Here is a 121896-nt window from a genome sequence, read left to right on the forward strand (position 1 = left end):
AATTCCCACAGTGGCCATCCCACTCCTGGAAATACTCTAGCGAGTGTGCAGGATTCCTAGGTAGGCCTCAAGGCTATATCCATGATATGTGCAATTGGCAGAAACGCAGTCCTTATTTCCCTCATTGCAGCACAGCTTAAAGCCCTGGGTGTCTGTGGTGTTTGCTTATATATGTGATCCCCATTTTCTATAGACTTTCCTTTCCCCTAGTCTTACTTCCTGCTCAGCCACGTGAGCTAATGGCCCTACTCAGTCTCATGTCTCTTACTTTTGATTCTCTATTCTGTGGTGACTATCCTTCTCTCTTTATACCACAAGCTGATGGATATTCTCAACCGCTTCTCTTAAAGCATCCCTCAGAAACCTAGGGAATCTGCAACTATTCACACTGTTTCTCAAATAAACCATCTGGGAAAACTCCATTGGACAGGCACAGTGGTGATTGGGCTAGAACACAGAGCAGTGTCTACTGGCACAATTAAAGCCTTCTATTAATAGGAAGTTCCCCAAAGCAGCCCTAGGTAAGTGAAAATGCCTCCTCCAAAAACAACATAAGACTCTGGAGATTCCCAACTTAACATCCCACAAGTCTATCTAGCAATTCTTCTACATGACATAGGATTGGGCATGAAAATTTCATTAGTTTCTTCTGTTTTTGAGCTTCCATGATTGTATGTAATACACTGGTTCCCAGGAAATATCTGTTTCCCCATTGGTGCAATCAGGGTACAAATAAAAAGCTGATAAACTTAAATATGTTAAAAAAAAATGTCTTCATGGCTGTGACAACTGTCATAACAAAGTGTGTCATTTCATCATATTGTAGGCAAATGTAGTTTTTCTGGCCTGGGACCCAGAAGAAAAACAATGATTTCTTTGGAAATTGTTTTGAAGAATAAATCCAGTTATAACTTCTTGGAAATCCAAAGTCATTGTGAATTCTGATGAGGAAATTGGAGTTTTAATCTATCTCATATAATTTTATTATAGTCTTGTGTTTATCTTCCTTTTGTCCTTCCTTTGATGAACATTTTTGATGTGTTGCTCCATCTCTGAATGCTATGAACCATCATCAGTAAAATGAATTGACGTTTGTAAGTGGTGATGAAATGGGAGATAATAACCTTCAAAACACAAGTGTTGGTCTTAATAATCATATAGAGAAAAAACAAAATGGAATCTGGTGTTGGAAAATGGAGATTGCAGGTTTTATTCTATTCCCATGGAAATTCCACAGCCAGTTTCATCTTTGAAAGATTCAAGCTGTGCTTTGATTAAGAAAGATTTGTTTTCTTAATATTGTCTTCCAGGATGCTAATAGTAAATTATGAATTATAGAACTTTGAATGGAGGGAGGTTTCATCACAGATTCCTAGTGATCTGAAGTATGTGGGGTTGTGAGAAAAAGACGTAGAATGCGCTGCCGGATCTCCTTTGTCTTGACTCCATAGACAATGGGGTTGAGTACAGGAGGAATGAGCAGATAGGTGTTAGCCATAATGACAGGAAGGAGAGAGTCACGCCTCTTGCTAAAACGGTGAACCATTGATAATCCAATGAAAGGCACATAGAATATGAAAACAGCGCACACATGAGAGACACACGTGCCAAACGCTTTTGCCTGGGCTTCTCGTGTCAAGCCCAGCACAGTCTTAAGGATGAGCAAATATGAGAAGGAGATGAGAAGTGAATCCAAGCCAATGGCAGAGATGATGACAATGAGGCCATAGATGACATTAACACGGATGTCAGCACAGGCCAGCTTCATGACATCTTGGTGTAGGCAATAGGAATGAGAAAGAATATTGGATCGACAGAAGGGTAGCCTTTTGATGAAAACAGGTAAGGGTGCCATTAGTGCAGCACCCCTGACCACAGCAGCCATGCCAATCTTGGCAACACGAGGCAATGTAAGCACAGTGGCATGGCGTAGAGGATGGCAGATGGCCACATAGCGATCAAAGGCCATGGCCAGAAGCACTGTGGACTCCATGCCAGATAAGGAATGGATGGCAAACATCTGTACCAGACAAGCATCAAACTGGATGGTAGTGGAATTGAACCAGAAAATGGCCATCATTTTTGGCATGGATGAAGTGGAAATGAGGATGTCTAGGCCAGAAAGCATGCAAAGAAAGATATACATGGGCTCATGTAGGCTGTGCTCCGTCCTCACAATGTAGATGATTGTCAAGTTACCTAGCACAGCAATAAGGTAGAGGGAGCACAATGGGAAAGCCAACCAGAACTGAGCCTCTTCTAACCCTGGGAGGCCTATTAAGATGAAGTACGTGGCACTGGATTCATTGTTGTTGATGCCCACCATAGTGAAGGAACTGAGATGTGGCCAGTACCAGGCAGATTGAAGCTGAAATACAAAGACAAGTCATTGTCAGGTCCTCTAGAATCTCAGTGCCATACAGCCCTTGATCTTACTGTCATATTCTCTAACAAAACTCTAATTCCATTGCCTATCCAAACTCTAAACCTACACTAAATTTCTTCTAACCATAACTCAAGTGCAAGATGAAAATTCACTTAATTCTTCTTGCTAATCCTATGTATATATTAAGTGAAATAATGAGACAACATTCTGATATTATTAATCACTTAGTTCTCAAACTAAAAAAAATTACATCCTCTGTGGTATCTTATACTCCCTATGCTTAATATTGCTCATATTAATCATATAAGCCATTCTCAGATCCTGGAAAATAAAACTATGGATGGAGAAATACTAAATTAAAATTTTTAATATTTACTGTAATTATGGCCAATTTCATCAGTCCATTCGAAGGTGATTATCATGCAAATGCATCAATGGAAGTAGTAAGATAAACTGACATTGAAACCTAACCTGATCACTAATCTAATGGTCTAATTTTAGTCGTAATCCTAACTTTAACATTAGCCCAATAGAGAGAAGCCATTTCAATATTAATTTAATAGCATCTATTTTATTGTGATAAAACCTATTCCAATAAAAGCATGACTGATTTTATCCTGAACTAGAAGTCTGAATTTCCATTTTTCCCAGCTATCTAATCAAGAGTTTACACTCCCCTACACAGCTCATATCAGGAAAAGAGTGACAGCTTCAGGGGATCCATCGCTGTCCCATCTAGATCCCATTTACAATGCCAAGCACCTAAAGAGTTTTTAAACAACGTAGCCTTACAGCCACCACGCCAGCACTGTAACGTAACTTCAGAATCTCTCAAGGATGCTGATGCTGGTCTCCAGTGGAGACAGATCCATGCTCAGCCTCCTTCGCCTGCCCTGTCCTGCACTGCTGCCTCGTGCTTCTCACGGGGGCATCCTTTCAGTGCAGACATCTCCTCTTAGCCATATTTTCACTGCCGGTTATTTTATTCCAATCAACTGTATTAACCTGAAGTCTGAAACTATTAAATAGAAATTCAAAAAACAAACAGTTCACACACTTTAAACTGTATGTCACACTAGGTGGGTGGATAAAATGTAGCTTCTAACTCTGCCCTACCTGAGATGTAAATTACCCTTTTACTTACTTAGTCTAGCCACACTGATAGCCCCTGATAGCCACCCAGTAGCCTCTTTAGTTAGAAGATCTACTGTCAATCTATTACAGTGCTTGTTTTCAAGATATGCTTATTTTATTTATTAGTACCCCCGAAGCATAATATTTTTTTCAATTAATTTCAATCCATGGTTGGTTGAATCTGCAGATGCAGAATCTACAGATACTGTGGTCTGATTCAATATATGTGCATATATAAGTGTGTGGGCACGTGAATTCATATACATGCATATAAACATATATTTGGCCTATGAGAACTGGGATGGGGGCTTTTATAAGAGTTTGATTCAATCTGTTAGAAGGAAAAAAGTTAAAGCAAAGAACTGTAGTTAATCTACTTCAGGCAAACAGGCAAAGTCACCAACACCACTCACTCTTCTGAATTGCATTTGTAGTGACATAGCTCCCTGCTTCTTAAAACTGCTCCTTCTCCTGCCTGATGCTTCTCATCTCTCTCTATTCACCAGTTCCTGTTATCCCGTCTCCATCTCCATCCTCCTCAGCTTCATTCTTAGCAATACTTTAAATGACAACGCATTACAAACATTTTTCTTTGGTGTTCTTTGTCTATATATTCTTCCCAGACTATCCCAATCTCTTTAATAGTAAATCTACTTTTCTATCTATAAACTCTTGACCCCCAAATATATTGATACTCTTTCTGGAGCCCAATCATATAATTCTAAAAGAGACTACCTGGCTGTCTCTCAAGCACATAAGTTCTTCTTGTCCATAGACTAAAATCTCAGCGTCAATACCATGTCATTATCAAGACACTGAGCTTCAGAATCTATCCTGCATAAATCCCATTTGGGAGCAGTGTTAACTAGGGTAAATCATTTATTACTTCTATGTCTCCGTCACCTCATCGCCAAAATGATATTAATACCAGCTCCTGCCTAACGAGACCACCATGAGGATGAAACGAGATGATGACTGCTAAGTGTTTAAACTATACCTCACATAAAGTGTGTACAAAATTGTAATGTTTCTTTTTGCCTTGATGTTGATCGCTAGTTATACAAGCTAGATGCCATGGAGCTGGCTGCCATGTCTGGTGTAAGCATCCCTGCCTGCACACCACCAGTACTGACCAGAGGGTATCAGGCCATTGCCTGTACTACCCAGGGAAGGGCTGGAGGCACGCTTGTCTAGCATGAAGGAAACCCTGGATTTGATCCCATGTGTAATCTTCATGCCCTCACTTATTTTTTCTCTCTTATGTTTCTTTTCCTAAGCTCCTTTCCCTGGATAATTGACCATTTCCTGTTCTGCACTCCCAAGTAATTTTGTTTGGGTCTCCTTTTATGCATTGACGCTCCTGATTATAAGAACCACTTATTTTTCCCCTAATAATAAATTCCTTAACACAAGGACACTACTCCATTTATTAATTAGCATCAAATTATGCTCATTCAAAATGAAATGAGTTTTACTAATAGCAGAATCCCTTGGTGAGCATCTGATGAAGATCACACAGGCAGGGGGTAGGTAGAACTGTCAGATACCTGAACTTGAGAAACTGCAGAGGCAGGAAAGAACATACACAAAGTCAGTACAGGGTAGTCCTAAAGGGAAGGATATAAATCGTTAGGGACAACAAAACAGTCTGGGATCCAAAGGACATGTGAGAAAATGCAAAAAGGAGGAGGAGGAGGAGGAAGAGAGAAGAAGAAGAAGAAGAAGAAGAAGAAGAAGAAGAAGAAGAAGAAGAAGAAGAGGAGGAGGAGGAGGAGGAGGAGGAGGAGGAGGAGGAGGAGGAGGAGGAGGAGGAGGAAGGAAGGAAGGAATAAGAAAGAGAGTAAGAGAAAGAGATAGAGGGGGAGATAGAGAGAGAAGGAAGAAGCACAAAGCAATGTCTTGGCTTTGATAAGTACAAAGAGGATATGCAGCACCATCTTCGTCTGAAGACAGACATCACCTAGGATTCCTCACCTGGAGGCATTAACCAGAAGAGACTCCAGCACTCCAGAGGACCAGCTAGCTATCCATGCCACCCAGCAGTTGGCATGAACAGACATGGGAAAGTTGGCATATTGCTAAGATTAAAAAATACTACATTAGGAAGCAAATTGGGAAAAAGCCATGGGTCCACATGTAAAATTTTATGACCTCTGTGAGCAGACTGGTGCTGTGAGTAGACTCCTTTGGGGTAGAAACATGAGTCTTGGCCTCAACTCTCAGGGTAGTAAATTATTTTATTTATTATTATTATTATTATTATTATTATTATCTCAGATAATGACAACTTCATAGTGCTACTGTGAATTTATCAGCTGTGTCAAAGTGCATTATAAAACTATCAAAGAGCACATAACATTGAAAATATATAAAATGAAATTTTCTTTTTTCCAGTTTGCCTTAATCTTCACTCAACATATTTATGTATTCATTCTATGCATACACCCATATACATACGTATGAATATACTCAATTTCTCAAGGTGGCAAGAATGGACCCTGGTATAGAGATGCCAGAAATGAAAAGGGAAGAGTCAGCCATCCTGGAGGTACCTTGTCTGTACAAAATAAGATCTGGACCTCACTATCTGTGGAGATGAGAAATGAAGGGATGGAAAGGGGCCCAAACAGCCCAGGTGTCACCCTTCAGATGGCACAGCCCTGCCAATCTCCTACAGCTCTCCAAAGGATGAGCTCTGGAAGGGACAACTTCAGGAGGCCCTGTGGACCCAGCACCAGTTCACAATTACAAGCACTCACACTCACTCAAGAGATGGTTGGGAGCTTCCAAGCAAGTTGGAACAAATCATTCTGTTTTGAAAATGGAAGAAAACCAAGGAAAAATAAACAAAGAAATTTGCACTCACTCACTCCCTCTCTCTCTCCCTCTCTCCCTCCCTCCCTCACTCACTCACTCTCACACACCATCCTAATCCCAAAGGAGTAACCCTGTTCTTAATTTTTCCCTAAAATGTCAAATTAGCTTAATGAGTCCTAGGGGTGTTTTTCCAGGAACTATTCGGGCATCTCAGCCTTTTCTCAAGAATCAGAGAGCAGCCGACTCCACATGTACAGAGTTTAAATCCACTTTGGGGTCTCAGTCTTTCTCCTGGCCTTCAAAGCACTCCCTCCAACACCAGCTCAGCGCTTCTCACCAGCCCACCCCACGTTCTTCACCAGAGCTGCTGCCACTCTTCTAGACCCATGGGAAAGTTGGAAGAAGGGAAACAAGGGCTCTGTGCCCTCTCTTCTGACCCGAGAACAATGAAGCACTCTCCCAGCCCTGACTTGCTGTTTTGTGATATTAATAGAGCTTACTGAATGCCTACAAAATACCAGGCATATAAATATTATCTCTCAACTGAGAATAGTTCTTCAGGATAGAAGGAGTTCTCTGAATCCTTTACTTACGACAGATGAGAAAACTAGGGCTCCAGGAGGTTAAATGACATTTCTGGGGCTTAACAATCGATGAGTACAGTAGAAACAGAAGAGGCTACCTCCTATTCTCTTATCTTGGGCTACCCTTGGTTGCACTACACCTTTTAGAAACTGTTAAAATCTGGCTGAAGGTAAGGCAAGATGAGGGTCTGACAAATGGGACACTTGCCCAGGTATAATCTTAGACAAGAAAGTAGGAGAATAATAAAGAGAACTCTCCTAGATGAGGCTATGGGTCACTCTTCTCTTCCAGGCCTAATCTCCTGACTGCACCATGGTCAGGCCCCACAGTAGAGAAGTGAAGAAGAAGGCTTCTGTTCTCTACCAACTACTTCTTAGTCTAACCAGAGCCTTTCACCAACTTGTCAGATAGTGATAACCATTTGACAGGTGGCAGTGTAAAGAATAAAGCTCTGAGTGACCAACCTATATGCTTCCAATACGCCAAACCTATCCTGTCCTCACAGCCTCCTTAATAATAGATGCTTTGTAGGAACAATTTCCATATTACATCTAAGGGATGCAAAATGAAGGGCCTGCGTCCAGGAGCCTCTTTAGGGATCAGGACACCTAAGCAGTTCTCCATATTTAGGGAAATTGGGGAAGGGGGTGGGGCAAGAGGGAATGAGGATGAAGATTTTGTGGTCTTTGTCCTTATCTGGGGTAAAAATGGAGTGTCTCTTACCCAGAGCAATGATGTGAGGCTCTCTAATGCTACTTCCAGCCTTTGTTAGAATATTTAGAAGAGAATCTTCTTAGAGTGGAGCCCAAATGGAGCTAGGAGCCTCTGGCTTCTACTTCCAGGCCGAGAGAGGGAGGGTGGCCTCATGGACAATAGCTTGGGGCTGTAGCCTGGAGGAGCTTTGATGCTTGAGGAGGCTGACCTTTTCTCAGCACTTTTTTTTATGAATAGTATCCCCAGAACCAAATTTAACCAAATTATCAACACCCATTGTGCCCTAAAACCTGCTTAGATTTGGCAAAGCAAGTGAACCTTGAAGGATGTTGGTCATTCTTGACTTTAATTCCTAAGATAATACTTGAAAGATGGAATTTTCAAGAATTAGAGTGAAGTTTTCATCCTATCCCACTCACTTAAGTCAGTCTGGTCCCCTAAAGTCGCCCTAGAAAGAGCACCCAGGGCTCAGGTCCTTACTCCTCCACTTCCTGCATAGGGCCAGGTTAGTGCTCTACAAACTGGCAACGCTGGGGGTGGTTATCGGTAGCCTGTGCAGCTGGTCTGGCATGTGACTGCTGCCGGCAGATGTGGAGTGCCATAAACGCCTGATGGAGGACTTTGCTCAATGCACTCATTTTTATCCAAGTTACTGCCTGGCTGGCTCCTGGCTGCCGAGCTCTGAATTAAGCACCAGACAAGCATGTTGTCATCACAGTGTATTGTGATGCCTGTAAGGGCAAGGCTGAGCTGCAGCCTCTCAGAAGCAAAGATAACAGTAGCTCCCCCCAAGGTCTTCGGGCTCAGAGGGTTCCCTACCATGCTGTTGTCAAGTAAAGGTTTGCAGGACTAGTTGCTGTTAATCAGGGGATTCAGTGAGGTGAGCAGACAGAAACATTCAGTTAGACAGGTAGTGTCACACTGGCTATCAAACAGTGGGTTAACAGACAATATCACAGCGTTCTTGCAAGCCCGTACACTGAACTGGGAATGCAAAAAGTAATGACACAGATAAGAAAATTGCAAGTAAAGGTAAGTGCACTAAAGATGAGTTGGAGTGGTAAGATATAGATGCAGTCCACACAGGGGTCAGAGGAGATGACATCTTAAGCGATGACAAACAAGCTAAGCAGCCTGTGGTAAGAATCGGCCAGCCGTTCTAAGACCTAAGGGAAGAACGTTTCAGGCTTGGGAGACCACAAGAGGAAAAGATCTTAATTAAGGTAAGAATGAGCCTATGAGTTCATGAGCAGAAAGCTCAAAGATGGGGCTAAGGGCCAGGTCATGTAGCACTATATTGACTATGCCTGAGAACTTCACCATAAACAACAGATTTGTGTGTGTGTGTGTGTGTGTGTGTGTGTGTGTGTGTGTGTGTGTGTGTGTTTTAAGTGCATTCTGGCAAAAGCCCAAAGTGAGAGAGAATAAACCTCATTTAGAAAGTTACAATGGTTTTGGTGCATCTAAAGGCACAGAACACAAGGCAAGGGAGTTGGCACTATAGACATTAAGCTACTTTTTAAATGAGCTAAAGACTGGACCTCAATCCTAGGATTGAGTCAAGATCTGAATCAACCTCACAACGGCAGCCTTGGCAAGAGGACCAACTCTTGATAGAATGTTGATTGAGCCCTGACTCCACCCAGAGCACCCCAACAAAACCATAGCTGTAATCTGACCTCCCATCATAGACAGGCTTCAACCACAGTAATAACCTGGGCCATCTCTGTCCATACACTGAAACCCAATTCAATCCCAATCTACCCCAGTCCAACTCCAACCCAATCTATTCTGTTTCCATTCACACCAGCTCATCTTCTCTGCCAGCCTCTTCTTAGTCCCCAGTAAACCAATCACTGGAAACAGATACTTGAAAACTACTTATAGGCAACATTTAATTAACATCCTCACTCCTTTTCCCCACATTATACTAAGATTGCCTGTCCTTCAGGTGAGGGGCTTCCTCCACACCACCAACACCACCCAATGTGACATCTGGTTCTTCACAGCCAGGCTTCTCATCCTCTCAAGAGATATCATGGAAGGTCCTCAGCTACAAGTAACCCTAACACAAAGCATGCCTGCCATACTCACCTCAGCTGTCCTGAAAGATCCTGTATCCCCTTTCCCCCAGCACTCTTTCTGAGGGAGATCTGGCAGGCTGCAAAGAAGCCCAGCCCCTTCAGTCTCCACCTCCTTCTGTGGTCAGCTCAGGGCTCTTTATTCTTGGACTTCCCGCCTCCCTCTTTCTGCTCCTCCTTGTTGGGAGTGCAGGCTGTGTCCATGGAGTCCATCAGCAGATATGCCCCACCAGCCTACTACGGTTCTAATTCACTTCTAAGCCTCCATGCCCTAAAAGGATAAGCCCAAGCAGTGGGGAAGGGAGGAGAGGCATTAGACAGATGGTCTCTAGAGTCCTTTGAAAATAGACCTTTGCCAGCTGGGATATTTAGACCAATCCCAAATGTACAGTTAAGAGTAAGAAAAGGCCAGAAGAAACTCATTTTGCACCTGTGCTGTGTGTGAGGGTCTTTCACAGTTCCTTCACAAAGCCATCAAACAGCCAGGGGAAAGACAAAGTTCATTTTCAGAGACTCCACAACTGAGAGAGCCTGTCTCCACCCTAAAGTACGTACTTTATCCCCCAACTTTCCTTTTGCAGATGTTGATAGGTCCTTGTTGAGCCTGGCACCCAGTGGTCCCATCCTCTAAAGCCCTAAAGACCTCATTCTCTCTCAGCTCTGGCTTCTATGGCTAGCTAACACAAAACATGGGTCCCCAGGGACAATGCCCTGCCTTCTACTCCATGGTGTACTGAAATCCAGGCCAAGGAAAGAGAAGGTAATGCAGTTTCGTTAACCCTCTCTCTACTCCTGACCAGCCACATAAGATCAATGTCATTGGGTTTCTGTTAAGGGTAAAAAGAGTAAGAGAACATTTACAAAGTTAGAGAATAATTTCCATGTGAAACTAAGTGACCTAACTTTTGAAATAACTTGAAACTACATTTGTACTTGAACAAATGTGATTTTAATTGTTTTTTTCACTTTGTTTCACTATTCAGTCTACAATTAGAAGTTTTACATCAGAGCACGGGGCACATTAACCCGTGCTATACAAAAATAGACAATGCCAAGCCTAATCATTATAACTCACATCAAAACTACTAAATACAAGAGCTTTTGGTACCTGCAGAACTCTCAGCCTGGTGCTCTGCCACTACCCTGGAGCCACTGCGGCTGCTTCCATTCGTCCGTAGGCATGGCTGACACAAAGACTTTACACACACACACACACACACACACACACACACACACACACACACACACACGATTTATTTCCATCTAAGAAGGGGCAGCATGAAGTAATAACCATGTGAAACAGTGAGAAAGTGAGCAGTGGTATGTGCCACACTGGACTTCAGGCCATGGGGGGCAGCACAACATGAGACAAAATAAACAGCTGAGATAATATCTGCAGCTTCTAGTTTGTTGCCTCCTTTCCATGCTGCAGCGTGGGAAAGGGAATCCAGGCAGAGTCTAGAGGTTTCCCTCAGTTGTGAAGTTGGACTGGGGGTTCAGGATGTCCAAGTCAGTCAAAATGCAAAAACAAAGTATTAAAGATGGACAGATCTGTACCAAAGACAACCCTTGAGGGCAGAGAGTCTTCCTCAAGAATTCAGCAGAGTACTAATTATATGAGCAAGTTAACTAAAACTATGGGGAGAACCGTTTAAAAAAAATTAGAAATAACACTGTACAGTGATCATGCAGGACAAAGATTGGTGGCTCCCTGACCATCAGACTGGAGTATTTCACAGTTCACCTCTTTATTGGGGGTACAGAAGCCCACACCTCAATATGAGCAAGTTCTGATTGGCAAACCTTCAAAGCATAACTTCCACAAACACAGAAAAGTGATAAAAATACAGAAAGAAAGAAATCTAGAAGTGTGGTCAAATGTTTCAATAATCCACTCAAGAATTGATTAACATAATCCTGCCACAGCCAGGGTCTGTGTTGATAACCATGGCTCCTGTTACCAGAGAAGGCCGTGGGGATGCCTGGGGTCTGGGCCACCACCTAGGGCCATGTTAGTGTCTGAGGGCCACTCTGCAGCTGGGGCAAACCCAGGGCCATGGTGACATCTGGGTCCAGGCTGCTGCTAAGGGCCATGTCTGGGTCCTTGGCCCTATCACAGCCAGAGTCTATGTTGATGCCCATAGCCCATGTTGCCATCAAAGGTCACAAGGATGCCTGGTTTCTGAGTTACCACCTGTGGCCATGTTGGGACAGACATGAGTGGCAGGTCACTGCCTAGCCCATGCTGATCGTGGTGGCCTATGCTGTCACTTGGGTCCATGGAGTCATCCAGGTCCAAGCTGCTGCTGAGGACCATGTCTGGGTCCACGGCCCTATCGCAGCCAGGGTCTACATTGATGTCCATGGCTCCTGTTACCACTGAAGGCTGTATAGATGCCCGGGACCTGGGTTGACACCTGAGGCCATGTTGATGCCAGAGGATCATGCTGCCACTAGGGCCATATAGATCTGAGTATCCTGCACTGCACTGCCACCAGAGCCATGGTAATGTCACAGCCCAAGCTGCCACTGATGGCCATATCTGGGTCCATGGCTCTACCACAGCCAGGGTCTGTGCTGATGTCCCTGGCTCCTGTTACCGTTGAAGACTGTGCAGATACCTAGGGCCACGTTGGTGTCCTAGGGCCACCCTGTAGCCAGGGCAATACCAATCTAAGTGGCCTGTGCTGCCATCCAGGCCATGGTGACATCCAGGCCCAAGCTGCCTCTAATGACCATGTCTGGGTGCATGGTTCTGATGCAGCTGGGGTCTGTGTTGATGTTTGTTTCCTGTGTTACCACAGAGGTCCATAAGAACCAATGGTGTTGAACCATGTGTTTAGTACAAGGGCCATGCTGAGCTGGTCCCGCCCCTCACTGGTCTGGGATTCTGGACCTCATGACCCCAGCATGGGAGAGCTGGCCCTGCCCCTTATAGATGGGCTGGCCCTGCACTTGAGAAGGTGGGCTCCACCTCCTGATGAGGGTGGTCCAAGCATCCTGGAAGGACCAACTCAGCTCCAGGCACACATCCAGGGCTTTGAGATGGCACTCCCCAACATCTACCCCATCTATAACTTGCTGGAATATGTGAAGGGACTGATCCTGTGGAACCATAGCCTCAGGATCTCCATGACTCAGGGCAAAGCAGGATATCCAAGAGGAGATTCAGTGAGGGTCCAGTACTGATGGTGTACCAGAAGCCAGGGGTCTTGAACCTGACCAAAAACATATTATACAATGAGCATCTGCAAGTAAAGCTATTTGGACAAAAGTGTCTACTGCATGACACACAGCAGCTCCCAACGCCACTAAGATGAATGAAGACGCAGGCAGGATGGCGAGGCAGGAAAGATGGAGGAACAAAGTGCTTCTTTTGTTTGCTTTTTTTGTTTGTTTTTGTTTTGGGGAGTGTTTATCTCTTTTTAATTATTATTATGTGTATTATTATGTTTTTATTTACTTTTATTTCATTTTATTACTGTTTTTAAGTTTTCCTTTGGGGGAGGATGCTACAAGGGTGAAGGACAGATATGGAGGGACTGGGAAATGGGTGGGATTGGGGTGCATGATGTGAAATTCACAAAGAATCAACAAAAATTACATTAAAAAAATTTATTAAAACATACTTAATAATAAAAGACTGAGTATTTTCCCTTTAAGACAGTATAGGAAGTTCATACTGTTCTTTTGTACCTACACAAATGACTCCATTTTGGAAGTCATTTGGAAAGCAAAAAATAAAACTGTCTTTATTCACAGACAACATGATCACCCATGAAGAAATTTTGATAAAATTTGTCAAAAAATTCTATGTATAAATAAAATCATATATATATATATATATATATATATATATATATATATATATATATATATATATATATATAAATTTGGGAATAGTAACTTTTAAGATTCAAGATTAATAAAGATAAATCATAGTTCTCTTTACTAACAATGTGTAAGTTTTCATTTTAATTAAATAGACAATACCACTTATATTAGCATCAAAACTATAAAATATTTAGAGATAACTCTGGTAAAATAGTTTAAGTACTGAATGGAATCTATGATCTTTTCTGAAAGAAGTTAAAAGACTTTTAAAAAGAGGAAAACATCCTGTCTGTAAGTTGGAAGACTCAATCACACTACTTCTCTCAAACTGGATCAACAGATTCAATGAAGCCCAAAGCAAAATTTCAAAAGAATTTTGTTCTACTTTATAATTATGCTGCTATAAATTTTAAATTACTGATAAAATTTACATGGAAATATAAACTGATCAACTTTGAAAATCTGAAGCAAAGTTGAAGTATTTAAAATATTTAATTTTCTATAGATTTCTTACAATGCTGCATAATGGTATATAATTGGTAAATATATAATCTTGGTATAAACACAGACAAATATGTCACGAAGCAGAATAGTCTAGAGTTAGACATATATATGTGCAGATAATCAATTTTTGCAAAGGCAGCATAATTGGACATAGTAACACAATGGCAGGATAGTTACATAAAATTATGCATAGATAAGTCAGTGTTGATAAGATGATCAGGTGTCATTGTGGGAATAAGCTAACTTTGATCTGTACTTCACACTGTACATTCAAACAACTCAAAATGGATCTAGAACTAAATGTAAAACTTAAGACTGTAAAGCTTCTACAGAAAAGTTGTTTATGTGACTTCCAGTTTTCAAATGAGTTTTTAGATGCAACCACCAAAGGAATAGAACTCTACAAATCAAACTTTATCAAAATAAAATCTTCTAACTTTTGAAACATGTGAAAGCAAGCACAAGGTAAGTCACACAGTGGGGAAGGATACAAAGTGCATATCTGACAAAAATATTTGTATGCAAAGCATATTTGAAATTCTTAGCTTGGCTGCTGAGATGGTTCAGTAGATAAAGGGGTTCTCGAGGAACATATCGCTTGTCTTCCAGACAAGAGATCTTTGACATGGGATAACTATCCAGTGATTCTTCCAGCATGGAGCACACACTGCAGATCATTCCTCTACCATTACTCCTCCTTTGGACCCTTTACTGTGTATTAATCTAACAGTCAGGTCTGCAGTGCGAGTGTGTAACATTGGAAGGAGGTGTGTAGAGTTGAGCCACAAATGTGTGATAAGAAGAGTTATAAGCCTGACAGGGCCTTAATTTCCTCATCTGTGAAATGGAGAAAAAGCAATACCTAAAATATAATGCTGCTATATTATAGCTCATAACTTGACCATTACTAGTTGGAGAAAGCACTTTGGGGACTTCATTGGTTAATGCAAGAACAGTCAAGGAATACAGTTAGAGAAAGAAGTACGAGGCGAGATTGGATAAGGGAACAAGAGTAAATTTTTGTTTTGGTTTGTTTTGGTTTTTCGAGACAGGGTTTCTCTGTGTAGCTTTGCGCCTTTCCTGGATCACACTCTGTAGACCAGGCTGGTCTCGAACTCACAGAGATCCGCCTGGCTCTGCTTCCCGAGTGCTGGGATTAAAGGCGTGTGCCACCTTTAAAATAAAACAACAAAATGCACTCTCCCTGTTCATATCACTAAGCAGCTGAGCCACATAGTCACAGAGCTCATTGTTGCCAGGTCTAGAAGTATGAAGCTAGACAAGGCCTGAGTCCTGCCATTAGAGGGGACAGGAAAGACTCATGGAGCATTTAAAATTTTATGTACCAGAGGAAAACGAATCCAGATGGATTATAGCAGTTGGTACTTCACGATGTAGGAAACACAGAGACTATGGGAGTTTAATGAATGTACTTTGTCTAGCCAAATCTCCCAGCAGAGCCACAAAGACTCTTGTCACCACCAGTCATACAATCAAGGAGATTTAGAGAATTTAGAGATTCCCAAGCTCTCCTGGGAAGAAAACCAAGCAGTAACATTTTAATCTGGACAAGGGGGTAGCTTTCAGACCTAGCATGGAACTTGGTTATGAAAACTGGGAACTGGTGTACTTAGAAACCTATCTTCCAGGGTGTGAGTTACATACATGACTGTCATTTTTATTATTTAAAACCATTATCATTGACATTTATTGATCGCTTTTGATTTTTCCCATGTTCATATTCATTATCTCATTTAATCCCACAATCATTTGATAAGACCCATGTTGCATTTGTATTTCATAGTGTTAATAGTTTACAAAATTGCTATGTTTTAATGGGTTAATTAACTGGGTCTCCAAATAAAAGTCATTAATCTTAATCTGAATCCATATGATTCCAACCCCACAATGCCTCCTTTTCTGATGATGACAGAGGCCACATCTGAAGAAGGTTCGTGGCAGAGAAATAAATTTCAACTTCTCTGAAAATTTGTAAAATAATTTATTTATTAAGAGATAAAAAGGTTTGATTGGTTGATTGATTCTAAATTGGGTATAACAATATATGAGGATAGCATCATTGGCCACAATTCTGCAATTTTTCAAAAATTCCAGGGTTGTTCATATAGACCATAACATGAATGGTGCTTTTTAGACTTGTATAATAAAACAGCATATATATGATCATCTACTGCATGCTGATAACACTTAATTAACATTTTAAAAAGATGTCAAAACATCTGTTTCATTGCTGACATCGTAGTTGTACACATGAGGAAATGAAATCAAGAGAGATTAAAAAATATACCACCTAATGGTATTTCCAAATTTTTACCATTTACATTGTATTTCGATATTCTTTCCTCTGCCATAATCTACATTAGTTTCTATCTATACTTCTTCAATGTTCATCTTTTTTACATGATGCCAAGATCTGTAAGCAGTGTGAGTGTGCCTTCAGTAAGGTGTACCATAGCCTCACAGACATAGGTAAGATGTACCATACCCTCACAGACATCGGTAAGATGTACCATACCCTCACAGACATCGGGGCCTTCGAAGACTCACATGTTCATCTTCTTCTGCTCTTTGCTTCCCCAGTGAGATCAACAGATCTACAGTCAAGGGCTTTTAAACATACTTGGTAAACCATCAGGAAATGAAAGGGGGAGATAAGGAAACTATGAGCTGCCACTGAGGAAGGAAGACAGAGACAGGGACTTCAGGAAGCCAATGCCCAGATGAAGAGGCAGGAAGATGAGAAGAGGTTGTGAGTAAGATGCAGAAGGTATGGCCTGGCCTTTGAGGGGGAAAAAAAGAGGCCTTTGAGAAAAACAGCGTGATTAGTTATGTTCCCAGAGTCATAACCAAAGCCTGAGTTTGACTGAGGATCCAGATGTCTTAGATATTTGTGTCTCAATGCCAGAAATTATTCCTGCTGCTTGCAACCAGATTTCTTCAATCTTCTATCTCCACCCAACGCTCCACACTAAAACCACTTATCAATCCAGAAATACCAAGTCTCTACTGAGTCGTGAGCCACATAATCCATACTCAATACAAAAGGAAAATGTGTCTGAGGCATATGTGATGGGAATATGCCCCAAAATGAATTATCACAGCAAAGCACAGACACACACACACACACACACACACACACACACACACACACACACACACACACATAAATGTCAATAATCACATTCATATCAAAAATACAATGCACTATAGACATAGACATAGTATAGACACATGCTAAAAGAAAAAAAATACACATGTTGAAGGGCCAGCCATTCCAGTACTACACACCCATAGATGGGTGTGTCACATTCTATAGATATGAGCAAAGGATTACAGGTACCAGGCATCCATAAATATACTTCCCACCATAAAGATACACAAAACAGCAGTCTTACACAGATGTATATCAACACACCAACTGACATGTATCTCATGAACAAGGTAAAGGTACATTCAATGACATCAGTTGTAACATATACACACATCAGGACACAACTAACACATTCAGCAAGACATAGCTAGCACATATTCATGTTTCTCTCTCCCTCTTTCACTCCTTCCGTCTTTTCTGCACAGTCATACCCACTTATATACAAAACCAAAATAGAAAACATCCTTATAGGAGTAATATTCTCCATGTAGCCACACATATGCACACTGACAGATTCCACATAAATGCATGCAAATATATAAAGAAACTTCAACATTTCATATCAATTGCCTCCTCTCCAATTATATCTCCTCCAAATGCCTTCATTAACCCTCAACTACAATTATGTAACTACTTTAAGGTATGAGTATTAGGTTATATAATCTACACAGATTCACTGACATGTACACATGGGAGAAAGCACCATAAAAAATTGAATATCAAAACTAAAGAATCATGAGGTGTGGTATTTATAGCCTTCCCATCTCAAAACTATGCATATTTTCTGGTTAGGAAGAAGGGAGATGGCACAGCTATTGTAATAGAGGCCACATAACACAGTTGTTCTCCATGATCATCTGTCCAGACTGATCATAAGTTCTGTATTGACATATTCCCAGAAACAAAGACACAAAGTCCACCTGGTGCCCTAACCAGAATTGGACAGCCCAGTAAGTTGCATGCTGTAATCATCAAGTCATTCTGCAAATCCTCATCCTGTCATCTGTGGTATTATTGAGGACATCAGAATTGGATGTCCTTCTCACCTGCCATCTTGTGAGAACATACGGATAACTCTTGAACGGATCTCCTTGGTCTTTGCTCCATAGACAATGGGATTGACTACAGGTGGTAGCAGGAGATAGATATTAGCCATAACCACATGGACCAGGGATGTAGGACCACCCAGCCTGTGCACCACTGATAGCCCAATGAGGGGCACATAGAAGACCAGGACAGCACAGAGGTGGGAGATGCAGGTGTTGAAAGCCTTGAGTGCTGCCCCTCGAGTTGATAACTCCAACACAGCCCTCAGGATGAGGATATAGGAGAAGCCAATGAAGAGGGAGTCCACACCCATGACTGAGAGGATGATGAAGAGTCCATAAACTACATTGACTTTGGTGTCAGTACAGGATAGCTTCATAATATCTTGATGAAGACAGAAGGAGTGTGTGACAGTATGTGTTCGGCAGTATGACAACCGCTTTAAAAGGAAGGGCAGTGGGAAGAAGAATACAAATCCCCTGGCCAGGGAAGCTAGCCCAATCTTGGCCACAGTAGGCCCTGTGAGCACAGAAGCATGGCGTAATGGGTAGCAGATGGCCACAAAGCGGTCAAAAGCCATGGCCAGCAGGACAGCAGACTCCATGGCTGATAGAGCATGAATAAGGAACATTTGGGTCAAGCAAATGTTGAACTCAATCTCCTGAATGCCAGTCAGAAACAAGCTGGCCATTTTGGGCATGGTGACAGAGGAGAGGACCAGGTCAATGGTAGAAAGCATGGCCAGGAAGAGGTACATGGGTTCATGCAAGCGTCTCTCTACACGAATGATGAGGACAATGGCCAGGTTGCCCAGTGTGGCCACTGCATACATAAAACATAAGGGGAGAGCCAGCCAAAAGTGGGTATTAGGTCCCAGGCCAGGGATGCCTACCAGCAGAAAATGGGCTGGATGGGCCAAACTTCCGTTTGGAGTGGTGATGAGAGGGACCAAGGGCTGTAGTGTCTGCATACCAGATCCAGAGACTGGGAAAGAGGAAAGGAGAAACAGTATTCAATGATGGTCCAGAAAAGAGAAAGAGCTAGTGAGAAAAAGACACTGGAGTAGTAATAGTATAAAAGATTTAATTTAAAAAATACTCAAGTATCCTGAGCCCTCACCTCTTTCTGTTCTCATCCTTCCTATTTTTAATTATAAACATTTAATTTATAAACATTATTATAAAAAGTTGTAAATAAATAAAAACAGCATACATAAAAATTAACCAGATCCAAAGTCATTTTACTTATACACCTCTCTCTGAATATCCCAGACTTCATCCTGACCCTCCAAGGTCCCAGAACTACATAAGAAAATTTTGATCTCATTCAATTAATCTTGATGAGTGAATGCCTCCTCCTCCTCGAACACTCCGAACAACCTCTCTTTCTTTTCGGAGCTGATATTGCTGACCTGGCTATGACTCTTGGCTACATCCCATCAGGTTCTCATGGTCCCTCCACTCTGACACTGTCACTTCCGGGCTTGGGGCAGGCTTAGGTCTAGAACCAGAGGCTTGGTATCTGAGTGCCTCTGACCTAACATAATCCGATTTACGGCAGGAAATGGGAACTCATCCTAGAATCTGTTTGCAAGACAGATTTTTTTTCCTAAGTCTGTATAGCATTTCTCAAACTCCCTTAATAAAATTATGTGATGTGAAGCTGGGATGAAGAGGCCTTGAAGAAGTCGAAGGGAAGGAAGGGGGATGAATATGATCAAAATACATTGTACCCATGTATGAAATTCCCAAATAGATAATTTCTTACTTATCTGAGGGAGTTGCAAACAGAACCTGTTCATCCAAGCCCAGAAAGCCAGAATTTCCAGGTGAGGCATACCAGAGGCAGTTTTTTAAAGTGATTCCTTTCTCCCTAAGTAATTACCCTTTTTCATCAGCAAGAACTGTGGAAACCTGTTCTGGTGTTCTGGGGAGTGGAGAAATGGGGGTGAAGAAAAGCTGTCATTCCGGGTGGCCAACACAAAACAGAGTGGAATCACTCTTCAGGATATCTCCAGGTCAGTGTGAGAGTTGACCCCAAGCTGTGCTTAGCTGGCGTGTGTCATTGAAATGGGACGCAATGGAGAGTCAGTGAGTGCAGCTGCTGTCACAATCAGATGGTCATAGGAACACTCTTCTACCTCTTCTCCTGGTAAGCCCAAGTCCTGGCTCAACTCCCTCTCTACACAGACCACTCCGCTACATAGCCCTAACCTGAGGCCCAATCATAGAACCTACCAGTCCTAAAGACACTTCTGATATCTATGGGCCTCCCCTTGTCCCAATAAGACCCCTCCCAAACCTATGTCCCCTTCACAAGCACGACTTGAGGTGTCAGGCTTCTGATTATAGAGTCATAGGTGATCTCCCTAGCCTTCAGACACAGTCAGAACCCATCGTCTGTTAACCAAGCATTTAACAGTGAGGCTCAAATTTACTTTTCAGCCCAGCTTCCATCCTCTGCTTCCTTGTCAGAACCAGGCACTACCTGTACCACCAACACACACACACACACACACACACACACACACACACACACACACACACGCACGCACACACATGCACACACGCACATGTACACACACATACACACACTTTACATTTTATGTTTTTCCTGGTAAAGTAATTTCCCTTGCCTCGCTTCTTAAGGGCAGAAGGCTAGAACTGTAAAGTCCTCTTCAAGAGGTTGGTAATAATCGGAACTGGCCTCACAGAGGCTGAAAGAAATTCCTCTCTGAGCTAGTCACTGAACATAGTCTCTGGTCCAGGCTACTGTAATTTGGAAGGGCTGCTTAATGACAGATGTCTCTAAGTAGCCAGGCTGTCCAAATGCACCCTCCATGCCCTGCACAATCTCTATGGATTTCACAAAGCCATGACAAACCTTCCTTTTGCTGCCTCTCTCAGGTCTGAGCCAGGGCATGTCCATCATCAGTTCTGCTACCTAAATATAGATTGTCTGGTGGCCTTTGGGAGTGTCAGCAGAGATCTGTGATCTGGGACCCAAGGTCCACTCAAACCCCCGAGGAAAGCTGAGCCCTGACTCCTACCCAGTTCTTCTGAGACCTTTTTAGGAAAGTGGTGCAGGGTGGGGGAAGTGGAGGGTGTCTTAACCGTGGAAGAGAGAAAAGAAATGACCGGGGTGGAAAACAGTAAATACTGGACTGGAGTGATAGGCCAGCACCAGAAAACAGGACAAGGGAGGATACTTGTACTGGTGATCAAGGAGCTATTTTTGCTTTTTGATGCTGCCCCCTTGTGGTCATATGGAGGAGTTGTAACCTAGTAGCTTCAAGAAAGGTAACTCAAAGACCAAAAAGTAATTCTAGGTTGCTTCTGATGTCTTTCCACAGCATAACACTTCAGGTCAGTTCTCTTTCTGTACTCTTTCCTCCTTGTGTGGTCAATCGTAGCTCTTTCACAGAGTGGAGATTTGAATGAAACAGACTTAGGTTACTTCGGCATGTAGTGAAAAATAAATAATACACTAACAACCCTTCGATGGTTGTTTGTGATCCTTTGTGTTAGTCTAAACAACTGAAAGGGTCAACTAAGCAAGGGGAAACCCTCCTGCAATCGTGTTGCAAATGTCAGAGAAAGAAAATAAATTGAAAACGAAGAGTGTAAAGACTAACCTGAAGGGTCCAGGAATATAAAAATTTAAAATTGCAAACCTAAAAAAATAAAAGCTGAGTCGGGTGGCGGTGGCGCACGCGTTTAATCCCAGCACTAGGGAGGCAGAGCCAGGCGGATCTTTGTGAGTTCGAGTCCAGCCTGGTCTACAGCGCAAGATCCAGGACAGGCACCAAAACTACACGGAGAAGCCCTGTCTTGAAAATAGATAGATAGATAGATAGATAGATAGATAGATAGATAGATAGATAGATAGATAGATAAATGATAGATAGATAGATAGATAGATAGATAGATAGATAGATAGATAGATAGATAGATGAAAACAAAAGCTGACAGCCATCAGTTTTGCCAGCAAATAGGGATTAACCTTTAACTGTGTCCTTCCGTGACTTACGATGGGCAGCTCTGTCAGCACCCCAAATGTTAGTTTTTTGCTAAAGATTGCCCCCTGTAGCCCTGGGGTTAGCTATTCTCGATAAACCCCCTATCACTCACTACCAAAACCAAAGTTATCTTTAATGAGTTCTACATGACAACCTGCTTTGCATTGCTTCATATTTCTCCCACTATGCGAAGGCATCTATGTCAGGAAAAGTTGCAGGTTTGGGGCAAACATCAATTAGCTGTGTCAGGAAGGGCTGCAGGGATATACAAATATCATTTAACTGAAACCGTCTAAAACCTTGTTAATGGAAAATTGTAAAACCTAAAACAATTTGTCTCTAAAGGTTTAACTTTGGAATTGTAAAAATTCTTTTGTCCATGCCTAATGCTTTCCCTTACTATAAAAAGGGGCTCATAAGCCCCCTCCAACTGCCACAGCCTCAAAATTCAACTCTGGCTGTGGTCTCAGATAGCTGATAAGCTTTTGTGCCCAGCAATGATTTTTTTCTTTCTTTCTTTCTTTCTTTCTTTCTTTCTTTCTTTCTTTCTTTCTTCCTTCCTTCCTTTCTTTCTTTCTTTCTTTCTTTCTTTCTTCCTTCCTTCCTTCCTTCCTTTCTTCCTTCCTTCCTTCCTTCCTTTTTCTGGAAAAAAGTCAGTTTCTGGTTTAATAGACTTCGGTGGTCTGTCCTCCATTATTGCATGACCCCAGACCCAAGGGCCGGGGTTATTTTGAGAGCTGTTTTGATGGGCTGGTGAACTCTTAGGTGCAGCAGCATTTGAAGTAAGCAAAGAAGAACCAAGAAAGCGGCTGTGCACAGCTCTTCAAATGCTTATGTGTGAACAGGGGTGGAACAGACAACACTCAAAGAATTGGTAGCTCCCAGAGGTATTTGTTTATAATGAATTTCAGAGCAAGCAAAGACTGGACATAAACAAATGCTAACAGGATGGAACTAGTAAAGGGGCAGCCTGTCCTTGATTTCTCATGGTGTTGATGGTTTTCTTCAAAGCTGTGGCCAAGTATCCCTTCTGACTCCTCCCCCTGTGCGCTAACCTGAACAATTTTACTTGTCCCCATAGCTTTCATCGCCTAAACAGGCCAGGTTTTTTTCCTTCATTTAAGACATGGTATTATCTATTAGACATATAAGTCCCTCAAACACCTCAGGTTCAACACTTAACACTGTGGTTGTCCTCAGTTCCTGCCACGGCTTTGATCATCTGCAGATTAAATTCAGATACTCACAGAAATGACAGACTGCTACAGGAAAGTCATTGTTGTATAAATCACACTTAAACATAATCTAAGGAATTGTTCAGATTTGCAGAAAGGACACAAAGGACTTGACCATTCCAAAGAAGGGGAGTTTGTGCAAATGCTTAGAAATGGATGGCAGGAAAGAGAACCTTATACAAGCATGAGGACTTGAACTCAGATCCCCAGAACCCACATCACCTTGGATGGGGTGGTCAGCATCTGTAACCCCAGCACCCCTACAGCAAGATGGCAGGCAGAGACAGGGGAGTCCCTGAAAGCTTATGGGCCAGCCAGTCTGGCACACACAGCAGCAAATGACAAGAGACAAGGTAGAAGGTGGGGTGGATACCCAAGGTTGTCCTCCTTCCACATATGTGTGTCATGGCACATGTGTGCCTACACTCACACACACATTCACAAAAAGACAGACAGACAGATAGGTGATAGATGGGTAGGTAATACCAGCTATGGCCACATGACCAGTTACAGAAATGAGGAGTGTACTTGACATAACTGTTTTTGCCCTATTTTGTTAAGGATATATTTGTACATATATACATGATATATGTATATATGTATATATAATGTGTGTATATATATGGCATCCATGTTTTCCTTCCTCCCCTATTCTTTTATTATGCAACATAGCAATGAGTTGATATCAGTACTTAAGTTCTGAATCTATATTATCGTATTAAATTGTAAATATTCCACAAGGAAATATTCACTACCTAGTCTTGGATAATAAGTAGTGTGCTTTGAGTTGTATGGGATAGTTATATCATCATAGGTGAAGCTATGACATGTGTCCTTTTGTTTATTTTAAGACAGGTTCTCATAGATATCAGTTTGTTTTATTTGAGACAGAATCAATGGCTATGTAGCTCAGGATGACCTTGAATTTTTGATCTTCTTACTAAACATCCCAACTTCAAGGATTACATTCGTGTACCACCATACCCAACTTATGTGGGGTTGGGACTCAAACCTGGGGCTTCATACACACTGGACAAGCACTCTACCAACTCTTCTGTCTTTATTTGGAAAGTAAGTGTAACATGAGAAGTGGTTAGATATCAAATTTAAAAGGATAAAATGTGATGGTTGGACTTGATTATCAACTTGATGGGATTTAGACTGACCTAAGAGATACATCTCTGATTGTGTTTGTGAGAATGCTTCTAGAGAAGACTAGCTGAGCGATGAACATCCACCCTCAAATTGGGTGGCACCATCTAACAGGTGGCCCATATATAAAAAGGCTAAAGGAAAACCCACCTTCATTTCTTCCTGAGTGCATTTGTCATTATCTTTGCCATGCTCCACCAACATTAGACTCCAAGTTCTTCAGTCCTCCAATATGGTCTCAATATAAAGGACCAGAGACTTGGGAGGGATTGGGGAGAATCCTGTGCCTTCAGTGCTGAGACATCCAACTTCATGGATTAAGTAGCCATGGAGCTCTTTGCCTCTAAAGGATAATGATGGCTGTTTTTTTAATACCCAGCATCTACTCACCTATCACACAAGCCAGTTTAAATAAACCCCCTCTCTCTCCCCCCTCTCTCAGTGTGTGTGTGTGTGTGTGTGTGTGTGTGTGTGTGTGTGTGCATGTGAACATACACATTCTTCTCATTCTATTCTTCTAGAGAACCCTACCTAAAACATCATATAAGTGTAAGTTTTATAGGAAAGCCTTTGTAAATCTGGTTCTTTTCATATCCATGAACAGACCCATACTGAGAGAACCATACAAATGTAAACAATATAGAGAACCCTTTGTTCAATTTTATTCTGTACAAGTTCATCAGTCAACGAGACGATTTGGTCTTATCTTCAGAAGCTTTAAGTCCAGCCTGCCCCTTCTCATAAACACAAGCCTCTTCCCCCAGCAACTCCATGTCATCCTGCTATCAGGGCCTTTGAGAGTCAATTATAGTTACAGACATATTCAAGTTATACATGAAAAAGATGTTCCCATTAACTGCTTTAAATTCACTTGAACTTAAGTGGCTTAAATGCAGAGAATATATGACCCATAATTGCAATCCAGGACTCTTTGCACTCATGCTCAATTAATATTTTTTTTAAATGCCTGATTTGGACTTGAGAGGTGGCTCAGTGGTTAAGAGCACTGGTTGCTCTTCCAGAGGTCCTGAGTTCAATTCCCAGCAACCACATGGTGGCTCACAACCACCCTTAATGAGATCTGGTACCCTCTTCTGGCCTACAGGCAGAACACTGTATACACAATAAATAAATAAATCTTTTTTTAAAAAAGTCTGATTTGAATTAATCTGTTCAACTGCAGTATAAGGACAGTGATTGCACTCTACCACAGTGGTTCTCAACCTGTGGGCCACTACCCCTTTGGGGTTACATTTAAGATATTCACTTTATGATTCATAACAGTAGCAAAATTACAGTTATGAAGTAGCAACAAAGTAATTTTATGGTTGGAGGTCACCACAACATGAGGAACTGTATGAAAGGGTTGCAGTATTAGGAAGGTTGAGAACAACTGCTCGACAAAAAAGCAGAGGTTCTGTGCAGATCTCAATCCCCGCTTCTCCTCCTGCTTTGCAGATGATCCCATTATTTTCAGGAATTTTCTGGGTCTCACACTGAAGAATTTCAACCATGACCAGTGTTCTGACATTGGCATGGAATCCAAAGGGAATTGGTCCTAACAATAAATATAGCACTGGAACTTGAATTCATCGGGGGATTTTCTGATTACTTCCCATGCAGTCCATGAGTACCTTCTCTTGATTACTCAGTAAAAGTCCAAATATCAGAAAAAGAACAAGGCCCTAGGAATACAAAGAAAAACCCAGGCCACTGATTGTTGTTTTTGTCTTGTGTGTCTGTGTGGATGGATGAGGGGATTTTTTGTAAATGTATCACATTCTCTTTATCCATTTATCCATCTTTATCCATCCCTCAGTTGAGGGACATCTAAGCTGTTTCCAGGTTCTGGCTATTACAAAAAAAGCTGTTATGAACATAGTTGAGCAAATATCATTATGGTATAATTAAGCATCATTTAGGTATATGCCCAAGAGTGGTATAACTGGGTCTTATGGTAGATTGATTCCCAGAAACTGCCACAGATTCCCAAAGTTTGCACTTTGGAAATATACAAGTTTGCACTCCCACCAGCAATGGAGGAGTGTTCCCCTTGCTCCACATCCTCTCCAGCATGAGATGTCACTTGTGTTTTTCATCTTAGCCATTCTGACAGATGTAAAATGAAATCTCAGAGTCATTTTGATTTGCATTTCTCTGATGGCTAAGGATGTTGAACATCTACTTAAGTGTTTCTTGGCCATTTGAGATTCTTCTGTTGAGAAATCTCTGTTTAGATCTGTACCCCATTTTTAAAATGGATTGTGGCCAGGCAAGACTTCAAATGGAGGGAGTGGGAAACCAATCTATTCACATAACCTTCGACCTATAGTCTGTCCTGCCTATAAGATGTGCTGAAGTAAGAGTGGCCTTGAGATTGAGGGAGTGGCCAATGACTGGTCTAGCCTTAAACTCATGCCAGGAGAGTAAGCCCACTCCTGACCCTGCCTGGAGCATCACAGGCTGGATGGCCCAAAGACCTAGGATAGAACCAAACACAACTGGAAGAAAAATATGTCAATGCAATGATGCCTAACGATATTCTGCTATACCCATAGATTAGTCCCTAGCCCAATTGTCATCAGAGAGGCTTCATCCAGCAATGGAAACAGATGCAGACTCGGCCAAACATTAGACAAAGCTCAGGGAATCCTGCAGAGGATGAGGAGAAAGGAGTGTAGGAGCCAGAGGGGTCAAGGACACCACAAGAAAACACAGAATCAACTAACCTGGGCTCATAGGGGTTCACAGAGACTGAACCGACAACAAGGGAGCCTGTATGGGACTGACCTAGTCACTCTGTATGTGTGTTACAGTTGTGTAGCTTGGTCCTCTTGTGGGACTCCTAACAGTGGGAATAGGGGCTGTCTCTGACTCTTTTCCTGGCTTTTGGGACCTTACTCCTCATGCTGGGTCACCTTTCCTAGTCTTAATACAAGGGAAGGTGCTTAGCCTTACTGCAACTTGATATGCCATGTTTTGTGGCAGGGATGTAAAACAAATATTTTTCAAGAATTTTTTAACAACTGCTTATGATCAGGACTATTCTGCTTCGTCATTCAATATTGTTTCTAACTCTGAAACTAGTTTGTTGCAATGAGGAGCTACCTGGGAAGTATGGGAATGTCGAGTTAGTCAGGGAAACCAGAAGCGTTTATTAATAATTTTGTTAGTGTCTGAAACCTGGAGCCATGGCCGGCTGCATATCTTCCAGAGAAACGCGGATTCCAACGTGTAAATGTGCCACCATACACTCAAGTTGAGACGCATTCAAACCTGGCACAGCTCCCAGGCTGCTGAATGCCACAAGGGAAAGTGACAAGTTAACAGCCAATCAGGCCGCTCATGGTGCACACGTAGGGTGGACCAGGCCCGGGCCTATGGTTCGTCGATTCCGGTGCTGTGGGCGGGCCCTGGAGTTCTCGCGGAAGCCGCCGGGTGCTGCTCCTGCCTAGGCCGCCGCGCTCCCGCTGGGCTCCGCAGCTTCCGGCAGGTGAGCGCCCTGCCTGCCGCACCTGATGCTTCGGACTAGGCCGCTGGAGCTCGGCATCTCCATGGCGGGCTACCCTGCGCAGAGAGAAGGAGGCGGCAGCCGGGGATCTTTGGAAGACACAGGTCCTTGCACTCCTTAACCCAGCCCACTGCCCTGGGGACCTGCTTAGCGCCCAAAGGTCAGGAAGGCGCTGTCCGCCGCCCTTCCCCGACCCTCGGGTGCCCCTCAGCCCCAACTTCCCGGATATTGCCAGGCTCCGCCCCCTCCCTCTGCTCCCTAGGCACTATGGAAGCACCCTTGGGTGCATCATTTTGACATTGTAAAACGACTTGCCAGCTACCAAGTTCATGCTGGAGACCCACACTATCCGTAAAAATCGCATAAAGAAAATTAAGTTTACAGTTTTGTTTTGGGCCGTATCCATAGTGTCCTCGGCTGCAAGTTGAACATGCCTGAGCGGTTAATAATTTTAAAACTTGAACCAAGTAATTTATGTGTGATAAAAGCAAAGGTTCTGTTGGAGAAAGACATCTATTTATCCCCAGATCTCTGACGGCTTTCCCATGTTTATGTCTTTTTGAGGCCATGTGTAGAAATAGCATGCTGCCACCACTTTTCCTGGTTTATCATTTCTGTTTCTTTACCTCACTTTCCTACAGCCAATATCTTCCAAATTTTCAACTGCTACTTTTGGTTCTTCTGTTGCTCTTTGTGCTTTTGATATCAAAGCAGCGTGTGCCATGCACACACACACACACACACACACACACTGCCTTAGATAAAGATATTAACACTTCTACTATCAACTGGATCTCAACATTTACATTTAATTCTCGTGAATTTAACAAATATTGAGGCCCTGCTCTTGGCATCGAGAATACAGTGAACAAAACAGAAGATATCTCTGTAATTTAAATTTATCATGACATTAGGAATATCGTGAAAAAAAAACACAATATGCATAGTCAATCTCTAGTGTGAGAATTAAGGCAAACAAACTTGCAGTAATTGATGTCAACCGTAGGGTCATGGAAACAGTTCCAGTTAGAACAGCATGACCCAAAATAGGGTAAAATGAACAGACATGGGTCCAGGATCCCTCCAGTTGAGCTCATAGAGGGCTTTCGATGAACCACAGTAGGCCTTTGAGTTTGGTATCTGCAGAACTGGATCTTAGGGTCTGGATCTCATGGTTTGGTGGTGACAGTGGAAACAGAAGAACAGGAAGCAAGGAAGGGGTGAGAAGGAATGACCTGCTGATGGCTGCATCAAGTCCTGCAGACTTTCTGTCCTGGTGCCTCCAAAATGCCCTTCTGCATGACTAAACACAGTGATTCTCTCTGCCTTTGAATTTGTCTTATACCCTGAAGCTGGGGAAGATAGGTGGTTTTCTCAAAGTAGAATAATAGAAACCTGGTACAAGCACCTGCAAAATGAGAAAAATGGTTTCTGTCATGGATTGTGAAATAAACCAACATTATCCATGTAAAGTGCACAGAGCCATGCCTGGCACATACTAGATACTCAAGAGTGTTTCCTAGGAACTGGAGAGGTGGATCAGTAGTTAAGGGCACTGACTGCTCTTCCAGAGATCCTGAGTTCAATTCCCAGCAACCACATGGTAGCTCACAACCATCTGTAATGAGATCTGGTGCCTTCTTCTGGCCTGTAGGGATACATGCAGGCAGAACACTGTATACATAATAAATAAATATATATATATTTTTTAAAAAGTGTTTCCTATTAGTTTGCTTTATTTTCAGTTACCTAATAAACTATAAACGCATTTAGGGTTTAGGAACTATTCCCTAACCCTGATGTAATCATTTGGCAGACATGTATTCAGCAGTTATTTGCCTGGTAGGCACTATTTAGGTCCTGAAGATGCAGCAGTATTTAAAGTCAATATGATTCTTCCCTTACATAGCCTATCTAGTAGCACAAACTTATAAGGTAAGTTAATAAATATTACCAAGAATGCCAAGAAGCCTGCCACTGGCCATTCAAGCTCACACATGTGGCCTGGGCAATAATCACCCATATACATCAATATATCCTTAAGTGATCCTTGCTTTCTCTTCCAAGGGATGTGATCTCCCCTCTGCTTTCTCACGTGCAGCACTACGTGCTGAGGAGAGTGTCTTGTTACCTTGGTCAGCCATGGAAATGTGATGCAGGAGAGGCAGACAGTGATTTACAGGACACAGTGAAAGAACTGCTATTACACTTTCACTTTACACATCAGTGTGCAACGTAAGAAAAACTGAGCAGCTAGACAATGAGCATCTGGCATTTGTGGTTTTGCACCTTGAAGACTATAACTGTACACCAAAGGTATCACAGGGGAAGGCTGACAGTATTTTGTGGCCTTTTTCTGAATGTTGGAACATCACATCTTGTATTAACTTGCCCTAGTCCAAGAGAGAATATGTTGATTTCCGTAGCATGATTAGAATGGGAACAGTAGGGTATAATAAACTCAGGAGAATCAGAATTGAACAAATAAAGATTTCTCCAAATCCACTCTCTTAGCCATTCCTACCCTACTTGCGCCTTCTGTGGTGTGGACAATGTTGCCCAATAATAGCTTCAGTGGACGCCAGTGCCTATTATACATGGCCAATGAAGGTTCTAAAATAAGTGTATTCTTATCAATCACTGATTTTGATGTGGGGGGAGAACTTACTGTTGCTACTTTTTCCTCTTGATTTCTCTTATTTTTCTTTTGTTCTTTGCAGTCTTTATTCATGTTCTGAGACTGTTGTTAGATGGAACCATGGATCCTGCAGCGTTAATGGAAGCCATTGTGGAAGAAATGAACTGTCCTATCTGTATGACCTTCCTCAGGGAGCCTGTGAGCATCAACTGTGGCCACACTTTCTGCCACAGCTGTCTCTCTGGACTCTGGAAGCTCTCAGGAGAATCCCAAGACTTGGGCTACACCTGTCCACTTTGTCGAGCTCCTGCACAGCCAAGGAAACTACGTCCCAATTGGCAGCTGGCCAGTGTTGTAGATAAGGTCCGTCTGCTAGGCTTCTGTATGGAAATGGGACTACAGACTGATGTGTGTAATCTCCACAAGGAACAGCTGACGGTGTTCTGCAAAGAGGATGATGTGGTAACCTGCAAGGCCTGTCACCAGTCCCCAGAACACGAAGCCCACACTGTTGTGCCCATAAAGGATGTTGCCTGGGAATATAAGGTAGGCAATAGAACCTGGCCATGCCAGCCTTTCCTCTACCTCTCATCTGGCCATCTCTGTATCAGAAGTCTGTCTTTGAGAGCTGAGCTCCTTCACCCCTGATAGCTATAGATCTTTGCATCTAATATTCTGAACTACATCCTTTCCTTTATTCATAACCACCTTTGATTTCCTTCTCTCCCATTTCTTCTGCATCCCATCTCAAACCTTAACATGGGGATGCCTAACCAGAGGATAAGTTTAGTGTTGAGAACTTGAAGCAGACCCTTGATTTCCACTGGAGTTCTACATGGCTTGAATGAGTTTACATATGATGACTGTTATTTATTAGTCAAGCATCTGCTAACTTCCCCCTACTAGGGCCACATATTGTTACTTGACATTAGCTGAATCATTTTAACCTCTTCATTTCATAAACACAACTCAGACTTAGTAATTTTGGGTCCCGATACATTATTTTGGAGCTGGGAAGGACCAAAACTGAGCCACTTAGGATTGATTTTCCAATTGCCAGGCATGCTTTGTACTAATCATATATTTATTAATATTCACAGTATCCATATTATCAGGTCTTTTCTGACTTTAGGATAAATTAGTTAAAGAGAGATAAAAGGCTGGAATAGAGAGCTTGTTCTTTGGCTAGGGCTCTGTTTCCCACACTTTGGGATAAGCCAGCTCTGTCTCACGCACTGCTTCTTTGTCAACCATTGTGACTGGCTTCCAGGCCCCACCTTGCTCTTTTCTCAGATGTGCATGAGTGATCTTGTTCTGCCTTAATTCTCTTTCTTCAAGTTATGATTAAAATGTAAGAATATATGGCAGACCCTCTGAATAAGCATTTTTCTCTACAGGACAGATATCTAAAACATTAAAGATGTGTATATTTCATTTTGTTTTGAAAGTTTTAGAACAATGAGGGAATGTTAACGTAGAGGTTAAGATCTTGGATAATTCCCAGCCCTGTATTTACTAGCTGGGTGACTTTGGATGGGTCACTTTCCGAGCCTCAGTTCTCTTATCTATAAAGTGGTGATGACACTACATCTGGGGAATGTATTTGTACTAGTTATTTTTCTTGCTGCTGTCATCAAACACCTGACGAGAAGCCATGTAATGAGAAACGGTTTGTTTTGGCTCACAGTTCAAAGGGATCCAGGGCATCGTGCTGGGAAAATCACAGTGACAAGAGCAATAGGCAACTGGTCCCATGACATCTGTAGTTAGGAAGAATGAACAGGAAGTGAGACCAGGCCATAAACCTCCAGGCCTGCCCCACAGTGATCTACTTTCTCCATCCAAGCTCTACCTCCTAAAGTTTCCTACGACCTTCCCAAACCCATCACCAGCTGAGGATCAGGTCTTCTCACACATGACCTATGGAGGACATTTCCCATTCAAACCGCAGCAGTGTTAGTGCATGTGCAGTGCTTGAACCGTGTCTGGTACTTTATAATTCTTTAACAAAAAGGTTACTCTTATCGGAATAAAAGGAAATAGCTAAATACTTCTAGCTTTCCTGTAAGAATCTTTTGCATCACTTTCCTAGGAAAGTGTCTAACCTTTATTGAGTAACTGAACTACCCAAGGAGCTTCCTAAATTCCAGTTCTCATTTGATAAGTATAGGGTAAGACTCAAGATTCTGCCATGCTGATGCTCCTGGCTTTGGAGCACACTTTCAGCAGCAAGGTTCTGGGAAGTAATAGGGAAGAAAATTAATGAGAATAAAATTAGTCATGGGTAGGAAAGTCCAAAGTCTTCGTGTCCTAGGAAGTCTAGCTATAGACCTTTACAGACATTTGTGAAATATGGGAGTTAAAATGATTCTCAACCCAAAGAGCTTCCCTGGGTGCCACGTGGGCAGTCTGTGCCCTCTGTGGCATTCAGTTTTCTCTTAGCATTTATACCAACCTGTTGCCTGAGGAACATTGATCACACTCATGAGCTTCCTGTGTCTTGCAGTGGAAACTCCAAGAAGCTCTGGAACTTCTGAGGAAAGAACAGGAAGAAGCCTGGAAGCTGGAAGTCAGCGAGAAGGAGCGAGCTGCCAACTGGAAGGCAGGTTGCACTTGAGAAAGGGGCTCACGTTGTCCTTCTCTTCCAGAGCTGACAGTGAAGGCTGCCTCATATCTGTGAGGCAGAGCCTTCAGCTTTCCCTTTACTTAAGGCCACATAACTTTTCAGGTCCAGCTTATAGGTTGTGAGGTAGCAGTCGCCTCTTATCTCACATCTTCATGTATGAGGAAGGAACAGTGCTGCGCACCTGAGCTGGTGGGAGTGTGGCTTATAGAGTGGCAGTCCAGCACAGTTTCTGTTTCACTTTGCCTAGCAACAGCATAGCTGCTAAGACTTCGGTTACCTAAATATTAGAAAACCACCTCTGAAAAGTATATCTGAAGCCAAGAGGCGTGAAACTCTCAGAACTTTTGATCAGGAGACAGTAACATCAAAGTGGCCTAAAATGGTACAATAAGCTTAAAAACATCAACAAGAAGAAAAACTACCAGGATGGTGGTGCATGCCTATAAACCAGCCCTTGAGAGGCAAAGGCAGAGAATTGCTACAACTTTAAGTCCTACTTGGTCTACATAGTGAATAAGAGTCCAGTGGGGCTATAAACTGGAACCCTGTCTCAAGCAAAAAGAAAGGTAGTACCCTAGATCCTACTGGGGCTGATCGAGTAGAACAGATTAAATGTCACTCATCCAGAAATGTGAAATCCAAAATGCTCCAAAATCCAAAAATGTCTTATAACCAACATGGTACCAAAAACAGAAGAAAGTTCCACCTAATGATAGGTCACACTCAGAATGCAAGCACAGTAAAATTATTTTATAAAATTACCTTCAGGTTATATGTACAAGATATATGGGAAGCATAAGTGAAATTCATGTTCAGACTTGGATCTCACTGCCAAAATCTCTTTATATACATATAATCTCAAGTCTGGGAAAATTCCAAGTCTGAAATACTCTGTTCCTACTCATTATATGTAAGAAAATACTCTACCTGTAAAAAGGACCAGAAACTATGCCCTGAGGCTGTGGGGAGTCAGGAAGATAGGAAGACTAGATCCTTTGTCTTTGCCTCCATAGCACCCAGTAAATGGTCATACCAAAGCATTTCCACAGTGTGTGTTCCCACATGTCAGTGTCCTCCATCCCACATGACCCTTACACTGAAAGGATCAGTGCTAATTCCAATCTTGACTCCACAGACACAGATGGAAGCACGGAAGCAGAACATCCTAGGGGAGTTTGAAAAATATCGGCAATTATTGAAGGAAAAGGAGCTGCCGTGTCAGCAGGTGGAAGAGGAGGCGGCTGCAGCTCAGGCTAGCCTAGAGCAGGAGCAGAGAGAGACAGCCAACAAACTGGAGTTGAGGCACGGCAAGATCATCCAGCAGAGCCAGGCCCTGTGCAGGATGATTGTGGAGCTGGAAGAGAGATCCCAGAGACCTGTGCGCTGGATGCTGCAGGTGAGTAGCATCCTTTCCTGGCACACCTGAATGAGAACTGAAGATAGTTGGGGACCCCAGGGCAAAGTGTTCACTGGGTCTTCATGGAGCCTGTCATCATACTGCCCACCAGCTGAGGCTCCTGTAGCCTTCAGCTGATGCCTGCTGTCCCCTTCCTCATCACAGGGTAGATGACCTGACCCTTCATATCTCATAGGACAGAGCATCCACCCAGCAAGGAGTAGAGGGACACCAGGTACTTATTCTGATAGCTTGACAGCATTCCAGTCCCTTCCATCCTGGCCCTCTCAAGATGGACCCCAAAGCTGTTCATTCAGCCAGGCCACGTCTGCTCTGTTGCCCTCCCATAAGCTTCTCCACAGCCTCAAAGTCCATGTCTCCCTTTCAGAAAGCCCCTCTTGGCTTTTGTGTCTGTCTGTCTAGTCTCTCTGAGGCACAGCACACTCATGTGCTGTATTTTTTTCTCCTTCTAGGGTGTTCAGGAAGCCTTAAATAGGTATGTTCCCATCCTCAGAGCCTCCGTGACACTCTACAGGGGACAGAGAGGCCTGGCCAGAGCCAACATTAGATGGAGTACAGACTGAGTACCGATAGAAAGCGGACACTGACTCCCATCTTACATTATATTGGCTAAAGAAGATTTGTTGACCTCTCCTTTTTTGCCCTTAATCAAATTCATTTCAGGTATTACCAATAAGAATTTAAGAAAAACTGAAGTATGTTATTTCATGTAACTAGTCCAAGAAGATGGCACATGAGGCTTTCGGCACAGGGCATCAGCCATTCTCCTGGCAGCCCATCTCCTCCTCTTCCTCTATCCTAACCCTTAACCTTCCCCACAACAGGAAGTTGTGAGCATTAACTCTCTGTCACAAACAGTCTACAGCTCAACAAGCCAGCATCCCACTTCTGCCCTGCTGAGCAGGGGACTCTGACTGACTGGCTCTGGCCAAGCCACTCTTCCCTGAACTAAGGTAAGGAGGCTTCGGGGACAGAGCTAAGACTCCTGGGTCCAAAACACACCCTCTTCTGCAGGAACAAATCTTGGAGCCTGGAGCAGCCAGAACCAATCTCCTTGGAGCTGAAGACAGACTGTCGTGTGCTGGGACTAAGAGAGATCTTGAAGACATATGCAGGTATTCGATGCTTGGGGATTGGGATGGGCAGTGGGAGGGACTCCACCCATAGAGATAAAATGGCTCAGTGTTGTCTGCATGTCTCATCTAGCCCGCCCCACCCATCGCTGAGAGCTCTGTCTTCATCAGAGTACCTACACTCTTCCCACACTCCCCCCTTGTTTGGCATCAATGTTACCACCAGGATCTTTTTTTCCTAGTCGATGTGCGCCTCGATCCAGACACAGCTTACTCCCGCCTTGTCGTGTCCAAGGACAGAAAAAGTGTGCACTATGGAGACACCGAGCAGAACCTGCCTGACAATCCTGAGAGATTTTACCGCTATAACATTGTCTTGGGCAGCCAGTGCATCTCCTCGGGCCGGCACTATTGGGAGGTAGAGGTTGGAGATAGGTCTGAGTGGGGCCTGGGAGTGTGTATGGAAAATGTAGACCGGAAGGAGGTGGTCTACCTGTCCCCTGACTATGGCTTCTGGGTGATAAGGCTGAGGAAGGGAACAGAGTACCGGGCAGGCACCAATGAGTACCCCCTCTTGCCCTTGTCAGTCCCTCCGCACCGGGTAGGAATCTTCCTGGATTATGAGGCCCATGAGATCTCCTTCTACAATGTGACTGATGGCGGCTCTCACATTTTTACTTTCCCCCATTGTCCCTTCCCCGGCCGCCTCCTGCCCTATTTTAGTCCGTGCTACAGTATTACCACCAACACCACCCCCCTCACCATTTGTTCCCTGGTTAGGGAAGACTAGGAGAGCCACCATCCTAGCCTAATGTTGGAATTTGGCCTGGGACACAGGGCTACTGGAGGATGCTTCCATTGATAAGCATACCCCTGAAACCAGCTTAGAACCTAAGGGCCCCTCTGCCTGACCTCATGGTATCTTGCTGTTAGACCAAACTGTCGGTACCTCTCACAGAAAAGCGGTCCCGGTCAGATAAGCGTCGTGACCCATGATGGAAACATGACAAGGATGGTGGACTTTGTCCATTCTGGAGATCACAACCCTCCTCACTTTCTCCCTAACTGTGTGCCAATGATGAAATGATTGCAGACTCCAGAGAAGAGTTTAAATGAGGTTTTCTAATGAGACAAAGTAATAATGTGCATGTCCAGAGCTGCTAGTCCTGGTGAAAGGGTGTTTCACATGAGGCTTGCTGCTACCAAACCAACCCTAAGCCCCAAACTAGAGAAGCACACAGTATCCCCACTTTAGCACCTCCCTGAACTTGAGGGCAGGCAGATCTGTGTCCTGGGCCTGTCTTTTCTCTAAGGGTCAGGATCAGAAAAGTTGGGGGCCTCGGTGTTTAGTTTTACTTTGGATGAGGAAACTGAAACAGCCTTAAATTGTTTCCTACAGAGATTTGAGAGGTGAGATTTTAAAGGTTGTAAATGATTTTCATATTCAAATGAAACAAAGTCAACAAACACCTCACAGATCACAAGTCCGAGTGATTCTTTACATTCGGGTCTGAACCATGTGTTTGAGAGGATTTGGGTGTCCTCTTTGGAAAGGTGACTCTAATCTGGTTTAAAATAGCATATCCTACCTCACCAGTTCATTGTAAAGTCACAAAATCCATCCCATACTTGTGTTCTCTGTAGAGAGGGGAGGGCAAACAATAGATTCTGCATGTGGCAACCATCCCCCTTTGCCCCAGGCAGCCGGAACCTTCATATCAGCACCTTTGTTCCTTAGGGCCCCTCCCAGCAGTCTAGAGCCCTTTAAACAAAAAAATGGCCATGTCACAAGGTGTCACAAGGGCACACTGACATGTGGCCACAGAGGTATATCGTATATCTGGTTACATGTGTTTGTCTCTGGGTTAGAGTGAGGTCTGTGACCCCAAAATCAAAAACAAGATATTAGCAGGGAAGAAGAAATAAAGTCAACAGGAAGGAAGGAAAGCCCATCCAGCAGCTAGCTGGTGTTAAATTAGCATCTTCTGATGCCATCAGGGGAGTCTACATGGTTCTTGTAACTGTATAACATTCTCTTTGAAGGTGTAGGGGAAAGAAATGTGGGGAGAGAATCCCACTAAACAAAAGCCAACCTAGTCAGATGAAAGGAATAATGAACGGGAATTAAGATTGTACACAGAACTATTGCTGTAGAGTGGCTGTTACGTCATGGAGAGTTGTACAAAAGTAGCCCACGAGTGACAAAATTGGGATGTGGGAGAATTGTTGGCTCTGTCTATGGAAGGGACCAATTGTACCGCCTCCATGTTTCCAGGTTTGTAAGCTATTGCACATACAAGTTAAATGGAATTATTGAACATATCAGACTATTGCAGTCATCCCATATCCATAACAATTTTCTCACCAAAAATTGAAATTTTATGCAAGCATGGTCTTTACAACTTCATCTTGGACTCTGCACTGACAAGTGAAACAGTCTTGCTCCATACATCTTTAAAACATGTGCACTTGTCTAGGGAACTAAATGTAAAAAGTTCTATGTTCACAAACCTTTTCTAAAGCCACACATCATCAACATCTGCATTCGCTCCCGGATCTGCTTGGTCCTAATACCATAAATGACAGGGTTTAGGGTGGGTGGGATGATGAGGTACAAGTCAGCTAACAACACTTGGGTGTGCAGGGGAACTACATCCTGCCACAACCAGGTTATATATATGGATGCCATCCCGGGGAGATAGAAAAGACACATCACTCCCACATGAGAGCCACATGTGCTTAATGCCTTCCGCTGTGCGTTCTTTGAGGACAGGCTAAATACTGCCCTAAGAATCAAAGTATAGGAGGCAGCAATGAAGGCCGTATCAGATCCCACAATGATAGAGGAACAAATCAAGCTGTACAAACTGGTGGGCGTGGGGTCTGCACATACTAACTTGGCCACAGCCATGTGTTCACAGTAGGAATGTGGAACTACATTGGAGCCACAGAAAGGCAAATGACTCAACATCCAGCTCAGTGGAGTCATGGAAATGACAGCTCTGCTGATGATAGTCACACATAACCCCAGCATCAATTTAGGTCTGAGGATTCTTCTGTAGTGTAGGGGCTTGCAGATGGCCACATAGCGATCAAAAGCCATGGCCAGGAGCAGCCCTGTCTCCACAGCTGTGGCTGCATGGACAAAGTACATCTGAGTGAAACAGGCATTAAAGCTGATGGAGCTGTCTCCTGAGCTGAAGATGCTCACCATCTTAGGTACCACAGAAGAAGCCATGACAATGTCCACAGCAGCCAGAACACAGAGAAAGAAGTACATGGGCTCTTGTAGAGTGGAATCCATGCAGATGACAGTAATGATGAGGCTGTTTCCTAAGAGGGCTATGCTGTACATGGTACTCAATGAGATGGCCAGCCCAAGATAGGAAGACTGCAAACCTGGAATGCCCACAAGGAAGAAGGTGGCAGGGGCTTCCACTGTGTAGTTGTAGGATGGTCTTGACATCATAGGTGAGATGGGTTTTCTATTACAGTGTAGAGTGGTGAGAGAAGAGGGTGGAATGCCATCGGATGTGTTCCTGTCTGTGGTGTAGACAAATCAAAGTGTCAGGGCCGTGTTTTACAAATCAGAAAACATAAATGAAGCTATCTTGCTCTGTTTCCCATGCTTGTGAAGGTTCTCTGTGTTAACAGAGTCTACTCATTGTTCAGAATAACCTGTTGCTTGTCCTCCTTTAGGAAGTCTGTGCCCTCTCTCCTCTCACACTGCAGAAAGAGGTGAAGTTAGAATCCTTTCTGTTTCTCATGGAATCTCTTGGGATGACCTAGAAAAGATAGGACCTGGTAGTCCTAATGCTCTACCTAGGTCTTCCTTGTATTTTCTAGTGGGTGATTCTTGTTCAAGTGGTATCACTGTCAGATGTTGGTTGATCTTCAGGGGAAAACACAGAGTTTTTCTTAGAATATAAAACAAAGCTCTATGTACTTCTTTTGCCCTGCTGCAGATGTGGTGTTGACCCTACATCACCATGAAGCAGGAAAGCAAAGGAACTAATTATATTGCTACTTGAGTCAAACCCCCACAACTAAAAACATCATTGTATCACTTACTACCTGTTTTTGCCTTGGTCCGATCATATAACCTTTCCATGCTTTAATTTGATCACTGGTGTTTTAGAATTTAAATGGAAGACAAACATACTTCGTTTTAAAAACAAAAATCAGCAAATTTTAAAACAAGCCTGAGTTTCTCTGCTTAACCTTTTAACTCCAGATCTCTCTAAGAACATACATAAGTGAGTACATACAACAGAGACTAAAATTAAAAATAACTAAATCCACTTGGTGATAGTGGCACATGCCTTTAATCTCAGCAATCGGGAGCCAGAGGCAAGTGGATCTCTGAGTTTGAAGCTAGCCTGGTCTACAGAGAGAGTTTCAAGACATCCAGAGTTACACGGAGAAACCCTGTCCTGGGAGGGGGGTGACTAAATCCACCAACACAACACCCATTCTCTCAAGGATTGCAATTGTCCTACCGTGATCAGCCGCTGAGGTTTTCCCTTAGAGCTGGTATAAATGCCAAGGTAATTTTAAAATGCAATAAGGAGCTCACTCTCTGTTCTTTTATAAAGTAGTTTCAAAACTAAGACTTTTGTCTGTTCATTTAATATTTTTCTGTTATTATCAGTTCTATAAAAAAAAATCTTTCTTACACTATGTACAACTCTACCGCTAATTATAAAGCCTAAGAGTGTGTATATGGCTCTGATGTCATACAAAATACTGATACTAAAGTGACTTGGATTAGAGATAGGAATGGATGTGGCAAGCATGCTTTATGTAGGCTACATTCCTGCCTCAACACATTTTCTGGCTGCTCCCAGATCATTCCTCTCTCGAGGGACATGCACAGGTAGTTTGACCTAAGAAATTAACTCAAGACTCTTAACTATGGAGTAGACCACATTAAGTCCCCCCACTCTCTTTCCTTATGCCCACAGAGCCTTAACATTGTATCTTCTGAGGCCTTAGCCTGGGGTGGCCATTTCACTAAAACAGGTGTTGACTTAACAATATTCAGGCATAGCCCAAGAAGAGTTTCTTACGTTTCCATGCAGCCTTCAATGAAAAGTGCTTATTTGCCAATTCTCAAGACTACTTAGTTTGATTACCTACCAAGTCCTGTAACCCCCTATTAATAAAGGGTTTGCAGCCTAAAAACTTGTCTCATTCTTATCCTGACTCTACTTACCTCTCAATTCTCTCTCCTGAATGAATGGATAGATCAGAATGGTGGAAGTCTGTTAGAGTCCCATGTGCTAGATAAAAAAGACATTTTCTATGTTACTCAAACATAAGACAAGCATTTACCTGACTCTCCATCCTCACCACATGGTGCCCACTTGACTCCTGGAGAGTCACTGACTTCACACTGGTGCAGAATCTTCAAGAGTTTTCTAAAGAACCAGGTTTCTGGGACTTGATGGGCCCATAGGGTCTTTTTGAAACAAACCATCAGAGGAAAGCCTTAAGAATGATAAAGATGTTATATACTATGTCTGACTGAACTGAATAACAGGTTCCTTGTCACTGTCAAATAAAATCCGTGGTGTATATAATCATAGTATATGTCTAACATCATGGGGCAGATGATATCAGCACAAAGAAGAGTTTCAAAGCAAAATTGAGAAGAGTGAAAAGCAAGCCTGGGTATCCCTACCACCACAGTCTCCATTTAGGGTGCTTCAGATTTGGAGCTGAGCTTTGGTGCCTAGAGACTTGAAGAAAACTGAAGGATCCAGAATGCCTGCACCCATTCACCTCTGACCCAGAAACTGCTCTATATAAACTCACCTTTCATCTGAGGGTGTCCTCACTTTATGCCCTTCTCTACCTTCCTGTCCCCAGATGCTCACAGTGGTTTGGAGTTAGTGGTAGTCTTCATTTCTTTAAAACTGTTTTTACTTCATTTTATTTGCTTTCCTTCTTGATTGGTGTTGTTAGAGGGTGTGTGTGTGTGTGTGTGTGTGTGTGTGTGTGTGTGTGTGTGGTGTGTGTAGTCTGTTCAAAATAAAGAACATTTGTTTTAATTTATTGTCTCTTCTTTAAAATATTTAAACTTTTTTCTTGAGAGCATCAATAGTGACCTCCATTAAAGATCTGTTGTGAATCCAATAACTTTTTAAGCATCATTTCCTGTATGCTTTTTTTTTTTCATTAGCTCGTTGGGCCACTGAAAACACACGCTATAAGATACAGAGATCTAAGGTGTAGAGGTTATGCTGTCAACACATGGAGATACACTGCTTCTGTTGGGGTGAATTCTTTCAGAAAGCCGAGGCTCAAATCTCCCAAGACACCTTTCCAGCTTTACACTGGTTCTTTCAGCCCAAATCATGTAACATCTATAAGTAAATCATAGGATGTGAGATGATATGTTATTCCAAATAAAAGGATGGAGGGATTCCGAGTTAACATGCTGTCCAGATGAAAGCAGTACTGCGTGCCTCACTTGCTGCCTTTGCTAGCCTCGAATCCCTGCCTAAGTGCCTCCGTCAACACCCAGACACAGCCTCACCCTGCCCCATGGCATGTGTTTTTCTCAAAGCAAGTCTGGGTCCCTAAAAATATGTATTTACCATTCCAGTGTTGCACTTACCTTTTCATTTCTCTGCTTTGAACAGAGTAACCCTATATACCTACCCCTTCTCCCATATCTGCCATCCTTCACATCACTTCCAGAGGAAGCTGTAGGTGTCCATAATGCCTCCAGACCTGACCAGCCACATTATACTTGTTTACTTGGATAGAGAACTTGAATCCTTGTTTCTGAGGTGACCCTAACCTCAAGACTTCTTAAGTCCAAACTCTGTTTCCTAATTCAGTTATCGGCATAATAGATTTCCTCTTATAACATTCATTCTCTGGTTAAGTATGCCTACTATTCCACATTTCTCACACCAAATGATATTTAGATTCATATAAGACATTCGAGAGAAGCAGTAACATACAGGCGCCACAGGAGATCAAAGACAATGGAGTTACTATGAGTGCTGTCCTTTCCAAACACCTCCCACTGGGAGACTTTCTTTCCCATGAGATACTCTGTCATCTGTCTCTTCCCAGGACACCACTGCTCTTGGCCTCTGCCCAGCAGCCAAACACTGTGACTCCTCCGGAGACTGACTCTCTTCTATGCACAGTCCCTTGGGCATTCCAGACTGTGAGGGGAGTCAGGAGCCTGGAGAGTGTATAGTGTTTGTTGTCTTCTAGTCCCCAGAAGATACCAGAACATTAGACTGATGGTACAGCGTACATCTAGAAAGAAAATCAAATGGTCCAAGTTTCATTTCTTTCCTTAGTACATTTCTTTCATTTGTTTATTTATTTACTTATCTATTTATTTATTGTGTACATATACGTGGGCATGCCCATGCCACAGTGTATGTGTGAAGGTCAGATAACAACTCACAGGAGTCAGTCCTCTTCTTCCATCATGTTGCTCCCAGGAATCGAACACAGGTTGTCAAGCATGGCAGCAAGTGCCTTTACCCACTGAGCCATTATACCAGCCCTGATTGCTTTCTTAATTCTTCAGTGTTTCAGAACCTCTAAGGCAGTGGCTCTCACCCTTCCTAATACTGCAACCCTTTAATACAGTTCCTCATGTTGTGATGACCCCCCAACCATAAAATTATTTTTGTTGCTACTTCATAATTATAATTTTGCTACTGTTATGAATCATGTGGGGCATTTACCCAACCACCCCCACAGTTCCCCAGAGTTTTCTTGAGTGCGAGCAGCAGGAAATATTAGATAGAAGGATTTATTATGGAGAATATCGCGGAGATAAACAGATAGAAAATAAAGGATAGCCTCAAGAGGGCCTGGAACCTATTCCAACGGGCCCTGACTGTCTCTGCCCCAGGGTTTTTATAGAGACGCCAAGGGGTGGAGCAAAAGACCTCCTCCCCCTGCACAGCCAAGTGCAGACCATCTCAGACACCTGCACTCAGGCCCGTGGTCCTAATCATCCTCTATGCGGACCTGCTGGGTAAAGCCATGAGGAACCCGAGAACGGGCTCCCACAGAATCATAATCTAAATAGCTCATATTTCCAATGGCCTTTGGTGACCCCTGTGAAAGTGTCATTCAACCCCCTAAAGAGGTCACAACCCACAGGTTGAGATCCACTGCTCTAATGGTGTTTTCCTAAGATTTCCACATTTGATTTCATAGTCCTCTGAAAGAACTTGAGATACAGAGAAGTGCACAAAGCTTCTAAAACCAAGAATGAAGTTGCAGATTCTACACCAAAACACATTTCACTGGTTTCATTCAGTTTGCACATCCATGTGGTGCCATGAAATGTTGAGTGACAATAACTACGACTTGGAGAGCCTGTTTTCCCTTGTTTGTGGATGTACCTGAAGTGGTTGCTGTATCAGATTAGCCCTGTTTTTCATATTTCATAGATTACCCATACTATTGCCACAGTTTTATTATCACAATCTCCACTAACAGTGCAAAGGGGTTCCAGTTTATCCATATTTTTACCCAAAGTTGGTTTTTACTTTTTTTTTTTGGGGGGGGAGGGTTGGTTTGAGTTTTCATGATCATACCTATAAGACAAATGTATTATCTCACTGTAGTTTTATTTTTAATCTCTGTAATGATTAGTAACAAAGAGCATCTTCACATATGTTAGCTGGTAATTTGTACATACCCTTTACAGAAATGTCTGTTCCAGTTTGAGTATCTCATTTTTGTTGGTGGTGGTGAATTACAAGATTTTATCATTTACTAGGTAAATAATTCTTACTAAATATACAATTCAAATATGTCTCCTTCCATCCTGTATGGTGTCTTTGCGTTCTATTTTGTCTTTCGTTACACAAAATAATTTCTGTTCCTTATGGTTACATCTATTTTTCACTTTTGCTGCCTACGATTTTGGACATCATATCCAAGAAATCTTTGCAAATGTTAAATGTTTTCGCTAGTTTCATGATTTTTTCAGTCTTCCAACTAGTTCTTTACATTTCTTTCAATTAACCTTTGCATATAGTGTAAGGTAAGAGTCTCATCTAATAGTTCTTCATTTGACTGTCCAGTGTTCGTAACACCATGACCAATGTCAGATCTATTAACGAAATATGCCTGAGTTTAGGTCTGAGCTCCCTATTCTATTATTTTTCTGTCTTTATATCAGTACTATACTGATGATTTTTGATAGACTTAAAACTAAGGCTAATCAGAAGAGCTGAAAGACAGTTCATTCTAATCATTGGAACAATTAACCAACTTACTGTTGCAGTTTTTCCTAGCACTTTGAATTTTAGTATCAGAGAATTAGTCTTACTAAGATTTACAGTTTCATTAAGAATCAAATATATGTGTCTCTGCCCTATGAAATTGTGTGGCTATCTGAAGGGGGTTGGACCCAGAGTATTATTCTTTTCAACTCATGTTCTGACTTGGTTTCTTTCACTGTGGTTCAGGTTTCTTTTTCCAATTCATTCATTAGAAAGGGGCCAACACCATTGACCTTAAGTTTACATAATATAAACTAAAATCTGTTTTAGGTAGAAGAGGTTTGTGCTCCAGGAATAAACACAGGTATCAAATAAAATGTATTCATTGGTGAGTCAGAGAACAAGATCTAGTTTCTACCACAACATCATACAAGGAGAGGAACAAGAAAATTTTAGTAAGGAAAAGGTGACAAGGAGTAACTTTCATCAACAGAGGGACTGATGTGAGATGGGAATAGAGATTTTTTAAAAAAAGAAACAAAATAACAAACACATTCTCTGCCCAAAGTTCAATCAGATAGCGTTCTAAATAAATACACCAGGAAATACAATCCTTCTGTCAAACTCTAGTGAGAAGTTGAAGTGCTATGCAAAAACACTCTACACCTGTAAACCAGTCCGTGTCCATAGATCTCAAAGTTATCTTGGCAGTTGACTGGAACTCCAGGTAGGAGAAGCTTGTGTTCATGAACCTTGAGTGGACTGGGGAAAGAAGCAAGGCATCAGCAGATTCCATATCCGCTCCCGGATCTGCTTGGTCCTAATACCGTAAATGATAGGGTTAAGGGTGGGTGGGATGATGAGGTACAAGTCAGCTAACAACACTTGGGTGTGCAGAGGAACTTTGTCCTGCCCTAGCCAGGCTACATAGATGGATGCCATCCCAGGGAAATAGTACAGGGCCATGACCCCTACATGAGAGCCGCATGTACTCAACGCCTTCCGCTGTGCATTCTTTGAAGACAAACCAAATACTGCCCTGAGAATCAAAATATAAGAGGCAGAAATGAAGGCCACATCTGAGCCCACAATGATGGAGGAAAAAATCAAACTGTAGAGACTGGTGGGCATGGGGTCAGCACATGTTAACTTAGCCACAGCCATGTGTTCACAGTAGGAATGTGGAACTACATTGGAGCCACAGAAAGGCAAATGACTCAACATCCAACTCAATGGAGTCATAAAAATAACAGCTCTAGTGGTGATAGTCACACTAATCCCCAGCATCACATGAGGGGTGAGAATTCTCATATAATGTAGGGGCTTGCAGATGGCCACATAGCGATCAAAAGCCATGGCCAGGAGCAGCCCTGTCTCCACAGCTGTGGCTGCATGGACAAAGTACATCTGAGTGAAACAGGCATTAAAGCTGATGGAGCTGTCTCCTGAGCTGAAGATGCTCACCATCTTAGGCACCACAGAAGAAGCCATGACAATGTCCACAGCAGCCAGAACACAGAGAAAGAAGTACATGGGCTCTTGTAGAGTGGAATCCATGCAGATGACAGTAATGATGAGGCTGTTTCCTAAGAGGGCTATGCTGTACATGGCACTAAATGAGATGGCCAGCCCAAGATAGGAAGAGTGCAAACCTGGAATGCCCACAAGGAAGAAGGTGGCAGGGGATTCCGTTGTGTGGTTGTAGGATGTCCCCAGCATCACTGGTCAGACTGCTTTCCTGTTAACTTATAAGGTACTGTAAGAGAGGTAATATTCTTATAAAATTGATTCTTGTGTGTGATCATCACAAATTGTTGGGGTATTTTCTTCTTGGTGATATTTTCATGACCTAAAATAATTAACATAATAAAAAGTAACCTATAAAGATTCTGTACTTTGTCAATTTATATTCACATCTCAAGGATCAACTCTTCAGCTTTTTCCTTCAGCAATGTTTTTTCTCTCTCTGTTTCTCTGTCTGTGTGTGTGTCTCTGTCTCTCTTTGTCTCTCTCCATCTCTGTCTGTCCCTGTCTCTGTCTCTCTCTGCCTCTCTATCTCTCTTTCTCTCTCTGTCCCTATTCCATGCAGACATTGCATGTTTATTTTTACTTCAAGCATTCATGAAATCATTCATGTTGACCCTTAATGATTTCAAATTGATGATTCCAATAGTCTACCTATGGTTTATGATACACAGTCAAGCATGTATCATTTATTTGTAACTTTGTGTAATCCTAGCCTATGGAACAAAGTTAGGAGATACATTTTATATATTCTTTATAGTCAGCTACTTCAGCATAATGAATAATCAGAAGAATTTGCCTTTTTTCCTCATGATTGCTAAATTAAACACACTTACTGAGATCAAACATCATATTATGTCTGCTTGGAATAGCACCTAAAGAAACAATGAAAAGACGTTCTTGTCAGTCAGAAATGCATTATGTAGAAAATATGGGTTCAGGAAATAAGGACAAGAGAAAATGACATAATCACTTTCCATATAAGGGAATGTTTTTAAAATATTTCTAATCTGCTAACTTTGGGACTCAATTTCCTTGTAGTTTCAATTACTACACTAAATAATTACACATTAACCCTTCAGACGCACATAAAGATGAACCTTCTCATAACTTTTCTGCTTCTTCAATATGGTTTTCCCTTTTTCATGATAAACTACCAAGACACTCCAGAGACCAAGGAAACTTTATCCTTATGAAAGTAAAGCATGTTTTAAACGAAGTGTATGGTCATACTAAGATGAGAAACAGTATTTATGATGAGTGAATTTCTCCATTGATAACATACAACAAATAGCCATATAAAACAATTAAGTCCTTAAATGAGAAGATACTTCATCCAATATCATGTAACAACATATAGTCATTTTGAGGTTCCTATCTAGGTCTTCCAAGCACTGACTCCTAGCAGTATATTTAACATAACATTAAAGTCAAGAAAACAGCTATGGATACTCACCCAATAAAGTACTATAGATTTACCTTCACAGTTTTACTACTCTGCAAGTCTAGGAGCTGAGCTCCAAACTTGGCAGTGTTTGCCTTTACCCTGCATCTTCCTCATTCAGGTATTGAGGGTATGTAAAGACTTACCCAGGTGTCCCCAAACAAAAGATCAACACTACCATCACATTCCTGTGCTGGAAGCCTTTACTTCCCTTCCCTTTAATTTGCTCATTTTCTGTGGTTTTATATGATACTTGTATGTGTGTCCAGACCCACAATACTCTGAGAACACATCACACAAAGCCCCCTTTGATTTGGTGATATCACTCAGACCTGGGAATGCTGATGGATCTTCTAGAAGCACAACACAAAATCCCCTCTGTTGTCTCATGCAAAATGTGTTACTAGAGTGATATCATTTAGAGACAGAAAAACAGTGGCTAACAGCAGTGTCTCTAAAATCATATTGCATAGAATGAAAACCCTAGTTTGTCACTTGCTAGCCATTTTACCTTGATCAAATCCTGTAAACCTCCCCATCCACAATGGTAGGAGAGAAATAACCATCCCCGAATCAAAGAGGTATTTTGAACTTAAATGAAAAGCTGGGCAAAATGCTTACTACGCTGGTTTGAACAATAGATGTCCCCTAAAGTACAGAAAGTAAAAAACAACATTGCTTATCCTGATTAATCCAGTATGTCCAGGTTACTCTAACTAGCATACTTAAGTGAGTATGACTGAATTCAAGACAAAATAATAATCAAAATTCCATCAGCAAAACAAGCATTCCTGAAGATTTCCTCCTTGCCCTTCAGTGAGCTGCCACCACAGATGTCCCTATATTGAAAGATGTTTGGTGTTTAGCAGGGTGCTTGGTACTCAGGTGCTCAGTAAAGTAGAATTAACTTTGAAAAGACTATTTGCGTGGCTTAATTCTATAAATTACTCTAAATAACATACTCAAATTGGTAAGTGTAACTCAGAGACCAAATTCTTTTAAAAAGCATGCATTGCCTGAAAGCTTTCTCCTATCATCCCTTGATCTGCCACAGGAAGATCTCTTCCCCAGGGATAGACACAGCAAGGTTCTAATCATCTGTAATTTGCTGTGGTTTCTTTGCGGGGGGCGGGGGGGGGTGTTTAATTGTTTTCATTGTCACTTTAGTGGAAAGGGTACTTGTCCATCTACTTACAGCTCATTTCTGATAACAAGGTTTAGAAGTTTAGAACTGTTATTTGGTGCTGCTGCTATGTAAAAATTCTTCCAGAGATGAAAGGATGGTTTGGAAGTGGGTGTGATAAGAATCTTCATGGTAGTTAAACTGGCACTTTCACTATTTATCCTATTATACTCAATTGTATTCCACATTAACCCGGAGCTAGATACAATATCCCAAATATGGACAATACTACATTAAGACCAATTTAACCTCTTTCTTCAAACCCCTTATCTAAATAATACATCACGAAAGACTCAGCCTAGTAGGTTACCACATCAATGGCATGGCTTATGTTCACTTAATAGTAGACAAATATAACCTAGGAATTAATTCCTTAAATTTCCAGGAATCTTCAAATGAAGAGCTCCTATTTGACAAGCTCTGAGACCAGGCTGACTAGTCACAAAATCCTGTGACCGCTAGTCAGTAATGGGCTTCCAGGCTAATCTGACATATTTTTATCCTTGGACAATGTCTCAATGATCCCCTCTTTAGTTTCTCTTCTGGGTGTCTGGTCCCTCCCTGAGTAACTGTATAGATCAGACCAGTCGGCATCTCTTCTTTGAATCCCATGTGCCACAGACAGCATTTTCTCTGTGGTCTAAGCACTAGAAAAACATTCACCTGGTCCTCTGTCCTAACTGTATGACATACGCTTGCCATTTCTGTGTCGTCCCTGGACAGTTAAACACTAATTGACCTGACACCCAGGTGCCTACAGCCACCTTGAGCAGAGTCTTAAGGAATTATCTGCAAAACCAAAGGTGTGAAATCTTGGTGCAAATTACGAAGCTTTGAAACAAACAAACCACAAAGGGAAAAAGCTGTATAATAGCAGAGCCTGAAGGTCATGATAAGCCCCACATGATGGATCATAGGAACCTTGCTGTGTATGTAGCCACAGGGGTGAGACAACTTCAGTCAAAGGACAGGTGAGAACAGATAAAAGCAGTCCAGGATACAATTCAGGATACTCTAGCTGCTGTATCTTCCCTGGGTGCCACAAAGTCAAGGCTCAGCATCACTAACTGTAGATCTGAGGAGAATCTCAAAGATCCAGAATTCCAACTGCCCCATTCATCTTTGACCCAAGACCTTCCTCTCCTGGGTGCCCGACAGAAACCCACCTTTTTGCTGAGGGCATGGTGTGCTTATGCCCTGCCCACTCTTTCTCTCTCCAGCCCTGACAACCTCACCTCATCATACTTTCTATGATCTTCTGAAGTTACTACTTTTCCTGTTAATCAATACTCGCAGAAGGTTACATGTATTACAGGTCTTTTCCAAGAACAAACATTTGATCATTTTTCTTTAAAGTTTTTATCTCACTCAACCTATTATGAAGTTTTTTTTCTTGTGAAGATCATCAATGTCTCCATCCAAGATCTCTTGCCACTCTTGTGATTCCTTTTAGCGTCAGTAACTTCCTCCTTGATTTATCAAATTTTACATTTCATTGAAGGTGAAAGTGAACTGCGTATCTCATCTGAATGCAGCCTTGCTGCCAATGATAACTCTGTGTGCCTGTCCCAGTGCCTCTCCCCACCACCCAAACACACTGACACTCAGCCTGCACTGCATAGTCTTTTCACATAGCTCCTCTTTGTCTTAAAAACCCTCTCTCCATTATCCCGAAGTTGGACTTCTCCCTTCTTCTTTCTGCTTTAAACTCAAAGAGTTTTATATTCCTGTTCACTCTGCCATCTCCTCCAATCTCCCATCACTTCCAGCAGAAGCCTTTGGTGTTAGCAGTACCTTCCAAATCTTACCAAACTCCACACTTTGGCAGAGGACTTGAATCCTCCTTTCCAGGGTGGTCATGCCCTAGAGACAGTGTCAGCCCAACTTCCTCTCTCAGTTGCCTACATGCCAGAGTTTTGTTTACTTAACTTTCTCTAATTATCTATGTATGGTGATGCACATTTTTTCACCCAAAAGAAATAAGATTTATTCAGGATCCTTCCCAGAAGCAGTGAGCAGCACCACGGGAGAACAAAGAAAACAATGGGGAGTCAAGTATTGTCCTTTTCAAAGACCTCCCACTGGGATCTCTCCTCTCCATTATCTACCATCCTACCTTTCCCTGGATACCCAATGTCCCTTGGCCTCTGCCCAGCAGCTGAACACTATAATTCCTCCAGAGTACTGACTTTTCTCTGTGTTCTATCTGGAGCTTCCCAAACTTCAGGATGAGTCAGATGCCTAGTGAGTTAACAGGCCTTGTTTCTTCTGGTCTCAGAGGATACCTACCCACCAGTGTGATACTGTAGAGTTCATCCTGAAAGAAAACAAAGGGTTCGATGGAAAGCCTGTATGTGCCAGGCACCCGGAGAGAGTCTTTTCAAGGTGTTTTCTCATTGCTGCCATCATGATGTGTGCATGTTGTAAATGATGTGCGACAGAAATCATAGAGCTAGGGAGCCAGAGAACCCAAAGTTGGAGTCTTGTCATCAGTGCTTCTAGCCTTGCTTAACAACTGTTCAGACTAGTAGTATAACTGATCTCTCAAATTCACTTCAGTTCCTCAGTTCCTCCTGGAGATTCATGATGGCCTCTATCCATCAAGTATTTCTCATGACATTGTAAAGTTCTCTCTGAACAAACAAGGATCTCTGTGAGTTCACATAGCCTGTAGGCTATCCAGAGCTACACAGTGAGATCCTATCTCAAAGTCAAAGAAGTATTATGTGATGGTCTGAGCATGTAGCTCAGAGGTGGAGGAGCACTTGCCTTGCACACACAGTTGAATGAATGTGTGAAAAATAAGATAGTAGTTGATATTTTTTTTACTTGTATTAATTCTTTGTTGGTTTCATATCATGCATTCTGATCCCACTTATCTCCCTGTCCCCTGGCATCTGCCCTCTGCCCTTGCAACCTCCCCCCAAAACAAAACCAAATATAAAAGAAAACCAAAAACTAAACAAAACAAAGAACAAAAACAAAAAAGAACAATCTTGTCATGGAAGCTGTAGTGTGGCCCAGTGGGTCATACAGTAAACCCTTTAGTCTATACATCTTTACTTGTAAGTGTTCATTGCTATGAGTTATCGGTCTGATTCGAGGCCTCTGGTTTCTGCTATACCACAAGGAATGAGCTCTCCTCTTGGGTATCTTGTTGTTTTCCTGTGTCATGGAGATCCCTCTGTTTTGGATTTGTAGGTTCATCTTCACTTGTTCCAACAGTTCATAGATTTGGTGGATGTTGGGGTGGGCCAACTCATAGCCTTGGTTCTGAGCCTGGGAGGTAGCTGGGTTGGTCCGCTTGCTAGCTTTCTCTCATTGTCACTCTCCAGATGAGCTCTCCAGCACTGTCTCAGCTAGCTCACCCAATGCAGCCAGCCTACAGCAAGGAGCAGGCAGATCTCCTGCTCTCCAACCCTCAGACCCCAGTCTCCCGCACTCATATCACCAAGGCCAGCTCTACTGTTTTGCCCAGGCAAGGCACAGGCCCCTCTCTCTCAATTGCTATAGGGGGTATATGAGGGAGGGGTAGGGTCAACTCTCCTGCTCTCATGCCATCAGGGATGGCTCACCTGTGTCCCCAACCACAGGGAAGCTCTAGAGTGCTTCCCAGGTGAGGTGAATGCCTATGGTGGGGGTGAGTAGTTGATATTTTTGAAGCCAGAAGGTGGAGAGACTCCAGTGTTCATAGATTGCTGGGATTAATACTGTTGATACAGTCTAGGGATCTTGAGTGGGTTCATTTTCTCTGACAATTAAAGATCTAAAAGGCAGGAAAAATCTCACTTGTAACAGGCAGCAGTGGAGAAATCTCAAACACCATAAACAGAAGCAGATAGACTCATCAGGAGAAGGTGTTTATTTGGGGTGAGGAAACACACACATGCAGCAGACACACAGCCATAAGGACCCTCCACAAAGCAGACTCCAGGAGCCAAAACATCCAGTCTCTTCTCAAGGGCTGGGTTTTTTTCAGTCTCTGAGAAGTTTTCCTCTCCTATTATCTGGTTGGTCAGTTTGAAGAAAGATGGGATGATTGATTGGCCTACAACTGCTGTGTAACTTGTTCTGATCCAGTCTTGAACCTGTCAAGCCTGTCCATCAGCAGGGGTCTTGCTGATGGGAGACAAGAGCCTACAAGGCCTTTATTTTAAGCTGTCAGGCTTTTGTCTCAAGTCTGGATGGTAAGGAAGGAGCTGGCCACATTGGAAGTTTAGCACTTTTATTACCTCATCATGGCCCCTCCCAATCTGTCTACCTTCCAGAGAACCTGTCTAACTCCTTGTCCCTCATTGTGAAGATAGCCAGCCTATCAAAAGCAATCTACATATTCATTGCAATTCCAATGTTATTCTTCACAGAAATTGAAACGGTAATTAAGATTCGTCTTGAAACACAAAAGGCCCAGGATAAAACAATCCTGAACTATAAAGTGCTACTGGAGGTATCACCATTCCTGATTTCAAGTTATACTGCAAGCCATGGTTATAAAACATGGCATGGTAATAGTATAAAAACATACATATTGATCAATGGTGTAGAATTGAGAATCCAGACATGAGCCCACACTTCTATACCACTTGATTTTTGACAAAGTGCACACAAAAGAAAAGATTAATGATGTTAGTCAGTCTTGATAGCATCATGGAGAGGAATGAAGCTATCTCTGACCCTGTACAAAGCTCAATTCCAAATGGGTCAAGGACTCCAACCTAAATCCTGATACCCTGAATCTGTTAGAGGAGAAGGTAGAACACCTTTCAACTTATAGACACAAAAACTAATATATTTTTTAAACATAGGCACACATAAGAACTTTCTGACTAGAGCTCCAGTAGTGCAGAAATTAAGACCAATGATTGACAAATGTAGCATCATAAAACTAAAAGCTTCTGTACTGCAAAGGACACCATCAGCTGCATAAAGAAGCAGCCTACAGAATAAAAAAAAAAAAAAAAAAAAAAAAACTTTACTGTCTAAAGAACTCAGAAACCTAGACCACCCAGGAAAACAAACAACCCAATTAAGAAACAAAGCATGGGCAATGGTCGAGAGACAGCCCGAACTGACCTACTCTGGTGATGGGATGGCCAAACACCCTAATTGTTGTGCTAGAAACCTCATCCAACTACTGAGGGATCTGGATGCAGAGATCCATGACTAGGCCCCGGGTGGATCTCTGGGAGTCCAATTAGCGAGAATGAGGAGGGTTTATATGAGCGAGAATTGTTGAGACCAAGGTTGGATAAAGCACAGGGACAAATAGCCAAATGAATGGAAACACATGAACTATGAACCAATGGCTGAGGGGTCCCCACTGGATCAGGCCCTCCGAATGGGTGAGACAGTTGATTGGCTTGATCTGTTTGGGAGGCATCCAGGCAGTGGGACCAGATCTTGTGCTCATTGCATGAGTTGGCTGTTTGAAACCTGGGGCCTATGCAGGATTGTTTGGCTCGGCCTGGGAGGAGGGGACTAGACCTACCTGGACTGAGTCTACCAGGTTGACCTCAGTCTGTGGGGAAGGCTTTGCCCTGGAGGAGATGGGAATGGGGGGGGGGGGGGGGTTGGAGGGAAGGTGAGGGGGATGGGAGGGGGGGAGAACAAGGGAATCCGTGGCTGATATGTAGAACTGAATTGTATTGCAAAATAAATTAAAAAAAAAAAAAAGAAACAAAGCATGGAACAAGACAGAAGTCTCAAAAGAAGAACTAAAAATGGCTAAGTTGTTTATGTTCAGGTGTTTCTTCCTCCTCCCCACCAACAGCTGCTTTATAGCTGCCTGGATTCTACAGGTGCAATGTCCTTAGCCATCAGAGGAATTCAAAATAACTGCTTTGAGATTTCATCACACCCTAGGGAGAAGGGCTAGGATTTGAAAAAATGATAGCAAATGCTCTCTTGGATGTGGAGAAAATAGAAAACTTGTTTACTGTTGGGAGGAGTACAAACTGGAACAGCTACTATGGATATCAATGTGGAGCTTCCTCAAAGAGCTGTGAATGGATCTTCCATATGATACAACTATACATCTCCTGGACATAAACCCATATAATTCTACCTCATACTAGAGATACTTGCTCAGTGTCTCTATTCACTGTTGGTCTATTCACAATAATAGGAAATGGAACAGCCTAGATATCAACCAATTGATGAATGAATTATGAAAATGTGATACATATATATTATGGAAATGTATTCAACTATAAATAAAAATAAATTATGAAATGTGCATATAAACAGATGGAACATTATACTGACTGATGTAACACAAACCCAGAAATATAAATGCTATATGTTCTCTTTCATGTGTATCTTAGTATGGAACCTTTAGATTTGTGTGTTTTAAACTGGAATATCCATAGACATCAGGCAACAAGTAAAGGTCCAGAAAGGTGATTTAAAAGGAGGAAAGAGATACATCACAAATGATATTAATGGAGAAAGAGTAATGATTGAGCAGGGTAAGTTAAGGGAATGAGGGATGAGAAGGCTAGATAGAGGAAAGGGCTAAGAAGGGATAACTAACATTGAAGTCCCTTGGAAAAGCCACAGAGACCTACTACTTTAGAAACTTCGTAAAATGCATATTCATATAACAATAGTTTAAATGGAGTTACCTTATAATGAATTGAAGGAGAGATGCCTTTCCCAGGCACCATAGACTATCAAACTAAAAGCCTAGTGCCACCTAGTGCTTATCTCTTTTTTGAGTTGTTGGAGTCCCACAGATATCCAGAATGTTACAAAGTATTGTCGTTGTTCTTGGTTGCCCTCCAGAGCTTAATAGGAAGACCCTTTTGATGAAGACATGACATACTTGAATTATAGGGCACAGAGAAGTCAGACTGGTACTGACCCAGAAGCTTTGTCCCTACTGGCTAGCTTTCATGGTGCTGGAAGGTGCTATGCACACTACTCTTGGGGAACAGTCATCAACAGCCTGACTCAGATGTGAACACTGCAAGCTGTAATAACAACTGACCTGGCAAGGTAGATCCACTGGTGTAATAGTGGCACAAATGTTATAGGAGTAACAACCTACTTTCTAATTGATTTAGAAGGCCTGCTCCACAAAACAGAACTCATTTCTAGTACTGTTAAACAGGCCAAGAACCAGTGGCTGAATAGTTCGTGGACTCTAGGGGAGAACCAATTACTATTATTCTGCTAAATGGACATAGTGTTACATTTTCTCCAACGTACTTATCTTTACACCAATAGATTAGTGCATCTCTCAACCCTCATCAAAGAAGTTTCTTTTTGCAGTAGATGGTGATTAATGCAGAGACTCACAACTGGTCAGTGTGCAAAGAACCAAGAGTTGTGGAGTGGTTGGCCCTAAATGGGACATATTTATCATTCCTCTTCCCCTCAAGACTCATGGATTATCTCAGAAGTGGCAGAAAGCCTATAAGAGCCGAAAGCATTGCATGGCTGCTTCAAAACAGTGTGTTCCAGACATGACAGGACTATTGCATACAATTCGAAGTTGTTATGACTGCATGCACAAGATCTACACAAGATCAAACTAGCAAAAATCCAAGCATGGATGAAAGAGGGGCTCATCAAGTCCCTTTCTCCCCAGCTGGAGAACTTTTGTCAATCTGGTGGCTACGGGAGGGAGAGTTGGTTTTCTTCAGGGATGCAGCCCCTGATAGGATATGCATTCTCCAGTATATGTCCCTATACCAATGTACATACTAGCAATATTAAGTGGTTTCAGTGGTTTTAAAAAATGACCACATGAAATTGGGAGAGAAAAGTGGTAGTGGATATAGAGAAGATTTTAAATGGGAGGATGAAGTGTAAATTTCCTTCAAAACATATTATATGCAAGTATGAAATTCTCAGACAATAAAAACACTTCTATTGAGAAATTTTGCTTGCCTCATACAAAGACTAGGGATTATATAGTATGCAGAAAAATTGTTCATTTTCATTGGGTCAAGAGAAGAAAAGGTGAGACATACATTACTGCCCTAAGTGTGTGAAAAGAAGTGATACCACTAGAAGAAGGCATATATAAAGAGCCACACGTGTATCTGATTTAGTTACATCATAGAAACCCTTCACTCAATAGACACCTTGACATAGAGAAATGTAGTTTGATCATGTAACAGTTTTCTTTTCTCTGGGAATTTCAAATATGAGTACTGTATTTACATCATTCTCCTTTCTTCCTCTCCTTCCTCCAATTCCTCCTGTGTCCCTCCCACTCCTTCTCAAATTCATAGCCTCTTGTTCATTAATTATAATTATTACACATATATGTATGTAAGTTTATAAATACAAGGTGCTAAGATCATTCACTCATATGTGTTTAGGGCTGACCTCTTGGAATTGACTAGCCTTTTTTTGGGGGCTGGTCCCAAGACAAAAGAGTACTTTACATGCCCATTTCTCCAGAATTACTATAGGACTTATTGGATCCTTCTTGATGTAATTATTACTTAATTGATAAGTAACTAAAATAATTTTTAATTAGTTGGAGAACCAATTAGCTTAGTAGAGGTTACTTTCAAGAATACAGACAACTAACTGATGGGCAACTTTAAAATAATTCTTTTTTTTTTAGGTTTTTCAAGACTGGGTTTCTCTGTGTAGCTTTGGAACCTGTCCTGGAACTCACTCTGTAGATCAGGCTGACCTAGAACCCACAGGGATCCAAGTGCTGGGGTTAAAGTCGTGTACCACCACCACCTGGCTCAATTAAAATAATTCTTAACATTATAAGAATACATGTTTATATTATGTAACTAAACAATTTGTCATAGCTTATGTTCATCTCTACTTTCCAAGAAGAAAAAGTACCTTTCTCAATTAAATTGGATTTTATGATACCACATATCAAATGTCTATACTCCAAAATATAATACAGAACAAGAATTATCTGTATTTTATCTGCACAAACCTTTCTTGACCTTGTATTTTAATGGATGTGCAAAACTGATTTTACCATAATTAGTAAATGTAAAACTCATGGTTTTTCCACTGTCTACTTATTCTGTACTGGTATATGACTCAACCCTACTAGGCTCTGTTCTTTCTCCCTTGAAACACTTGGATGATCCGTCTACGTATCTGCTTGGTCTTGACACTATAGACAATGGGGTTTAGCACAGGGGGGAGGAGAAGGTAGATATTGGCCATGAGCATGTGTATGACTGGTGATAAATGTTTCCCAAATCTGTGGATCATGGTGGCACCAATGAGAGGAATGTAAAAGAGAAGCACAGCACAGATGTGAGAGAGGCAGGTGTTGAGGGCTTTGAGCCTCTCGGCTCTGGAGGCAATGCCCAGCACTGTCTTCAGGATGAGTATGTAGGAGAAGAGAATGATGAGAGCATCAAGCCCCAGTGTGAGGATGACCACGATGAGGCCATAGAGGCTGTTGACACGGGTGCTGGCACAGGCTAACCTCATTGCATCTTGGTGAAGACAGTATGAGTGAGATAAGACATTGGAACGACAGAAGGGCAGCCTCTTTATAAGAAAGGGCACAGGGAAGACCACACAGACTGCCCGGGCAAAGACAACTAGCCCAATCTTTCCAATAAGGCCATGAGTGAGGATGGAAACATAACGCAGAGGGTCTCGGATGGCCACAAATCTGTCAAAGGCCATGGATACTAGGACTCCAGATTCTACCACTCCAAATCCATGAATGAAAAACATCTGTGTGATGCATGCATCAAAGGGAATCTCAGGAGCATTGAACCAGAAGATGCTGAGCATGGAGGGCAAGGTGGACATGGAGAGACTAACATCAGTCAGAGCCAAGATGCAGAGGAAGTAGTACATAGGCTCATGGAGGCTCTGCTCCACCTTGACAACTGCTAGGATGGTGCCGTTTCCAAGGAGGGTGAGTGTGTAGAGAAATCCCAGGGGAAAGGCCATCCAGGGGTTCTTGTCTGGCATCCCTGGGATGCCTGTCAGAATGAAACTATGGTGATTTTTATATGAAGCATTTGAGTTCATCTTGGTGATCTCACCACTGGATGAATCTGGTCTCTCCCACTTAGCTCACAGCTCCTAAATTGAAAAGATAGTTTCAGATGAGATAAGTAAATGACTTTATAAGTACATGACAAGAACAGAGAAAAGAATCAGGCTAGCAAATAGTGCCTGGGTAACTTTTGTTCTACTTTGCTCTTCAGCTTCCTAGAAAAATGTAATGACTTCCCTTCTATTGGTATACATATACTTTACCATGCCCTTAATCCACTGTGTTTATAATGAACTATATGTCACGATAGACATATTTGTGGACACACTTGTTCATTACACACACATCATTAATATTTAATGCTTATGAATGTCAAAAATACACAATTTTTATAAACCTAATTTTAAGGAAGCAAAGAGCAAAGAATAAGATATATAAAAATTTATACAAATTTTATTTTCAGATTCACTTAACATACTAAAAATCTGGGAACCAATATTGGAAACTCTGTTCATTCAAGCAACATTTAACTCCTTTCCAAATTTACATCTGAAATATATGAGAAGTTTATCTTTTCTTCCCATTCTTTTTTGGTGGGGGAGGGGATTTGAACAAAGTTTCACTATGTAGCTGGGGTTGGTCTTGAACTTGTGATACTCCTGCCTCAGCCTCATGAATGCTGGAATTACAGGCATGTACTGCCATGCTCAGCTTCCTTTCTTTCTATTCTTTTAGCTAATAAATAGTGTGGCTCTCTTATGTCAGACACCCTGTATCATTTTTTCCACATCTACAACTCTTTCAGTACATTTTTTCATTCCGAAGACAGAATAAACTATTTTTTCTAGAAATCTGCCTTATTAATCACAAACAAAACGTACTTTAAGAGCTTCCGATGTACTTAGAAGAGAGTCATAAACTTCACTATCAGAGCTCCATGATGCTACACCTACCTACCTGCCTTTACATCTCTAATAACTTACACAATTACTCTTCCATTTGGTCCCTCTAATCCAGCCAAATTTGCATCCCTGGATCTCATTAAAATACTTCCTGATACAAAGTTTCTAGAAAATTCCTTTTCCAATTTCCTTATAATGTCTCCCCACATCTGTTTCTCTTTGTCTGGCCCATCTACCCATTCCAAGTAGCCCTTTTCCAAATGCTAGAAGTAGTTTAAAACTCTTTGGTATGTTGCTTCCACATGCTGGAATCTTTCTTCTTATAAATAAATGTAGTTAATTAAATATTGCATGAGTATTTTCAGAAATATGCATATAAATATATGTATATATACCTTTCTGAAAATATTAAAAGTTAAACACAATAAAGGATAAAATATACAAGCATTTTCATATGGTTGGTGAAGGAATAAAACAATAAATGAATGAAAATAAATGATTAAATATTAGGCTCTCTCAAAGGTTCTTGAAAACCATCAAATACTTCCATTATCTTCTTTGTATGTATTGAAAATTGTCAACCAAGGGAAAGAAAATCTCTTCTCAAGTCCACAGAAAATAAATAGGACACTTTTGAGGTAAGGAATAGTGGAGTTTGCTCACATACCTATTTGAGAGAGAAAGACAGAGACCGAGAGACAGAGAGAGAAATACAATCCAAAGAGCTGGTCTGTGAACTCCAAGTGTAGGAGGGGTCAGAGCCATACAACCAGGTAGTCTCCCTGCTCTTTCTGCCCCATTTCTGTTGGGGGATGAGTAATTGTTGCATGGGGTCCACGATTACAAATAAGCTAGTATTCAGATTGTGATCTCTTGGAATCCTTGAAAGGTAGAATCCATGTCCATTTACAAAACCATCCTGCCTTGTAACCAGAATCCAGGCTTCTCTCCAAGTAGATGGTCACCTCTAAGCAAGCACTTTATAGCACCTGTCTAGTCCTCTGGCTATGTTCTGAGTATGGAACTTTGTGAGACTTCATGTGTTGCATGGCAGCCCCTCACTTCTCGGGGCCTGTTGGTCCCTCTTTCCAGGCAAGTCTGATGGTCTCCATAATGATCAGATGGAGCATCCTCCAGGCTGTTTTTCTTCCGCAGTTCTTGAAGAGTCTTTAGTAACCTTTGATGAAATCCTCAGGGCCAGCTGAATCACTACTGTATGCAAATAGCTGGGTCTTCTTTTCCCTCCCTTTTACTGTTTTTACCCTGTAAGGTCCTCTGTCACTCCTATCCTTAGTCTACATCTTTTCCTCTTTACTAAGAATTCACATCTCTCTTTGTTCCATCTCTCAATTTAAATCCTTCTCTGTTTCTCAATCTCATCTTTATTTCAATTTCTCCATGCACTATTTTTTCCCCTGTATGCTTCTTTTATTCCTGGTAAAAGCGTTCATGTTTCATACCTTATTTCCCCCCTTAGCATTTCATTATAGCATGACTCTATACACTATTCTCTTCTGTCTTAATCCTCTCCTCTATTAGAATTCTCTGAGGGTTTGATCTTTAAAGTACACATAAAGTATCTTGTATGTAATTTGCCTATGTAGAAGACATAAAAAATTAAGACTTTTCCTACCTGTGTCAATCCCTGTGTTCCAGTTCTGAATTATTTTTGTTCTGTCTTCCCTGAGAATAGCATGCAACATATTTATGAAGACAACTCAGACCTCTGTGGATGACTACCTCCAACATGATTCCGTAGGGATTTTTCAGCAGCTCTGGCAAACATCCCTTAAGGAGTGATGTGCAGCTGCTTGGGCTACTCTATTCTTGTTTCTTCAAGAACTCTAATCTCTTTCTTCAGACAACACAGACCAAAGTTATTTTCATCTCAAAACTTTCATTTTATTTTTATTTGTGTTCTCTCTGTCTGTCTCTATATCTCTCTGTGTGTGTCTCCCTCTGTCTCTCTGTCTCTATCTGTCTGTCTCTCTTTCACACACACACACACACACACACACACACACACACACACACACACACACACAAACACACACACTCTCACACACTGATTTGCTTCCTACTACATCACTCAGTTATGAGTCCACCCCTCTTTGGATCCCAGTCTTCTGCCTCTAAAGCTATTCTTAGCCTCAGTGACGACATCATGCTACAGTTTGCCCTGAAACTGTACTGGAGTTCACTCACTTTTGGGTGGAAGAAAAACTTGCCTAGATTCTGTCCATCAGAAACAAAGATTTTTGAGTTTGTAGGGAGTTCTTGGGTTTTCTGGTTTATTTCAATGTATTATGTCTAAGTTCTCACATTTTTTTAAATACACTTTTATGTGAAGAACCTTTTTGTCAATGATATCATTCGTACTACAACAGCCAGTTACTACAGTCCATGCCTTTGTGTAGTCTGCCCTTCATGTTCCTTTGGAGCTCGTTTGTTTTTCTACATAAGCATATTCAGCTCCACAGCAAATAATCACACATCAGACAGAAATAATTTATGAAGTGATACTTTTTTCTTAGCCATAATCGAGAATATATAGCAGAACTTTAGTTTCTTTTATACTATCTTATTAAGTTTATTTTAGCTAATATATAAAAGCCTTAAAAATTATATATTACAGTAATTATGTAATATATTGGTAGATATATACATCATTACATAATGTTTAAATCAAGTTAAATATATATGTTTTCAAATATTCATTCTATCTGCTAAATATTTCCTTATGGGTGTTTGAAATGGACAATATTTTTTTTATTTGTGGCTGTCCTACTGTACAATAGAACACAGGAACATTTTTCTCATAACTATAACTTAGTAGTCAATGATCAAACGCTCCATTTTTCCCTCTCCCATACTCTCTTCAGTCTCTACCCCTCTTTGACTTTTGTGAGCCCAAAATTCTTAGATTTCATGTATGAGTGAGATCATAGAGTTTTTCTTGATCTCCACAGCTTGTTTTAATTTAGCATAGTGACAGGACTTCAATGTATTTATGGCTGAGTAGTTAACCATTGTGCATATATATGATGTTTTTTTATTCATTCATCATTTAACGGGCACTTAAGTTGTTTCTTACCCATTGTGTACAGTGCTGAAATAACCATGGAATGCAGATGCCTCTTCAACACACTAATTCCATTTCCTTTAAATATAAACTCAGAAGAGAGATTTCCAGGGCGATGGAAGGGTTCTATTTTTTGTATTTTGAGGAAACACCATGCTATCTTACATGATAGCTTTACTAATATGCATTCCCATCAACATTGTACAAGCATTCCCTTTTCTCCACAGCCTCACCAGCACTTGTTACCTTTAGTTGTGGGAAGAGAACTAATATCTGGTTGAAGTTTTAATTTGAACTTCCATAATAATTGCTACTGCGGAACATTTCTTCCATGTGTTCATTGACCATTTGTAAGGCTTCTTTAGAGAAACAGCTACCTGGGTCTGCTGCTCTCTCCTAATCAAGTTACCGTTTTGTTTTGTTTTGTTTTGTTTTACTATTGAGCTTTTGGAGTTCCTTCTATACTTGGGGTAGCAACCCACTACCAAAGTTTGTTGATAATTTCTCAAACTCTGTGTTGTCTTGTCACTTTGTTTACTGATTCCTTTGCCTTGCAAAATCTTCAGGTTTCTGGAAACCCACTTGTCAGGTTTTGCTTTCTGTTTCCCTTGCAGTCTTGTCTGAAATGTCCTGTACATTCCAAAGTCCTGAAGGATTTTCCTTATGCTTTCTTCTAGTGTTTCCATGATGGTTTCAGTCCCCGGCACCACATAAACATGCCCGTAATCCAGTCACTTAACACGTGAAGACTAGGATCAGAAGTTCAAGGTTTCCTTAGCTAGACTGAGAGTTGAAAACTAACACGAAATACATGAGATCTTTTCTCAAAAAAACACAAAATAAATCATTTTAAAAGGATTGATTTCCCAGGTGTTCTCCATTTTCAAAACACAATAGATTGATATATCACCCATGAATGTTTAGAAAATAAAACCTACCAACATATCATTTAAATAAGATGATTTATTATCCTCAAACCAGGTCATTTAGTATCTCTCTACTTGAATTTCATCATTGGTAAATTGGAAACCATGGTATTTACTACACTACTTTTTAAAAAATTACTTAACTACACGTACAGAGTTTATCATATTGTCTGAGTTAAGTTAAATCCTTCATAAGTGCATATCTTTGTGGTCACTAATGAAGATAATATTTGCTAAAAATAGAATCTTTGTGTGAATGTTGAAAATTTAACTTCAGTTTAATGTAGGGAATTACCAGGGTTTTGTAACTCCTTGCTGCACAAAGCATGGCCCTCAAACAGGTAGTATATCACCTGGGAACTTGTTAAAATGTAAAAAGAAAAAAAACTTTCACCTCCAAGCCCATTAATCAGTGCACTTTAACCAGACCTCCCAAGTGGTTCGCATATGCATCAACATTTGAGAAGCACCGTTCCAAGCCACTCCTTTTAAAAATCACTGCTGCAAGCATTGGGGATGTAACATTGGTCCCCAGAGCATACACTAGCCAATAAGGTGACATATGTGTCTATATTACATAACTCCAATAACTGTAACATGCTTGCACACAGTTTATACCTAAAATATCTTAGGGCTTATATTAGCCAGTTCAAGAAAGTGTAACAGGAAATCAAACGATGATTTAATGGATGAACTTTAGGCAGCAGTGGGAATCTTCAGATGTTTGCAAACATGCAACCTAGAAGTCTTGTTGGTAAGACTTAGTGAGCAAGAGTACAGATTCACTAAGCCAAGGAGTGTTTTGGGAATACCGCCTTGGCTTAAAGGAAGGGTCAGACTGTTGTACATGGGTGCATTGTGTGTGCATTCACATATACACACAGTAAGTACTGACACATGAGCTCAGTTTTAACCCTCAGCCCTTTATGCTTGAGCTAATTTTCACTAGAACCTCACAATATTTTTCAAGGAAAAACTTTTATTTTGGGCCATCAATAACACCTAATGAAAAAAGTCGATGGAATTCTTCATTAAACTATTGCAAGAAATAGAGCAGAATGTGTATGAAAATGTGATAATCAAACCCTTTTTTTGTATGACTGATATATATAAAGAAGGAAAGGAAAAAGAAAGAAAATGGAGAAGAATTTTCCAAAAGGCAGAATAATTCCTTGAAGTTGGATCAGTTTAATAAGTTTCTTGAGGTCAATGCTCTCATAGAGACACATCAACTATTCAAAGTCATTGACCTTTAACAAGCTGGAACTTCCAGCTCCCCACATCATCCTTTCTTAAGATTTCCATTGGCTAAAAATAAACCAATAAACATGATCAAATTTCAACTATGTTTAATTTTATTTTCCAGGTTTATCTGTTTTCACTTTTTACTTCTAGTAGGTTTTTCTCTACTATTTCATATCTGAAAAACAATCAAAATTGAATAGAATGTTTTTTGTATCTGCTTATATTGTAGCTCCTTAATATTTATTTGTCATTTTTTGTTTTATTTGATTTGTTTTTTAAGATACAATCTTCCCAGCCAGATGGCAGTGGCACACACCTTTAATCCCAGCACTCGGGAGGCAGAGCCAGGAGGATCTCTGTGAGTTCCTCTACAGAGCAAGATCCAGGACAGGCACCAAAACTACACAGAGAAACCCTGTCTCGAAAAACAAAAACATACAAACAAAAAAGATGCAATCTTACCATTAGTTCCAGGTAGCCTAGAACTCACTATGTAGACTAGGGTAGCCCCAAACTCCATAATTATAGTATAAAATTTCATTCAATTTTGTAACACCTATTTCATTATTTTTCAACAAATGAGGACCACAATACTATTAATAGTAATAATGGAAGGGCCTGCACTATAGTTAGGAACACTTTGAGGATTTATTCCTCATTCACTTCCCAAGTCCCCCCAGAAGATCGGTCATGTATTTACCCCCTTGGCAGACCATGTGGCACCACACAGATACCTATCGTAGTTTCATTTAATGTTGCTATAATTAAATACCCTAACAAAGGGTCATTTAGCTCACAAGTCCAAATTATTCTGTTAGCTGGAACATTTTATAGATAACTATTAATTCCATTTGACCTATGATAGAGTTTAACTCAGAAGTTCCTTTGTTGGTTTCAGTTTTAGTGAGAACGGAATATTGAAACACCTAGGTGACATATTGTGATGATTAGCATTTTATGAAGTTGAGAACCCCAATGTTCAATGTATATATTGCAATTGTTGTATCTCCTTAATGGATTTTCTCTTTATTAATATATAGTGGCCTTTTAACTCTTATCATTTTGGTTTGAGTGGTCTACTTTAGGAGATACAAAAACAGCTATACCAGTTTGTTTTCAGCTTCAGTTTACTTGAAATTTGGACTTTATCCTGTGGATGCCTTGGCCAGTGAGGTGTTTCTTGAAGACAATAGATAGTAGAAGAGTAGTTTTAATCCAATCAGCTAGTCTATCCCTTTTCATTAGGGAGTTGAGGTCATTTATATTTAAGGTTATTATTGAGAGGTATTTGCTGATTCCTGTAATTTTCATTGTTTTTCTGCTTTGTTAGATTATTGTTTGTTTTTAATTCCCTTTTGGAACTGTGAATTTGCTAGTTTGCTGCTGTGGACATGATGGGTTCCTTCCTAGCTCTCATTGGCTTAAAATCTTCATTGGACACTTTCTTCTTCCGTAGCTTTGAGATCAGTAACTGAGAAGTTATGATCCTTTAGAGGAATCACGATGTCTTTCTTTTTCATGGTTTTGCAGGTTTTGCTTTGTTGTTGACACATTTATTGGCTTCAGTACTTCCAAGTTTTATCTGAGGATCTCATGGGCAGCCTACTTTTAAGAGAAGAAAGAGAAAGGGACAAGCAACAATAAAAATAAAAATGAAAAAAAAATCCCCAAATTTCCTAATAACTTCAAAAGTAAACTTAGATAAATGTAAGAAGGCAATAAAAATGGAAGTAAAATAACTCTTTTATAATAGGAATAAGGTGACAAAACCAAATTTAACTAAGATTACGGTGCAAAGGAAAGAGAGGCCACCAGGGGAAAAACAAAGCAATGGTAAGAAAAAATGCCCAATAATGAAAGAAAATGTGCACAAAATTAGACTAATGTACATATAATATATTAATTCAGTGAAATAAAAATACTACTAAAATTGTAATAAAGTAAATTGAAGCTTCAGGAGCAAAACAAAATACAGAAGCTAAAACGGTTGTTGAAACACCTTCCTCCTCAGTCCTAGGAAACTGCAGTGTGGGAGTTATGTGGTGAGGAGATCAGTTGGCCTTGCATGCTCTTATCTCTCTTGCAGCTGATTTTGGTGTTGAGTCTCTATTGGATAAGAATCCAGTCTGTCAGGGTTGTTTTTACTTTAGTAATTTCCCTTTTTGGTGGACCAGGGGTATCTGTTTTCCACTCATATATTTTCAGATGGGAAGGTTCCATCCCCCTCCTGAGAGGGAGGACCACAGAGAGGAGGGAGTCCTGGCACCAGTATGAATAAAACATCCTATGTGGACGATGAGAAAACTATTTGTTTGCACAGATTAATATGTTGCCTAACCACAGAACATAATTCCCACCCCTAGTCTTTAGTATTTTTCTTTAAGATGGAGTGTCAGCCTGGCAGTGGTGGTGCACGCCTTTAATCCCAGCCTCGTCTACAAAACAAGTTTGAAAATAGCCAGAGCTGTTACACAAAGAAAGCCTATCTCAAAAAACAAAATAACATACAAATAAACAAAAAGAGAAGAGTCAGTCAGAGATAGAATTCAGCGTTAAGTTCTTAAAGGCTGAGTATCTTTTAGGTGGGTTTAGTTTTTAATTAATTGTGGTACTGAATAGTTAGCTTGAAACCTCTCTCTCTCTCTCTCTCTCTCTCTCTCTCTCTCTCTCTCTCTCTCTCTCTCTCACACACACACACACACACACACACACACACATGCACACACATGAATGCACATACACACCTCCCCCCACCCCTGAGCACCATGCATACACACGTAAGATAAATCTTAAACAGCTATGTCAGCCACTGGGTGGTTCAGCTTAGCGCCTGGTACTGGCATATGGTGCTAGCAGCTGGCTCCAGCCCACAGGCAGTGGCTGGTAGCCATGTCTCTGTACATTGCTGAGCGTACCCATGGTCATCAGAAAGCCATGTTTGACTCCATGTTCTGAACCTTTTTTTAAAGCTTTCTCAGGCATTATGAGGATACATGTGGCTGGATGTTGGGCACCGTATGTAGTCAGACTTTCCTTGGGGCAGCCAGCTCACAGAAAACAACATGGAGACTTATTATTAATTATAAAAGCTCAGCCTTTAGCTTAGGCTTGTTCCACTAGTTCATAACTTAAATAAACCCATTTATATTAATCTACATTTTGCCTCATGGCTTTTTACCTCTCTTCCATCTTGCACCTCCTGTTTCCTTTCCGTGTCCTCTGTGTCTCTCCTGTGCCTTGGTTCATATCCTCTTCCTCTCTCTCTCTGCCTGGAAGTCCCACCTAACCTCTTCCTGCCTAGCTATTGACCATTCAGCAAAAAAAGGCTGTTCAGCACCTTGGCAAAGACACATCATCCCAGTATACAAAAAGATTATTCCACAACACTCCTCTCTCTCTCTCTCTCTCTCTCTCTCTCTCTCTCTCTCTCTCTCTCTCTCTCAAAATCATAATCATAATGCAAAAAGCAAAAATGTCAAAGCAAACAAAAAGAACATACCAGAACAAAACAAAACAGAAAGTGTATACAAAAGAAACATGTGATCGATCCACTTTTCTACTCCTGGGAATAGAACCTACACTGGACTGTTGTTGACATAGTTAGTGACACTCCACTGGAGATTTTTGATTGACTTAGAAGCTTTTTAAATGTATTTTCAGGGCAGGAACCTAGAGGCAGAAGAAGCCTATACAGGGGTCATGAAGGGATGCCATTTACTGACCTGCTTTCTTATTGAACTCTGGACCACCTTCCCAGGGCTGGCAACCACTCACAATGGGCTGGTCCTTCCACATCAGTCATTAAGCCTGGGCTTGCACACAGACCAATCTGGTGGGACATTTTCTCAGGTAAGTTTCCCTCTTCTTAAATGACTCCAGCTTGTGTCAACTTGACAAAAACACTAGCCAACACAACTATTTTTAGAACCAATGTGTCTATAAATTGCAGCTTTATTTTAAACTGATCCCTCTTGTGCAGAAATCCTACAGGTGGATCAGGGTGGAGATGGGGGCGGGCAGGATTTGGGTGGGAAGGGACAGTTTCTCTTCCTTGAAGCCTCATGTGCCCAGAGCAAAAACTACAAGAGCAATTGGCAAATACAGTCATTTTCTTATAAAACCAACAGCTTTTCCAACCCATGTTCACTTCCGTAAGTGGGATCTGTACCCAGTTGTGTATACAGATCAGTCTTCTAAAATGCCGTGTTCTATCTATTATTAAAATCTGTTTTAGCAGCATTTCAGTTGCCAACAGTTAACTAGGGAAATCTTTTTTGTGGCTACGGTACTTTGAAATGAGTAAGATTTTCAAATGTACTTATGAAAGTATGTCTAGAAAACAAACTGAATACAAAGGGTTAGTGATGACCTAAAATGTCTTATAAATTTCAACCAAAATACTGAGCTAGAATGCTTAAGTCATTTGGTACATGGATTATAAAGCATTTTTTCCTATTTCCTTATACATAAAATGTGAGCAATAATGCCTCATAAGATCTGAGAGTATTTATAAGAATTGTGAGGAGGGCTGGAGAGACAGCTCAGAGGTTAGGAGCACTGGTTGCTCTTTCAAAAGTCCTGAGTTCAGTTCCCAGCAACCGCATGGTAGCTCACAAGTATCTGTAATGAGATCTGGTGCCCTCTTCTGGCCTGCAGGCATACATGCAGGCAGAACATCGTGTACACAATAAATAAATAAATCTTAAAAAGAATTGTGTGGAAAGTGTGAGATTTTTAAAGTGCTATTTATTTGCTGCTGATGTCATTATCATTGTTGATTTACCTCCTTCGCAATTCAAGCACCCTCCAGTCATAAAAAGATAAATATCTTCCACCCTCAGACATTTCAGAATTATGCATTCTTCTCGTTGTTCGTTTGGGACTATAAATACTAGCCCAACAGCTCAGTCTGGGTCTCCCATTTGGAAAGTAGCCGTCCATATTTGAATGTGTTCGTCTCCAGGAACTTACTTGAGAGAGAAGACCAAGCGGCAGTCACCTGATCTTGGTTCCTGTCTTTAGGATCTGAAGAAGCCTTTCTCGGATCTGCTTGGTACGAACAGCATAGACAATGGGATTAAGGATGGGGGGAATGAGGAGATAGAAGTTGGCCAGCAGCGTGTGGATTGGAGGAGGCACATGGTGACCGAACCGGTGGATGAGGGAAGAAACGGCAATGGGAACGTAGAAAATCAGAATGGCACAGATGTGAGAGCCGCACGTCCCTAGGGTTTTAAGCCTAGCCTCGGGAGTGGCCAGCCCCATCACGGCTCTGAAAATCATTACATAGGAGGCAGCAATGGCCACTGAATCCAGGATCAATACCAGAAAGCCAATGCTCAACCCATAGACGTTGTTGACTCTGCTGTCACCACAGGTCAAGGCAACCACAGCCATGTGTTCACAGTAGGAGTGAGGGATGACTCGGGTTTTATAAAGAGGCAGTCGCAGGCGGATCATAAGCGGTAGGGGTCCAATGTAAAGGACTCCTCGGAGGAGGGCAGCCAGCCCCAAACGACACACCACTGCCTGGGTGAGCACCATGCTGTGCCGCAGTGGGTTGCAGATGGCTACATAACGGTCAAAAGCCATGGCAAGGAAGATGCCTGACTCAACGGTAGCAAAGCAATGGATAAGAAACATTTGACATAAGCAGGCATCCAGGCCAATGTTGCCAGCACCAAACCAGAAGATTGCCAGAAGTTTGGGCATAGTGGAAGTAGACAGAACCAGGTCAATGACAGCCAGCATGCACAGAAAGAAGTACATGGGCTGATGCAGGCTGTGCTCTACCCTTACCACCGCTAGGATAGTGATGTTCCCCACCACAGCCACCAGGTACATGGAGCCAAAGGGGATGGAGAGCCAGATGTGCAGGGACTCCAGCCCTGGGATGCCGGTGAGCCAGAACGAGCTGGGGACTGAGCAGGCATTATGAAAAGTGGGCATCGCTATTTATAAGTAAATCTCATTTGTGTCCCCAAATGCAGCAAGACATTTTCCCCTGGAAATTAAAAAAAAAAAGACAGCATTCTTGGGACATATAATAAACATCATTGAATATACAGTGAAACACAACTTTTAGAAGAAACTGTGACATTTCATATGATTTGAATTTCATGTTACACTAAACTATCCATGTAAATGGATACAAACATAATCAAAAATATGTGTTTGAATGAATGGATGATTTTTTATAGTATAATTCTCAATGAGTGATATTTTACATCAATAAATGAATTGTCCTGAGGCAGGAGTCAACTTATTTGATGATTTATTTCTCTGGGTGTACTATAAAGTAGCTTTGGGGATCATATTAGAATGATCTTCTAATGTCCCTCTAAGGAAGCAACCTGCTTGTCAAGAGACAATACTGGATGAAGATTGTTCACCATAGGATCTGATCTAATACCCACAAGAGAACACATAGCATGCTCATGGAGACAACTGAAGGGACCATCTGCGGAGGTGCAGGCAGGGTTGGTGGAATTAAGAAGTATCCGGATGAATAGTGAGCATGGTTACTTAGCCCAGGTGTAGTTAGCAGTAGACAGGAGAGGCCACTTTTCAAGGGCTGGGGCTTTTGGTAGAAGAAAAAGACATCCTGAACATGCTTGGTGGGAAGGGAATTTGAGAACAAGTCTCTGATTTCTATTATTACCTCTCTATCTCTGGCTGGTTCCTCAGGATGGCAGGGCCCAGCTAGAAACAGTGATTCTTCACAAGAACCATTCCTAAAAGAAACTCACTAGAGCTGAGACACAAGGTCAGAATTCTAGACTCTGGTAAACTAATCTGGGAACAATTATTAACTATTTACCTTTTCATGTTGAAATTCAACTAGTATCACTTCCCAACAGTTTTTAAAAGCTATAGCCTAGAGAAGTTGTTATGACTATTGCAGTCATGTTCAATAAAGTGGTAATAAGCCTCCGCTCTTTCATTCATTTAATAGCAGTGGGCGAAATATGCTCATCAACCCTCAAAGAACTTAGAGCTCTCTATCCCAGGGAGCAGCGCTGGCATGAGGACAGCTGCTGCCCTGTAAGCTTGTTGTAGCTTAGTACTTCTCTGCATACAGTGGACTCACCCCCAAGCTCCACAGAGATAGCTAAATAGACCTAGTGTTAGCAATGAGTATAAAATAAGTGATAAGTCTACCATTGGGCCGGAAGGAAGGGTGCATCACAACTGGTCTCTGAATTCACTGAACAGAGTGGGGCAGTGCCACCTGAGGTGAGTCTGTCTCAGCTCCTTGACCCTATGGACTGGCTATCCTCTATTTGCCCCACCAGATCCCAGCATGGTGCATCTAGAAGATGACTGTTTCTGGGATCATCCAGATTCCCCTGTTTCTAGCTGGGTCCTGCCATCATGAGAAACCAGCCAGAGATAGAGGGGTGATAATAGAAACCAGAGACGTGTTCTCAAATTCCCTTCCCACCAAGCATGTTCAGGATGTCTTTTTCTTCTACCAAAAGCCCCAGCCCTTGAAAAGTGGCCTCTCCTGTCTTCTGCTAACTACACCTGGGCTAAGTAACCATGCTCACTGTTCATCCAGACACTTCTTAATCCCATCAACCCTGCCTGCACCTCCGCAGATGGTCCCTTCAGTTGTCTCCATGAGCATGCCATATGTTCTCTTGTGGGTATTAGATCAGATCCTATGGTGAACAATCTTTACCTACTATTATCTCTTGACAAGCAGATTGTTTTCCTAGTGGGACATAAAATCTGAGAGGGGCCAGTCACAGAACTGAATCAAAAGGAAAAACAGCTACAATGTGAGGGCAAAGTCTAGATAAACTTGTCCAGGACTTTGAGCTTTATAATTAATGGACCCTTGTCTATTTCACCTCTTGCTTCTAAGCAAATTACTTTCATAGCTTATGCAGGTTACACTAAGCAAGTCTTTAATGTGGAACATAATAGCTTTGCTTTGCTCTGCTCCAGTAAAGTCTTTGAATGGAAAAATGGGCAGGACTGTCAGATGAGTGCCTTTGTGCCCACAATTCTCCTGCACAGTTGTTGCTACTATTACATTCATGAGAGAGTAATTTCAGATCCTATCTTCCCTCCCAGTGCCATGCAAGTCCCTGCACTGCTGCCCTGGGGAGGAGACTCCCTTTTAGATTTGAGCAGATAAGTTGCACTATGAAATATTTCTTCCTCTTCCCTAAACCTGACCACATGTAGAGCTATTTTTCTGCATATTCCACCTCCATTTCATCTCTCCAAGCCATCTCCAAACACTTTGTGACACTGAAAATGGTACTCAGGACTGGAGAGCTACACTTAAAGCTGCTAAATGAAAGTAGACAGAATCAACTTTTTCTCTCGGGTTGATATAACACTAAATATTTCCTTATGCCCCTAGTCAGAAGCAAGCCATGTACCTTAAAACATGCAGGAGAGAAGAGTGCCTCACAGAGATGTAAGAGTTCAGTATTCACATTAAGACAATCTCCCGCCTGAGACCCCTATCCAGATACATCCCCATAACCAACTGCAGATCTCGCTGCTCCTCACCCTGCCTACTACCTTCCAATAGGGATAAATATTTGCTTGTCAACTGTTCATGATCTTCTATGCCTGAGAATCACCCATGCTATTTTCTGACACTGAGACAGTCCGATCTTCTTCACCTGGAAAATCCTTTTGCAATCCCCTTGCTGTAGCCTAATTATGATCTTAGGAAAGCCTGCTTTAACCCTTAATTAGGTCTCTTCTGTGATGCAGATTCTCTGACCTGCTGATATGCATGCATGTTTCTCTGAATACAGTGCAGGTGCCAGAAAGCCAAGGGTTCTGTCTGTCTCATTCTCTACTATAAACTCTTCCCTAGCCTGGCTCTGTTGAATGAGAATGAAGTGCTGTGTCTGTTTAAAACGCTGGAGATGTTTTGAAGTGTTAAGTCTTACGTTTGCATTGGTGTAGTAAAAGTTTTTCCAAGCACTTTATATGCAATTCCATGAGGCCCCTACCCTTTTAGTCCAGTTCCAAAAATATTCCTTCCCTTTGGTTCTTACCTTGGAAACTTAAATAGAGGCATGATCTAGAGTTGAATGCCCGGGAATTCCAGGTCTCCTCATCCTCCTCAGCTGCAAGTCTTCCTGGTGTCACTGATCCTTTTCTTGGTTCCTCTTCATCAGATGCTCTGATGGTGTCAGAAGAGCCCAGAACTCCATAAGTGCTTCAGATACTTATAAACACTCTGCTCAGTAGTCTTGGGGATTCCAAGAGTGGTGGAGTGGCTCAGGGTCCAGTGCAGAAGGACTGTCCCAGGAGGATAGACAGAGAATCTGCTCATGCGTACAGCTCACCCCAGCATGCCATGGCTGGTCCAGAATGAGAGAGGGAAAGGGGGGACCTTCTGAGTCATAATTTCTTAGATCTAAGTCCTGCTCTGTTCCCCTGTCCTGGCCCCTTGGAGCTGGCAGGTATTCTAAGGACAATATGCAGAAATCAGAAAGTCTTCCTACATGAGTCTTCTTGGACTCAGAAGGGATTGGAGGTCCATATTCATGAAAACTATAAATTCCTAACATTTCTCTCTACAATATTTGGGGGCAGGGTGATTCCTGACTTAACACAAAGGACATTATCACAAAAAATAGACTTTAGAGACTTTTTTCTATCTCTGATTTACATCTTACAGGAAGGTTCCCAGGTGTTCATAAAGGAGATATTCCGCTCCATACACACTTATATGCATTAACATTACAAAACGTGCCATTCCTCACAAAAGAGTATAGCCAAGTTGAGGAGGCAGTCTCTCTCAGGGTATCCTAATGGGATGCTTGTGGGTTATGGGTGTTCTAGAGCATGGGGCAAAGAAGTCTCCAAAGCTCCAAAGGTTTGAATTCAAGCTGCTCCAATTCTGTTTCTTCAGGTAGAAAATTGGAATCTTTGCTGCTTGTGTCGTTTTGTAACTTAGGTTCTTCTCTATAAAAGAGTTAGTGAAACAAGCATACTTAAACAGCACCATCCCCATCAGTACTATTCTTTCAGCATCCTTAGGAGACATTAGCTCTCATGAGCCCAGCAGACATCAGCTTCCTTCTTCAGATCAGGATCCAGTAAGTTAGGAAAGAGGGCAATGCAGGAGAGTCATTACAGGAAGGACTTGGTCTCCTCCTCTCTCTTTCATGACATCTTACAGCTACACAACCCCAGAAGAAGGTGGGTTCTGCTTCATTCCATATGTTGCTTTTGAATCTTGGTTCAGTATTTCCACCTCAGACAGAAGAACTCTGCCCTTGGTAAACTTAGTTTATCAGGTAAGCCTTTTATACCTGAATATTTTGCATTATATTCAAGGCATTTTTTAAGACTATAGTAATGTCTCATCCTTTAATTGGCATGTACCAACTCTCAACCTTTTCGTTTTTCCAATTAATAAATAAAAGTGCACATTAGATGTGAAGAACAATAGTAAAGGCCTTACCTTAACCCACAAAATAATCTTAAACTTATATGTATTCAAAAGATGCCTACATTCAGCCTTGGAATCAGAAGCAAGCATCATCAATCTAACCCTGTGCAGGAGAGAGCACCCAACCTGAAAACAAGATGATACCAGGGACAGACTGGGTGCTCTAACAAGGGTTTTCTGGACACAGCAGGATAGTTGAACCTATGAATTCACAGTAGTGACCAACCTGTGCAAGCCAGAGCCAGATAAAATAACAGTATAGAAAAGGAAGGTGGACACAAAATCCCACCGCTAGCAAAGGAGCTATTGGCAGTTGACAACTGCTAAGAGGGAGAGTCTGCGTTCTTAAAAAACAGCTCCTGGTAGGCTAAGGCCTCCAGTGAAGGCCACATATCCAAGAATATATGGGCACCACAAACTGTGCTTGAATGTTTTTTAAATAGGACACAAAGTTAAATGGCCAGGGAAGGCAGGAAGGATCTGGGAGGAATGAGGGAAAGGGTGAATATAGTCAAAATACATTGCATAAAATGTCCAAAGACATTTTAAAATGAGAAAAAAAGAGATACTAAAGTGTAATCATTAGATGTATGTACACATTTTTTTAAAAAAGCAAGTTTGATGCCACTAAATATCTTAACTCATCACTGTGTAATGATTCTACTTAGCCCTCAGATTGGGTTTCATCCAATCAACTTTGTCACAGAACTCAACTTCTAAACCACTAGTGAAAGTGTGTTGGGCAAGCCAACACAGAAATACCAAAAATCAAGACAGTTCTGCTTATAATTTGAAATTCTGGTTTCAAGTTCATAACCTCATCAATGGGCTTAGTGTCGCATTCTCTGAAACTGTCCGCTGGTTGTGTGTAATTCTGGAGGAAAACAGAATTTTAAGCTTGCTAGTGCATATGCTAAATTGAAAATATGTAGGAACCTATATAACTTTAGTGATTCATATACATCTCCAAAGACTAATGGTTCATTTTATCATCCATGAATGGGATTCTGATAATGAATAGGTAAAGAATTTTTCTAGAATCCTCCTATCTTAGGCAGAAGACCCAATATTTAGGTTCGGGAATCATACAAACATCCCATGTTCATTTCCATGAGGGAAATGCCCTGCCAGGTGATTAGGTAAGTATGGCATAGTGACATCTATCACATCACCACTTCTAGTACTTAATGGATGTAGGTCCTTGACATCTTGAAGTCTTAATTTTTCTTTATCCCTATTCTATCCTTGATATTTCCTCCTGAATTTCACTACTTTTATGAGTTCCTCAACATTCTCATAGATCCTGAGATCCCCATGTATTCTTCATTTCACCTATAAACCACCTCTGATCTTTGGAACCTTGCTCTGGACTAATCCTTCTGTACATTGTGATAATGCGTTGCTCTCATTGTTAATAAAAAGCTTATTGGCCTATAGCCAGGCAGGATTTTTGGAGCAGAGAGAATGCAGGGAAGAAGAAAAGCAGAGTCAGAGGAGTTACCAGACAGACAGAGAGGAAGCAAGACATGCAGAAGAAGTAAAAGCCACAAGCCTGGGTGCAGCACATGGATTAATAGAAATGGGTTAATTTAAGTTGTAAGAGCTAGTAAGTAACAAACCTGAGCTATTGGCTGAGCATTTATAATTAATAATAAGTCTCTTGTGGTTATTTGGGAGTGACTGCCAAGACACAGAAAAACTATGCCTATACATGGCATCCAATGTGGGGTCACATATATCCACATAAGACCTGAGAAAGCTTAAAAAAAAAAAAAAAAGGTTCTAAACACACAAAAACAAAGCCAAACATGGCTTCCTAGTCTCGTGTCTCTCATGCCAGCCACAGTGGAGACAAGTCTCCTGGCAGCTGCCTGCATGTTTGAGCCGCCAATGCACCATGAGCTAAGCCCATGGTGGGTTTAAGTTTTGTTCATGCAGACAGAAAAGATTATAGATATACAGTAAAGACAAATCCAGACAGAAAAAAACTCTAAACCGGTTACAGTGTGTTTAAAAATGTACATAGACTTGGGAGAGAAAAGATAAATGGTATAGACAGTCAAAAAATAGCTTAAAAATAATAAAGTCTTTAAAGAAAGAATACAGTAATATAAAGGAAAAGCCACGCAAAGATGGAAAATATACAGGTTGTCTGGATCCTGTATGTTACTGTGTTGTCTTTGAATTTTCTGATTGCTGATGGAATGACAGCTGCTAAGACATATTGGATTATGGAAACTGCTGAATTAAACCAACCTATATATTTTTAAAAATGTCTTGACTTCAAAATTGAAGTCAAAAGATGTGTTACTTTGGGGAAAAGGTTATGCTTTTATTTCCACAGGAAATGAGAAGTTATGGATCCATTCCAGGTTGAAATGGATCAGATTTGATAGAGGAAGACACATTCCTGACTACAGACATAAAGAAACAGTCTAAAATAACTATAAGACATGTAATGTATATTTTACCTGCTCAAACATAAAAAAAAAAATCTTTGGCTGATTTGTGTGCAATCAAAGTCTATACTTATATTAATACAAAAATGTATTTTACCTTTAAGAGTTTATATATTTTCAGAACAAGGAGGCCAGATATCAATGAAAAAAGATGGCCCAGGTGATTCAGCATCCAGAACAGCTTCAAGGCTGCTGGCTGAGATGATCCAGCCTCACAAACTACTTCAGCCAAGACTTAACCATTATTCTAAGTTTTCTCAGGGTCCCTCAAAGATGCCAGCACCTCTAAACCACAAAAAGCAATCTAAAGAAAACAATGCCCACAAAAGATTGGTTATGGATATTTGTTGTTATTTAAGGGGGCAGGGAGTAGTTACAAGTTGTTACTGGTCATAGTAAAAAAAAAAAAAAAAAGCTAAACAAAAGAGTTAAATTCAAAGATCCCTTAATAATGAAAAAAATGGGGATATGATATAGGGATGAAAGGAAAAAAAGGTGAATTATTGAATCTACTTTGAACCAAAACATAACCATAAATCTCAAAGTATTTTACATTGGTGTGGATTTTGGTTTATTGATACAAATTTAAAGTTAATTTTGTTATACTGTATGTATGATTCTACTCTTTTTGGGGTATTGTGTTTATGCAGCTCATTTATAAATGTAATGTATAATTAAATATAGATTAATAGTCATCTATAATAGTCAACTTATAATCATGTTAGATATGTTTTCAAGGTCATACACAGATATATTTTGACAGATGGTCTTCAAACACTTCAAAGACCTACAGAATATGACATTTAAAATTTTTTTAATAACATAAGGTTTTTTTATGACCGTGAGATAGGTCTGCTTCTGGCAGCATGAATTTACTTCAGAGAAGATAATGGACATTGAAGAAATTCTGTATGGAGTTTGCTTTCTTTGTGGCAAAAGCTAGCCACTTGGGCAAAGAAACTGACCTTGCCTCAATTGCTGACTGTATACTGTGCAAACTGGACCGGCAGGACATATACACACATATAAATGTGACTGCCAAACTTTGGCAAGACAAGGTAGGACAGTCTTCAAAATTCCCTGCTTCTCAAAAAAATCTTTCAGATATACTAGGCCTGTAGGCCAAAGATGGATGCTCAAGTGTTATAAAAGAACTTTGGGTGACTGTCCAGATAGCCAGATGTCCCTGTCATTAGTAACACTTCAAACTTCTGTGATTTTTGATGGAATTTAAGACTAAATAATTAGACTTAAAGTTTTCCTTAGTTGTGATTAAAAAAAGATAAATTAGGTATAAAACTTTAAATTCATAAAGATAAGATAAATAAATAGAATATTTTCTCTAAATTTGCCAAGACAAATGGACTGGATATTGTAACTGTAATTCTTACTTGATAACTGTTGTTGTTTTATATAATTTTACTATGTTAAAATTAAAACCCTCCTTTTTATTTAGATAAAAAGGGGAAAATGCTGTGGAATAATCCTTCTGTACACTGTGAAAATGTGTTGCTCATTGTTAATAAAAAGCTGATTGCTAGCCGGGCGGTGGTGGCGCACGCCTTTAATCCCAGCACTCGGGAGGCAGAGCCAGGCGGATCTCTGTGAGTTCGAGGCCAGCCTGGACTACCAAGTGAGTTCCAGGAAAGGCGCAAAGCTACACAGAGAAACCCTGTCTCGAAAAACCAAAAAAAAAAAAAAAAGCTGATTGCTAATAGCTAGGCAGGATTTTCAGGGCAGAGAGAATGCAAGAAAGAAGAAAGGCAAAGTCAGAGGAGTCGCCAGACAGACAGAAAGGAAGGAAGATATGCAAGAGAGGTAAAAGCTATGAGCCTCAGTGCAGCACATAGATTAACAGAAATGGGTTGATTTAAGTTATAAAAGCTGGTTAGTAATAAGCCTGGGCTATTGGCTGAACATTTCTAATTAATAATAAGTCTCTCGTGGTTATTTGAGAACAACTGATGAGACACAGGAAAACTCCACCTACAGAACCTCTTCCATCTGTATCCATCCATATCCTTACAGGACTGGAGTGTAGCTTAGTGATAGAGCATGCATGACAGGCACAGGGTCCTGGGTTCAGTCTCCAGCATTAAAACTGGAAAGAGATTGTAAGACTCTCTCCTTGTATGTAGGTCCACATCCCATAGAGAACGATCTTTTCAGTATTTTCTTAAGTCACAAATACTTCCCACTGTCATAAGTACTAAAAATCTGGAGAAAAGGGAAAAGTAATTTTCAAAATAAGTATATTGGCTACAAATTCTTTTCAAATATTCAAGTGTTTAAACTCCATAAAAATAAAAGCAAAACAATGCCTCAAAATAAATATATTGGCCACAAATTTCTTTCAAATATAGAAGTGTTTACATTACATAAAAATAAAAGCAAATGAAACCCTTTTTCTTATCTGTAAAATGTGTGTTTTGCTCCAGGGACATTTTTCAGATGAGTTTTCTTGACACCATTGCACATAGGCTAGAGTAATTCCTTAGGGAGAAACCAAAACAGGATTCCTCACCCTATCCACAATCATCAGTTTCCCTTCCAGGAATCTAGTTTAGGCTTGTACAGAAATATACTGCTGAGAAATATGCCTGTGCCACTTGCATATGTGGGAAAAACTGAAATTAGCCTTCTCACTATGCTGGGAAGGTTAAATGTAGTAACCACACACAACTATTTCCAACTCGTATGTATTTGGGTGAAACAGAAATGAATTGTTTTTTTTTTAAAAAAAAAAAAAAAAAAGAACAACATTTAATTTTGGTGTTTTCTTCTTGGTATAGGTCAGATCTTAAGTAAGGCTTTTGAGTGTGTGTGTGTGTGTGTGTGTGTGTGTGTGTGTGTGTGTGTTTAGTAGACGTGGTGACAAGAGCCTACAATAGCTACATGACTATCTAGTAGTTTTCCCCCACCCTTCTCTTGCGAGAGATCATGAGGTAAGACCCTTAGAGTCTGTGAGTACCTCAGGCCCAAGGGAAGGCAGTCAAAGCCAGCACCAGCTAAGAGCTCACTAGAGGGTTAGAACAAGTCTCTGTTCTAGTCCTTGGAGCTCGAGTGGACAGGGAGTGAAGACTGCTCCTAAGAGGGAATTAAAATCCAGAGGGAATCATGCAAGTTTCTCCGTGCAGCCTTGGGGAAATAACTGGCTATTTGCAGAACCCAGATAAAGGAAAGGCAAGAAAGTGATCAGGGGCCTGGCCTTCCCCTGGCTGCCAACTCCATTTTCTCAAGCACCAGGCAAGAGCTAACCACTGTAAGGAACAGAGCCTACAGCTCTGTGGGCACTCCCCATGGGTAAGCACATTTCAGGATCATGAGGAGCAAAGTCATTGGAAGCAGTGTCCCAGAGCCAGAAACTGTTCTCTTCTTTTTGGGTTTAGTCAAAAGTAGCAGTTAGTTGATACTTCCTTGCTTGAGTCAAAGAAAAAGAGAAACCACAAAATAGAAGACATGGTGGCCTAATATTTAGGAATAGCAGAGAAAGTCTGGAGTCCTGCAGCCCAACTGAGCCTCTTGTCTTAGGCTCCAGGAGCTCTTTACCCTGAGCTGATCCCAACACAATCAGTATGTCTCTTCAATCAATATAAACTCATGCTAATGAAACTAGCTGTGAAATTTCAAACTAAGACTCTTACGTTTCTGACTACATGAAAGCAAAAAGCACATGGTATGTTTACATCCGATCCATTAAAAACTAAAGAGTGAAGACTATGCAAAAAGAGAGAGAGAGATTAGTCATTCAGTTGGCAAAGAAGGCTCTAGAGTCACTAGTGTCCTGGAGACATAGCACTGTCTGTGTTCTGTGGAAGGGAGAATGAAGGAAGAGAAGGGAGCCAAGGGGAAATTGAATGCAGCACTGTTCAGTAGCTAGGAATGCTAACACCGGGAGAGATGGCTAATACCTGAAGAAACGCTCAGGTTCTCCCCAATCACAGGCCAGGAAACACAATTAAAAACAAATGCAAATTGGCTGAAGTTTTAGAACAGCAAAGAATAGAGTTAGGATGTAGACGTAGGTCTGTCTTGCTTCTAATCCACACTTATGTCAACAGCATTTCTCTCAGAAGCCTCACACCATCAGACCACCTCTCCCTGGGCTTGCAAGCTAGTCACCACTGTGCAGGTAAAAATGTGATCTCTTGTAAAAGCAGAAAATATTGTTATGCAATGCTCTAGATTAAGTGAGGTAATTTAGTCACCACAACCTGGTTAAGACTGACGTTTAGGATGACAGGTGTACATGTGATGGAAATATAACACACATTTTTTTTTTCAACATTCTTTCAACATGTCCTAGCCTAAAGCTCAATCACAACTTCATTGGCTGAACTAGTTCAGACACAAATCAAGGAGGCAAACTAAAAACCATCCCTGGACTCAGACTCTTTCATGACAAATGGTCACTATTTTGACCCACCCAGAAACTGAGCACATGAGCTCCTTTCTGCTTTAGAATGATGATAGACTATACAGTCAGAATACACATCAAACCTTTCCCAGCTTTAAAATCCTTCATTGCCTGAGGACTGCCTTAAATCTCTGTCCATCTAACCTATTCCTGCACTTTGGTAGCATCCTCTGAGATGTAACAAGCACAGGGAAATGTTTCCTATTTGTAAAATGTGCATATTCAAATATCCAAGTTAAATATTTAATAGAAAAATATCTTGCAAGTTAGTTTAAGATTCACAAAACTTGCATGTTTCTACTCCATATCTGGCCAATGTCTAGCCATTGAGTAAGCAAATGAACCCTTAAAATAAACTGTGTATTGGAGTCTGATGTAACAGCCTCAGAGGCTACATTGGGACTTACTACTATTTGGTATGGAAATGTAATGGCTAGTCCTATTTTAGACAAAAACTAAAATGTATGTTTGTTTGAGACAATTTGGGAGTTTATAAGGGTCCCCCACAACACATGCACACACACACACACACACACACACACACACACACACACACACACACACACACTATGTTATAGGTTAAAGATACCATAGAGGACTTTGAAAAGGGTGACCTGAAATTGGCCTTGAAGGATGGGAAAATGTCCCTAGATGGGAACAAAAACAATGAAAAACTTCTTGGCTGTAACAGTTGTGTAAAGTCACCAAGGACACATGGGTGTGGTAAAAATTCTCTAGCAAGAATCTGATGAGAAGGGTCAGGAGAGCAAGCCTGAGACAGGGGAATGTTGTTAGGAGCTCTCAGACTCTGAACAATGAGCATGTAAATAAGGGCTTTCAGCAGATGCATCTGAAAAGCAGAAAGCAGACCTGTAAAGGCAATGGCTGGGGCTTTGGTGCTCAAGAGACCAAGGATTCTGATGCAAAGAAGGGGCTTCCTAGTCCCTTTAGTTCAATCCATTCTTGTTACTCTCCAATAGCAGATGGTAGAAAACTTAAATGAAATTTATTCTAGGAAAAAAAAATGGACCTCTTCAGTCAAATCACAAATGGTGCTCAATACTTGCCAGGAAAACTTACTAACAGTGGTTTTCCCTAGAGGAACCGTTGTCAAGAAATGGTGTCTGTTCTTCATTCTGTTTAAGCTTCAAATTCAGCAACCTGAAATGTGAGATATTTTTCTTTAAGAGATTAGGTCCATGTCAAATCTGTGTGTGTGTGTGTGTGTGTGTGTGTGTGTGTGTGTGTGTGTGTGTGTGTGTGTGTGTGTCTGACTGTCTGTCTGTGTCTGTGTGTGTGTGCACGCTCATGAGCATGCATGTATGCAGGTGCATGTATCTCATTGTGCACACTGACAATCAGAAGACAACCTCCATTATCCATCCTCATCTTCCACCTGGTTTGAGGCAGGGTCTCTGCTGTACCGTCTGCCTACCATATGCAGCTGGCTGCTGACCCCTGAGCTTCTGTCCCTGCCTCCCATCTCACCACAGGAGCTCTGGAATTACAAATGTGTGCTACCATGCCTGGCTTTAATGTGAATTGTGGGGATTTAAACTCAAGTCATTGTATCGGTATAAGTGACCATCTCCCCAACCACTATGTCAAATCTTTATAATGCTATCCCACCAACATATTTTCCTAATAATACTTTTCCCTTGTGTTTTGTCAGGCTTTGATATTTATAACTTTATTTTTTAAAGTATATGAAAGTATATACATATAAAGAGTATATATTCATATATATGGAAGAAAATTAAAAGTACCCATAATTCCACCTACATAAAAATCAACAGGTAAAAAGCACAATGCAAATCTTCCCAGACACTTCTCAATGTAAGGATATAATTCTATATGCCACACACTTTAGTAAAATCAAATCATAGTTTATCATGCCTATTGGTATCCACTCTCTTATTATATGATATAAGCATTCTACTAGAAAATACATATAGTTATTAGTACATATAATTCTAGCTCAGTAAATGTGTAAATTAAAATTTAAGCAATGCTTTATTTACATTAATAAAAATTTAAAACAACTAATTAGTATATATTATTGATAGCAATGTTATTGATCAATGATAAGAAAAGCATATAGAGATACTGAATAAACATGTTATTTTTTATTTACATTTAACTATTACCTAGAAGCCATTTCTGTATTTCTTTTGTCTTTAGGGAAAGTTCCCCAAAATAAACTTCCTAGGTCAAGAGGATGCATAATGTTGGGTATTTCTATACTACATTTTGAAAAGTCAATGATAGAAACCCTGTACATACCTGCTTCTGTGTTTAGCAATGGGTGTCATCATCAATAATTATTATAAATTAAGTAACATAGTGATCTTTCAAGCTGGCATTCAAAATTCTTCTTTGTTGTAGGTGCCACAAGTTACCAAGAATGGAAATGAGGATCTATTCTAGGGCTGTCAGAGGCATTATCTCTCACAGGAGTAGAAACTCGATGTTAAGAGCTCCTCTGCATATCCCATGCTCCCAAGCATGTTCATTTCTAATAATGCCTGCTCAGTCCCCAGCTCATTCTGGCTCACTGGCATCCCAGGACTGGAATACCTGCACATCTGGCTCTCCATCCCCTTTGGTTCCATGTATCTGGTGGCTGTGGTGGGGAACATCACCATCTTGGCAGTGGTTAAGACAGAGCGCAGCCTGCACCAGCCCATGTATTTCTTCCTATGCATGCTGGCTGTCATTGACCTGGTCCTGTCAACTTCTACAATGCCCAAACTATTAGCCATCTTCTGGTTTGGTGCCTGCAGCATTGGTCTAGATGCCTGCTTGGCTCAGATGTTCTTTGTCCACTGCTTTGCTACTGTTGAGTCGGGCATCTTTCTTGCCATGGCTTTTGACCGATACGTGGCCATCTGTGACCCACTACACCATACATCAGTACTTACCCATGCCGTGGTGGCACGTTTGGGGCTGGCTGCTCTCCTCCGAGGAGTATTCTACATTGGACCTCTTCCACTCCTAATTCGCCTGAGGCTGCCCCTTTATCGAACCCAAATCATTGCCCACTCGTACTGTGAGCACATGGCTGTGGTCACTTTGGCATGTGGTGACACAAGAGTCAATAATTTATATGGAATGGGAATTGGTTTCCTGGTGTTAATCCTAGACTCACTAGCAATAGCAGCATCTTATGTGATGATTTTCAGAGCTGTGTTGGGATTGTCCACCTCTGATGCCAGGTTGAAGACTTTGGGGACATGTGGTTCTCACATCTGTGCCATCCTTGTCTTCTATATCCCTATTGCTGTTTCATCTCTCACCCATCGCTTTGGCCATCAAGTGCCTCCCCATATCCATATTCTTTTGGCCAACTTTTATCTCCTCATCCCACCCATCCTCAATCCAGTTGTCTATGCTGTGCGCACCAAGCAGATCCGAGAGAGACTTTTGCATATTATTAAGTCAGGAACTCAACCCAGAGACACATAAATATTTAGTGATAATTGGAAGAGGCTCTTCTTTTTTTATTTTATTTAAAAAAAATTTTATTCATTTTACATATCAACTACAGATTCCCCCTCTCATCTGTCCTCCTGCTCCCCCCAACTCCCGTCTAACCTCTTCCCTCAACTCATCCCTCATCCCTTCCTTCAAAAGGGTAAATTCTCCCATGGGGAGACAGCAAAACCCGATACATTCAGTTGAGACAAGACCAAGCCCCTCCCTCCTGCCTCAAGGGTGAGCAAGGTGTCCAAATATAGGTCATGGGATCCAGAAAGCCAGCTCATGCACCAGGGATAGATCCTGATCACACTATCAGGTACCTTCAAACAGACAGAGCTACACAACTGTCTCCTGTATGCAGAGGGTCTAGTCCAGTCCCATACAGGTTCCACAGCTGTTGGTCTAAAGTTCGTGAGTTCCTATGAGCTTGGTTCAGTTGTCTCTGTAAATTTCCCCATCATGATTTGACCCTTCTTGCTCATATAATCCCTCTTCCCTCTCTTAGACTGGACTCCCGGAGCTCAGCCTGGTGCTTGGTTGTGGAGCTCTGCATCTGCTTCCATCAGTTACTGGATGAAGGCTCTATGATGACAGTTAGGGTATTCACCAATCTGATTACCAAGGTAGGCCAGTTCAGGTACCCTCACTACTACTGCTAGTAGTCTAATCTGGGGTCATTCTTGTGGATTCCTGGGAATTTCCCTAGCACCAGGTCTCTCCCTTTCCCCATAATGTCTCCCTCTATCAAGATATCAGAAGAGGCTCTTCTTAAGTAAGGAAGCCCATGATATTTCTGGGTGCTACCTAAACAATGGGGATAAGAGCCTAAAAGCAGTCCTAAAGATTATTCTGTTGGAGCATGCAGTGTGAATCCAATATCTTGATGTGGAGAAGGAAGATCAGGTACTCCTGTACTGTAATTCTCTCTTTTTTTTAAAACCTATTTGATTTTGTGCAATTGAGTGCAATAAGTATATAAACCATGAGAACTGAGATCATTTTATCCTTCACTTCTGTGGTATCAGATTTCCTGTTTCTCTATGGCAGGGGTAATCAAGCACAACTTCTAAAAAGTAGAATTCTATCCTACAACCTTCTTAAAGACAATTTAGTAAATTTTGTTGAAAACTTTCAGACATTATACTGGCAAACTTTTCAAATTCTTTTGAGTTGCCCCTACTAAAATGACATTTATCTATCAAAGATGGAGGCAACATAAATATGAGAAAGTTTAATCTAATGGGACTGAGAATGGGATTTTACTGTTCATGGGAGTTAAAGTTTTTAAACCAATTCGTTCCTCCATTTAAATAGACAAGATGAACATGGAATACCACATCTCCCAGAGCTAAATGGGGGAAAAGTAGGAGATAACAAAGGACATTGTGAGATGCCACATCAGAGGCTCCAAGATAACACACTGGGGGACAATAACTTCACTGAGATAACAACAGGATAAAGGAAAGGCACTAAGAGTGGATTGACATGAAGGGGGGTGGGTAATAGGAGGGTCAAAGGTGAAGAGAATAGATAGAGACCTTGTGGTGGATAAACCTTGAAAATGCTCCAGGTCTCTTTGGGGAACTCTTCTTGCTACCCCTTACTATGACTTAACCTTTTTTCTATATTGCTAACTGATCACAAAAGTCCCATAAGGAGACTTTAGCTCAAAACACTTACATAAAATTTTGGTAATGCACTTTTAAAAGGCAATTACCCCTGATTCTAATGCTTCAGAATCATGATTATGTCCATTTTTTTCAAATTTTAACAAATTTAACTTCAAGTTTATGAGTCATGATGAGTTTTTAAAAGGCCAAAATGGGTGCTATTAAGTTAAAAAGATATCACTTTAGTATTTTAGAAAATATAACCTAAGAAAGCCAATGGTCAAGTCAAAACTAGGATACAAGCCTCATATCATTCAATAAAATAAAATAAGTAAGAAACTTGAAATAGCACAAGTCTCCAATGTTTAATGCAAATTCCTAACTACAGCCAAGTTTCATTTCACCCATCTACGCCTAATACGAAGATTGTCTTGTTAGCAATTGTTACTCTTTCTCCATTGTCTTAGGTAAAAGGCAATTGTTCTCCCATCCTATCAAGGTCCCTGATTGCAGGGCCAAAGTTGAATCGAATTATTGTGAAAAGACAGGGAGTTTACGAATATAATTTTAGTTCTAAAATTAGTTTTATCTACTGGCTTTTACCTGAAGTTAGAGAAAAGATGCTTTTGACTTATCAGAGCTAGAAAATCTGTTTTAAATATTAGGCTGGCCCAGGCATAGGAGAATATAAAAGAATGTAACTTTCAAACCCAAAGGTAGAATGGACGCTGAGGGAAATTACCAGGAAACTTTGACATAGTCCACTATTATAATGCCTCAGTTCCACTTAAATATTGTAATTATACATATGAAGAATCTGAACTTTTAAAATACAGCTTTATACTAAGAACTTTATGGCAGAATAGCTTTAGAAAATTGTAGCTGGAAGTTTTCCTGTGTCCCGCCTGGTCTGCAGCTGCTCAGACCCAAGTAAACACACAGAGGCTTATATTAATTAAAACTGCTCAGCCATTAGCTCAGGATTACTACTGACTAGCTCTTACACTTAAACTCAGCCCATTTCTGTTAATCTATATGTCACCATATTTTCCATGGCTTTACCTGTGTGCCATTACTGCTGTTCCCTGGACAGTGGACTGATGTCTCCTGACTCAGCCTTCCTCTTCCCAAAATTCTCCTTGTCTGCTTATCCCATCTATACTTCCTGCCTGGCTACTGGCCAATCAGTATTTTATTAAACCAGTGTACAAAAGTATTATCCCACAGCATTTCCATTTTTTTGTTTAATTAAAAAGGAAGGTTTTAACTTTAACATAGTAAAATTACATGTAACAAACAGTTATCAAAAATTACAGTTACAATATTTAGTCTGTATTTGGCAAAATTAAAGAAAATATTCTATCTATCCTATATTTGTGAGTCTAAAGTTTTACATCTAATTTATCTTTTATCATAACCAAAGAAAATTATAACTATCTAGTCTTCAGCTACATCAAAGACTTCAGAAGGATACAGCATTACCTAAGTAAACAGGAAGAGCATTGTAAGCAACTTCCAAAAATCTATAATGATAGAGACAGCTGGCTGCCTGGACAGTCACCTAAAGTTCTTCTGCATTGTTGGGGCATCCATCTTCAGCCCATAGGTATAGAGTCTCTCAGTCGCTTCTCTTGGTGTCCTGTAGAATGTCTGGTAGTTTCTTCTGCAAAGCAGGAACCTGAAGGACCATTTTGCCTTGTTTTGGCAAATTTAGTGGTCACCTTCCTATGAGTCCTGCATGTCCAGTTTATACAACATTTTATCAGCAGTCCAGGCAAGAAAAGTTTCTTGCCCAAATAGCTATTTTTGCCAAGAAGAAGATAAACTCCATATGGAGTGTCTTCGATGCCCATCTTTCTCTCTGAAGTAAATTGGTCCTGCCAAAAGCAGACATGGCTCGCTGTCCAGAAAGTCTAAGTTTTTCATACATTTTAAATGCCAGATTCTGTAGGTCTTTGAAGTGTTTGAAGATTACCTATCTATCTGAAATCTATCTATGTATACCTAGAAAACTAAACTAGCATGGCTATAAGTTTGATTATCATAGATAATTAACTATTAATCTGTATTTCTTAATGATACATTACAACTTTAAATGAGTTGTATACACATGATACCTTAAACAAGAATAAAAATATACATATAGTATAACAAAATTAACATCAAATTTGTATCAATAAACTAAAATCCATAGCAGTGTAAAACACTTTTAAACGAGTTGTTGCTCTTTAAAAGTAGGTTCAACAATCCATCCTTTTATCCTATCATATCTGTATCCTGTATTTCCATATCAGAAAATCCACAGCTAGGCATTTCTCCCTAGATATTCTGTTGAGTCTCCCAAAGACCAAAACCAATTCCAGCATCATATGGAATTGAATGACTGGGGACAAAGACAAGAAAAGGATGGATTTATGCTCCTGCTCCATCCAGTGGCTGCCTCCTAAAAGCACCCACCAGACTCAATAGTGTCATCTTAGTTTCATTAGGACATTTAGTCCTCCTGTCATCTGTGGTTATGGCTGTCCTGTGGTGAAGGGCTTATCTCAACAGAATAGAAGGGAATGACCACTAAAGAACTCAGAATGCAGATATGACTAATAGGTGAATATCTTAATCAAACCTGTGGTTACTTCCTCCTCATGCAACTATGTTTCTCTTCCATAACCAACACTCTGGATGATAGCAAAAGACTATCATCCCTTTTTGAGCCTGGTTGGGAAATGATTGAGGGAGGAGACATTGATGTGGTATTTAAATAGGCTTGTGTGGCACAAATGTCTTAACAACTTGAGCTATAGAATCATAAAGGGCAGAGATGGACCTCGAATAGTATGTTAGACTTTGAACAAATGATCAAAGCCTGTTTCCTTTTCTTGTAAATGAAAATAGTGGTAATCATTATGGGTTTATTGTAAGGATGCAATAAGATAGTGTAGAATTCTTGTATGCTGCCTGGCACACAAATTATAAAAATCAACTTGTCTCCTAAATAGTCTGTGTTGTACACTGAAAGGCCCCTGAGACAGAATGAGCAGTAAGGCAAAAAAGACTGGAATGGTTCCTGGGAAACCATAAAGATTATACTAATTAGGGCTGGAGCAATGGCTCAGGCACTTAAGAACACTGGCTGCTCTTCCAGGGGACAGAATTCAATTCCCAGCACCCACATGGTAGCTCACTATAATTCCAGTCCCAAGAGATCCATGCCCTCTTCTTGTCTCCACAGGTTCTGCAGGCACATGGCACACAGGCAAATATGCAGACAAAACACCCATAGACAGAAAGTAAAAATAAATACATTCTCTTCTATCACCTCTGGTTCCTACAATCTTTCTGCCTCCTCTTCCTCATAGATCCCTGAGTCTTGAAGTGAGGGGACTAATGAAAAACATCCCATCTAGGACTGAGTGCTTCAAAGTCTCTGTTCTTTGTCCCATTGTGGGAAAATCTCAAAAAAGAAAAAGTGAAGAATGTCTTAATCACGGCTCACTTATAGATAGAGATAATTCTTAATGCTGATTTTTTTTCTCTGCAGAAAGTCCTATCAACAAAACCAGCTTTGGTTGGTTTTGTTTGTTTGTTTGTTTTGGTTTGTTTTGGTTTGGTTTGGTTTTTGTTTTGTTTTGTTTTCCCTTTGATTACCCAGCACACTCTCATGACTTTTTGAGGCTTTTCATCTAAGATGATGCTTACCTAAGTAGTCTTGGGATGATAAAAGGCTAATCTCTCTCACCATTTTCCTGTGTAACAAATACAAAGACCTGGTTGCACAAAAACATAACTTCAGGTTCTCAGGAGCTCAGAGTTAAACTGCAATGAAAACAAGGTTACAGAAAATAGCCATCAACAACCAAATTTAAACAACTTTAATGCTCTTTTTCTAATGGTTTAGTTTTACTTTATGTGCATTTATTTATGTTTTGCTTACATGTATGTCTGTGTAAGGGTATAGGGTCCCCCAGAACAGGAATAACAGACAGCTGTGAGCTGCCATGTGTGATAGGAATTCCCACCATGCCCCCAAGGTCGTGCATGCCCAGCGGGACACTTAGTCATTTCTGCCTAGTCATTTCCAGGTCATACATCCTGCATGACCCATGACCCCATGGCTGCATGGGTGTGTAAAGCATGCGACGCAACCATGTGATCTATGCGCATTCGTGGAAGAGCCACGTGGGCCTGTGCGCAGGTGCAGCTTGGCCTTTAAATGCCGGCCCCCATGTTCCCCCTCTCCCCCCCTCACACATGTGTTCTTTCAGCAGGCCTGATCACTCCTATCCTTTTCTCCTCATCTTAATAGAACTCTTGTTAGTGGATTCTGTCGTGTTTCATGACTTTTCCTCGCAGGGTAAGAATGCCGCTAAAAACCAGCAATGTAGGTACTAGGAATTGAATCCTGGTCCTCTGGAAGAGCAGCCAGTGCTCTTAACCACGGAGCTGTCTTTCCAGCCCCATAACTTTAATACTCTTAAACAATTTCAATTTATAATTCAGTCCATCACAGTTCTCAAAAGTTTAAGATTTCAGTGGGGGATGGAGTGGACTTTTAGAAATCACAAGAGAGGGATGCTTGCTACTGCTTCCTGGTTCCTCCACTGGCCTCCGGGCCTGATCCATCTTGTGCTATAATAAACAGCACTCCTGTATATTGTGACCCACAGAACCAGACCGAGGAGACTCTGGTATTCATCTGCTGAGATGAAGGACAACAGTGTTCCCATAGGACCTGGTGAGACTGTCTGCCATGCAAACTCCTCCATCCTGACCGCAGGACTCTGTACAAACCAGCCAGTACCATAGTTCTTGCTCTTTCAGCCAACCACTTTGTCCTTGTCCCAGAAAAGAAGGGCTAATGTTGCAAAGCCCTGTGCCCCTAGGAACCTTGGGAGTTCAGCTTGGTGGAAAAGGGTCATGGTCTCAACACATAGATCTTCTTCTGTGAGCTACGGAAGGTCTGGGTGCTTAACCTAATGAAACCATGAAGAAACCCTGCCTTCTGCTTCAAGTCTTTCTGAAACTCTCTTCTGTGTTTCTGTGGGAGTTCCTCGTGGCTTTACCCAGCAGGTCTGCATAGAGGATGATCAGGACCACGGGCCTGAGTGCAGGTGTCTGAGATGGTCTGCACTTGGCTGTGCTGGGGGAGGAGGTCTTTTGCTCCACCCCTTGGCGTCTCTATAAAAACCCTGGGGCTGAGACAGTCGGGGCCGTTGGAAAAGGTTCCAGGCCCTCTCGAGGCTATCCTTTATTTTCTATCTGTTTCTATCTCCGCAAGATTCTCCGTAATAAATCCTTCTATCTAATATTTCCTGCTGCTCGCACTCAAGAAAACTCTGGGGAACTGTGGGGGTGGTGAGTAAATGCCCCACATGTTTCTTGATCAAGACTCTGGATTTTAAAAGCTCAGAATTCAGTGTTTTTGTTCTCTGGTCTAATTTGATAACTTCTCCCTTAACATTAATGATAAGTCAGGGCTCTCAGCTTAACCCCAGCCTAAGAAGAAAAAAAACAAACATGAGGGAAGGGAAAGGAGCAGAGGGGAGAGGGAAACTCATGGTTTCCAGATTACTTCTAAATAAGAAATAATTCTTTTTTTTTTTTTTTTGGTTCTTTTTGGTTTTTTGAGACAGGATTTCTCTGTGTGTAGCTTTGCACCTTTCCTGGAACTCACTCTGTAGACCAGACTGGCCTCGAACTCACAGAGATCCTCCTGCCTCATCCTCCCAAGTGGTGGGATTAAAGGCGTGTGCCAGCACCGCCCAGCAAGAAATAACTCTTGAGCATCAATCACGCTATGGTCCAGTGACACCGTGTGAAAGTCATTATTTTATTTAAACTAAAGAGATCATCTTTGTTCAGAGTTCTTGTCTTATCTTTTTTCCCAATGCCCATAACCATGAAATAACAATCATGTGAGTGTTTAGCTCTTGTTCCCAAGAATACACTCTGATGTCTTGCTTTGTCAAGGGAAATTGCAGCTTGTTATACATTTTTGTCACAGCTCATGGTTGTTCAATACCAAAGACACTCAAATAAGAACCAGAATTGATAGGACAGATATTTATAGTCAAAATGAAGACTTCTAGGGCTATAGAGAGAATTCTTATGTTGGTGATAATGGCAACAGCATCCTTGGTCAACAGTGTCTGGTTGCTCAATTACATTTCAGAAACAACAGAGATTGCCATGCTTACGTACATCTGAGGACCAGGACATGAATCAAATTGGGAGTAAAGATAAATTCAAGTTATGAGGGTTATGAAAATACATATGCTATAATAGGATATCAAAATTGATATACTTTGAGCTGGAAAGATAGCTTAGCACTTAAGAGCATTTGTTGCTCTTGCAGAGAACCAGGGTTCAGTTCCCAATACCCACATCAGGGGCTTACAACCATTTGCAAGTTCCAGGAGATTCAAAAACCTTCTTCTGGCCTCATTGAGTACCTGATTATGTAGTGCACATACAGACAAGCAGGCACACACACAACTATTTTTTTTTTAATTTAATGGCCTAATAGTTTGACAATGAAGATTCCAGTTTGGGTTCAGAATTTCACAGAAAAACATCTTTGACTGGATCATAGTGTGGTCAAGTCCTTGTATTTTTCCATCAGGACAAAGAAGAGAAGGAATGAACTGAGGGAGAGTGATGCACAGGGAAGACTTGTAACCACTAAATAAATACAAGAGGATGACTTATAAATGTGTGTACATTAATTCAAATATAATAATGACACTTCAGATAATTTATATATGCTAGTTGTGAATCATCTGGAGCCTAAGCAACTTTCAGTAAATTCTGGAGCAATATCTCAACACAAATCCTTGATGGTTCCAGGCATCTCTTTTACCTAGGACTGTCATAGTACATTGATTGGTGGCTTAGAAATGGCCAAAAGATACAATATAGACTAATAAGCAAAGACAATAATCATCCCTCTACATTTTAGCAAGCAGATTAGAAATACCAAAATTCTTTCAATATGGTTTTGTGTAATGTTTTATCTAAGATATATCTACATCATTGTTTTTCTAATCTTCAAACATACAATTGATAACATATTCACCTGTACATTGGTTAAATTGGTGAAAGTATAGCATGGGTTTGGGATATTTTTGAAGATGCTCAGATGATACTAAAATACATACAAGTTTAGTGGTAGTTCATACTTGTAATCACAACAGCCAAGAAACTAATAAAGAAGAATTATCAAGACTAAGAATTCCAGGCCAGCCTTGCCTGGCAAAAAATAAATAAATAATAACAATAATAATATAAAAACAAAACTAGTAAGAGATAATTTTAATCAACAGAACATTCTATAATTTTTGTTGTTCGAAGAGCCATACCAAGGGAACTATGCAGATAATAGTTAAGTTTATTAAGACTTCCTTATGGCCAGGCATTGGTGGCATATACCTTTAATCTCAACTCTTGGGACACAGAGGCAGGCAGATCTCTGAGTTCTAGGCCAGCCTGGTCTACAGAGTGAATTCCAGAACAGCCAGGGCAACACAGAGAAACCCTGTCTCAAAAAAAAAAAGAAAGAAAGAAAGAAAAAAGAAAGAAATCTCTTATGAATAAAGCTATTCAAGTGCAGAGACAGTGACATTGAAAGATGGGCTTAAAAAGAGAAGTAGAGGCTGGAGGCCATCTTAAAGCATTATACAAGTAGTCTCAGTGGTGGATGGCATTGGCCTGTGGGTTACCAAATTAGTGATTTAGTTCATCTGTCATTGCTCTTGAGGCAGTGGGACCCGGAAGAGTGAAGCTAATAAATGAGGCAGACTCAAGTCTCATGCAACTTTATTCTAAGCATCAGACAATTTAAGGGTTAAGAAGAGTCACATGAATGAAGTTTCCAATCACAAGGCAAGCCACATGTGGCAAGCAAGCTGTATGTGGTGGGCAAGCAGAACATGACAAAAACATGCTTTTCCGTATAGGCATATACACAAATAACAATAGCCAGTTGTAATGAATATTCTGAAGTAAACTCTCTCCTGTCTGCTATACCTGGGAGAAGAAAAAACATAATCCAAGAACAATTCCATGTTTTTGAAGAAACTGAGGTCCCAGGACTCTTGGTTTCTTGGAGTTTTCTCACAAGCACTCAGAAATCTGCTCCTGTGACTCCATTCTTGGACGATGTTCCTCACTCATTAATACTCTGGATGATAATCGATAAAACCTCGTATGCATGAGCCAGTCTTAGCCAGCATGCCTTTTGTCTTTCCCGTAGATAGCAATATCCACTCTGGAAGTTTCATTGTCTTCCTTAATCATGTAAAGGCCCTATGAAAATGGGCTGGTCCAGCTCCTGCTATAGGTGCACACCTAATGAAATATGACTGATGGATCAGTAAATAACTGGATGTCAAGGAGTTCTAAGACTGGTGAATTGCCAACTGGGATCCTGCAGTTATCCTAAGGATTTCTCTCTATATCCAACACACCATCTATTCAGTACTGGGCTTGTGGATAAGAAAATAATTATCCATCTACACATCCTTTCTACGGAATAGGCTGAGCACGTGATCACGAATCTGCCTGGTCTTGACACCATAGATAATGGGATTAATCATAGGTGGGAAAAGAAGATAGAAAATTGCAAGAAGTATGTGGACATGAGGAGCAGCCCTACGAGCTACACGATGCATGACTGAGGAGATGACTACAGGCGTGTAGGTAGACAGAATAGCACCTATATGAGACACACATGTCCCAAAGGCCTTGTAGCGGGCCTCCTGAGAGGCAAGTTGGAGAACAGCACGAAGGATGAAGATGTAAGACAAGATAACAAAGAGCAGGTCCAGCACCACAATAAACATGGCCACAGCAATGCCATAGATGTTGTTGAATCGTGTGTCCCCGCATGCCAGCCTTACCACAGCCATGTGTTCACAATAGCAGTGAGCAATCACTGTCCCTCGACAGTAGTGGAAGCGTCTGAGCAGAAAGGGGAGTGGAGTCATTAATGCCACAGCCCGAGTCACAGCAGCCAGGCCAATCTTGATGATGAGGGGTTTGGTCAGAATCGTGGTGTAGTGCAGGGGTTTGCAGATGGCCACATAACGGTCAAAGGCCATGGCCAGCAGCACTGCTGACTCCATGATGGAGAAAGAATGGAGAAAAAACATCTGGATAAGACAGGCATAGAAACTGATCTCTTGGTTTCTGAGCCAAAAAATAGCAAGCATTTTGGGCAGTGTAGTAGAAGAAAGGACCAAATCTATGGTTGCCAACATAGCCAGAAAGAGGTACATGGGCTCATGGAGGGCTGAGTCTGCCCAGATAATAAAGAGAAGGGTACAGTTGCCCAGTAGGGCCAAGGTATAGGCAAAGAAGAAAGGAATGGAGATCCAGATGTGCTGGTGCTCCAAACCAGGTATTCCTACCAACAAAAAGGCCTCTGGATGGGTTTCAGTAGTATTGATGGCTGACATGACTCCTGGAAACTCTTCTTGTTGGTATTCAAATAGTCCTTCACCTTTTGTGTGTATTTTCTATGAAATACATGATAATAGAATTTTGCTACCCCAGCTGAATGGATTAGGTCCCATTTCCATTGTTAGACCTTAACCAAAGTAAGTTGATGGCTCTCGTGGAAATATGGTAATATAGCCCATGTTTCATGCCTCAAGGAACTTTGACTCTGAATAAGAGAATATTAAATATCCACAGAACTGATGTCACATGACAACCTTCATAAAGTGATAGAGAGATGGTAGTGTTTGCTGTGTTCTTGATATCAGGAATACCTTTGGATGGGGAAATAAAATATGGTAAAAATCAGTTTATTTCTTAAGATTTGTTCTTTATTTTTTAATTATATGTATGCAAGTATGTCTGTGAATGAGTATGTGAACATGAGTGCAGGTGCCTGTAAAGGCTAGAAGAGGGTGTCAGATCCTCTAGAACTGGAGTTTCAGAAGGTTATGAGCTTCCTGGTATGGGTGCTGGGACCAAGTCTGCTGTAAGAGCAGTGTATACTGCTAAGCTACCTATCTCTCCAACCCCTCGGTTCATTTCTTTAACACATCCTGTTATATATTCTTATCAAGCTAAACTTTCAAATACAAAAGTCAATTTCCTGTCCCAAAATCTCCAACTTAGGCACAAACAAAGAAGGCAAATAAGCTGTAACTTCTAATGTCCCAAAGAGTCATACACATGTATTTTCTGAAAGATTACTTGATACAGATCCCACTAGCCATATGTGGCTATTTGAATTAATAGTTGCTAAAATAAAAGCTCATTAGTCAAACAAAAACACCCAGGTGCTTGACAGCCGCCTATAACCAGTGGCTGCCATATTAGACCAGTCAGGTTAGACTGTACCCATCATCGCAGAAGATTCCGTGGGAGAGATCTGCTCTAGAATACCCTCCAGGTCCTTTCAACATAAAAAAAAAAAAAAATGTAAATTCAACTCTAACGTTAGTTTCTTGAAAAAGTACTTTTTTCTTGTTTCCTAATGACAGTTATGGTAAAGCCCTGTTCATCTGGCTGACAACAAACCATCTAAAAGTATCTAGATTCAGCCTCAGCTCTCTCAAATACCCTCTGAGTTTGAAATCTGGATTCTATTTTTATTGTATCCCTTCACAAAAATTCTCTCATTAGGAGGACACATGGCTTCCATGATATGCCACTGGCCCCTTATCTGTTTCATTCCTTTCTAGCATTCAGCAACTTTTTTCTGAACTGGCCACAAAAACTCACTCTATATTGGGCCCTGCTATATTTCTGTTTCCCATCTCTCTGTCTTCTTATTTCAGTACATTGTTTCTATCCTACCTCAAAAGAACTGTATTTTTTTTATGTCTCAAGCTTCAACTCCATATTCAGATAAGTCAGTAATTATATGCATAAATTGAATGAAATGTGTCTTCTTACTTAATGGATTAAGAAAAAGTCCATGACTTAAAAAGTCCACAACAAACTCGTTCCTTAGTAGAAAATTGTAAAAGGTTTTAAAACAATAAAAACAGCCGGGCGGTGGTGGCGCACGCCTTTAATCCCAGCACTTGGGAGGCAGAGCCAGGCGGATCTCTGTGAGTTCGAGGCCAGCCTGGTCTCCAAAGCGAGTTCCAGGAAAGGCACAAAGCTACACAGAGAAACCCTGTCTCAAAAAACCATAAAAAAAATAAAAAAAATAAAAAAAAACAATAAAAACATAGTTGTTACCACAGTCATACTATGTAATTTTATTTTTTTAAAGCCAGGCATAGTGGCACATACCTGTAATTTCAGTACTCAAGAAGGTGAGGCAGGAAGAACATAAGTTCAAAGCCAACCTGGTATATGTTGTCAGATCCTATCTGAACCTAAATAAAAACATAGATAGATAGATAGATAGATAGATAGATAGATAGATAGATAGATGGATAGAGGGATAGAGGGGGTAGAGGGGGATAGAGGGGGATAGAGAGGGATAGAGAGGGATAGAGAGGGATAGAGGGATGGATAGATAGAGGGATGGATAGATAGAGGGATAGAGGGATGGATAGATAGAGGGATGGATAGATAGAGGGATGGATAGCTAGAGGGATAGAGAGGGGGAAATGGATAGATAGATAGATAGATAGATAGATAGATAGATAGATAGATAGATAGGAAGATATAGAATCCTAAAACAGATGGAGAAAGGAAACAAATGTTGTAGTGCTAGAGATTAAACCCAGGGCTTTTCACGTAGTAAGCAAGTACTCCTGAACTACGTCCATTCCTAGACCCAGCGATTTTTTTTAAATTTTTTATTTTGCAGTACAATTCAGTTCTACATATCAGCCACGGATTCCCTTGTTCTCTCCCCTCCAGCCCCCCTCATCTTCCCCCCAGCCCACCCCCCATTCCCACCTCCTCCAGGGCAAAGCCTCCCCCGAGGACTGAGATCAACCTGGTAGACTCAGTCCAGGCAGATCCAGTCCCCTCCTCCCAGGCCGAGCCAAGCGACCCTGCATAGGCCCCAGGTTTCAAACAGCCAACTCATGCAATGAGCACAGGACCCGGTCCCACTGCTTGGGTGCCTCCCAAACAGATCAAGCCAATCAACTGTCTCACCCATTCAGAGGGCCTGATCCAGTTGGGGACCTCTCAGCCATTGGTTCATAGTTCATGTGTTTCCATTCGTTTGGCTATTTGTCCCTGTGCTTAATCCAACCTTGGTCTCAACAATTCTCACTCATATAAACCCTCCTCTTTCTTGCTAATTGGAATTCCAACCTAAGGAAGTCAGATACACCCTCAAAAACACAGGCAATAGATAAAGCCACAGCAGTAAACCCCAACAAAGAGAAGTACACACACATTACCACCAAAAAAATAACAGGAATGAACAATCACTGGTCATTAATATCCCTCAATATCAATGGACTTAATTCACCTATAAAAAGACATAGGCTTACAGAATGGATACGAAAGCAGGACCCAGCAATTTTAAATGAAGAAATCATAGTCGGCTTCACTGAAAAAAGATTTTGAGCAAGGAGTCATAACTGAGAAAACACGGTAGTTTGGTTTCCTTACAAGGCAAAATGTAGTATGCCATGCAGGCAGTTTATATTAACCACTGAACAAGAATGAAAAGAAAGAGTAAAATAGGGGGAATTAATGCAAAGATGCATTTCCAAACTGGAGAATACTGTCACTATTGTATCATATACTATCTGAAGAACCACATAGAAGGAACCTCAGGATTGTTCCTTGTAGACTTAAAACGGGAAATGTTGCTTTTGGAAACATCCTGCACCATTGCCCTTTCTGGGATTCTACAGCTTTACCTCTGATTTTCCTACCACATGCATTGGCTTCCGCTCATTGCTGCAACACACAGTCAGGGATTTATCCAAAGAGTGTTGACTTCCTGTTTCTAGGTTCACAGAGACACCGGAATAGTTGAGCATTCTCTCTCAGGGCAAGATGCAGCTGAGTAAAGCGGTGGCTTTTTCCATTAGTTTCCACAGCAATGGCTAAAACAGAAAACATGACATGAGAGGGTGTGAGACAGGCATGAGAGATACAGGAGAGATAGAATTATCCCTGATAGAAGAATATTCTAAAAGATAGCCAGAGAAAATGCCTTAAGGTTTATATATGACTACTGTTCAAATGTTGGCTAGGTAGCCAGTGTGGCCAAGATGAAGTGAAAGAGCAGAAGAACTGCTGAGGGCAGATGGGGGCTCCAAATCATACAAATCCAAGTCATCATAGAACTTTATAGAACTTTGGGGGAAAAATTTTTTTTCTCTTTGGTTTAAACAGAGAAAAGACATAATTTGAATTCTTTATACATTTTTTTTTGTCTGCATGTATGTCTGTGTGAGGGTGTTGGATCTTCTGGAACTGGAGTTACAGACAGTTGTGAGCTGGGAATTGAGCCATTTGGGTGCTGGGAATTGAACCTAAAACCCAGGTCCTTTGAAAGAGCAGTCAGTGCTCTTAACCACTTAGCCATCTCTCCAGCCCCAAAATATTTGAATTCTTAAAACCTCTTAAAAGTTTACTCTGGTATCTTTGATAAGATTAAAAAAAAATTTAAAAAAAAATACCAGAAACTGCCAGAGGTAAAAACATGGAGACACTTACTAAGGCTTCTTCAGTAATCCAAAGAAGGAAAGAATTTGGCTCAGAATCAAGATGGTGGTGAGTACAGTGAGACGTAATCGGATTGGGGGCTTATTTTGAAAGTGCTGTGGAGCTGTTTCAGCAGATTAAATACAGGCTTTGTCAGAAGTTGAAGTCTGACATGTCAAGACTTTTGGCATAAGTGACCAAAAGGAAGACGTTACTCTGTTGAAATGAGGAAAGTTTTGGAGGAGGAGATCAAGATTTCATCTTTCAAAGTAGAGCATGTAAAATGTCTCATGAGAAGTCTAAGTGAATGTTGATCTGTTTGATATGATTTTGAATTTGAAGGGGAAATTTTGGTTGTTGATAGAGGCTTAGGGTCATTGGAAAACAGATAGTACCTGAAGGCATGAAAGTAGTTCATCTCAAAGATGGACCATGTGTTCATAGGAAGAGGAAAAACTCAGGTGTGACTCTTAACATTTAGAACTGAGATGACGATCAACCAAGGAGACTGGGTGGGTAACTATTAAAGACAAAGTGTCTGGAATCTGTGCTGCCTTGACAGCCTATTCAGCATCATATACTAAGAAAGAGGAATAACCACAATGTGTTAGCGTTATTAACGAAGCAAATCATCTGAAAACCACATTGCCCTTGTACTTACAGATTCAGGGGACTGGACAACTGAATAAAATGATGTTGGTGAACAGTACCATGTGGGGTCTAGTTTAAATGAGTTTGAGAAAAGGAGGATTTGAAGTCTAATGACAGTCTCCCTCATATAAAGTGTTTTGCTGTGGAAGCCAACAGTGAATGGATCTCTAGATTCAGTGAGGGGTAAGGTCAAGAAGTTTTTGTGTTCATTTGTTTCTGAAGAGAAATTTCGAGGTGCAGGGAAGAACTGTCTCTTTGTTTCATAAATTTTTTTCAGGATCTTAGAGTCTCTGCCTTGGTTTACAAAGTAACACAGAGCTGAGACCCAACTATCACAATGACTGGCCAGATTTTGTCAGGTGTACCTCCTGTTTAAAATGGGGAGGGAGTGTTTGGGTGGGTGCAGGTCCAAGGGCCTGGGTGAAAAGGAGAGCTTGGGTTTTAAAATGAAAAAAAGCCTGAGAGTTTCTACAGGGTTCACTGTGAAGTGCCTACTTTACAATAAAGCTCTTGGCTTAATTAGTATATTCAAAAAATAAAAACAATAAAAAATAAAAAGAGAAATGAGGGGACCAGTGAGATGGGTCAGCAGATGAATGTGCTTGCCACCAAGCTTGATGGCCTGAGTTCAACCCATGGAACACACGTGATGGAAGGAAAGAACTGAAAGAGAAGGAAGAACAGAAAGAGGAGAGGGGCACAGAAGGAAGAAAGGAAGGAGCGAAGGAAGGGTATAGATGTAAAAAAAAATTCACAAACTGGACATGATGGTTGCACACATTTGTAATGCAAATACTCCAGAGGCTGAGGCAGGAGAAATACAAGTTTGAGGCCAGCCTGTGTGACATAGTGAGACTGTCTGAAAAAAGAGTGGTGGAGATTTTACAACACATTTTAAATACAGAAGGAATTAAGAAAATATAGGAAATGTTGCTTCAAAGGCACCCTGGATCATTGTCCTCTTTCAAGGTATTCTACTCATACACCAGGGATTCCAGCAGCACATCCTAAAACCTCAAATACTAACTTACATGTCTCATTTTCCCTCCATGGAAATGTTTATGCAGAAACCTTAAACTTCTTCTAAGTGGCTCTGAAATACAAAAGTTTATATCCTGTATGGCCAGTTGCCCCTCCTAGAATCAGTTCATCTGTTGCTTTCCCTTCCTTCCTACACTATTCAGTTCATGAGCAAGTACCATCAGAGCAGCCTTCATAGTTTAATAAAATACCTGTTTCAATCCTTACCCTTCTCCAAGAGCCCATAATCTCTGAATCGCTGCTCTGAGAGAATACAGACAGTGTACAAAGCTCTACTTTTGTGACTGATCATCTACCCCTATCACGAACCTCAATATCCTATGAACTGAGAGGACCAGAGTCAGGGACTGTGCCTCGTCTACATCTACAACTCCAGCCTCTAAAATACATAATCTGTGTTGAACATTTCACTGAAGGAAGTATGACTGCAGGGTGCTAAAAATCTGCTTTCTGGCTTCTTTTTTAACACTCCCTCTCCATCTGACCCAAGCTCGGGTTGGTTACTTCTGCTTTAAACACTTACAGGTTAGAAATTCTAAGAAATACTCCTCAGTCTTAGTTTCCTACAGCAGATTAAATTGTCATCAGATGAGCTTTTTCCTAAATGTTAGTAGTATTTGTATTTCTTAACCAAGAGCAAACACTTAGCTTTGTAGTAAGTGATCTCTATGATTACTAGGCCTTTTTTTTTGACAAATGTATCTTCAGTGCCGAAAACAGTGCCTGATATGTAACAGACCCCTAGATGATTGTAGAATTATCTCAACTACATGCTATACATTTACCATCCATAAATGTTTCTCCTAGGGGCTGGAGAGATGGCTCAGAGGTTAAGAGCACTGACTGCTCTTCCAGAGGTCCTGAGTTCAATTCCCAGCACCCACATGGTGGCTCACTACCATCTGTAATGAGATCTGGCACCCTCTCCTGTATACATAATAAATAAATAAATCTTAAAAAAAAAAAAAAAAAAAAAAAAAAAAATGTTTCTCCTAAATCTAAACATGATTAATTTTGTCTACATCTCCCTGAATTTCTGTGTATGCTTGAGCATTGCTGTCTACATTGTGACCCACCCACCCACCCATCTTTATGCCAAGACAAAGATACCTAACTTCGTCTTCCAAGCACAGGCTAGCCAATGATCCCTGTGCTTTATTTCTTTGGAGGTTCACCCCAAATCTGCTTCATCCAGAAGGTTGGAGTCAGAACAGGACTGTGAATGGAACCAGTCTTCAAGTAAAACCTCAGTACTCCAAAGTCAGTGTCTTATCTACTATATGCCAAAGTGCTCACACTGGACTCAGAACTTATCTTCCTTGTCATTGTCTCTTCTAAAAATGCTCAAAGAGGGTATGTATATCTAGAAAATGCTCGTATAAAACTACTAATTGACACCATGCATTTTTAACAAGATTAAGAGACCAATGGTGGGTTCGAAAGATTAAAACTCAGTGGCAGTAAAGTACTTACCCAAAGTCTTTCAAGGAGGTAACTAGAACCCCCAAAGAAATGTGTTTCTTAGTAATCCCTGCCATCTTTCTAATTCAGACCTCATTCTCTTCTGTTGACTAATGCAGAAGCTTGCTGATTAGGAAGAGCCAGCTGGTAGGAACAGGGCAGTCAAGGAGAGGAGATGGCATGTGGCAGAACCCAAACTGACATGGTACGCTACACGTTGTGGTAAGGGCCACAGAGAAGAGGTGAGAGTCTGCTGTGGTGAGACGTTTGCGTGTATATAGATGAAACATTTGAGTGGGGTTTTCAAGACCCGCCCTCCTTGTTTTAAAGCCAAGAGAGAGATAATAAGGAGAGTAGGGGAAAGATTGGAGAGCTGATGCCTAGAACCAGGACTGGCTGTGGAAAGCAGCAGAGAGCGCCCCCATCCTTCCTTGGCCACCACAGCTGTGTCGGGTATTCCTAGTTCTCTAGTTCTAGCTCTGTTCGCAGCCTCGGGAAATACGCAGCCCTGAGCCCTTTTCATTAACTCCACGCAGCTGAAAGGCGGTCTACATCGCCAGTGGGAGGGACCTAACGAGGGAGCCACTGACCCTATCCTCACCATCTCTGTACTATTCCCCCAGAGAATGTAGAATCACAATTAGCCTTGAGAAGAGTCTTCGGGGATTCAGAGAATCTCGGGGCTCTTCTCTGGAGGTTGATAGGAAGGGCTCTCCTCGGCTCAGGTCTCACACCACAACGTTCTCCTGAAGCGCTTGCCCTGTCACCCATTAGTTGCACTGAGTCGTGCCTGCCAGGGGTCATGCTTTACTCTCCAGAAGCTGTGAGCGAGCACTTCGGGTGAAGCCGCTTGTGCTCCAGTCTCTGCTCTGTTTCTCCTGGCCTTTACTATCTTCTTGTAGTAGCTACTGTGAAAGACAGCTTCAAATTCCAGACCACAACCAACTCCTGCCTGGATATAACTAGGAAGGTCAGGGATGCAGACTAACCAAGGTCATCCATTAGCTGTTCCAATTTCCATCTATAATTGCATCACAGGGAGATTCTTAGCTACCCATTGTCATCTGGCTGTGAACTTTGTCACATTGGCCTTCGTACATTAACTCGGATCCTCAGTCTGAAGTAGAGAAAATATTCTCAGCTTTTCCTGACTCACACAGGGTAATTGAGAGGATTTAACTGCACAATGGAGAGGCTGTTGTGAATATAACTGCTTTTTAATGTTTATCAACCTCTATAAATGATAAAGGATGGTCTTTCTAGATGCTACCATCTGCTGGTTTACAGAGCAAATCTTCCTCTGTAAGGAAGCTGATTGCTGCCAGGTTTCCCCTTCAACTCTGCCTTCTCTTATTCTTTGTACTATGTTGGAAAATAAATTTCAGTCACTCCATCCACCCTCAAACTTCTTCTTTGTCCCTTAACTCCCTCCCAAATTCATGATGTCCTTTTCAATTATTATTGTTACATGTACATACACTTCATTGTGTCCATTGTGTCCATGTGACCAGGGCTGACCACTAGGATTAAACAACCTGTGTGGAAGCTCATCCCTGGACAAAACTGATTCTCCCTTTCGGCAGCCATTGACCACCTGTAGCTCTTCATCTAGGGATGGGACCATGTGGAATTACCCATGTCCATATTGACATGTCAACTGGTGATGTCATTATTCTATTCTTGTTTTGGCAACCAAGTTGTTGAGATTTCATGGGTGCATTTTCCCTGTTATGTCTAGGGAACACATACTGTAGCAGGCATTCTGACAAGATTTGAGAGCCCCTGTCTTTCAGAAGACACCAAGCACTTTGGACACAGGATTTGGAGGGATCAAGCTGGAACTGACCTAGTAACCCCCTCTTTGAGAACTGGCTCTCATAGTGCCAGAAGGCACTATAGAAGCTGGCAATGGAGAAAAGCAATCTATAGTCCTAACAAACTGCAAAGTCTACAAACCACAACAATGACTGGACCAGCAAAATATCCACAACAGTGCAGTAGTGACACTGCTATCTTGTGAAAAACCAACAGCTATCTAATCAGATGTAAGGCACATGCAATAAAAAGGGATTCGTGCCTGGTCTTACAAATCTAGACAACTACCTGTGGCTAGAGAGGTCCTATGCCTAAGAGAAGAACCTACTACTTCCCTTTTCCTAAATTCCTAACTGTAGTGTGTGTGTGTGTGTGTGTGTGTGTGTGTGTGTGTGTGTGTGTGTGTGTAGCTCTCATCATTCATCAAAGAAGCTTCTTTTTGCAAAATACTGTCTTTTTTCATGTTCCTTTTCCCTCCATATTCCTTGTTTCTATCAAATTATATTCTTCCAACTTGAAGAATTATTTTTAGTTTTTCTTTTATTTCAGAGCTATAGTAGAGCATGTCGTAAATGTTTGGTAATAAGGTTCTCATTCATCTTCATTCATGAAAGATGTTTTTACAAGAAAAAAAATCCTGGGCAGGCAACTATTTTCTTTCTCCCATCCAAATGCAGTCTCTTGCATCCTGCCTTCCCTTTTGCCAATGTCAGTGATCAGTCCAAAGTCTCTTAAATGAAAAGTCCTGTGCCCTCAACATAGGATGCTGCTAGGATTTTTTTCTCAATTTTTTTCACACTTTGATTGTGTGTCTAGATGTAAGTTCTCTTTGTTTTTACTGACTAGAGTTAGCTAGGAGTCTGAATCACACAGGCTTTTGTAGTGACGTTGAAAGTTTCTTCCTTCCTCTCAAGTTAAACGCCCAAGTTTTGAGCAATGTAGTGACATATTAATACAGGATGCTATTTCATTTTTTCTTTATTTGTTAAGACTTGCCTTGTGTACTAATATATGATTAGTTTTTCAGAGAGTTCAATAGGCTGCTAAAAAATGTGTATTCTTTCATGTTTGTGTGGAAAGTTCTGTAGATGTCTGTTAGATCTGCTTGGGTTATGATGTAATTCAACTCCTGTTTCCCTATATCATTTTTGTCCAGATAACCTGTCTATTGGTGGAAGTGGGGTATTAAAGTTAATCTGGTTTTACATATAATCATATTTCTTTTATAAAATTAGATGCTCCTATGTTTGACATGTATGTGTTTAGAATCCTGTGACTAGTTTTGGTTTAAAGTCTATTTTTTCGGATATATAATCTATAACAGAGCCATACAAAGAAGGGAGGGTAAATGAAGGTAGATAGTGTAAGAGTCTGTTTCAGGGCCACAGATACAGTGGTTGAGCATTGTGTAACATGAAACCTCTTGAATTAAGACTCAGCACCATGAAGGAAGGAAGTCTACTGCATTAAATGAAAGAGAGTATGACGTCTCTGAAGCAAGGAGGTAGCAGGGAATGTAATGAGAGATCACTGGGTTCTACACGTCTGACAAATGTACCAATGGATGGAGAAAGAAATAGACACAAGTGCGAGAGAAAGGGGATTCCAAGCTAACATCAAGACTTCTATCTTGAGCAACAGGAAGAGAGCAAGGTTCCATGAGAGTCACCAAGTAGAACAAGAGCCTCCAGTCAAGCACAGCCACTTCTACCTCATTGAGTGGCACGTGTCTGTGTCCAGGTTGAGGACACATGGTTGGGAGTCTCAGTTATACAATGATTTGAAATATGTAGCCAAGCCATGACTGCACCACCTTCTTTTTACTAATCTTGTATTGCATTCTTTGGGGGTAAAGTATATGTGCCTTAATCTGATCATATTTCTTGTTTATACTTTGTGTTCCAAGCTCCACTAAGCGAATGCAAAATATTCCTTTCACTATTTTGTGACTGACCCTTGTCATGATGAGGGTATATGTTTCCTGGCTGGGGATCCTTATATTACTAGACTTATACTATAAACAAAATTATTCTCCTTTTGTTGAGAGTGGATCTGGCCTGCAGGATGATGGTATTCCTTGTATAAACCAACAGAAGAATAATCACAACTCTTGTTAGAAGTAGTTTCTTGGGGCTGGAGAGATAACTCAGTGGCTAAAAGCATATTCTGCTCTTGTAGACCGAGTCCAGTTCCAGGCACCCATGTCAGGCAGCTCACAACCGTCCATGATCCCACTTCTAGGAATCTGATGCCCACTTCTGGCCTCAGAGGACACCTGCACTCATACACATGAAAACACCTACACACAGACACGTGTGCAAATACATAAAAAAATAGTCATTTAAAGTAGCTTCTTTTACTTCATCTTACTCTGTTTATATGTTAGTATTTAATGTTATTTTAAAACTTCTCTTATACCCCCACCATATTCAGAAGAAACAATTCAAGAGTTTTTTTTATTACATTAGCAATAAATGTAGTAGAAAACACACTACAGAGAAGATATATAATTTCTACATAACAATCCGAGGAAACAAAGAGTTGCAAGATAAAACAGAAATGATACATTTGTGGAGACATGTATTAGAGCTTGTCTGGTGAGGCCTTATGAGCTGTCAGAATTAATAACAAGAAAATTATCCAGCATGTAAGTTTGCATGAGACAAAGGAAAAAATAGCTTTATATTCTTTTTTTCCCCTACTTTGTTTATCTCATTTTTCTCCCATGTACTAAATTCTGGGATCAAAGTGAGGGGTACAATGAACAGAGTCTATTGCGATCATCATTCCTTTCTCTTCCTAGGATTTCTATATAAACCCAGCATCCCTACTTTAAGATGCATGTGTTCCAAGCCCCTAGACCAGTGGTTCTCAACTTTCCTAATGGTGCAACCCTTTAATACAGTTCCTCACCTTGTGGTACCCCCAAGCATAAAATTATTTCATTGCTACTTCACAACTGTAATTTTGCTACTGTCATGAATTGTATATAAAGATCTGATAAGCATGAGATCTGATATTCATCCCCCAAAGGGGTTGCAACCCATAGGTTGAGAACTGCTGCCCTAGACACTCTTGTCTGGATTAATAAATAAGCAATTCACATTTTTATTGAAAACATAAGGTACAAAGAAAGATCCACATGACATATAGAAAAATCAGAAGATATGCTGTGTGTTATTCAAAGTGTTTAAGGAGAGCAACTGGCTGTGAAGATGAAGAACTGAACAGAAGTCAAAGAATACACAGGCTGGCTAAAGAAAGAAATAGTGGTCTACTAAGCTGTCTCACGTGGAACCTGTAATCCCAGAACGTCACAAACCCCAACAGAGGGAGAGTTCTGTCTGAACCTGGCCCCCAGCTGTCAGTGAGTGATGAGGATTTCTTCACTGATATACTGTTGATGCTTATCCAGGTCCTGAGTAGACAGATAAATAAAGCTTCATATTCCAGGGATGTGGGCTAGAAATCAGACCCTTAGGCTTCTCATGAGCAAACGAGCTTAAGAACAACATTGTCTTTATTTGAAGTCTGAAGGAAGTCAGTAGTTCATGACTCTGTCAAGTTACTGAAGGGTGGGAGTGAGGATTCTGAAAAGTCAACAAGTTTGAATAGAGACAGATAGCCTTGTCAATGGCTAGACATTTTTAAAATCACATCAAGATAAAAGTAAGCATGGAGATCCTGGCATCCCTCTACTTCCTATCATACCCTGTGCCTACTTCCTTCTTCAACTGCCCCTCACCCTCCTTTTACATCCTTTCTGAGGAAGAGTCCTAAGACCCGCTCTCGAATCTGCTTGGTCTTGACACCATAGATAATAGGATTGACCATGGGTGGAAACAGCAGATAGAAATTTGCAAAGAGTATGTGGACATGAGGAGCAGCCCTACGAGCTACACGATGCAAGACTGAGGAGATGACTACAGGTGTGTAGAAGGCTAAGATGGCACCTATATGAGACACACATGTCCCAAAGGCCTTGTAGCGGGCCTCCTGAGAGGCAAGCTGGAGAACAGCACGAAGGATGAAGACATAAGACAAGATAACAAAGAGCAGGTCCAGCACCACAATAAACATGGCCACAGCAATGCCATAGATGTTGTTGAATCGTGTGTCCCCGCATGCCAGCCTTACCACAGCCATGTGTTCACAGTAGCAGTGAGCAATTACTGTCCCTCGACAGTAGTGGAAGCGTCTGAGCAGAAAGGGGAGTGGAGTCATTAATGCCACAGCCCGAGTCACAGCAGCCAGGCCAATCTTGATGATGAGGGGTTTGGTCAGAATCGTGGTGTAGTGCAGGGGTTTGCAGATGGCCACATAACGGTCAAAGGCCATGGCCAGCAACATTGCTGACTCCATGATAGCAAAGGAATGGAGAAAGAACATTTGAACCAGGCAGGCATGGAAATTGATCTCTCGATCCCTGAACCAGAATAGGGCAAGCATTTTGGGCAGTGTTGAAGAGGAAAGGACCAGATCGATTGCTGCCAACATGGCCAGAAAGAGGTACATGGGCTCATGGAGGGCTGCATCAACCCGAATGATGAAAAGAAGGGTACAGTTACCAAGCACAGCCAAGGTATAGGCTGAGCAGAAGGGGATGGAGATCCAAATATGTAAGTGCTCTAGGCCTGGAATCCCCATCAACAAAAAGGCCACTGGATGAGTTGAGGTGATATTGTTAGTCAACATGGCTGCCAGGAATTTTCTTCCTCCTATCTGCTTCCACAGAGCTCTTCTCAAGAGGATCCACCATCAGCAGAATCAGTGTTCAGATTCAAATCCCAATCAGTTATGGAGGAGCATTAGCCCTTCTTCACATGTGAGCCTTTAAATAAGTAATAATAATACATATAAAAAATGCACAAGTGGCCCATACCCTCGAGGTGCCAATAAAGTCTCCTGCTATCAGAATATCTAACACTACTGCAGGTGGTATCAAAAAGCCGCCTTCTTGTGGTCAGTTAGTTCCAGGCCGTTCTGGAGTGCAGAGAGAATTCAGAAACACCTCTATTAAAGATGAGGATTTCCGCTTTCATCTTACAAAATTTCACTTGGTTTCACTGACTTCTTCCTGCCTCCCAACTACAACAACACTCCTAAATATATATATATATATATATTTATATATAAAGAGTTTCTTTCTTAAATATCAAACTTAACTGTATGAAAAATAAGCAAACTCATCACCTCTAAACTTACTTATCTGAAAGTTTTGGGTTGACTGATTGGTTTTATTTGCTGTGCTGAGGATTAAGTCCAGGGCCTTTCAATGACTAGTCACACACTACCATTGAGGTGCATTATAAATGCTCTTTTTACATTTTATTTAAAATAAGATTTCCCTAAATTGCCCAGGCTGGCCTTGAACTTGAGATACTCCAGCCTCAGCTTCCCTGATAGTTGGGCTTTAGATCTGATGCACAAGACCCAGCTACTGCTATATAAATTCCATAGATTCTATTGAACATACAGAAACCTCTGCAACCATCTTTTCTACAGCTAAGAACATGAGGAGTCTTTATGTGCTCCTTCATGTAGATTTCCATCTCTAGTTCTCCCGTTCACCCCTCTCCTTGCTAGAGTTCATGGCATTCAGAAGACATATTTTACCCTACCATTTTACAGACTGATCTTTTACCTTGGCACTGTTTATCCTTTCAACTGGGACCCTTTTCTTCCTCTTTTTTTCTCCTTGTTTATTATCTCCTTTGAAAATACTTAAACAGAGCCAGGTGTGGTGGTGCATACCTTTAATCCCAGTCCTGGGTAAGTAGAGGCAGGAAGATCTTTGAGTTCAAAGCCAGCCTGGTCTGAGTGGGTTCCGGGACAGCCAGGGCTACACAGAGAAACCCTGTCTTGAAAGGAAGGGAGGAAGAGAGGGAGAGAGGGAGGGAGGGAGGGAAGAGGGGAAGAGGGGGAAAAAAGAAAAAAAATAGCTCAAACATAGCTGAGAATATAGCACAATGGTAGAGCATTTGCCTAGCATATAGAAAGAGCTAGGTTCAATTCCCCACTGTCAGAAAAATGCTTAAACATTTTATCAAAAAATGTTGACACATACTCCCTTATCTCTTCCAGGAACAGTCTAAAATGTTTCTTTTGAGCATTTTGAGATTATCATGTTAAAACATTTAGCATAAATCTAAGGCATTGAAAGTACTCAGTAAAAGTGGGTACCTTTTTGAGTTAGTAAAACTAGGGGTTCTTACTATTGACGGCTACACAGCTGGAAATCGTCAATGCTAAAATTTGGGCTATGAGATCTTTGTTGTAAGGAATTTAAATGAAATTTGCTGGGAAACAGATGGATCTCGAAAGTGTTCTAGTTAGTGAGGTGACCCAGTCTCAAAAAGACAGAAGTCTCAATTCTCTCTTACGGAGATCCTGGCTTTTAAGGTCTGAACATAAATAAGGAATTGTGAGAGTGGGTATAGGATACCCAGAGGGGGGAAAGAAGTTTTGAGAAGTGGAGAGAGCAAAGCTCGAAGTTACATGGAAGTAGAAAGGTTACTGGGAGTGAGAAGACACAGGGAAAGGAAGGGAGTCGGGGGGGGGGGGGGGGGGTGGAGGAGAAACACAACAAAAACAAGTTTTGTTTGACAAAATGTGATGAAACCTAGCACTTTTTAAGCTAATAAAAAAGTCTCAGGTAAAAAAATAATAGGAATTAAATATCAAATAAATTCTATGTCTTATAAATAAAAATGGAAAATAAAATTACTGGTCTCTTTTCTAAAACGTTTCTCTTTATCAGCATGAGCGTGTTACCATGTTACATTGCCTCTTCATCGGTCTAGCTTCCCCCCATCTCTGTTTCCTTTCACAGTGAACCTGGTTTCAAATTCTGACTGCTAAGTTATAGCGAGGGAGAAAATCCTCCCATACTATTTTTAGGGTAAAGGAGCACATATAATGATTGTGTAGTGTATATTTCAAAAAAAAAAAGCTAGAAGAGCTCTTACTCCTTAACATTTACACCTTCAAAGAAATGATAAACGTTTGTGGAAATGGGTACTTTTAATCTGATTTGAGCGTTAGTCAACGTGTATGAATGCTGAAACATCACATGGTTCCCCATAAGTATCTGTGTTTTATTTGGGGAGATGAGTTAAAAATAAATTTTAAAACCGATTTATTCTCTGCTTCCTCATCTCTCGCTCATTTTTCAGTCCCTTCCACGTTAGCTCCCATCTCCACAACTCCCCTTAAACAGTCGCGTCTTTGATTCATCTTCTCATGTCTCTGTCCTTTTCTCTCCTCTTATTACTCATATTCTCACATTTCTCCCCTTGAATTCTTAGAAATTTCATCATCTATATTCAGGAAATCTGAGTTCCAGACTAGTATACTCTTCTCCCATTAGGCAGCCACTCGGATATCCCAGAGGGGTCTCAGCCAAAGTATGGCCAAACCAAACCTTGCCATCTCCTACCGACTATTTCCTCTCCATGAGCCTCCTGAATCCATGCACATTGCAGCCCCGCTTTCCACAGCATGGTGGGAAAGTCAGGGGTGAGACGATGCCATCTCCTCTTCCTCCCCGTCCATCCATCGTGTAATCACCTGACAAACATGTCTCAGTGTCCACTTGTCTTCTGCCGGTCCTCTTGTTTAAATACCATCACCCTGTGTCTAGACCGCAAAGGCCTCCTAACTGGTCTCTGTGGTGTGACTCTTGGGCCCTCTATAATAACTCTTTCTCTCTACTATAATCAAAAAGACTTTTAAAGGGCAAACTACGTTACCCTTAGCTTTGGCTAGAACCTCCATTAGCTACCACAGGAGCTACTTAGGATGGACTCCCTATCCCAAACCAGACTTTGAAAAGCATTGTCTGGTCACTACTTCAGGCTCACTTCCTCCCGCTACTCTCCAGCCATGCAGCCTCTCTGTCAGATGCTGCAGCCGAAGGATCTTTCTAGCCAGACAAGACCTTCCATCCCCTCTGTGTCCTCCCTTCTTCCCATCTGTGTCCTTCCTTCTTCCTCTCTGTGTCTTCCCTTCTTCCCTTCTTCCCCTCTGTGTCCTCCCTTCTTCCCTTCTTCCTCTCTGTGTCTTCCCTTCTTCCCCTCTGGGCCTTCCCTTCTTCCCTTCTTCTTCTCTGTGTCTTCCCCTCTTCCCCTCTGTATCTTCCCTTCTTCCCTTCTTCCCCTCTGGGCCTTCCCTTCTTCCCTTTGTCACCCACCATCTTTTGCCTAGGTCACTATTCACCCTTGCCTCAGCTTCCTGCCCCTCCTCAACCTATCAGTTGCAGTATGACTGACTATTTTGTCTCCCAGTTGAAGACTGCCTACAGGGCCCCACTGCGACAAGAGCGATCGAAACCACTAGCCACACCCGCAAAAGTCTCTGCCTACAACCATCTGCCTCACTCCTTCTATTCTCTTAAATAGTCATCCGAAGTTCAACCACACTGGATTCTCTGCCCTCTCCTCAAAGAGTCATGTGTATAATTTACCAGATTTAACTGGAATGCTTTCCTTAGTCCCTTTTTCTGACACTTTCATAGAGAAGCCCTCTGGGGCTCCTCCAGGGAGACTTTCTCAGTCACTTCAATAGCAACTTGTTAGAGCAGTGGTTCTCAACCTTCCTAATGCTGTGACACTTTAATACAGTTCCTCAGGTTGTGGTGATCCCCCAAACCAAAAAATTAATTCATTGCTACTTCATAAGTGTAATTTTGCTACTGTTGTGAGTCATAATATAAATATCAGATATGCAGGATATCTGATACGTGACCCCTGTGAAAGGGATTACAACCCACAGGTTGAGATGCGTTAGATGCTGAATCAGAAAGTGCCATGAGAGTGCAATTGTCACTTTGCCTGTGTCTGTGGGTCCACCAGGCTGGTAGAGTTTGAACTCAAGGGCTGTAATTCATGTCTAAATTCACACACACTACTAAACATAGTTGTTACTTGACGAACATTTTTAAATGAGTGCATGGATGATTTCCTTTTCCTAAAGAAACTTGCCTTCTCCTAGACTACACAATATACAGTCATCTGACCCAAACCTAGACCCTCCTCCACAGACGGAAATTCTATGGTGTCTCCCATCATTTTATCACCTCAGTCAGAATAAAAGCCTTATGATGAAAAATTCCCCACTCCATTTCTGTGTGTGCAAACGTGTCTCTGAGCCTGTGTGTGTGTGTGTATGTGTGTGTTTCTTGTGCTTTTTTCTTAGACTCTTATGTTTGTTTTATCTTTTTCTAGTTTGTTTTATTTGATCTTATTTTATTTTATTATTATTTTAGATGCCTGTTTGTTTTTTAATGAGAGAGAGAGAAAGAGAGGGTGTGGATTTGGATGGAAGAGGAAGAGGAGGACCTGAGGAGTTGGGAGAGGGAAAAGCATAAGCACAATATGTTATATGAAAAAAAAATTTCAATTTAAGAAAGAAGAAATTCCCCACTCCAGGGTTATATAGATCTGTGAATTTTCTCCAAGACACAAGTTAGGGGTGGAGCATGAAAGCCCCATGATGACAGGACAATATTTTGTGTTTATGGACACCGTTTAGGCACTTGTTCAGTGGTCACTGACTAAATGAAACTGTATCCTCTCATACATGCTGTCATCCCATCCCACATGAATGTGCCGCTTCTGTTCCAAGCAAACCTCCAGTCTTCCCTGAGTGACCTTGTCTCCCTTGCTTCCTATACACTCGTGATGACTGCCGCTGGCCCTCCAGTCTGTATTCTCTCACAGCTCAGTCTCAAATCCTGTCTATCATGTCTGCAATACCCAACAGTCATCAACCTTCGCTCTGAAGCTTTGAGGACAACATACCTCCAGTTCCGTTCACAGTCTCCACCCGTCTCCTCCTGTTCAAAACACTTAACCCGCCTTGGCTTGGGTGTTATTTCCAGTCCTTCAATGTCACTGGCTGTATTCATTCCCTGCCTCCTCACCAAAGATCTCAGAGAGGAACCACAGGAAGCCCGGGTCGTTTCTTTATCTCCCCCAAAACCACAGCTGATAGCATTGATGCAGCACACTGCCTACTTCGTCCGTTATGCCTTTGTCTAGAGAAAACCTTAGAATGATTGATTTGGAGAACTACATCACCAAATCCTCATGGAGGACTCGAGCTTCAGCTTGAAACCTCATTCCCACATCTTTTAACTCTTCCTGCAGTATTCCAGGACTGTGTCTATAGGAGCGCACTGTGGAGACACAGTTCCTTGTTATTGATCTCTTTAATGAACCAGATGTCCACCTGTCCTTCCCATTGTCTTAGCTCAGCCACTTTGCAGTAGCTGTGAGAGAGCGCCCCAATGTGGAAGAGAAGGAAAGTAATGTTGACCAGAGGAGAAAGATTATCGGCATGCTCTGAGTTACTCAGCCAGGGTTTTCTGCTGATAGACTCTAAGAAGCACCCCAAGTGGGCATGGGCCCGAGGGGCAGTCAGGGACTGATTCTAATAATGGTGAGATGAGAGGATCTGAAGCCCATAGAAGATAAAGCTTCAGAAGATGAAAGAAAGGTGTCCTGGTAGCTAGAAGTGTACCGGGTTGAGAGTGACAACACGGAGGTGAGGTAATACCCGAGGCAGCAATGGGTATCTGTTTAGATCTCAGAAGCAAAGAAGAATGAGGCTATGCTCTGTCACTCCACGGCACTGTCCCTCTGACCAAACCTATTCCCCCTTAACATCCAACACTCTTCTCTCAGCCTCTGGATGGTATTTCTGCCGTTGTTCTGATTGATTCCACTTTCTCTGCTTACATCCCCTGGCCTCTTTCCTTGGTCTGTTCTGCCTCCTCCCCATCCCAGAAAATCTGCTCAAGCCCCATCCCCCACCCCCAGAGGCTAGCTGATCCCAGCACAAGTGCCCTCCCTGATCAGTCTGCATCAACTGCCTCATGCCCACCATGCTCTCACCCTCAGCATGTGTCTCCATTCACATCCTGTGGGTCACGGGAAAGCAATGTCATCCTCCTCTCTCTGTGAGAAGAGATGGACAAGAAAGACTGGATATACCCTCAGTCGGCTTCCCTTTCCCCCAAAGAAAAGGGAAACAGTAGGCCCTGTCTCTGAGGAACACCCAAACAGGTCTGTTTTAGGCACTGACTCCTCTCTGGGGATGACTCTAGGGCTTTCTAGTCTTTGCCTCTGGCTTCCTACCAACCCCACCTTCTCATCATTTTGTGGGTGTTAGATTCAGTCTTACTTCTCCCTGGGGGCCGAGTATGGCCTGACTGCAGTCAGGTAATGAGTGTGCCTCTTTCCACCCTCCCTTGGTGTCTGCTGAGAACTGCAGCCTCTTCAAAAGACACAAAGGTTGCTTGTTCTTTGTGGCTGAGGGAGGGAGGGTGTGGTGGTATTGTGTTCCACAAAATATTGTGCACCCTAATAAACTTCTAAGATTCCTGCTACAGGAGGGTTGTTGGTTCATAACAAGAGCAAGATTATCTGTGGTTTTTATGCTTGTTTTGTAGGGTTTTGTTTTAGGAATGTTTGCTTTCTGAACTGAACTGTCATTTAAGGGTATGGGTGGGAGACCTAGGTTTGAGTCCCGGCTTGTTAACCTTGGCAAGGCACTTAATCTCTTCATTCTTTAGATGGCTTCATTTGTGATGCCAGTGCCTGGTCCTTCACACATTACAGGATCCAAAGAAGGATCCAATGAGATTGTTATAGAATAACAAACTGTGCTATTAATGCTCGATAATTTTAATCTCTATTATTGTCAAAGTATTAACACTCCCCAGGACTGGTCTTAGAGTCTGCTACTCTGCCATGATCCTAAGGAGAGAAGCTGGAGTTTAATGTGCCTCTGTACCTCTCAACCTGAAAACGTCTCTATTACTCCCTGAGGCAACACAGCCATTTCTATTGAAATTATGTCCTGCTGACACACACTCTTCCTACATGGGTTTCCTAACATCTACCCTCAGGAGTAAGCATACACCTCTCTTGAGCCTGTTGTTTCCAGGACATGGTGCTTTGAAGCAAGACTTCTGCACAAGGATCACATTGCTAAGGTCTGAATTAGGCTCAGTAGCCAGACTATGGAAAGGTGGTAAACCTTGAGTTTCACAAGCAAACATTACAAGCAGTGAAGGTAGGAGATACCCAGAGTGGGTCCACCATTCCCAGAAGCACACACAGAGTTACAATTTTTTCACATCTACATCAACATTTATTTTCTGAGTTTTGATACAGCCTGTCTGATGGGTGTGGGAGGGAGTCTTGATGATTACCGATGTTCAACATCTTTTCAGGTGGTTGTTAGCTGTTTATATATCCTCTGGAAAAACACACCTATTTAAAATGTTTCTCTCTTTCTCTCTCTCTCTCTTCAGACAGGGTTTCTCTGTGTAGCCCTGGTTGTCCTGGAACTCACTCTGTAGACCAGTCTGGCCTTGAATTTACAGATATCTGTTTGCTTCTGCCTCCCGAGTGCTGGGATTAAAGGCGTGAGCCACCACTGCCTGGCATTTGTCTTTTTTTTTTCCTATTATTGACTTGTTTGGGGGAGTTTTATTGAGATGCGTCTGCTTTTGTTTTTGTTTTATTTGAGATAGGGTCTCACTGTAGATCACGTTGACCTCAAACTCACTCTGTAGCCCAGGATGGCCCTGATCATGTAGCAGTCCTTCTTCCTTCGCCTCTCAAGAGCTGGCATGAGAAGCATGAGCCGCCATGCCAGACTTGGAAGGTCTTCATGTATTTCTTGTGGTAAACAGTCTACTGATGTATCCTGGACAAATATTTCCTCCAATTCCTTAGATTGCCTTTACACGCTCTTCAAAGTGTTCTATCAACATTTTTTCAGTGTAATCAGAAATTTTTCTGGGTTTGTTCTAGTAGTTACTTTCCATTTGCACCTACCTGGGCTTCACATCTTTGCTTTTCATGACCCTCCAGAGGGAAGGTGGAGGCCTGTTAAGTCCTCTCATAGTCTCCTGGAGAACTCCAAGGCTGAGAGGGATTTGGCCCTGAGTGTATCTGAAAAAGACAGAATTAAGTTTGAGAGGAAGCCCTAGCACATTATACACTTATCCTTTTAGTATCTAAGCAGGGTTAACTATAAAAATAATACTGCTTAAACTGATACCATTTTAAGTATGCAATTCAGAGGCTAGAGAAATGTCTCCATGTTTAAAAGCACTGGCTGCTTTTGTAGAGGGCCCACCTTCTGTTCCCAGCACCACATAGTAGCTCACAACCATCTGTACCTCCAGTCCCAGAGACTCCAGCGCCCTCTTCTGGCCTCTCTAGGCACTGCATGCACGTGGTGCACAGATACACATGCAGGCAAAACATGCACACTTTTAAAATTACAAAAAAATAAAATCTCAAAAGGGGACTTTTTAAGTCTGCAATTCAACGGTAAGATTGTGTGTTAATGAAGCCAGATAGACAAGAGTCCTTTCTTCTGTGTCAAGAAGATTTGTCATCCAGGGAGAGTTGGTATAATTTGGCCTGGTTGACCTATTTTTCCTTTGCTGCCTATGTTTCTTGTGTCAGGTCAAAAAAAAAAAAAAATCATTGCCAAATCCAAAGTCATGAAGCGTTTTCCTCTTCTAAGAATTTTATAATTTTGGATTTTGTATTCAGATCCCTGATGCATTCGACTGATTTTGTGTGGGGCCATACTTGTTCCTTGCATGTGGGTATTTATTCTTCCAGCACTTTCGGCTGGAAATATCTATATTCAGTTCTTAAGTCACATTCTTTTTTTTTTAACTTTTACTGATTCTTTGTGGATTTTACATCATGCGTTCCAATCTCACTTATCTCCCATCCCCTTACATCTGCCCTCTGCCCTTGCAACCACCCCCGAAAAACAAAACCAAATTTAAAAGAAAAATCAAAAACCAAACCAAACAAAGAAACAAACCACAAACAAACAAAACAAACGAAGAGAGAGAAGACTCTTGTCCTGGAAGCTGCAGTGTGAGTCACACAGTTTGCCCTTTAGTCCACTCACCTTTTCTTGCAAGTGTCCACTGCCATGAGTCATTGGTCCTGCTCGAGGTCTCTGGCTTCTGCTACACCACAGATAATGGGCTCTTGCTGGAGCTCTTCTAAGATGTCCTGTTGTTGTCCTGTACCATGGAGACCCTGCAGCTTTGGAGCTTCTGGTTTTGTCCCCTTCACATGCTCCAGCAGTTCATAGATAGGGTGGATCTTGGGGGAGGCCAACTCATTGCCTTGGTTCTGGGCCTGGGTGGTAGCTGGGTTGGTCAGCCCACCAGCTTTCCCTCATTATCACTCCCCAGGTGAACTTTCCAGCACTGCCTGGGCTAGCTCACCCACTGCAGCCTGCAGAAAGGAGCAGGGCCAGTTCTCCTGCACTTAGGTCCTCAGATCCAGCTCACCCACACTCACACCACCAGGGCCAGATCTACTGTTTTGCCCAGGTGAGGTGCAGGGTCATCTCTCCTGATTGCTGTAGGGGGGCCAGGATCAAATTTCCTGATCTCATGCCCTCAAAGCTGGCTAAACTGCTGGATCCCGCCCCCTCTATACAAACACACACACCAGGGTCAGCTCTAGCGTGCTCCCCAGGCAGCCCACTCTATGTGCTGCAGCTGGTGTGGGGCAAGGCTAGTTCTGGAACTCCCATTGACCCTGGTGGCCAGTTCTCTCGCCTGCCACAGGTAGGAAGGGGCGAGTGGGGAGGGCGTCTTACCCTCACCCATGCCACCACATGGCAGGTGACAGGGGACAGGTCAGCTCTGTTGTTCTCACACCTTCAGGGCTGGCTCACCTGCATCCTGGACACCAGGCTCAGCTCTAGTTTGCTATCCAGATGCGATGCAGAGCCCACTCTCTTGTGTGCTGCAGCCAGTGAGCGTCAGGGCTAGCTCTCTCACCTGCCACAGGTGGTAATGGGGAGGGGGGAGGGCATCTCTTTCTCAACTATGCCACCACATGGCAGACAAGGGGGTGGAGGAGTGTCAGCTCTCCTGCTCCCACAACCTCAGGATCAGCTCACCTGTGTCCTCAACCATAGGGTCAGCTCTAGTGTGCTGCCCAGGTGCACGCCAGTGGTGAGGGGCTGAGTCAGCTCTCCTATTGGAGCATCCAGCTAGGGGCAGAGCCAGCTGTCCCAGGGACAGTAAAGGGTGGGGCTGGCTCAGTACAGTATGGTTCCAATGATTCCCTGTGCTAACACAGGCCACAGGCATCAGAACAGAGCCCGGGCTATAGCAGGACCACAGACCCAGACATGGCCCAGACAGCACCATGTCCCCAGTGGCAGCACAGACCACCCAGATCAGTATGGCCCAGCAGCAGCATGGACCTCAGGCACCAACATGGTCTCAGATGGCTGACCAGACCCTGGGCATCTGCTGAGCCCTTGGTGGTAATAGAAACCATGAACATCACCTCAGACCCCTGCTGCTACAGGGCCATGAACCCAAACATGGCCCTAGACAGTGGCCAAGGCTGAAGTCTCCATGGCCCCAGGTATCAGCACAAGCCACTCAGATCAACATGGTCCTGGCAGCAGCATGGCCCTCAGACATCCTCATGGCCACAGGTTGCAGCCCAGA

General features: G+C 41.6%; 10 protein-coding genes across 13 annotated transcripts; 2 read left to right on the forward strand and 8 right to left on the reverse strand.

Annotated features, from left to right (window-relative positions):
* Nucleotides 1-969: 969 nt before the first annotated feature.
* On the reverse strand, nucleotides 970-9855 carry LOC128125283 (olfactory receptor 51E1). The gene is made up of 2 exons (XM_052762536.1): nucleotides 9731-9855; nucleotides 970-2368 (listed from the first exon to the last, which is right to left on the reverse strand). Exon 2 carries the CDS (start codon nucleotides 2324-2326, stop codon nucleotides 1373-1375), a length of 954 nt encoding a protein of 317 aa, XP_052618496.1. The 5' UTR covers nucleotides 2327-2368; nucleotides 9731-9855; the 3' UTR covers nucleotides 970-1372.
* Nucleotides 9856-18269: 8414 nt separating this feature from the next.
* LOC128095291 (olfactory receptor 51D1) lies at nucleotides 18270-19244 on the reverse strand. The gene has a single exon (XM_052714147.1). The coding sequence runs from the start codon at nucleotides 19242-19244 to the stop codon at nucleotides 18270-18272; it is 975 nt and encodes a 324-aa protein (XP_052570107.1).
* Nucleotides 19245-28091: 8847 nt separating this feature from the next.
* Trim68 (tripartite motif containing 68) lies at nucleotides 28092-37420 on the forward strand. Of its 4 annotated transcripts, none has more exons than XM_052711756.1 (7): nucleotides 28092-28172; nucleotides 30911-31374; nucleotides 33335-33430; nucleotides 34590-34850; nucleotides 35324-35346; nucleotides 35886-35986; nucleotides 36187-37420. In XM_052711756.1, exons 2-7 carry the CDS (start codon nucleotides 30949-30951, stop codon nucleotides 36732-36734), a joined length of 1455 nt encoding a protein of 484 aa, XP_052567716.1. In that variant the 5' UTR covers nucleotides 28092-28172; nucleotides 30911-30948; the 3' UTR covers nucleotides 36735-37420. The 4 variants fall into 4 exon arrangements, with proteins under 4 accessions (XP_052567716.1, XP_052567713.1, XP_052567717.1 ...); XM_052711753.1 differs by having other exon boundaries at nucleotides 28099-28294; XM_052711755.1 differs by having other exon boundaries at nucleotides 28170-28350.
* A 113-nt stretch (nucleotides 37421-37533) lies between these two features.
* On the reverse strand, nucleotides 37534-41108 carry LOC128093888 (olfactory receptor 52I2-like). Its single transcript, XM_052711759.1, has one exon. It carries the CDS (start codon nucleotides 39411-39413, stop codon nucleotides 38448-38450), a length of 966 nt encoding a protein of 321 aa, XP_052567719.1. The 5' UTR covers nucleotides 39414-41108; the 3' UTR covers nucleotides 37534-38447.
* A 944-nt stretch (nucleotides 41109-42052) lies between these two features.
* Nucleotides 42053-47452, reverse strand: LOC128093887 (olfactory receptor 52I2-like). The gene has a single exon (XM_052711758.1). It carries the CDS (start codon nucleotides 46879-46881, stop codon nucleotides 45907-45909), a length of 975 nt encoding a protein of 324 aa, XP_052567718.1. The 5' UTR covers nucleotides 46882-47452; the 3' UTR covers nucleotides 42053-45906.
* Nucleotides 47453-58349: 10897 nt separating this feature from the next.
* On the reverse strand, nucleotides 58350-59297 carry LOC128095387 (olfactory receptor 51H1-like). The gene has a single exon (XM_052714268.1). The coding sequence runs from the start codon at nucleotides 59295-59297 to the stop codon at nucleotides 58350-58352; it is 948 nt and encodes a 315-aa protein (XP_052570228.1).
* Nucleotides 59298-70415: 11118 nt separating this feature from the next.
* On the reverse strand, nucleotides 70416-71373 carry LOC128095351 (olfactory receptor 52M1). The gene has a single exon (XM_052714213.1). The coding sequence runs from the start codon at nucleotides 71367-71369 to the stop codon at nucleotides 70416-70418; it is 954 nt and encodes a 317-aa protein (XP_052570173.1). The 5' UTR covers nucleotides 71370-71373.
* Nucleotides 71374-85224: 13851 nt separating this feature from the next.
* LOC128123908 (olfactory receptor 52M1-like) lies at nucleotides 85225-86196 on the forward strand. Its single transcript, XM_052760184.1, has one exon. It carries the CDS (start codon nucleotides 85225-85227, stop codon nucleotides 86194-86196), a length of 972 nt encoding a protein of 323 aa, XP_052616144.1.
* Nucleotides 86197-93569: 7373 nt separating this feature from the next.
* On the reverse strand, nucleotides 93570-99541 carry LOC128125656 (olfactory receptor 52K1). The gene has a single exon (XM_052763277.1). The coding sequence runs from the start codon at nucleotides 97271-97273 to the stop codon at nucleotides 96329-96331; it is 945 nt and encodes a 314-aa protein (XP_052619237.1). The 5' UTR covers nucleotides 97274-99541; the 3' UTR covers nucleotides 93570-96328.
* Nucleotides 99542-110114: 10573 nt separating this feature from the next.
* On the reverse strand, nucleotides 110115-111095 carry LOC128123909 (olfactory receptor 52K1-like). Its single transcript, XM_052760185.1, has one exon. It carries the CDS (start codon nucleotides 111066-111068, stop codon nucleotides 110115-110117), a length of 954 nt encoding a protein of 317 aa, XP_052616145.1. The 5' UTR covers nucleotides 111069-111095.
* Between the last annotated feature and the right edge of the window lie 10801 nt (nucleotides 111096-121896).

This window comes from Peromyscus californicus, unplaced genomic scaffold (assembly GCF_007827085.1).
Source record: "Peromyscus californicus insignis strain IS unplaced genomic scaffold, ASM782708v3 Scaffold_4__1_contigs__length_199733344, whole genome shotgun sequence".
Lineage (NCBI taxonomy): Eukaryota > Metazoa > Chordata > Mammalia > Rodentia > Cricetidae > Peromyscus > Peromyscus californicus.

Coding starts and splice junctions, on each gene's coding strand:
- LOC128123909 (XM_052760185.1), bottom strand. CDS start 111,068: ATGTTGACTAACAATATCACCTCAACTCATCCAGTGGCCTTTTTGTTG.
- Trim68 (XM_052711753.1), top strand. CDS start 28,198: ATGCTTCGGACTAGGCCGCTGGAGCTCGGCATCTCCATGGCGGGCTAC. Junction 31,375..33,334: donor ATGTTGCCTGGGAATATAAG/GTAGGCAATAGA, acceptor TGTGTCTTGCAG/TGGAAACTCCAAGAAGCTCT. Junction 35,987..36,186: donor GATCTTGAAGACATATGCAG/GTATTCGATGCT, acceptor TTTTTTTCCTAG/TCGATGTGCGCCTCGATCCA.
- LOC128123908 (XM_052760184.1), top strand. CDS start 85,225: ATGCTCCCAAGCATGTTCATTTCTAATAATGCCTGCTCAGTCCCCAGC.
- LOC128125656 (XM_052763277.1), bottom strand. CDS start 97,273: ATGTCAGCCATCAATACTACTGAAACCCATCCAGAGGCCTTTTTGTTG.
- LOC128093888 (XM_052711759.1), bottom strand. CDS start 39,413: ATGATGTCAAGACCATCCTACAACTACACAGTGGAAGCCCCTGCCACC.
- LOC128095351 (XM_052714213.1), bottom strand. CDS start 71,369: ATGCCCACTTTTCATAATGCCTGCTCAGTCCCCAGCTCGTTCTGGCTC.
- LOC128095387 (XM_052714268.1), bottom strand. CDS start 59,297: ATGAACTCAAATGCTTCATATAAAAATCACCATAGTTTCATTCTGACA.
- LOC128125283 (XM_052762536.1), bottom strand. CDS start 2,326: ATGGTGGGCATCAACAACAATGAATCCAGTGCCACGTACTTCATCTTA.
- LOC128095291 (XM_052714147.1), bottom strand. CDS start 19,244: ATGCAGACACTACAGCCCTTGGTCCCTCTCATCACCACTCCAAACGGA.
- LOC128093887 (XM_052711758.1), bottom strand. CDS start 46,881: ATGCTGGGGACATCCTACAACCACACAACGGAATCCCCTGCCACCTTC.